Source organism: Sphaeramia orbicularis, chromosome 17 (genome assembly GCF_902148855.1).
Source record: "Sphaeramia orbicularis chromosome 17, fSphaOr1.1, whole genome shotgun sequence".
Taxonomy (NCBI): Eukaryota; Metazoa; Chordata; class Actinopteri; order Kurtiformes; family Apogonidae; genus Sphaeramia; species Sphaeramia orbicularis.
In genome coordinates, this window is record NC_043973.1 from 19,828,575 (window position 1) to 19,941,778 (window position 113,204).

At 38.5% G+C, this 113,204-nt stretch overlaps 3 protein-coding genes across 15 annotated transcripts; all 3 read left to right on the top strand.

Annotated features, from left to right (window-relative positions):
• The first annotated feature begins 15,257 nt into the window (after positions 1-15,257).
• On the top strand, positions 15,258-18,911 carry LOC115436937 (C2 calcium-dependent domain-containing protein 4C-like). Of its 2 annotated transcripts, XM_030159957.1 has the most exons (3): positions 15,258-15,812; positions 16,877-17,657; positions 17,783-18,911. In XM_030159957.1, the coding sequence occupies exons 2-3, from the start codon at positions 16,908-16,910 to the stop codon at positions 18,332-18,334; spliced, it is 1,302 nt and encodes a 433-aa protein (XP_030015817.1). In that variant the 5' UTR covers positions 15,258-15,812; positions 16,877-16,907; the 3' UTR covers positions 18,335-18,911. The 2 variants fall into 2 exon arrangements, with proteins under 2 accessions (XP_030015817.1, XP_030015818.1); XM_030159958.1 differs by lacking the exon at positions 15,258-15,812 and having other exon boundaries at positions 16,633-17,657.
• A 2,145-nt stretch (positions 18,912-21,056) lies between these two features.
• Positions 21,057-47,044, top strand: fem1a (fem-1 homolog a). The gene is made up of 3 exons (XM_030159954.1): positions 21,057-24,130; positions 45,239-45,246; positions 47,034-47,044. Exon 1 carries the CDS (start codon positions 21,222-21,224, stop codon positions 23,073-23,075), a length of 1,854 nt encoding a protein of 617 aa, XP_030015814.1. The 5' UTR covers positions 21,057-21,221; the 3' UTR covers positions 23,076-24,130; positions 45,239-45,246; positions 47,034-47,044.
• On the top strand, positions 28,120-109,584 carry ptprsb (protein tyrosine phosphatase receptor type Sb). Of its 12 annotated transcripts, none has more exons than XM_030159910.1 (37): positions 28,120-28,449; positions 42,888-43,095; positions 48,031-48,179; positions 50,873-51,014; positions 60,697-60,885; positions 72,749-72,859; positions 76,182-76,196; positions 77,541-77,810; positions 79,729-80,108; positions 82,230-82,431; positions 86,622-86,758; positions 87,000-87,144; positions 89,174-89,491; positions 89,625-89,815; positions 89,959-89,985; positions 90,259-90,376; positions 90,582-91,235; positions 91,354-91,536; positions 91,982-92,076; positions 93,387-93,640; positions 93,886-93,973; positions 94,204-94,422; positions 95,138-95,295; positions 95,944-95,958; positions 96,181-96,293; positions 98,038-98,135; positions 98,399-98,522; positions 98,985-99,160; positions 99,330-99,449; positions 100,058-100,212; positions 101,441-101,726; positions 102,775-102,953; positions 103,337-103,463; positions 104,338-104,463; positions 105,617-105,771; positions 105,943-106,078; positions 106,864-109,584. In XM_030159910.1, exons 2-37 carry the CDS (start codon positions 42,957-42,959, stop codon positions 106,930-106,932), a joined length of 6,063 nt encoding a protein of 2,020 aa, XP_030015770.1. In that variant the 5' UTR covers positions 28,120-28,449; positions 42,888-42,956; the 3' UTR covers positions 106,933-109,584. The 12 variants fall into 12 exon arrangements, with proteins under 12 accessions (XP_030015770.1, XP_030015772.1, XP_030015773.1 ...); XM_030159912.1 differs by having other exon boundaries at positions 95,947-95,958; XM_030159913.1 differs by having other exon boundaries at positions 48,031-48,176.
• The last annotated feature ends 3,620 nt before the right edge of the window (positions 109,585-113,204 follow it).

The window sequence follows — 113,204 nt, forward strand, 5'->3', positions numbered from 1 at the left end:
TATAGTATATTCTACATTATCAGCCATGATTACTACAGCTCATCCATGAAACTTTCTTAGCCCCTGTTCTGTCGAGGAAAAACTCTGTGGTGGGTTTGTTTTAGAGAGACATCTACACTGCCGATTCATTGATCATAATTCATTGTAACGACACAGGAATAGCATTTTTATGGATTAGTCACACAGCTGTACAATGTTAAGAATTTACTCTGTAATATAAAAGTGCTGTGACTGTAAAGACATGGGTAGAATACTCACTTACAGTAGAGAAAAAGTTTGAGAAAGATTTTCTGGGATTAGAAAAGTCAAGGATGTGTGCAAAGTCTGCATTTAAGAAGGAAAATATTTTTATTAGACCACATATAAGCACACAATCAAATGAAACCTAAAGAGAATCATATAAAAAGATCTGACCCATGGAACCCACTGAATCTTTATATTTCAATTTTACTTTAACAAAAGATTTTCTCGGCCAAATAATTTAGATTGTAAATGTTCTTCAATACTTGACTGGTGCAAAATAATATAATGGTAGTAATCCCTATGCTGTGGCATTTCATTTGACATTTAGTGTTCAGTTCTGTTCATGAGAAAGAGTTTCAACTACCAACACTGGCAAATAATAAGCACTGAAATCAATAGATTCTGGCTCCCATTACACTTCTACAGGGTAAAAAAGCTAAAATGAACAGATGGAGCTGCAATTTTCCCTGGGATGTGAGATCAATTTTGCCTGCGAGGTCCTTAATAGTCACAGCCAAAGAACATCCAGTGGTGAACACGCTCTAATGAATGCGATGCTGCTGTAACACGCAGGCGGATGTTAACATTCATCTGTTGTGCCTTGAGAACTGTTTATAGCTTTTACTCTAACATAAGATAACCAACAAGAAGCTGGACTTGATAGATCACAATGAGTTCCTGGAATTTCCTTTTTTTTTTTTCAGTGGTACAGGTGTGTGTGTGGGAGGAGACCTGGAAACCGGTGGCAAATTAAAGAAATAGACTGATTAAAGAGGAGAAAGAGGTGAGTGAGTGGGAATGAAGGGTGGAATGCAAGAGTCGGTGAGGGACAGGCAGACGAAGGAAAAAGAACTGGTTAAAAATATTAAAAGGCAATGTCACTTTAAGATAATACGGCCACAGCACTATTTATTGTAGCAATGAGTATTTTTAGATGTGAATCAGATTGCAACGCTGTTCAACCACTCACAGTGTCTGTACATTTGTCAGTAAAATGTAATATCACAAAAAAGTATGAGAGAGACAGGAATACTTTTTTTTTTTTTTTTTTTTATCTTTGATATGATTTATTACTTGCCTGTACTCATCTGTTATGCAAGGAAAAGAAAAATAGAAACATACATACACCAGAAAAAGAAACATATGTAACATCAGATAAAGTATGGGAAATGCAAATTTAAAAAAAGACAGTACAAGCACAATATACATCATGTTCAGTCTGGTCAATTTCATAGTATTCATACCATTTAGACTGCGACATATGGAAAGAAAAGGTTTAACCCATAAAGACCGAATGCTAATTTTGTTCCCAAATGAATTTTTCTCTCTATTTAACTTTTCTTAAGTGATTTATCACCAATTATTATAATATTATCCTGTGTATTTTTCACTTTTCACTGTAAATCATGTATTTTCCTGGATTTAATTTCTTATACTTAATTAAAATGCTCATGAAAACTCAGAGTAAATTCAAAGGTTATTATATCAAAACACAAAACTGAAGAAAAAGTGATTTTTTAGACAAAATATATCATAAACTGAACATAAACTCACTGTGTCCATCCACTGTCATTGATCCAACTCTAAGGGCTTTACTGGTGAATCAATGTTGTAGAAGATGACAGTGTTTCCATGTTCACTATGGAGCCTCTGAACGTCCAAATGGATCATATCTGATGACCATGAAAAGATGACAAACTGCATTTTACACCAATTATTTGGATGGATTGATAGGATTAGTGGATCAACGGGTTTTAAATATTTACATCAGTGGATAATTCTAGTTGACAGTGGAGGTTTGGATCTTTATGGGTAAAAAAGGCAACTTAGGATTAGTAACATGTCCAAAAAAAAATTAGATTTTTATCACGACTTAGTACAAAAGTATACAAGAAAATTCTAGTCCTTCTGGAGCAGCGACAGGCTGAGTTTTCTCGGTTTCTAAACAAACGCATGAGAAAATAAAGAAGAAAAACAAGACAAGACGGACCCCATACTGCTGCACACATTAAGACTTGTTTTCAGGAATAATGGGACAAAAAGACACCTCGAAAGCTTTATCACTCTGCGTCTTCATTCTCTAAAATGTTGTGAAAAGAAATGGCATCGTTACAAAGTAGTAAAAACTTTTTTTTTCTTTACTTCTCCAACTTTTTGGAATACATTACAGGAAACTACATTGAAATTAGTGTCTGTTCTAAAAAACAATGCATTGCAAGAGGTGAATGATCAAATAACATTTTACTGTATAATTTCAGTGTAAGGCATCAAATGACAAATCATTGATTTCAGTTTTGATTTTAACATATTTTCCCTTGCGTTCCCCTTTATGTTTACATGTGAAAATTTGTTGAGCATAGCAATATTAATTGTAGAATAGAATAGAATAGAATAGAATAGAATAGAATAGAATAGAATAGAATAGAATCAAAGGCGATTTCTCAAAGACTGCAAGGGAAGCTCGGCTTCTCCTAAAATTATGAAAATTAAATGGTCAGATATGTACGGTTGTGTTGACATTTCATAAACTACAAATGTGTTAGAACACGTTCATCTCAAAGACGAGTTCGTTCAGAATCAGCTTTATCACAAATCAACGGACTCGATGTTGTTCACTTCTCATACATTCCCGTTGCGCTGTTTTCTCATACGATCTCTGCTCAGTGCATTTGCCCGTAGACGCTCAGCGTCCATGCACTTCTATGGGACTGAGTGGAACAGTTTTTTTCGTTGCCTCAAAATTGGATGGTAATTGGATAAATGCCACGATGTTATCCCACCCCCGGATGCTCGGCATCTCTGGGGGTGAATGGAGCTGTGGGCGGAGCTCGGCCGGGCTGGGCACCGGGATTTCACGTGCTGATTGGAGGATCAGCCGAAAGGCTGAATCCCATTTGATTGACAGCTATTTTGAGATATACTCAGTTCAGTTTAATACTGTCACACATTCTGCTTGTGAAATCAAGAAAGAAACCACTACGAAATTCATTTCTTGCTCTGTAAATACAACACACTCATTGTACTTCCTTGTTTCAATTTAACATAATTTCAATGTTTTCTTGTTTCAGTTACATAATTTAATCATTGCTTGTTCGAGTTTAATATGTAGGATGGACTAAGGGGATCATAGATATCAATATGCAGATGTGTATTTCTTTGAGGAATTACAGACTGATTTAAACAGAAGAAACAAGTGCTCAGAGAACGCAAACCACCGCCAAGCACCCCTAACGGTGTGCATGTGTGGATCGACTATTTCTTCTAAAATTAAAAAGTTTCAAGGTTGTTCCATACAGCAGAAAAAGTTGAAGCTTGGTACCAGTCATGTGTATGTCAAATTATATTAAATTCCAATCATTATTTGTTGAGTTCCACAGTGAATGTGGACAATTTTGCGCCAGATACAAGATATTGTTATAAGCTACAGGTGTATCAAATTGGAGGTTAATCGGAGTCGTTTTGAATTTTTTATGAAATTTCGAAAATTGCTCAATCATGAGAGACAGGAAAATTTGAGATTTTGTGACTTTGCTGTGACCTTAAACTTTGGCCTACTTGGCCCAAACTTTAATGGGTTTGTCCCAGGGCCTAGGCCTATCTGTGGGTAGAATTTGGTAAAGATGGTTGTAATAGTTTTCCTGTAAAGTTGCTAACAAACAAACAAACAAACAAACAAACAAACACACAAAGCAAAGTGATCACAATACCTCCTGGCGGAGGTAATAAAAGAAAATGAAAGAATGAATGGAAAACTAGCTTGAATCATGGGTTTCCATTTGACATTTTGGATTATTTGAAACCATTAGAACCTTACACTGAAATTTTGAGAGAATGAAAAAACAACAGCCGCACTACAACAAGCAACAGAGAATACGACAAGGACGTAGCTTAATAAGCATACCATATAAGCAAAGAAAAAAAAAAGAGGAGTAAATATATACTGAACTGTGGTCATGTTATGCAAAGCTGGAAAATTAGGCTCAGCATTTTCAAGTGGTTTGTCTTGAAAGTATGACCAGAAACTTGAAATGCAACATTTATTTTCCAGTAGCCATTTTCAGAATGGACTATAATTTATGAAGTGTTTCAACACTAACATTAGGACATGAAAGAGTAGGAAATACTGATGTAAAACAAGGGCAAATAGCTGCACATTTAGGTGCAAAATATCATGTGCATGGTAGGTGTAAAAAAAAAAAAAAAACTAGCAGATTATTGATCCAAAAGCTGTGCAGTTTCCTGCAAAATTAGCAATACAGTCCATTTTTTGTGGACCCTTAGATTAACCCATAAAAACCCAAACAGCCAATAACCACTAAACCTATCAATACATATAAATAATTGGTGTAAAATGCAGTTTGTCGTCTTTTCATGGTCATCAGATATGACCCATGTGGATGTTCAGAGGCTCCATAGTGAATGTGGAAACACCGTCATTGATTCACCAGTAAAAACCACGGAGTTGGATCAATAACAGTGGATGGAGACACTGGTTTTTAGTTCAGTTATTGATATCTTTACTGAAAGAGTGACTTTTTCTTCCGTAGTTTCAGTTTTTGATGTAATAAACCTCAACTTCAATCTAAGCTTTAGGAACATCTACATGATTAGTAAATTAAATACAAGAAAATACAAGATTTTCACTGAAAAATACACAAAATACAGAGGATAATATTATAACAAATGGTGATGAATTGCTTAACCCATGAAGACCCAAACAGACACTGGCGACCAAAACCTTCTAATGACATAAAATGTTTAATACCTGTTGATCCACTAATCCTATCAATACATATAAATAATTGGTGTAAAATACAGTTTGTCATCTTTTCATGGTCATCAGATATGACCCATTTGGACGTTCAGAGGCTCTGTAGTTACTATGGAAACACCGTCATCTTCTACAATGATGACACACCAGTAAAAACCCATGGAGTTGGATCAATGACAGTGAATGAACTAATTTTTTGATTATTTTGTTATTGACATATTTTGCTGAAAAAGTCACTTTTTCTTAAATGTTCTCTGTTTTTGATATAATAACCTTCAACTTTAATCTAAGCTTTATGAATATCTACATGATTAGTAAATTAAATACGAGAAAATACATGATTTTCACAGAAAAATACACAAAATACAGAGGATAATATTAAAGCAAATGGTGATGAAGGATCAATCCAGAGAAAAGCATTGGGCCTTTATGGGTTAAGGTTGTTAAAATGATCTAACTTCTCTTAATTGCGTTATATTGTTACGGGTCCCAGGTATGGTACCACAATAACAAAATACAAATCTGTGAAATAGAGATATAGTTGAGCAGCAATCAAGACACGGAGCATTCAGTTCTTCATCCAGATTGAGTCTGTATTCAAACATCAAAATAAAATATGCAATACAAAATATGACTTTTAGTATCTCTGTCTCAGTTCTTAATAACTGTGAAATAAGTGCGATAAATGTCCATAAGTCCTTTCAGTCCATTTTCTTTTCACAGAACACATTCACATTAATAACATCACATTTTCACTATACTATGCATGGTCTTACATTTTATATAAATGAATCAGAGCTACTATGATGATATAGTGCAAATCACAGCAGTACTCGACTGTATTTAGAGCAGCAACATCTTATCTGCGATGATTCTGGACATACACACTTAACATAAATTGTTCACTGACAGAGAAATACAAACCCCTTTTAATACAGAACCATTTACTATACCTAAATCTTAAAGAAAACACATTTACTCCTTTTGACTTCATATTTCACACTAACACTCCTCAAAAATGAGCTGAACTTACCATTTTATTATCTATAACACACTTAACCCATTACAAGTTCTGCTGTAAGATGTATTACATGTGTGAGAGCCGAAATAATAATCAGTACGGAGTACATAAACATTAGTGACATGCCTGCGAGACCTGACGGAGGGAAAAACAACCCACACACCCGCGATGCGGCGTGTTCCCGCCACTAAGAGAGCGGCGCTACTTTGAAGTTTTTTTTTTAAAGTTCACAAAAGTACTTAAATCAACACTGAAACACTTTCATAACTTCTGTCCACATGCAGTAAGGCTCTAAACAACCGCGACTGGCTATTTTTACCGACTACTAACCTGTGAAATAGAGATATAGTTGAGCAGCAATCAAGACACGGAGCATTTAGTTCTTCATCCAGATTGAGTCTGGTACGTGGGCGGAAGTTCCCACCTGAAACTACCTGGAGTGCAACCGCTCCCGTGACAAAGGTTCCACCTGGATGCTGCTTACATTTATCATGTTTTTTTTTCATAATATACATGAAATATAAAATGACATAGCTGTCAACTAATTTTTCAGAGCATTATTAACCCCTGTAAACAAAGGAACTATTTTCCAGCTGCCTAAATTAAATACTATACAAAAATGGTCGCACCATTTTTGGCATGTCACAATATCATAACACATGGTATGGTTCAGTTTTTCCAGTTTACTGTATTTTTAATAGCCTCATCTAGTCAAGTGCCATTTTTGTGCAAATGTAAAAGAATCAAAATAATCAAGCCAAGAAGAAGTGGTTGAATGGAACTAAAAGGCAAAACCAAGGCAGGGTGAGGAGTCTCTAACACAATTAGATGACATTTCTCCATCTGTCAACCATAACCGCTGATTATTCAGGTCAACAGATGGTCAGCTGAAGTGTTATGTATACTGTAGACCCTGTAGATAGCCTACAGAGATATGTAATTGGAGCCAGAAAAGCTGCAATTGATTCTGAAGGTTGGGTTGGAGAAGGTGTGGGTAGAATCAGATAAGTGTTGAAATCTAGTGAGTGACCTCATTAAAAAAAGAAGCACCAGCCTGGTCCAATTAAAACTGACTCACAGTCACATCGTCACACTTACTGTGTGTCTGCATTCACACATGTTCATACTGTACATATTCAGGGCTTATTCATAGCTATAGATGTGATTACATTTTGGGAAAAGTAGGTCAAAGTTAAAAATTTTTTACAAATTTTTTAAATCTTTTTTTTCCCTATTTACTTATAATGGCCGAATTTTGTCTATGCTGACACCGGCACACGCGTACACATGATGACATCACCTGGATCGATGCCAAATTAAGCAACAATACGTGCCAGGAGCAGGGTTTGTTGTGCCTGGCACCACTTGTTTAAATCAATTTTATTTACTTGTTCTGTGTGTATAATACCTGTTTATTTTTATTAAATGTAAAATCTTCTGTGAAACCTATCACTGAAATGCATCATTATTACATAGACATTGTTCTTTGTGCTCAGTAAATTGAGAACATGACATTCACTCTTCACTCTGAAATAAATGAGATTCAAACTGTGCAGTGGCATATGTGGATTAATTTTGAGTTATTATAATGTTCCACAGTGACAAGCAGGCATGTCCTCTCAAATGACTTAGTACTGTGGTATTTATATTCATAATTATTACTACAACTCTCCCTACATTCCACCATCAATTTTGGGGCACATATTATTAGAATACAGTACAAATATAAAATACTTCATGGCGAGTGATCCATTAACTTTTACAATAATTAACAATTCAGTGTATATCTTTAGCACTTGTAGGGCTAAGCAATAAAGCAATAATAATAACTAATATGATGGAATTTTATTTGGAAATTTTATATTCTAACTTTTCATTTTCCTTTGAAATGAAAGAAGAATACGATGATCACAACATAATTTTATATCACAGTGATAGCAGGTTTATTTTATTTATATTATCTAATAAAAACACAAAATGTTTAGATTTTTTGTTATGCATGATTTAACCCTTAAATTCCTAGTAATATTGTTATGGTGACTTCCAAAATAATTCTTCCCTAAATCTAGCCTTTCCTCAGCAATTTATCACAATTTATTATTTAATCTTCTGTATTTTTCAATTAAAATCAGGTATTTTCCTATATTTAATTTACTGGCCATGTACTGTATGTTCATGAAAGCTCAAAGTAAATTCAAAGGTTATCATAACCGAACTGAGATTTTTTTCAACAAAATATATCATTAATTGAACATAAAAACCAGCATGTACGTCCACTGCCATTGGTCAAACTACTTGAAATGTATTAGTGAATCAATGTTGGAGATAAAGTGGGTGTTTCCACAATCACTACAGACCCTCTGGACGTCCAAATGGGTCATATCTGATGCTGCTGAAAAGCTAAGAAACTGCATTTTACCGGAATAATTTACATTTACCGATAGGATTAGCGGTTCAAAAGTTATTAAACATTTTAGATCAATAAATGATTTTAGTTAGCAGTGACTGTTCAGATATTTATAGTTAATTTTGAATAAACATTTTCGTATTTTAATCATTTGAAGGTTTTACCTCTTTATATGTGACATGTTTTGACTATAAATCAGGAATAACCATCTTGCTTCTTCAAGTTTCAGTGCAGTAACATGTATTATGATAATTATTGGTTCTGACTGATATGTAACTTTTTCTCATGATAACATTTTTGTCTTACTAAATTTACCAAAAACTTAAACAAATATTTTATTATTTATTAATTTTTTGGCAGTATCAGTTTGTCTATTGCCACAGACCAATCAAATGTTAGCATTTGCACTTGAGCTAATCAGGGATACTGTTACATGAACTCATTCACCTCTTGTTTTTTTTTTTTTTACTCATTAACCTCTTGTTGCCACAGTACTGTTTTGATGTATGGCGTATACTTCAGTGCATTCTTTTGTGCATTTTGCTCTCACAGTACTGTGGCAATTAAAGGAAGAAATGACAAATTAGTGATAATATATAGTATAGAATAGGAATTATTGTTCTAAATACTCTATATGTTGTTTTATGTTTGTGTTCTTTGCTCTGGAGGCTGGAGAAGGGGGGCGGAGCTACATGTTAAATAGATGCAGTAGTGTGCAGTGTGACTTCTCAGTTCTGTGTCAGTTGAGTGCTGTGATCCTGTGGAATTCTGCCCTCTGAACGTTGTCCCAGTGGTTGACTTATATCAATGTCAGATTTATCTAACAGTGCTGTGCCATCCCCCTTTGAAATTCTTTTAGAACAAAAAAAAAAAAAAAAGAAAAAAAAAATTTTTTTTTTTGAAAACCTACTATGACCAGGAATTGAATTCAAATGAGCTAAACATCAGTTGTGTTTTACATCAACCTATATGCCATATGATTGCCTTTGTACTTTTCTGGATGTACATGACGGTCTAGACAGATACGAAGGGTGTTGATTGGCTCTGTGGTAATAGACAAACTGATATTTTGTGCCACAGTACTGTGTCAATAGCCACTTTGTTATTTTTTTTTTATCATTGAGATAAAGCATCATCAAAACATCCTTCTTCTAACTAAATTAACTTTTTCATTTTCCACTTTAATGACTTTAACATATCTTCTCTGATGTCGTTGTGTGACATATCTGAACTATAGCCGGTAAAATATTCTGAAATACTGAAGGATCAAGCATCAGGTCTTTTTCTGTTAATATGTGAATATAAATCTGGTTTGGTGCAAATGTCATCTGGTCTGCAGTTTAAAACATATTGGTATAAGAATGGTGTTACACATGTTAAATAAGATGTTCATGTTAATAGCTTTTGAATTAAAAGTTAAAAAAAAAAAGTTGAAGTTAAAAGCTTTTAAATCATTAAGATCGAAATGTTTTTTTCCTGTCGCAAAATCTCCATACGCCTCTAGAAATATAGTGTTTTTATGTGAAAAAAATCAAACAATATTTCTCTATGGAAGCAGGAAACATGTGACTGGTCGAGTGGCTGCATGAGTGTCCCTGCTGTACTAATGGTGCGTCACTAATCACTTATTGACTACACTCTATTTTCAGAAAGTGACATTAAAGGATCTCATTTACATATGAATGCATTGGTAGTGACGCCTTTAGATGGCAGCTACACACTCCTTAGATATTCTCTACACCTCGTTTCTCTCTTCCAGAGCCACTTGAGCTTAATTACAATTGCATTAATGAGTGAGAAAATTTCTTCCTTCTTTTTAGTTTTTTTTAAAGGAAAATTAAAATTCTCATTGATCAGATCATACAGAAGTTGTTTTGCTTTGGACAGGTCTTATTTGTGAATATGTGATACAAATAAAGGTGTTATTTGTTAAAAGGTTTGGAAAAACTGTGGAAGATGAGGATGTTTTTGTTTTAAAGTGCTTTCCAATATTTTCAGTATGTTCTGACTTGTGTGACTATATAAAGTGTGGAACATAATAAAACAAATGAACCCTATATTTCAGCGTGTTGGGGACTGTAATTTTTTTTTTTTTGTAATTCAGGTTTTTATTGGACTTTTCATTTGGTACATGACAATCATACAATGTTGCTTAATCTTAACAAACAGGGATTCTATCCATACATGAAAAGTATCAAAAATGCAACAAAGTGTGGAAGTTCTTAAGAAGAAAACATAAAATAAAATAGATAGATAGATAGATAGATAGATAGATAGATAGATAGATAGATAGATAGATAGATAGATAGATAGATAGATAGATAGATAGATAGATAGATAGATAGATAGATAGATAGATAGATAGATAGATAGATAGATAGATAGATAGATAGATAGATACATACATACATACATACATACATACATACATACATACATACATACATACATACATACATACTAGAGGGAAGTAGTTCAGCTGTCATCCTGCTGACTGGCTGTAATAGTTATGTAAGACCAGAATGGCTCCCAAACTGGTGCTATTGTCCCATCCTTAATGTTAAACTTATGAAGCATACATTCATGTGAAGCAGTCTTTATCATCCTGTTGACCCATTCTTTAAATTGTGGGGCTTTCCCAGTGTTTAGGAATAATCCTAACTGCCACTGAGACCCAAACCATGATAACAGAGAATTTCCCGTTTGATATGTTAGCAATATGTCCTTTTTCACCCAGTAAACACAGCCTTGGACAGTGGTACGATTCTGTCCAACCAGTTACGTAGAGTATGTACAACAACCATCCAGAAATGTTTGATAATTGGACATTCCTACAAACAGTGTATCAAAGTAACATTATCATTTTGACATTTCCAACACAATGAGTAGTGAAATTTGTCCAGTAAATTGGTTTCATATTTGTGGGTCCATTTAAGATTTTGCAGAACACTGACTGCTCCAAATGACTCCTACGAGATGGCTGCTCATGCTACGACAGATCCACCTCCATCTTTAACACCTGGCAAATGACACAGTGGGTTGAATGCATTCTTTGGCTCTCTAACAAAAAAAAAAAACAAAAAAACAAAAGCAAACTACCCAGCTTTATTACCTAAGATTTACTTCGATTTCATGTATGTTCTTGCACTGCATTATACCAGATTATGTTGTAGTATTCAAATAAATATTGAGAGCCAAGACTTGTTTCACACCTATTTCAGACAAGATAGATGACAGTACAGTGAGTGCTTTTAGCACACCTCATTTAATGCTACTGCCTTCACATCATAAAGAACACTGTTCTAGAGTTTGGGTCCAAAACAACAGGCGGCTTCGCCACAGGTCTGTGTTTTTGGTGCAGCAAGCAGCAGAAAGTCAGTATACAGAGTCAATGGCATGTCTGAGAGAAGATTTAGTGACAAGACTTTTTGAGTCAAGTGTAATGTGGGCTACTTTGTAAAAATTGCATTTGATGTTTGTGTTTAACTTTAAGGGACATTCCACTAATGGAAGACCTTTTCTTTCCCACCCATAAAATTTGAAATAATCCATGCACAAAACACTAACACATGCACTTGTGTAAATTCTACTCATCCGGAAATAAAATGTAAATATAGTTTTAAGAAAATGTGTTCAAAATATTCAAAAGATGTCAATTACCCCCCAAAATGGCATTTTTCTCTTGTTCCACCATCTTGATGATAAACTTGCATGTCAAATATAACCATTAAAATAAGTTTTAAATACTTGTTTTTATTTATTTATTTTATGATTTTGTTGATATGTTTAATATTAGTAACTAGAAAAGCACTCTGAGAGCACAGACCTCCGCCAAGACAGATCACCCCTCCCCATCTCCACCAAAATGTAATCACTTGTTCCTTGTGCCAGTATCAACGGTTCCTGAAAATTTAATGAAAATCTGTCCATAACTTTTTGAGTTATCTTGCTAACAGACAGACAGGCAGACAGACAGACAGACAAACCCCGATGAAAACCTAACCTCCTTGGCGGAGGTAATGATGCACTGAATTTGTGTCAGGCAACATACCAACAACCCCGTTACTGAAAACTTTAGCATACATAGGAAGAGGAAAAACAATTAGTTACATGACACAGTGGAAAACATGTCATTAATTAAGCCATGTACTAACACCATGGGTAGACCAAAGATAAGTCCTCTCTTCTATTTGTCATATTTTTCCAGTATATTCAGCCTTGACTGAATTAACACAACCCTGTTTGTCATATTATCAGGATAAGACAAATAATTCAAATTTCCTTTATTTATTAATATAACTAAGTCTGTCCATGACGTTAACAGATAACATTACATTCCACAGCTAGCATCTATTAAAGATAAAAATAACATTAGCACTGATTTTCAACCCTGTTATTATAATTGTGATCAGATTATGACATGTTTATGTATGATTCCTGTGGACCTGATTATTTATTTGTCACATTTATGTTATGATCTGCAATCAAAAGTAATGTATACGTCAACTCTGTTACTTTGTGCAACCCTGTTACTCTAATTTCAACTCTGTTATCAACCCCACAACCTTGTTATGAATACTCAGGAAGAGTCTGTCCATGGCGTTAACAGATAACATTACATTCCACAGCTAGCATCTATTAAAGATAAAAATAACATTAGCATTGATTTTCAACCCTGTTACTATAATTAGAGTAACAGGGTGATCAAATCATGACATGTTTATGTATGAGTCCTGTGGACCTGATTATTTATTTGTCACATTCATGTTATGATGTGCAATCAAAAATAATGAATCATTCAACTCTGTTACTTTGTGCAACCCTGTTACTCTAATTTCAACAATGTTCTCATATCATTTTCACTAAAATAATCTGAAAAGTTTTACAAACTCATGAGGTTTTTTCCTATCGTGCTTTTAATAGTTTGAATGATTTAATGCATTGCATAAAGATTTGAGTAAATATTTTAAAACTGAAATTGAAAAAATTGAAAAAAAAAAAAAAGTTTTATGTGAAACTGAACTGTAATCCTCTGTTTCTTTTGCTTGGGTTAACTGACCCTGTTATTGTCAACAAATATCACAAAAAACTATATCGAATGCTTACTTTTTGTGCCAGAAAACGTTTGCTTGTAAACTGGATCTTAGATCAGATTCCCACCTGGACACAATGGCATAAGTCAGTTTTTAGTTATGTTTACCTTGACTAACTCACTTTTGATTACACCATAAGGATTATGTCTTTCTAAAGACTTGGGAACTTTTTCTTACCTATATGGGACTGGAAGCTTCGACAATTGTTAAAAGGGCATTTGTATTTTGAAATGAAAACATAACTTTTGTGGGCCAATTTTTGTTTTTGTTTGGTTGTTCTGTTGGTATGTTCTTTGTTTTGTTTATTGTCATTTTGTGTGTGTATGTGTGTGTATAAAGCAAAAATGACAATAAATATAATTTTGAAAAAAAAAAAAAAAGAAAAAAAGAAAAGAAACTGAAACAGATACTGAAATTAGTGTGGAAAAAAGTTTGGCTAGATTTCAAAAGTTGTTTAAAATCATATGTTTAGTCTTAACTGAAATTAAATGATTATTCTTGTGAATGTGACTTTCTTTACTTAATACTAATGGATATATTAAGCCTTTTTAAATTGTTTTTTTTTTTATTATTTTATTATTGATAACAGGGTCGCACAATAACTAATAAAACATCTCATAAAAAGCTTTGATGTCTAAATTGACCTATTCTGGAATGACCCTTATACCTGCACTGTAAAAAAAAAAAAAAAAAAAATCCTGTTGTTTTTACAGAAAAAACTGGCAGCTGCGGTTTCCAGAACAATACTGTAAAAAACACATCCAACTGTAAACATATTTACGGAGTAACATGTAGATTTAACATTTTAAACATGTAGATTTAACACTGGTTTTAAATGGTAAATGGACTGCACTTATTTATCACATTTTCTACACCTTCATGGTGTCCAAAGCACTTCCCAAAACCACCAGGTCCAACTGGGAGCAATTTAGGCTTCAGTGTCTTCCATGGACACTTTAACATATGGACAGTTGGAGCCAGGATTTGAACCACTGACCCTTTGGTTATTGGACGAGCCACTCTACCAACTCTACCAACCCATTAATTTACAAATTTAAAATGTTAAATTGTCAAATGTTTACCTTTTATATAACTTTATTTAAAAAAAAAAAAAAAAAAGCAAACAGGCCATTATTTCAACATTATGGTCTTGCAATTTAAACGGCACCACACTGTTTTTCAATTTACAGTTTTATTTTCCAAAAACAATAGAAATACATAATTTCTACATACAAATCTGCTTTTGTTCACATACTCTTCCTGTAAAAACTACAGCTATATTTGATTCAATCGTTAACACAAAAATCTTTTCAAATAAACAACTTTGCATTGTATTGTCACTTACAGTTTTTTTTATGTTGCAATTTTACAACTTTTTGGTGTTAATTCTACAGTCATTTTTTACAGTGTGAAAGTAGTGCGGGGGGAAAAAAAGTTTGGCTAGATTTCAAAAGTTGTTTAAAATAATATGTCAAGTCTTAACTGAAATTAAATGATTATTCTTGTGAATGTGACTTTCTTTACTTAATACTAATGGATATATTAAACCTTTATTTATTTATTTATTAAATTTTATTGATAACAGGGTCACACAATAACTAATAAATCATCTCATGAAAACCTTTGATGCCTAAATTGTCCTCCTATTCTGGAATGACCCTTATAGTACTGCCTGCTGCGTTTTTACTGATTTTGATAACATTTCTTTTGCATAGTATTCCTTCCTGTGCAAAATCCTTTGATTATTAAGACAAATGCTTCTTTTTCATCAGTGGTTAATGAGTGTGAGTAGACAACCCTGTCACCACAGCTGATCATCAGTTGATCAACAGGAAGTCCAATTAAGGAGTCTTATCGCTGCGCGTATGGAACGATGCACTTTCTTACAACATATAAGACAATAGATCTCACAAGTGAAGCCAAGTGAAAACAGTGACGTTCTCTTTAAAATCAGTAAGGCGTGTGATAGGAAACTCCTCTAATCTCAGTACTATGTGGATGATAATACAACAGGTTTGAAACTGGAGTTGTCTGGTGCCTGCGCAGAGAAGAGTTTGATGGTAAATACCATGGGAAGGTTTCACAACCTTCTCATTGGCTCAGAAGTCAGAGGCAACATCATATAAAGCGAGTGTGCCTGATCCAGCAGCCTTTTACCGCTGGTGAGCGTTTGGGATCATACTTGGACTTCAACTGACAGGAAAATACCTTCTGTGCGCAGAGAATCTGGAGACGAGCGATTCATTCTACAGAGGAGAAGAGTTCTTCATTCAACAGGTAAAATATGTGAGCTGAAAAATACCACCAAGTCTGTGGGGCTTTGAATGAGGGTAAAACTTTAGGTCCGTCTGTTCCCCATTTATTTCTAATATTTAACCCTTTCATACATGAATTATAAAAACCTTAGTCAAAAAAATTTCTTGTGTGTTTTTATTCCTCCTTGGGCAGGAAAAAAAACAATGTAATTGATTTTTTTTTTTTTTTTATTGAGTTACAAAAATGTTACGTTTACGTTTTTGAAGTAAAGAAACATGCGTTTAAATCCCAGTATCAGAAAGTGATAAGAAAACAATGAAATAAAAACATTTTTAATGCTGCTAATCTGATGTTTTCTCACATTTTAACATATTCTAATGTTAGTTATTACTCACTTCATGGAGATAATATGCAAAAAAAAAAAAAGTCTAACAATTAATAACACTTAAACATGTTACTGCAGATCAGATTTATCTAGAACAGCAAAGTTACAGTAATGGTATGAATTGCAGTGTATGAGATGATGCATAAGTGTCCACTGTGTTGGCTGATATGGAACTAAAACAACAAAACCCATGAATATACAACAGTTTTGAATAACTGTCCACTGTAGTGACCACTATGCATGAAAGGGTTAAAGTAACCTTAGTAGACCAAATGGAAACATAGCTGATGATTCAAACAAAAATAATAATAAAATAAAATAGAATAAAATAAAATAAAATAAAATAAAATAAAATAAAATAAAATAAAATGGATTTGACTAATAGATGGAAAGTATATGAGAATATGAGAGATGTGATTTCAGGACTTTTAATTAATTGTTTTGGAGACAGTTTATCACTCTTTTGGTCTTTTAGTGTTTTAATTCTTAATGAATTAAATGATTCTCTGCTCCAACTTCTTCAGTGTTAATGATGTTCATGTCTTGTATTTCTCAGAATTGGTAAACTTGTTCATTATGTTTTTCCTTCATATTTATCATAAAATATGTGTTGTCCTGACTGTGTTGACTAATTTCTATGAGCTGTTTGCTCTCATCAGATGTGATATCTTGTCTTCATGCATCACTTTTCAGTAAACAGACAAACTGTGAGCTGAGGCGTCTGAGTGGGCATGTGGCTACTGGAGAAGCTCCGTAGCTCCATGGAGAGCAGTGGGACACAATCCCAACCCCCACAGACCACAGAGGCCATTCCAGTCTCTGTTTATGCCAATGTTCTTACTCCAGACAAAATCCCTGATTTCTTCATTCCCCCAAAACTTATTTGCTGCCCACCAGATGATTCACTTGCCCCTGAACCCCAGCCCTGCTCCACCTTGCGACCCTCCTCTTCTGACCATGCAATTTGTAGCCAGAGCCCCAGAGCTCGCAACAGCAAGAACCCCTGCAGCCCTCGGCTCTTTTCCCGCCTAGGAGGAGACTCCCGCAACCTCCAGAAGTCAGCCAACCGCCACATTATCCAGATAGAGAGCGCTGATGAGCCAGGCACTGCATCATCAGACAAGGTTAATGTGGATGTAAACACCAATGCAGACCCCCAGTCACAAACCGCCATGTCTCTGCCATATGTCCCCAAGGCCCAGACCTCCTATGGCTTCTCCACTCTGATGGAGTCTCCGCATACCCGCCGAAAAGAGAGCCTGTTCCACAGTGACCCCAACAGCCCTCTTACCTCCCCTAACTCCCAGAGGCGCTCCCAAGGGGGGACTCTCCTGGCCCCTGCAGACCCGAACCCCTACCGTTATTTCAGTGGTGGAGAGAGTGACACCTGTTCCTCTGCAGAGTCATCTCCTTTTAACTCTCCACTCCTGTCCCGCTCTGCCTCCCTGCTACGCTCCATTACCCAGGAGACACAAGCCAAGGTAAGAGCTGCTGTTTTTAGGCGCCTGCTTTTATGCATTACCAGTTCCGAAGTTACTAATACACCAAAGTGTTTTCATGTCTTAAGTTGTCTTTCTTCACTACTTTTCTCTCTCTCTCTCTCAAGATGTCTCGTGCAAAGCGTTCTCTAGCGCGTCACAGTTCTCTCTCCACTGATGAATGCAGCTCCGCCGACAACAGCCCCAACATGCAACGTCGTCGCATGCGCTGCCCTCGCTCTCCTGCCTTCCGTGGATGTAAAAGCAGTGGCTTAAGGGGCGCAGCGTCAGACCTCCAGCAGCGTGAACACACTATCATCCTCCACAAGGGGGGGACTCTGAGGCTGAGCACTCACTACGATGCAGAGGCAGCTCGGCTGAGAGTGCGTGTGCTTGCAGCTGAGGCCCTTTATGACAGACAGACAGACCTTAAAAGCATCAACTGCTGTGTAGCACTTTACCTAAACCCTGGCAAGCAGCAGAAACAGAGAAGCACCATCATCAAGAACAGCAGGAATCCAGTATTCAATGAGGACTTTTTCTTCGATGCATTACCACAGGCACAAGTTAAGAATCTGGCAATGAAGATAAAGGTAGTGAACAAAGGAACCAGTCTGAAGAGGGATGTACTTCTTGGAGAGAAAGAGATCCTGCTCAGTGAGCTTCTTGCAAGCCACTAGGGAATATCTGTCAAAACTTGGGTGAAAACACACAGCTCCACATCTTGAAGGTTTCTTTGCTGGCTGCCTTTTTATTCCACCTCACAGATCTAATACTGTGCAGCTGATGGCACAAGGAGCCGGGTCATCATACCGTCTAATGTTAATTGATGGACAGTACAATATAAAGTCTGATTTCACAAAGTCTCCATTTAATAGTTTGGTTTACAGAGGTCTGTACAGTCATATATTCTTATGAGTAAACGGTGGAATGGTCATTTTTGTTTGAGTATTTTTCTATGTATTGACTCTCAAAAGTGTTGCCTTCTCTAATGAGCTTTGTTATGTGGCTCAATATATCAACTGTGATACAATGGGTGATGATCTCGTTTAAGTGGAAGCTGTATCTATGTAATAAAGCGATATTCCATGTGCATTTTTGCATGTTTATTTAATAGCCAAAATTCCTGAGGCCTCCGTGTACTTGAAGAAATTTATATTTGGGAAATTAGTTTTTAATAGCCTGTAGATTTAGTGTCAGTGTGAATGTTGTTATGTGACATGGCTCTAAACTTCTAAATAAAAAACACTAAACACCTCCTGATGTTTTTTTTCCCCTTTTTTTTCACCCTGCAGCTTTGTTGGAGACATTTTGTCTTTTAATAATTCCATGGGATCAAAACTAAGCCCTAGAAAATGATTATAAACCACACTTTGCTCCCCCAAGTGTTCTAGTTTTGCAAACAAGCCTGAGGCTGCGTCCTGTGAGACAAGCACTCTCTGGGTGTCTGGGGCTCTCTTTGTAAGCAATATTGTCTATGCGTGCCTTCGAACTCCCTGTTTAATTTAAAAACATGTTTGCAAATCAAGCAGCTCCTCTAATGAAATCATAATCGTTATTACAGATGGCAGGAAATAGAATGATGGTTCAATCAGTACACACTATGTATAGAGTGATAAATCGTTTGGATATATCACTGTAATACACAAACAGATATTCAGAGAGAGGGAAAATAACCTATAGGTTCTTGGTAGTAAATACAAAGCATATGGATATCATTCCCCCTCTAGTGGTTAAATAGAAGGTGACATTATGTAGGTCTAGAAATACTAAATCTAATGCATCAAAAATGGTGTTAACCTGCGTAGCCCTTGCCTTTTCCCAGACACCCAGAGTGCACCCATAACCCTACAAAAGGACAGAAAACACATTTCATTAAATCACTGTAAACACTCAGACCCAGAGGGGGATGTGTTTGCTTATGGAGCACTGAAGTCAAGATATGGGACACATTCATCTGTAAACTGAAAGATTAATTTTTTACAGACTTGAAAGAGAATAAAATTTGATCAGATTTTTTTCCCTCCCACTGATTTAGTAAATATCCTATTCTTTAAAACAAATTTTATATATATATTTATATAATATACGTCTGTTATTTTCTAATTATCAAAATTACCTAAAGAACAGACAAATACTAGTATTATAAGAAACTTTGGCAAAGTTGACTTGTGGGAAACTAGGTAATTTTTCACTACAAATAACATCTTGGCATCATCACACTCACTAATTATTAACTCAGAGTTAAGCTGTCTGGTACAACAGTCTAAGCAGTGAAAAACACCATGTTATCTCACAAATAAGATGATCAATTACAGCAATTGTGTGATGCGCAATTAATTGTTTTTATATGTATACAGTTCTTATCGGTTTAAAAAAATGAAAGGAATAATGTATGTCTTAACATTGCACAAAATCAACATTCAATGCATTTGATGAAAAAAGTAGAAAAATTCATCTGTGTTCAAACTTTATTCAACATAGTTATTAGAAGTTCAGATAATTGTTCTACATCCATCCACATTCCTTATCCATACAAGCTCCACCTCACAACTTACAGAACTAACAACTTACAGAACTAACAGGATCTGCTGCCAACTTCTTGGTATGGCAGGTAGCACAGCACACCTCCAGAAGTCTTGTGGAATTCAGGGTGAAGAGCTGTTTTGACGGTAAAACATTATTACATAATAATTAGAACTGACCATACATACACATATCTCCTAATATTCATTCATCTCCTAATATTCATGCTTATTCATAAAACACTCCTTAATCCCCGCATCCTGAAATGACACTGTCATTTTGGGGAGAATAACTCTATTATTTTATTTCAGTTGTTGGAATAGATTTTCCTGTGTTTTCCTACTGTCAATTTTATCCTCCTTAGCCTATTTTATTTATACCACAACTCTACACATTTAATCAAAGTATAATTACATCTGATGAGTAAGTCAGTATAAATAAAAGTGTGGTCAGTGGTCATAGCTAAGTCATTCAGAGACATGCCACGAATTTTCCGTTTAAAACTGCAACTACATTTCTATTTTTATCGTACTCGCTCATTTATCTTTATGTAACCAGCAGTAACGGGAATCAACTCACCTTTCAAAATAAGTTTCCCTTCAACGAGTGCATTGGGTGTAATGACCCGCACCTCCCTGAACCCTCGTTTTCCGCTGCGGGCTATAGAGTTGTGCTTAGTCTGTTTAGGCGGTGTCACTAGTGACACAAAACCAACGCATCTATCAGCTGGTAGGCCTTTCAAGCCACGTGCATTGTGGGAAATGTCGTTCATTTTTACAGAAAATGCCTTATCCGTATAGACTGGGAATTTCTTCTAAACTACATTATCCATAATGCCTCGCTGAAATCGTAAACGGAGACCTGTCAAACAACACAAACGCCATCTTGACAGCACCCTCAAAATGGCAGAAAGATGAGCGGTAGTAACCAAGTCCAAACTAACATCTCTGTTCCCTGCTCTTTAAAACCAGACCCGTCTGTTTTTTCATAAGCGGGTGGTTATGGGGCTGGAGTCCAGCACGGCAGCACACAGTGTGTAAAATGGATATAACGACGGCGGTTTTCAACGCGGCCAGAGATGGTAAGCTAAAACTTATCCAGAAGTTGCTGAGCAACAAAACTCCAGAGGAACTGGAAGCTTTAGCCGAAGAGAAGACACAAGGAGGGACCCCTCTGCTGATAGCTTCTCGGTACGGACACTTAGAGGTTGTGGATTACCTCCTTGAATATTGTAAAGCGAATATTGAACTCGGGGGATCGGTGAACTTTGACGGTGAGACTATCGAAGGGGCTCCGCCGCTGTGGGCGGCTTCAGCAGCCGGTCACCTCCCTGTGGTCAAAACGCTCCTAAAACACGGTGCCTATGTGAATAATGCAACATTCACTAACTCTACACCGCTCCGAGCTGCCTGTTTTGATGGTCATCTGGAGATCGTCCGGTACCTGGTGGAACACAGAGCCGACATGGAGGTAGCTAATCGCCACGGCCATACCTGCCTCATGATATCCTGCTACAAGGGCCACAAGGAGATAGCCAAGTTCCTCCTGGACCGTGGAGCTGATGTCAATCGAAAGAGTGTGAAAGGAAACACCGCCCTTCATGACTGTGCTGAGTCAGGTAGTTTAGATATCATGAAGATGCTCCTCAAGTGCAGTGCGCGCATGGAGAGGGATGGATACGGGATGACCCCACTCCTGGCTGCAAGTGTGACAGGTCACACCAACATTGTGGAGTACCTCGCTCATCAGCCTCGCACGTCTAGAGAGGAACGCATTGATGCACTTGAGCTCCTTGGAGCTACTTTTGTGGACAAAAAACGGGATCTCTTGGGTGCAATGAGATACTGGAGAAGAGCGATGGAGCTGAGGCTGCCAGGGGACAAAGCAGCTTCTCTGGCCAAGCCTCCACCTGGACCTCCCATCCCTGCCTATGGCTGTGCACAGGAGGTGAACACTGCAGACGAACTGGAAGCTTTGATCACGGACCCAGATGAAATGAGGATGCAGGCCTTATTGGTCCGTGAACGCATCCTTGGACCGTCCCATCCAGACACCTCCTATTATATCCGCTATAGAGGAGCTGTATATGCTGACTCTGGCAACTTTGAACGCTGCATTAGCCTGTGGAAATACGCTTTGGACATGCAACAGAGCAACCTGGACCCTCTCAGCCCCATGACAGCTTCAAGTTTCTTGTCCTTTGCAGAGCTCTTCTCTTTTGTCCTTCAAGATCGAGCTAAAGGCACCCTATCAACGCGCATCACCTTTCATGATCTGATGACTGTGTTGGGGAAAAGTGTAAGGGAGGTAGAACGAGCAGTAGCACAGAGGGACAACCCCCCAGAAGCTCCACAGTTCACAAAGGCTCTCTCCATCATCCTTCACCTGATCTTTCTGCTGGAGAAGCTGGAGTGCACCCCAGAGCAGGAGCATCAGAAAAAGCACACAGTATACCGTCTGCTGAAGCTAAACCCCAGAGGTCGTAATGGCTTCACTCCCCTCCACATGGCTGTAGACAAGGAAACCACATCTGTGGGTCGATACCCTGTGGGTCGCTTCCCATCCCAGGCGGTGGCGTCACTGCTCCTTGAGTGTGGCGCGGATGTTGATTCACGAGACTGTGAGAACAACACGCCACTGCACATCGCTGCTAGCAACAGTTGTCCTGAGATTATGGCACAACTTATGAAAGCTGGGGCTCACTTTGACGCCACAAATGCACAGAAGAAGACAGCCTACGAGCTGTTGGATGAGCAGAGCAGTGGGCACCCAGCCCTTTACCCACTAAACTATGTCACCCTTCAGTGCCTGGCGGCACGTGCAATTGAGAAGCACAGACTGCCCTACAGGGGACTCATCTCTGAGGAGATGGAGGCTTTCATTGAGCTACACTGACTTTCACTACATCACCCCAAAAAGGCATCACCGCACTACTCTTCTGATTATTCTTAGTCCTTATTATGACCTGCTACCAACATCCTCTTCATTATTTGTGGTCTCTGTCTTCTTTTATGTTGAGCTTCACTTCCTGCCCTAGTTGTACCAGCTGACCCTGTGTCAGACCATACCGTAGCAATAAACCCCAATCTGTGGGCTTAAATGTTTAGCTGAGATCTGGCCAGTTGCTTTATTCTAATGTTAAGTCATGTAGATTTTTAAAGAGATTGTGGGTTTCAACTGCTATTTAAAGCTGGGTGAAACTTCAGTTTAAAAGGCTTTAATGCAATTTTCTTTTGCAGTATGATGGTGCTTGTGTGTGTTTGGAGAAAGCTAGACTTTGAGAAAGTGGGCTTTGAAGGCATTTGATCAGATGAACCAGATAACAAGCATGAAAATGAGGAGTGAAACTGGAACCTGAAACTGTTTTGCCGAAAATTAAACAACAAACTCAGCCACGCAAGACTGCTCACTGGCGGTTTCTGCCTGGATCTTCTTGTTCAAACATACCATCTGCTGTGTTGTTTTTTAAATTTGGGAAGGTGTTCAACTTATTGTGCCAAATGTCAGACAAGAGGTTTTGTCCTGTTACAGACTAGAAATTGGTGGGAAAAAAAGCAACAAAAAGGTTATGTTCCTCATTAGAAGCAGACGTAATAACTGAAGGTGGGGATATGAAGCTTCAAGTTATGGGGGGGCAATGACAATTGCTGAATATTTCAGACTGTGACAAGGTTGGACAGCCTGCAGAGCCATCATTTACAAGGCTTTGATTAGATTGAGAATGAGTGGTACCCCTGACTATAACAAAGACACCAGGCACCATTGTTTGGCTAACACTCCCTAGTCTGTGCACAGACTTTTCTAAGCTATGCAGTTTGTAATATTCCAATCACAGGCAAATTTTTCTCATGCAAAACTGCGCAAACAGCTTTTACCTGGGTTTATTCAGTTTCAAATACTTTTATTAACATGATAATGCATCAGAAATGTGGCTGTTCCTTTGACAATGAGTGTTTTTCCTCTTTTGTTTTGTCCAAATTAACATTTTCAAATGAAAGTCTAAACTGTGCCTACATCCCTCTCCACTCTGACATGAACAAATGTATTCAACACACTGTTAAAGAAACACTCATATTTGTAGAGAACAACAGAGCTTTGGCTCTTTTGTTGATGTCTTTGAGAGAAGTTACAGATTAGATCTGAGAGCATTTATTAATTCAGTTTTGGAGTGAATTTTCCCTTTAACCCCTGATGCAGATCACACAAATGAAACAGATGGCTCTGTGGCTGTTCCTGTATCTTAGTCTTATTTTTAATAGTCTCTCTTTTGTTTATCTTGTGTTATCATAAATGTTTTACTTGTCTATCTGTGCTAAGCACCACTAAATTGAATGCACACTGAGAGGCTCTAAAGTTGAATACAGACTTACATTCAGGCTCTGAACTGATGCTGCCTTTTTCTCTCTCAACCGATTCATTTAACAGATGATAACTCAAGAACAAAAGTGTGTTTGAGATACTTGAATAAAATTCAGTATCAGAACAGAATGTGTATGCTTGTATGTGTGTGGTCTTTGTTCTGGTGTTTTCCACATGAATAAAGTCCCTCTCTGGTTGGATTAACATGTAAGAAAATGCAAAAAAAAACTTATACCTATTTGGGTTTTATCACTGGTGCTTCAGTTTGGACTGCTCTTGCTTACAACTGTGGCATTTGCCGTCATACATATTTAAAATGAAATGGTGATAGTACCAGTGCAACCTTTCCGGCCCATCAACACAGTCAACTCCATAAATTAGACAGTGAAATTTCTGAGTGCATCAAAGGTGTTACAGCAGCTAAATAATATGAAAGATTTAGTATGCAGTTCTTGTTTTTGTCAACCTAATTCAGCACTTTTTTACCAAACATGGGTTTTGTACTGCTCTGCTCACATAAACTTGAGGACACTGAAATAAAGCATAACAGAAACTTGATCTTTCTGAGTCCTGCACTCTTAAAGTATAAATAGAGTGCAATTAACGTCACTGCTGCAGGGCAGTGGTAGAGACAGGGCACTTACCCTGCTAATTTTAGGGATCTTTTGCCCTAGCTTCAATTCTGAAAATGGGAATACTGTAATGCTATACAGTCAGGCAGGTCAAAGGGTGAACGGCAGAGACAGTGCCCTGACAACAGAGAAAGCATTATTCTAACAAGGAGCACAGCTTAAGCTAATTAATTACAAAGATGACAATTGCTGGAAAGGCGTCTTAAAGCATAAATATTAATTATCAGCTATTGTTACTGTTCAGGTAAATGTGACAGGTGTCTAGTTGGCATGACCATTACATACTCTCCAGCTGTTAAATGGGATTTTAAATGCCTGTATTCATCCCGCTAAACGCCTATTGTCATAAATCCTCCATAGATTCAAGAGCTGCCCTATTAAGGACCTGACCTTTGACCTCTCTGTAGAAGGTGCTGAGTAATTGTGCTAATTGTGACATTCAAGTCTACATTTATATATTGACACAGAAACACAATAAGGTTAAAAGGTCAAGGAAACTGGAGAGTGTGGAGGACAGACTACATGTCTCTCAGGGTTATTATAGTTTAAACACTACAACTGTATGTTTGTTGGCAAAATAGAAACATGAAAATGACAGATTAAAGCAGGAAAACAAAAAAAAAGGCAGTAGAATTGCTGGAAAAAGTATTTTTATGTTTCTGCCTAATGTTACAAGACTAAAATTGACTCTAAGCAATGTTTTATTTATTTTTGCTTTTTTGGGTAATCATATTTAATGACATCTCCCATCCTTTTTAGCTTTTATGAATCATAGCTTCCCTAACTATACCCAGAAGAAAAGTAAAAAATAAAGTAAAACTACTTCATTCCTCAATAAAATTAGCAATAAAAAAAGCTACTTATGCAGTTGAGTACAAGAATCCTTCCCCTGCCCTTAGAAACAGAGGGGGAGATTTACCCAAAACCCAGAAGAAAACAGACTTTGTGGACTGTGTGATTTTGGGGAAGTGGAAAATGAATCCCCTTTTTTTTTGTATTGTCCTCTATATGATGAAGTGAGAGCCTCGTTGTTTAATGAGACGTATATCCGAAACCCTGATATGTTCTGGAGCACTGATGATGACGAGATGAAATGGTTGTTTAGTTCAAATTTATATAAATGAGCATTATTTGTTTGAAAAGCCTGGAAAAAGCGGTAGATGTGTTTGTTTAAATAGGTCAGTACATTGTCTTGTTTATATCTATTGTGCCTATTGTCTGGTATTTGGTCTGGTTTATATTTTTGATGTCTTATAAGCCCATGTAAGGGCTGGGCATATTCTTATGCAGGACACTAATACAAATTCATTCATTCATTCATTCATTCATTCATTCATATACAGCCTTAAAACTAACTAAAACCAACCAGAAATACATGAAACTAAAGAAAAGCTCCCTTCTGTCCTATGCAGTATCAAATGAAAAAGGGGACCACCAGTAAGATGTTCGTCCACTAGATGTCACTAGTAACAAAGAAAGTCAATGAGTGGAAGCCTTTGTCCCTGAGATAATGGGGAAAAGTGTAGTTTCCAATTACCATCAGAAGCATGTCAGGTTAATTTTACTGTTTCTGCCGAATACATTGTCGAGCAGTCTTTGTGTCAGGGTGCACTGAGAGGCAGACTCACTTGCATAATATGAGCTTCTAGTGTATAAGGCAGAATATGCATTTTTATTAATGTATGTGGGTGAACAGAAATCTAGATTGGCAGAGTTGCTGACACTGCTGTACTGAGTCTGTCTGGGGTCACCAGAGAGGTTCAAATAAAGACTTCTTCATCCCGTCCCGATGTGTTACACCATCCTCCAACACCTCGCAGTGTTCCCTTTTGGCAGTTGTTTGTGTCATATTTTGTGACCTAAATAAGCCCTAACCTAAGAAATACCACAATGTGTCGGTCTCTGTCACATCTTTTATTGCAAAAACATAAGCCTTTATTATCTTTTTCAAATCATTTTTCTAAAGCTAAATACATTGATTTCAATGCCACTCAGTAATAGGTTAAATTCTTAAACATGCATGGTGTTTCTTTATTCTATTTATATAGGCCTATATATATTTTTGAAGTCACCATCTAAAGGCTAGGCATTTTATGCCATTTATTTGACTGAAGAATAGTCCATTTGACCTTGCTTGGAGCATTTGTCAACAGACATGTCTCAGTGCTGGCCTTCATGCAAACAGCCATATTAGTATGAAATGGATGAATTAAAAGCACTGAAATGACATTATGAATAATTTATACAGATGAAACCCTGCTTTATCATTATCAATGGACAAAATAATAGAAGTACATCCATTAACGCAGGCCTGTTGTGCTGCATTAGCTGGTCACCATTAGATGAAAGTAAGGTTAAAACTCCTATATAGAGCATCTGTTGTCCTGGGCCACACGCAGTTCCCTTCCCTTACATTATTGTATTATTTGCCTCCTACAGTATTATTAATATGTTTCTGTATCCTCCTGCTGTGACTTGACATTCCCCTGCAAAATTTGAACGTCCAGGTATAATTCAGTGAGGGAGTTCTGCACTGTAGAAGCTGATATGGGGCTCTGACTCTGTACTCCTGCCAACAGCTATAATTAGACACTATATTATGGGAATCTACATGGTTTCAAGGTGCTTATCTTCATTTTAGCCCCTGGGGACCACAGAGAGAGAGAGAAAAAAAAAAGTCAGTCACCAATACACATGGCTGGCCTACCTCAGCAGCCACCTCTTTTGCACCATTGAGCGTTCAAGTCAGAGCTGAAGAAGGTGGGGGATGTGGGGTTGTAATGGGGGTAATAGGGGTGATGGAGGATACGGTTGCTATTGGAGATCTTGCCTGCATCACGTCATGTGTAGGGGGAGGGGGAGAGCCACGGTGAGTGAGTGAGAGAGAGAGAAAGAGAGAGAGAGAAAAAGAACAGGGAGGGGGAGGAGAGGAGGTGAGAGAGGGAAGAAGGAGGGCATTAAGAGAGAAGGCAGGGAGTATCAATGACATCAACCAGCAGTCTCTGAGGCCGCCCGACCGGCTATGTTCTCCCGACAAAAGGGCTGAAGGAGCAGCCGTGACCCGCTGCGCTCCCCAGAGGTCGACCCGACAGGACGGTGGAGGAAACACCGGCGATGTGTGCATGCATCCTGCACAAAGGCAGACCTTTCTCTGAGTGGAGCTCGGCTGCTGCCACTGGATTACATTTATCCTTGCTGTTTCCGAGGAAGCTTTCAGCTGCAAATCCACCCACATGAATCTACCAGACAGTAAAGAAGACGGAGCACTTCCTACCGAGGTAACCATGCATCCTCCACCCGTGTAAGAGTTGCTGTTTGCAGCCGTGCACCCCACCCAGATGGGTCATTCTCACTTGTCGAATTGCCTTTGGAAAACTAATGAGGTAAAAGAATATCCCAACCCCGGAGTGAAATTTCAACGTTTAGCAGGTCTCAGTGGCTGGGGGATGCTCTTTGCGTTATTTGTCTTTAATCCCAGCATCACTTGAGACTTTGTTGAAACATTTGGGTTTGGAAAACAGTCCTCGGTGTTGTGTTTTTTGTGTTTTGTGTTTTGTGTTTGGTGTTGTGTTGTGCAGAGGTGATCGGGCTGGTTGGCAACAGCGCTGCGAGTGTGCGTCCCCCCTTCACCCCCTCCTTATTGTTGGCTGGGCAGCATGAGGGACCCGGGCAGGCTGGCAAAGCCTTTGTTCATCATCCACTCATGGAAAGTGGCTTTTTCTGATGGCCATTTAAAACACTTGCAGATGCATTTGCCTGGTGTTGGATCCTGATTTTTATGTTGGTTTTCTACAATAATAGAAAAATATACTGCAACATGAAGGAACCAAATTACATTCTTATTGGAAAAAAATACATTAATCCCATAGCTTTGCCATTGATGACTCCTTTTTAAAAATATATAAATAAATAAATGCACTATTTCAACAGTGAAGTAATGGCACTCTGAGATAATGACATTCACAGGACTTTTGAGGAGGCTATCACACACACATTCTAAATTCATAACAGCTATTATTCTAATATCACAGAGGGTTTCTGGTATGTAAGGCACCAGGTGGCAAGGCGGATGGACTTATTTAGCAAGACTGTTTTCTAGACAATAGAGTGGCTGCTGCATCTGCTACTATTAAGCATTACTTAAAACGAGCCCATCTGCACATATAGGCAGTGTTTTTCTGAGTCCATAGCCCTCTCATATGCCTATAATTATACGCAGTAGGATTTGATGTTAATGCAGCCACTCACGCGTACAGGCAGAGTGTAATTTAATGATACGTCCATTCATCCTGACACATTTTCCGAGGGCTATTGCTTGTTTGGGGTTTAATCATGTCCACTAAAATGCTTGTTAAGGTTTTTGGTGTTTCCACTGTGTGGCCTGTGTAAACTGGAAAATCACCCTGTCTTGGTGAAACCAAGGGAGGTCTTCCTCCTCACAAACACAGATGGGAAATTTTCCCTGGGGCACTGTGCGTTTGCTGGTTATTGTTCCACACCATTTCCACATCCCTAATTATTTTAATCAGTCATTTTTACACATGGATTCCTCTCTTTAGTAGATGCATTTTTTTTTTTTTCACCCAACTGAAAAATGTACAAGTCAGTCCTCTGTGATGAAATACAGGTACATGGATATAAATATTTCAGTTATTACGACAGGAAGACGTCATTATACAGAAGCCTGACAAATGTTATCAAATATGCTCCTCCAAAAGCCAAAAGATGTTCAGCCTCACATGAATTCTGCTCTATAAGAGGCAGGAGCTTATGAAATTCGTGATGGCATATACTACCTTAAACATCATTTCAAAGCATTCAGCCTTGATTGGTTTCCTGTTCTTTCTAAGCACATACCACTGTAGGATCCATCCGCACATGAAAATGCCAGATGACGTGCTCTCCCAGAGGACCAACTTTGGTTTCACGTCAAAGGCCTCATTGAAGTCTGGTTCTCAGATTCTTGCAGCAGCGTTAGCCCAACTCATCCACTCTCTACTCTGCTCTCTTGTGTTATGTGTTTTGCCCATGCATGGATTTTGTCAGAATCTCTGTGTATACTCTGTGTTAGCTTTGTTGCACAAGTCAGCTGTAAGAAGAGAAAACATCAAGGCATTCAACTTTGATGCTGGGAGCGTAGCCACCTGTATTACAAGCAGACAGAAACTTTGTTGTTGTCGAGGCATTGATATTAATTGACCTTTTCAAAGCCTTCCAAACAGTGAGCTTTTGTCTGCTTTGCTTCTCTGCCTGTTTATTCAGAGGATGCTGAAAACAGTACAGGAATGCAAAATGAACCCTAAGGGTCCGGCCTATATGAGACATAAATCTAACAATATAAAAAAGAATGATTTTGGACACGGTGTTGTAACTTTAAATATCATACATAAAATAACATATAATGATGACTTTAATCATGAAGGTATCTAGTGTTTTTAGTGAGGTTCAGAAATAATTAAATAATGCTTGTGACTTCCTTTAGAATCATATTGTGATTATATAATCACATTTCCCAGTCATATTTTACTTTAAATGTTGAAAAAGCTGTTCAATAGTACAGTGTACACATCTTGAAAATACTCCAGAAGTATTCCGATAGTGGTTTAATTATATTGTTCACCCTCTAGATGTTAATAATTAATGTAAACACATTCACCCAAACTGTGCTCCACCATTATAGTTAAAATGCATACTATAAAGTCTTGAACTTTTGACATCTAGTACAAGTTATGAACGTGAACATAATCATATATTTTGCACTTGTGCCAAAAAATGTCAATAAATCATTTTCTGCCTTTAAATTACACTTTGCTCAAACATGACATAGAGAAAATGCTTTTATTAAACAATAACCCACTGTGATTGCAATATAATGGCACTGGTATTCAGTAAATGATTAGATTAAATGATCACCTAGCTGTGTTTCTGCAGAGTCATACTGTTGTGCACAGCTTTGAATGTTGATTAGTCTTGCATTTTATTTTTGGCTTCTGCTCAGTTTAATTGGAGGTTAAATATGTCATTTAGCAGAGCTTTTACATTAAAAACACCTACAGCTGAATTCACAAAATGAAGTTTAGGACAGTAGAGACAATTATAGATGTTTTTTTTTTTTTTCAACCACGAGGTCATTCTCTATCTATGTATCCATGTACGTACACAGACACTGTGTTTGCATGTGCATATGAGTGAAGGCTAAGAGATAGGTTGTGACTTGACTGATGCCCTTCTCCAGATGAATCAGAGATTCTGATGTGTCAGCAGGGATGAATAATGCACACTCCTTCACTCCTTCTTCTCATCCTCCCTTCTCCACCTCTTGTCTTCAGTCATTTGCCTCGCTTTTCATCACAACTGCCACTTCTGAAGGCATCCTCACATCCCTACTCATCCCTCCCCCTTCTTCTCTCCCCCTTTGTGTGAAAGCCATTGCCATTGCTACTGCCTCGGTGTCCTCTGGTCAACCCTACACTGCACCGCTCCAACAGCTCAGTTTTATATGAGCTATTTTGCTGTTGTGTTACAGATCTACTTTGACAGAAATTATTTTGCAGAAGTTTCATGGAAACTCCATGAAAAGAAACTTTTGTTTAGCTGCTTTGTTCTGCTGACATTTACTCTGAAAAATGGCTAAATGTTGATGTACACAGTTCATTAACAAATCATAGACGGAGGATGTGCAGTCATTGACTCACGTTGACAGTTACATCCCTGACTGACAGGAGTCATTAGGAGGGAAGGGCTGACTGACAAGATGGCTGACAAAGCAAAAGACAAACTGCCTAATCAGAACTTGGAGGAAGACTAGACACCATCGTCTTTGAAGTGTACTGCTAGCCGCTAATAAATGTTCAAACACCCGAATATTCTGTGCATCCCGCTTCAAGCGCTTGACAAGTCCTCATGAGTATTTTCAACTCCTAAGAAAGTCTTCCTCGATGCATGCATTGCGGGTGGGATGAATTCATTTGACTGGATCTAAGCCATTTTTGCAAAACATGAACTAAAAATACTCACCAGTATTTGACTCATGTGAATGTTGATACAGACACTGCTTGTATTTTATCACATTGACATTCTATATTTTAAGTTATGTATCAAAATTAGGATGCAATTATATAAGTGTTGAAGCTCTCACTTTTACTAAATGACAGGGAAAAAACTTGCATTGGAATATTTGGTTTTGGGATGTATATTGCAAAAACGCAGGAAATTTCACCAGATGACTTGAATGAATGAATTTGGAGAGAGTAAATCATTAACTAACAAATTATTGGAAAGGGGGGTTTTTAGACACTGATTACCACTAAAACTGTGTATTCCTTACCTTAAATCAAGGTAAATCATGAGTTTGCATTATAAAAAAATTCAACTAAATTTATTTCCCATGTGGAACAAAAATAAAAAAAGACACCTGGTGCCGGTGCCACCTGTCCTGTTGTCTGCTGTAGTCAGTCTTTACAGAGACAAAACAAAGAAAAGGCTTTGGCATGCCTTCCTGTGCCAGTTAGTGAAAGAACATCTTTATTGCTTCACAGAAAGTTTGCTTTACTGAAAGACCTGTACCATGCAGAATGAAAAGAGACGACGTCCAGGAACTTTACACCTCCATTCCATCACCACAAGTCACAGGCAGAAAACTTAAAAGTGAGAAGATTAGACTCCCTCCAGGGTCAGTGGCAGCATTTTGCAGTTTGTCGTGTGTGTGTGTGTGTGTGTGTGTGTGTGTGTGTGTGTGTGTGTAGGTGCCAGAGGTGGTAGGGACTGTTTGACACGACTCTTGAATATAGGCTCACATTTGTTTGTGGCATTTCATGATTACTCTGTCTGCACAGTGCTGAAGGATGCCAGGTTGGATGAAGTGTTTGTTTGACTGAGGTGAGAGTAATGGCTAGTCATTGGTGGAAAGCATCCGTGCGCAAGTCTGTTACCCTTGACAAGCATTTCATCTCTCGCTTACTGAGACACTCTCTCTGTCTGATTTCAGCAATGAGTCTGAGGACAAATGCAGTTTTTCTACCCCATTACTCCGGTTTTCAATTCTATTCACAACTTTATCGTCCCTCAAGGAGAAATTCATTTGGCGTCACAAATCTCATCTCCATCAGGAAGTCATGCAATGGCTGGTTAGTGACAGAACAGCTCAGGCTGGTGGGCTGTGTATCACGTCAATAGAATATTGTTTAGCAGCAAAAGCAGCCCTTAAAAATCACATCTTACTTCTATTCAACATTGAATTAACGTTGATGTAGCTGTATATTTTTATGACTTAATCTCACTTAATATCCCATACCAAATAATAAGGATTGAGAAATGTTAAGATTTATGTTCCATAGATGATCTCAGTGTTGTTGAAGTGCTATGTTGCGGCTGTGAGATAATGAGCTCTCAGTGGACAACATACCTGTGTCATGTGACCATGCCTGACAGGTGATACCATGGTAGCGCAAATACACAGGAGAGTGTCGGATCCTAAGCAAACACAACATTGTTTCTCATGAAAATTAATTAGCACCTCCCAAAGGGACTGGGGATATTTTACATAAACCAAGAATGAATAAAGGGATGCTTTTAGATAGCAGCACGTAAGTGGGTAACTGTAAATAGACAGTGAAGATCTCTGCTTGTTAAACTGTTTTATCTTGTGCCAGGTGTGCGTTGTGTGTGAAATGGCAGTTGTGTGTGTGCAGAGGATAATTTCAATTGTATAGATCTATAAAAGGATTATTTCATCTGTGGCTACAACAGAGTTTACATTAATTACATCCCCACTGGACGACTCTATATGATTGCTCAATCAATATGAGGTTATTAAAACATAGTGCTGTGTTTCTCAAGGCTGCTTTATCACTCTAAAGACATGTCTATCAGTGCGCCCTCAGATTTGCTTTACACCGTGTTATATTTTGTCTTTTTGAATGATATGTTGGTTTGGCCTAAAAGCACAAGCAGGACGGGGAAAATGGCTGGCATGTCTCATTAATGAAGCGCAAATGGAAATATGGTGATGGCCAGAATGATGACAATGACGGCCAGGAAGATGAAGGTGTTCTCTGTTGTCAGGGAGCCTTATTCCTGCTCCAGGAGAAGCTCACTAATTGGCTGCAGCGTGGCTTGGCTGACAGTGTCTTGAGTATGTGTGTGTGTGTGTGTGTGTGTGTGTGTGTGTGTGTGTGTGTGCGTGCGTGTGCATACGTGTGCGTGCATGACTGTGTGTTCTGCTCAATGGACTTTTAATCATTCATTTTATTCAGAAATGATGGTGAAGCTTTGGGGAATTACAGCCACACCCAAAGGTAGATAGATAGATAGATAGATAGATAGATAGATAGATAGATAGATAGATAGATAGATAGATAGATAGATAGATAGATAGATAGATAGATAGATAGATAGATAGATAGATAGATAGATAGATAGATAGATAGATAGATAGATAGATAGATAGATAGATAGATGGGTCTTCCATTTGAATTATGGATTGTTCCTTTAATCTGATGATTTACACAGAGCTTCTTCTCTCATATATCAGACCTGTTTAACAATTAGGGATGTACATGCAAGTGCATAACTATGTGGACATCAGTATGTATATACAGATCTCTCCCCCGCTAGGATAAGAGTCTGTGCCAGCCTCAGATATGCTAATTGGACAGTGAGTTGACAAGGACTCAAACATCAGCTTGTGTAATGAGCCAGTGCATAGACGATCGGCTGCCTCTGAAGAGCAAGAAACAGAGAGAGGTCGCTGAAGGAAATGATAAAATATGTTTTTGTTTTTTTTTTTTAGCTCTGTGTTTTTGTTTCCCTTAAGCAAATGCTGTGTCTTCGTCTTCATGTGGACACGCAAGGCATCCTGTTTTTCTTTTGTTGTCAGGTGAAAACCATCACCTGTTAGGTGACACTGTATGTGTACAATCTTTGTTTTTTTAAGCTGTTTTAGCTTGATGACAATGCATTTTGGCATTACCCAAAGGGTTTTTAAAGAGGTTTATGTGCCTGAGGGATTGGAAAATTGACTCTGTCTATAAAGGAGCAAGCAATCCTTCAAGCTAATTGAAAGCATGAAAACGGTTAAATTAAATCTTCAAGGTTTTTACCAACAGTATGATGCATTTTCCCTACAACAAACTGAAATAAGGACACTAAAACATAAACATCATGGGTGTTACCTTTATATACACACCATAATAAACAAAAACTGATTTTAAAAGCAATGTTTAAGTTAAGTATTTATAGTGGTATTGTGCTTTTCTTCCCATAACATACTGTACCTTTTTAAATCACTTCCTGCCTTTCAAACCTGATCCATCAGTCTTGAAATAAATGTACTGCAGTTTTTAACAAATATATGCAAGAGAGTGAAAGTAGCAGGTGGCAAAACTTTAGAAATTTAATTAAGGTTGAAGAATAAAATAATGTTGTAGTATGTAAAAACTAATAGGGTGTTATGCTGCATTGATAGTAACATGGTTTTATTTTGACAGACTAAGAGCCTTCATAGTTGTAGCATTTTAATGACCTGTTATATCAAGAATGTTAACAATGTTCACTTTAGTGAAGCTGCACTAATTCTTTGCTTCCTGTGAGGAGACCGGTTTCACTTAGCTTTGCTCCCTTCTGATAATCTGCTTTATATATACTTTATAGCATTTGCTAATACATTTTCTCCTTAGCAAAAAGTAGTCCATCTGTTGCAGTGTTCATCCCAGGAAGAAGCAGCCATTTCTAGTTGCAGTGCTGGTCTGTCTGACCTTGGAGCCCCTTATGTGTGGGTGTACATTCCTGCTTCATTGTTGTGCTGCAGCATTTTTGCTATATACTAGACAGCATGCAGAGATGGAGGTTGAAAGAAGAACTTTGTCCAGTTTTTGCATCATGTTTGGATTGGGAAGGAAAAGGTTTCAGTCACGCTTCTCTCTCTGCCCCCCTTTGTTCCTCAATCACGAGTCTGAATCTTGGCTAGGATTTGGAGATGTACTAAAAATGAAGCACATCCCGATTTTTTTTTTTTTTTTTTTTTTTAAAGGGGAACCATGATTTAAAAGCTGGAATGATCAGAAAAATGATCATGCTGGGGTGTAATGCAATTGATGTTCAGTGTTTGCCTCCTGCTAGGACAAAGCATCACAGAGAGGTGATGCTGTCATGCAGCTTAAATGAAAGAAACAAAAGTGAAAACTGAGCAAAAGTTTGGCATTCTGCTTGGTTTAAAATCAGTTACTGGAGAGGTAGCTGCAGGTGATGAGCTAATTAAATTGTGACCTTAAGCTAAACCTTCCTACGAGGAGAAGTCAGAGAGAAGATGAGGACACATGCAAAGTTGGCAGGATTATTATTGAGAAGGGGGGAAAAATGCATACATGTATTGCATCAAAAATTATGAAATTAAAACAGTTTAAGAAATGAAGGTCCTAAATGTGCAGCTATAAACACAAATAGAGATATATGTACTGTATATACTCCATGAGTCATCTTCCGTGTAGCCTACTGTTTACAGAGAAGCAGGATTGAATTAAATATTTTTAATGAAAATAATAAAAATCAGAGGTAATTACAGAAATGGAACTTTATAAATGTAATATTCCATTTTTTCCCTTGCATCTTGCATCTTACAGTTTGTTTTGTTGTCTAAGGAGCTTTTATTTGATGGTGTAATTAGTATTTTAATTAATGATTGATTGCTGTATTCATAGTTTAGTTCTGTAATTAATATTTTAATATAAAAACTGTAATCACAACAGCTTTTACTTTTAGGAGTGAATAAATGTTAAATGAAAACAACCCGATGAAAATGATTTTAGCAATTAAAGCATTAAATATTCAGTGAGTGAGTGAATGAATAGATGATTCAAGTTGGATTTGATTTGATTTACTAAATTCACAGCTTTTCATAAAATAAAGACACTTTCCTTCCATACCTACAGGGTGGGGAAGCAAAATTTGCAATGAACATTTAGTTGTTTTTTCTCAGCAGGCACTACGTCAATTGTTTTGAAACCAAACATATATTGATGTCATAATCATACCTAACACTATTATCCATACCTTTTCAGAAACTTTTGCCCATATCAGTAATCAGTAAAGCAAACGTCAAAGAGTGTGTGATTTGCTGAATGCACTCGTCACACCAAAGGAGATTTCAAAAATAGTTGGAGTGTCCATAAAGACTGTTTATAATGTAAAGAAGAGAATGACTATGAGCAAAACTATTACGAGAAAGTCTGGAAGATACTATTAAAGAAGAATGGGAGAAGTTGTCACCCGAACGTTTGAGGAACACTTGCGCAAGTTTCAGGAAGCGTGTGAAGGCAGTTATTGAGAAAGAAGGAGGACACATAGAATAAAAACATTTTCTATTATGTAAATTTTCTTGTGGCAAATAAATTCTCATGACTTTCAATAAACTAATTGGTCATACACTGTCTTTCAATCCCTGCCTCAAAATATTGTAAATTTTGCTTCCCCACCCTGTACAGTTTTTGTGTGAGATTACTGCTCCATGAGTCATTTTTACTCTCAGCGGTGTTGTTTCTGCAGAGGCATCTTTGTTCATAGCTTCACACCAGCGTCAAAAATAGTTGATTGTGGTTGTGAATGTAGCTGTGTCTTAATGTTTCCCATGATTACATTGGTTGGATGAGTGTACGGGGCATCCACAGTCCTGGTTTCAGCATCTTGCATTAAACAGGACTGATAGGGATTTTGCTGAAGCGCCCAAGTCTCTAGACTCATTTATATTCAGGGTGAAGAATCGCACTATTTGAGTGACAGGTGTGTTTTCTTGTTAGAGAGAATTCTCAGATATTTTATTTCCACAGCTAAAAATGTAACCAGGGCGGTGCAGCTCATGCCTGCAGTAAGCCGTTCTTCATCCTGTGCTTCTGATCCTCGACATTTGTGTGTGTGTGTGTGTTCATGTGTGTATCTGTAAATTTGTGTGTCTGTGAGCTGTGTGTTTAAGAGAGAAGGAAGGGAAGTGTGAAGGAGTACGTGCCAATCTCCCCCATGATGTTTTGCCATCTGCCATGTTTATGTGTTTTTGCGTGTTTGTGTGTCTGTCCCTTTGTGTGTACATGCCCCTGTGGGTGTGCGTGAGTTTGTGTCATGTGCCTCCAGGCTTCGGGGTCATAGGAAACGTGAGGTAATATCGGTCCCAGCCTTTCCTTCAATGTGACTAATACACAGCTCCGACTCAAAACTTTAACTCTGCAAAGTGGCACACAAAGCCATGCATAATTGAAGACGTGGTTATTTTTGTACTGATAAAAATATGCATTCACAATATAAGATCCATGTCATGTGAGAGAAAACAAATGACAGAGGATGTAATATTGTTATGTATATCATATCTAAAAAAAATTCCAGATTCAGGTTCAGGTTTGGAAATTCCGTTATTTGAAAATCCTCACCTCTCCAAATCAAACATCTGAATGTAAAGCTAGATGACCTGATGCTGTTTCATGCTGTTGTAGAAAAGTGTTTTCAGTAATTACAGCCATCCGTCATGTATTTAATCCCTACCTCTCTGAAAATACTTGTGATTAGGCAGAATTTGCAACAGGGGGTGGATTTTCTACACCCTGAAAACACAGGTAATAAGTAGATGGCAAAGTCTCACATCTTCTCCGACCACTTGAATTTCAATATGCTGAAAGGTAATTATGGACTTTTTGCCAAATGATACTAAAAAAACTGTCAGGCACAGCAGCTTTAATTTAAAAAATCCAATCCAATTTGTCTTATCATCCCAAATCCTCGAACACATTGTTCTCTGACAACATTTAGATTTAAAAACCAGACAAAGCTTCAGGTGTACTTCACAGTTAACATGGTGCCACAGGAAACAGATATTTCTATAAGTGCTCGCAGCTTGTTGTCATGGAGACATGCCTTGTGAGACCTTCTCAACCCACTAGTGGTGAAAAACATCATAGGTAAAGAAGGGGGGTGGGTGGGTGCAGGGTGGGGACAAGGTGAGAAAAACAAAACATGTCATCCCAGGGAGGTTGAATGCCACCTAAACAATCTTATTTCATCAGCCTGATGGAGCACAATAACCGGTGTATATTTCACCACCTGAGCTATGGTGTCATTATCTGCTTGCCGCAATAAATAGCGCGTGTACCCCCATCAATCTATCTGTCTGGCTGACCATCTGTGTTGTCACAGTGAAAAGGTAATAAGACCGACCCCTGCTGTCTTCTGTCTTCTCTTTGCTGCAGATGATCAGTGCAGGCAGGCTGTGATGGGGCGTGGAGCTCTAGAGGCTGTCGATAGGCCTTAGTCATAGAAACACTGATTCCACAGTACGTTTGATCTAGAGCTGCACAATATATCGTTTGAGCATCGTCATCACAATTTACGTGTGCGCAATAGTCACGTCACAGATTCTGCGATGTAGGAGGCAAATGAATTCAACGTATTCTCATCTGATTTCAACCTGGTTACCTGACACACACTGCACGCAGCGATCCACCAATCAGAATCGTTCTTAATCACTTTGCCGAAGCAGACCACTCCCCTGCACGTGGAGTGAGTCGCTGGCAAGGTTATTATCGTTAACGAAAACTAGCGAAATGACAAAAACTAGAATCGTAAAAACATTTTCGTTAACTGAAATAAATAAAAACTATAATTAAAAGAAAAAAATGATAACAAACTGAAACTGTATTGTGTGTTTATAAAACTAACTAAAACGTATAAAAATTGTGGATAAAATTCCCTTCATTTTCATCTTTGTCAGTGTCGGATTGATATAAAATCGATTTATTTCCCTCAAGCAATTTTAGCTGCTGGCACCATATGATATTTAACAGTCTGTCACTTCTTGTTACATGTCGTTTTGAGTCGTCTTCTCGCCCCCACTCTACCTGGAAACATGGAGGCTAAAGTTGGGAGAAAACAGCACGGTCCTGTATGGGATTTACTTGAATACGACGGTGAAGAAGATAAAAGATATAAAGAAACTAAAACTAAACTAAAACTAAGCATTTAGAAAATAACGAAAACCAATAAAAACTAGCAAACCTGCTTTAAAAACTAATTACAACTACTTAATTAGAAAAAAAAGTCAAAACTAAATAAAACTAAACTATAATGAACAATCCAAAACTATTATAACCTTGGTCGCTGGTAACAGCATTGAAAAATGAGCAACGAACAAGAAAAAAATCCCTGAAAACTAAGACTTGGTGCCAAAAAGAAAATCATCAGTTATCTGGAATTATTTTAGCTACAAGAAGGATGGTATTCAAACATGTGTTCTGTGTCAATAGTGCCTTCCACCTGTTGCCACAACTTGAGGAAACACAAATTTGTTTGACCATTTATGTCGGCACCACTCAGCTATTATATCCTCCTGAGTATTTTTTTTTAATATCACAATATATATCGCAGGGTTAAAAAAAATCGCAATGTCAGTTTTTTCCAATATCGTGCAGCCCTAGTTTGATTCAGATTCTTTGACATGCAAAATAGACGGGAGCTATTGAAGAAGGTCTGCATGTCCGCACAGGAAAAGAGCCTGCTTGTAAGCGTTAAATACTATTAGCACAAGCGCAACACATGCACAGACTGGCCTGGTCGACTGCTGCGTCTGTGTATCTATTTTGGCTCCCTCTCTCAAAATTCACAGCTGTAGGATGCTCTAAGCCCTTTTGTTTGAACTGTGTCAATGGACCAACAACAGCTGGAGCAGCCGGTGCTGGGCAGCTGGGGAGAGGAAGAGGATTTGGATACATGCAGGGGTTAGAGTGTGTATAGAAGAGAAGGAAATGAATGATAGGATGCCACGCAGGAAATTGCATCAAAAGACAAGAGGTTAACTAGGGAGGAAAAGGAAGAAAGTAGGGAGAGGGGAGGTGCATTGAGGAGTGAAAAGAGATGGAAGAAGAGGAGATTTCAGGAATATGGTGACTAATACAGGAGTGAGACGAGGGTAAGATTAAGGATTAGATAGAGGGTGAGAGACTGTAGTGGAGGTAGACCAGAGAGGGCTTTGTCAGCAGGTGAAAGACAACGGGAGGGGTGGATAAAGTGAGAATGATAGATAGGGTGAGAGTGAGGTCACAGAGAGATATAAAGGCCACAGCAAATCCACAACACAAGACAGAGGAAGCAGACACTGCAACATACACGGAGTACCTAATGTTTTAGTGGCCTGCGTGGCTCCATGCACAGCACTAGCCATAGTTAGATTAACAGTCGCAAATTGAGTTTCCGTAAGAGGAGAATTTACTTAACATGCTGCCAATGGTGCCTGAATGAGCTCTGATCTGATTTTTCTTATCACATTGTTCAATTGAAAAGGGGATGCTGAAAGCTTTTCTATTCACGTCTATTACGCTGTGTTAGATAAGACGAGGGCAGAGCGGCGAGAAAAAGACCCTGTATCAGGTCATGTTTTCAGATGAGCTATTTTTAGGGGGGATCGGGACTGGCAGACAGTAATGTGTTTGAGCAGGTCATTAGCTCAATAAGTGGTTGCAGGAGTCTTTGAATATGTAACTCACCAGAAATGCCTCTTTCATTTAGTAAAGGCGAGAAAGGGCTGGCTTAATCTTCACGACTCTATTTCTGCCCGTGTATCTTGGATGTCAGGGTGAAAAGGTGCTTATGTGTGGTTGTGCATATTTATGTCCTGATCTCAATGCGGCCTGTCACCTGTGAATACACATTATGTCTCCCATAGAGCGTATATGTTATCCTGTACCGCTATCTGAAGGGAGACGTGATTGTGTGTGATATATGACAGGTTAACAAAGGCTTCTTTCTCATTTGGCCTCCCCACCTGCGTTCTGACACATCGGGCAGGGAAGAGGGGGTGGGAAGAGCTCGATAGGACTGAGGAGTTATTGACTCTCAGACAGGGAGCTTCTGCACTGCTTGTCTGAATCTCCGTAAGCAGACAGAGCTGAATTATGTTCAGACTTCCAGATGTGTCCAATTGCGTGTATTTGAGCGTTTATGTGAGGAAAGAGCTAAATACTAAAATACTAAAAGACAGAGACCCTCCCCCCCCCAAGGCTAGGGATTAACAAGAGGGGGGACATGTATTAAACCCGCATTTTCTGATACATTTGCTGTTATTGAATTTGTTGCATTCATACTGACCCTTCAATCCTCTTTGTTTAAGTGTTTTCCATTACTATGGCACAGTCTAGCTGTATTATTGCATTAACACTTTTATGTGCCACCAGAAGAGTAAAATACTGAACACTAAGAAGGAATTAGGCCAGAGCTAAAGTGAAATGAAATTATTAGGACGGCTGGCGAAAAAAAGAAACTCTTAAAAATGTATTATTGCAGCTCATTTCACGGCTCACTAGCAAAGCAGACTTATTAATACGGAAGCAGCATGCTGAAAATGATTTTGCTGTGTTTCTTGTCTTAGTTTTTGAGCAGTGGCTCTATTGTTATGGTATTAGTTCAGTCAGAGAAGGCCTGCTTGAGCTGTTAATCCCAAGTCAGAAGTACTCTGGGTAAATCAAAAGACCTAATCCTGCATTATCATGAATTTTTCTTTAATTTCCTTCATGACTATGTTTTTTTTTTCCCCCGCATTTGTATGAATTACTGTATATTTTTCCTCCTTTCTCATTGTGCGCTGACATTTTAGGCTACTGCTCTAAAGCCTGAATGATGAATGAGAGGCGGAGGAAATATGCCTGTTATTTCTTCGGACTGACCTTCATGTTTCTGTGTTTTTCTGCAGAGTGCCTACCTCTTTTGAGTGAAGCCCTACCTGAATCTCTGTCATCGCCAACAAACCCTCGGCGGTATCATGCCTCTGACCAGGATGGGTGGAGCCCAGTCCAGGAGGTCTATTCTGGGGATCTGCCTCGGCCCAACTCCCCTGAGTCTACTGCTGCCTTTGGTTGTCCTGCTAACACGCCCTTTGAGCACTGATTGTGCAGCACTATGTATGTCAATCACATATCTATCTATCTATCTATCTATCTATCTATCTATCTATCTATCTATCTATCTATCTATCTATCTATCTATCTATCTATCTATCTATCTATCTATCTATCTATCTATCTATCTATCTATCTATCTATCTATCTATCTATCTATCTATCTATATCTATCTATCTATCTATCCAACTATCTATCTATCTATCTGTCTATCTGTCTGTCTGTCTGTCTGTCTGTCTGTCTACTTACCCATCCATCCATCCATCCATCCATCCATCCATCCATCCATCCATCCATCTATCTATCTATCTATCTATCTATCTATCTATCTATCTATCTATCTATCTATCTATCTATCTATCTATCTATCTATCTATCTATCTATCTATCTATCTATCTATCTATCTATCTATCTATCTATCTATCTACCTACCCACCCACCCACCCATCTATCTCTCTATCTATCTATCTATAGAATGTTTACGTTTGTTTAAATCACATACGAGTTAAACTGTACTTGTCAGTGCATCAGCTTTGGACTGTGGCGTCATTAATATGTTTTGATAAGCTGGGAGGTCCCATCAGCATGCTCCTCATCATCTCCTTGATTACAACATTTCCAGAGATTTCCTGCCTCAGTGGTCCACATACACACACACACACACACACACACACACACATACCCACACACAGACACACACATTGTATGAAAGAGATACAGGCTAAAGATAGACCTAGCACGACTCACTGTTAGGAGAAATGGAAATTGTATAATGCATTTTTTATTTTCAATTTCCACAACCAATTGGAGGCCTTGATCCTCGAGAAGGTGGACGTCATATGTGAAATATTACAAGACTCAGTAATAAGGGAGAATTACACAACACTCACTTTTCAAGAAAACGCTGTGGGATTGAAGCTCTCTGCGTTTTGACCACCCACTGTGTGTCTCTGTTGAACAGTTAGTGCTGTTAATAATTATTCTTCTTCTATCCAGGGTTATAACCAAAGAAAGAAAAAGAAATCATTAATTCAACCCATATTTTTTCTCGTTTTTGTCTCCAGTTACAGTGAAATGTGGACTAAAACATAAACAAATTAAAACTTATATTTGTGTTAATTAGACGCATGCTGTAATATCAGTGAGCTGACAAATACAGTTTAAATAAACTTAGAAGTGAAGGTAAAAATATTATCAAGTCTTAACAAGCAACAACAACCAAGACTTAACTAAAATATATTTCACCTTTTGAAAATTAATCTTTTAGTTCTGAGATGAAAATAATGCAGAAAATATTTAGTATTTTTTCCCCCAAAAAATTGCTTTGTAACAGTAAGACCATGCAAATGAAGAAGTCATTTATTTCAGATCAATGTTGCACTTACAGTGATGATTCTTTGCTCTAGGTTTAACAGTACATTTAGACACACCAGAATCCAACTGCCTTTGAATAACAGAGTTTATTTATTGCGCATTTTTGGCTGTGTGTTCCAAACAACTTTGACAGCAAAGACAAACAGGAAAGGATGCATTATTAAAAGTCCCCTAAAGGCTTGTCAGACCACAGATGGTTGCACTGGGTGACTTTATCATAAGAATTGTTTGTTTTTTAAGGAAGTACATCATGCACAATTTGACCAGCAGTTGCACCATTTTCAGTAAAATAACTTTTCAAATATGACTAGGTAAATGTGTGTTTCTTTAACCCTATAACACCAAACGTATCATATTTGATACATGAGTTTTGAAGCCCTCTACATCAGGGGTCTCAAACTCACATTCTTTCAGGGGCCACATTCAGCCCGATTTGATCTGAAGTGGGCCGGACCAGTAAAATACTAGCATAATAACCTATAAATAATGACAACTCCAATTTTTTGTCTTTGTTATTAAATTATGAAAATACTTACTTTTATAAACTATCTAAACAAAAAAGTTGTGAATAACTTGAAAAAAACCCCTGAAATTTCTTAAGAAAAATAAGTGCAATTTTATCAATATTCTGCCTCAACTTATCATTTCTACATGTGCTTTATGGATCGAATCTACAAAGATACTGAACACTAAATAGATTGTGCTTCATTTTCTTTAGACATTTCAGGTTGTTCATATTTGTTCAGGTTATTCACATTTTATTGTTACAGAATAGTTTGTAAATGTAAATATTTTCATAATTTAATGTTATTTTTTGCACTAAAATAAAGACAAAAAGTTATCATTATTTATAGGCATAGTGTAATATTATTTTTTCACATCAAATTGAGAAGAAAATATGGAGTCAATATTTTTTGTAGGGGGAGAAATTCATTCACCAGAGGCCTTTCTAATGACACTGCAAGATTGTCATTAATGAGGAAGGAGGCAAAACTTTGACAATTTTGAAAAGGAATTACCAATTTGTTCAATTCAGTTTTATTTGTAGAGCCCGATATCACAACAAGGTTGCCTCACAGAGCTTTACAGAATTAGTTTGATATGAAAACAAACAACAGTCAAATAAACGGTAGATGAAGGAAATGGATTAATATCCCGGGCATCCCCCCTCCTTAGACCCTCCTTCTCAGTAAGAAAAACTCCAAAAACCCAGTGGGAAAAGAGACACCTTGGGGAGAACCACAGTGAAGGAGAGATTCACTCCCATGGACGGACAGGCTATAGATGCACCAGGACTGATGGACATTCATTTGCGGATGTAGTTCCAGTCTGTAATGATGTAGTTGGGTGGGGGCACATGAGGGAGTCGTGTAGTCAGATGAGACAGGTGAGGGTGAGGAGGAATTTGTAAGACATGTTTGTGTTATATTTTGTTTTTGCTTATTCAAAAATGGTAATATGTGAGCACTGAGGCCCAATGTAACACATCTGATAAAAAATTGAAACTCGTACATGGAAATTGATATTTGAAAAGAAAAAATTTTGGTTGTTCAGAAGGACCGATAAAGGTTCCAGTTTCAAAGAACTGGAATTTTCTGTCAATGATTTGATGGTTCAGGCTTTACATTAAGCCATCGACTAATGCTACTCTCCCAAGAACATTCTGTTCGCCCTTCAAACCGAATGTACTATTATAGTAGACGTGCTGCTGGTCCAAGTCGTTTCTCAGCACAGCAGTAGTCAGTAAGTTACTGCGATGACTACAGCTTACAATGGTGTTTCATTACTATAAAAAGTGACCAGTGGTGGATCAGCGGTAGACCTGCCTGCACAAGTGCAAGCTAGTAAAGCCTGCTATTAAGGGGACAGAATTCCTCATTAGTTCCTTATTTCACTTTCAGCTTTCTAGACCCTTCAGATCATAACAAGTTTCTGTTCAGTGCAAATCCATCCAGAGCCAGTGCCTTGCAGGGCTTTTCCTTGGCTTTCAGAAGAGGCTTAAGTGGTAACATTGCCAGTGGGGCTGGTTTTGCACGAGGATTGGTGTTGAAGCGCATTTAAGAGAACACAGAAAACATTCTGGACTGAGCATAAACCCATGTGGACGTCCTAAGAAGCACATGAAATTCATTTATAATCCTATAGCCAGGAGAAGACAGCATTCAGCCATGACATTTTTCAGACTTTTCATAGTGCGCATTTTCATATTGTTGGCAGGGAAGAAGAGCAATTTGTTCAATACTCTGTGTTCCTTTGTATGGGTTTAACAGGCAGGAAATAGCCCGCTCTTGAGTTCTAAAATTGTGGGAATAAATTTGTTCTGATTGAGTATACTGTACCAACTCAGCTTTATGCTTTTTCCTGGTGAGGATTACTGCAAGCATAAAGGGAAACCACTTTATTCCTGACATTCAGAGTGGGTAGTTTAGAGCTACACCCTTCAATAGGCACATAGATCGCTGCTTTTGACACAGTTGGTGTCAAGGCATTGTAGTGAAACGGCAAAGTAGTTTGTGTGGCCAGTAGCCAATGAAGGATGCAGGAGTGGGAAGACCTGCAAACAAGCTTTAGAATTTGCTAGTGAGTATTTGATAGGCTTTTTTTTTGTTGTTGCTCCTGTTCCTGTTTCAGAGCAGAAGTGAATCAACACAGCAGGACCTCACCCACCCAGACATAGTGGGAGTGGGAGGAGGGATCCAGGTTGCTATGGTAAGGGTCATTCTGACTTCACCCTGATGGATAGCAGTGATTCTGTAGCTGAGGAGGAGTTAAGCTGAGCACCATGGCAACAGGCCACAGACACGTAGCGAGGGGTGGATGCATTAAGTTGTTGACTGATCTGAGTCAGTCACTGTGAAAAATATAGGTTCAGTACTGTTGGCTCAGTGTCAGACTTGGAAATTGCTGTTTTCTTTCACAGGGCAAATGCTGCACTTATACAGCCTACATTAAAGGCAACATAATGGTTGAAATGTTTTCTTCAGATTACCTCCTTGGGCAAAATTGAAAATAAAGGCAGCTAATGTTGATATATTCTTTGCATTCTTAAGATCACCAAACTACAAGTGCAAATCCCCTATAGCTGTTAGACTGCAGGCACAAAATGACACCCCTGTTATTAATACATTTAAACCAATTATATGCTGTGAATTTGCAGCCAACACTTTTCCCACCTGTGAAACACTCATGTGTCATGACAGCCTTTGTTGCATGCATTACATGGGTAGCCTGCCCTGGAGGTAGCAGCGAGGGAAAGAGAGACAGACAGAGAGAAAGAGATGTTCCTCTGAAGCCCAACCCCATCTTTTATTTATGACCCACAGGAAGTCCTTCAGCATGTCCTCTAGATGATACCCAGGAAGTAAGCACAGCATACAGCCATCAGATCACAAGTCATTCTGACCAGTCACTGACAGTCAAATGGGGCGTGGTCAGCAAGGGGCCTTTTACTGGTGATGGGGGTCAGTTTGATGTCTACCGTGTAATAGTGTCAGCTTTCATGCTTGTGTTTTGATTTTCCTGTTTTTTTCCCCCCTTTTTCCCCCTCCTCTCTGTCCCTTAGCGCCTCCAAAGTTCACCAAGATTCCCACGAACCAGATCGGAGTGTCAGGGGGGGTAGCATCATTTGTGTGCCAGGCCAGTGGGAATCCCAAGCCTGTCGTCTACTGGAACAAGAAGGGCAAGAAGGTCAACTCCCAGCGTATCGAGGTGGTTGTCACAGTGCACAATGGTTAACTTCTAATGTAGCATTGTAAAATATACAAATGTTTACACCTAATAATGAAAATGCATTTATATAAATAGCTACAGTTATAAGTTCAGCATTGTTGTGTATATGCCTAGATACAGTTTACAATGCTTAATTTTGCTGGTGGTCAGATCTAATTATTGTTTTGTGTTTTGACTGTGATACAACTTTGTTTCTTGAAATATCTGACAGAAATATAGCAGTGTTGCATATTTAATTAATTTGTCTCTATATTTAATCTTAAAGTACATGAATTTATTGAAAGAAAACAAAGTGGCTGCCTCAGAATTTTAGCAGGATGTCACATATCCAATGCATTTTGTGTTGCTAGTTAGTTAGGCTATTCCTCCTAACTGTTCATTTGTACAGCTCAGCGATGTTACAGGCTGACTGTACAGTATATCAGTGCAGTAATCAGATATTGCATTCCAACTAGAGGACTCCCCCCCCCCTCCCCTCCATGTTGGTAAGCTTCTACTCTGTTGAAGTGTCTTGAATTCACAGAAACACAACCTGAGCTGACCTGTGACCTCTCTGTGAAGAGAGGCAAGTGAAATGTCCTGACGGTGATCAATAACATGCTTTACTGTAATTATTGTCACATTATTACCATAAAGGAAGCTAATGTATGCTAATGTACTTACAAAGGACTGGCCGATTTGTGTATAAGGATACTGAGAAATGATATTTGAAACTTATATACAGAGTGGGGAAGCAAAATTTACAATGAACATTTAGTTGTTTTTTCTCAGCAGGCACTACGTCAATTGTTTTGAAACCAAACATATATTGATGTCATAACCATACCTAACACTATTATCCATACCTTTTCAGAAACTTTTGCCCATATGAGTAATCAGGAAAGCAAACGTCAAAGAGTGTGTGATTTGCTGAATGCACTCGTCACACCAAAGGAGATTTCAAAAATAGTTGGAGTGTCCATAAAGACTGTTTATAATGTAAAGAAGAGAATGACTATGAGCAAAACTGTTACGAGAAAGTCTGGAAGTGGAGGAAGCAACAAAAAATGTAACACAGCTTTTATTAAAGCTCTCCAATCCAAAATCCTAAAGGATCCAACCAAATCCATGAGAAAAATGGCAACTGAACTTGAGGTAGACAACAAGACCGTTAGAAATGCAGTAAAATATGATTTGAAGTTAAAATCTTACACAAGAACACCAAAACACTTGTTGACAACAGCAACAAATCCAACTTTAGCAATTTTTGGGAATCATGTTTACGGCTGCCTTCTAGCCCAGATCTAAACCCTCTGGATTATGCTATTTGGGGTGTTTTAGAACATGCTACCAATAGAACATCATACAGCAATGTTGACTTTCTTAAAGATACTATTAACCCATAAGGACCCAGTGTGACATTTGTGGCAGTTCCCAAATGAATTTTTCTCCATATTTAACCATCCTTAAGTGGTTTATCACCAATTATTGTAATATTATTTATTGTATTTTGTGTTTTTTTCAGTGAAAATCAGGTATTTTCTGACATTTAATTTACTAATCATGTAGATGTTCATGAAAGCTCAGAGTAAAGTTGAGGATTACTATTTCAAAAATAGAGAAAACTGAAGAAAAAGTTACTTATTTCAGCAAAATATATCATTAATTGAACATAAACCCAGTGTGTTCATCCACTGTCATTGATCCAACTCCATGGATTTTACTGGTAAATCAATGTTGTAGAAGATGACAGTGTTTCCACGGTAACTACGGAGCTTCTGAACGTCCAAATGGGTCATATCTGGTGACCATGAAAAGATGAAGAACTGTATTTTACACCAATCATTGACATGGATTAGTTGATCATCAGGGATAAAACAGTTTATATCAGTAGATGATTTTGGTAGATGGTGGATGTTTGGGTCTTAATGGGTTAAAGAAGAATGGGAGAAGTTGTCACCCGAATATTTGAGGAACACTTGCGCAAGTTTCAGGAAGCGTGTGAAGGCAGTTGTTGAGAAAGAAGGAGGACACATAGAATAAAAACATTTTCTGTTATGAAAATTTTCTTGTGGCAAATAAATTCTCATGACTTTCAATAAACTAACTGGTCATACACTGTCTTTCAATCCCTGCCTCAAAATATTGTAAATTTTGCTTCCCCACCCTGTATATGGTAAATGGTAAATGGACTGCACTTATATAGTACATTTTCTACACCTTCATGGTGCCCAAAATGCTTTACAAAGCCTCACATTCACCCATTCATGCATACACCAGTACACACAATAAAAATTTAAATAAAGTTTAGAGTAAGTTAAATACAAAACTTCAGTATAATGCTTTTAAGTGTGAAATTAAATAAAGCAAAATTTGGTACAGTTTAAGTGCAATTATGTTCACTTTTCAGACTGAACAAGAGGGACTAAACATTGTAACTAGTAGTAAATAGATTAGTTCCTCATTTCAGTGTTGATAGGCAGAAAGTTGCAGCAACAACAGAGTCAGCAGTGCATTTTGAAATGTATTTATTTTAGATATTGGATGAAAAAAATACAGATGCAGATCATGCTAGAATATAAATAGTGAATCTAATAATCAGTCGCTCAGTCCTGAGTACTTACAGATATTCTAATCCATAGGTTTGATCCGATGTGATTAATTTGTGTGTTTTTGTGGTTCTGTGGCCTGTCCAGACTATCGAGTTTGATGAGGGTGCAGGTGCTGTGCTCAGGATCCAACCGCTCAGAGCACCCAGGGATGAGAACATTTACGAGTGTGTGGCACGCAACAGCCAAGGAGAGGTGTCCGTCACTGCAAAACTCGCCATTATCAGAGGTGAGACACGTTCGCAAACATTTCCAAACTCCGTCCTTTTCCACTTGAGTGGTGCTTTCGTTTCACATGCGCACACCTGGCTTCAACCGTTGTCTCTCTTTCCCTGGGCTGTCAGTTGCAGATGTGACAATACAGCCATACCACACCCTACCTCCAGCAGGCTGCAGTGAACCGTTCTTTTTATAGTCCCTTAGAGTGCAACTGAGCGTGATCGGGCCACAGAGAGCACTGCTTTAGCGTTCCAGCTTGGTGTAATCACTGCGGCTCCTGGCCAGGGTGAGGGTGTTAATCTAATGTACACTGTCTCCTTAGAGGGAAACTTATCTTTTGTGCAACAACATGCAACGAACTAAAGTTTCAGCATGTGGCTGCAGCTTGGGATCTGAGCACTGGCCATCTGCCCAGCACCACAGGAAAGGAAGGAGGAATAGAAGGATGGCTTCTTAGGCTGTTACTACACGAAGAAAAATCAGGGGATTAGGACTCATTTTGGCAGACGACCCATTTCTGCTAGAGGATATTGAGGAAGAGAAGGAAAAAAGGAGGAAGAGGTCGAGGGGAGGTGAGACAGAGTGTGATGGAGGGTGAGTGGGTGGTGGTGGTGGTGAGGGGGGGTTGATTCAGTAATACAACAGGATGGTGTGAAACAATAGAGATGAGATGGGATGTCAGAGGAGCAGTGGAGGGATGTAGGAGTGCAGGAGATGGATGACGACTGTGGAGTTGGCAGGGCTGTGTGGTAAGCAGAAGGCTGGTAGCCCAGGGAATAGACTCCTGCCAATCTGTTACCCGGCCCATCATCTCTGCACACACAACCCCAATCTGAAGCGCATTACCACATAAACTACACCTCGAGGGCGGGTCTCTGAGTGTGTGTGCGTTTGTGTTTGTGTTCGTCTGTTCCTGTTTGTGTATACTTTTCGCTTTCTGAGGTTTGTTTACTTGTGGCATCCCCTGTCCTGTCTGTGAAAACACAATCAGCTGTTTGTGAATCTCATCATCATCTGATCAGACCTGAGCTGTGAACAGAATTCAGGTCTGTGACCAATATCACAAACACTGCATTTGTCAAACATCAGAGATCTGCTGTATTTGTACAGAATTGGATCTTGTTCTTAAATATCTGGATGTGCACAAGGCGTTTGTTTTTTCTTTTTATTTTAATTTCTGAATCAATGTGAAATAATAATTATGAATTTTCAGGAAGAATCCACAGTATTTTTGGTTATTTTACAGCATAAACACATTGATACTGTGATATATAATTATATTATGCAGGTGAATAATATTTTATTTTAATGATGTTAGGATTAGGATTAGGACGTTAGGATTTGTCACTCTATTTAATAATATTTTAGGTTCATGTTCTCATCATTACCATGTTATTTCTCAGAATATTGTGTGTTTTATATAATGGGCAGTTCCAGATATTGTGTCACTATTGTATTACCCACAAGCATGTAGTAAATCTGCAGCATAAAGGAGATCAAAATATCACAAATTTGTACTTTAGTTCATTTAGATACCTGGATGTTTTACTACATTTTAAAGCACAACAGTTATTTGTGACTGGATATTCTTTTAAATTAGTACCAGTTATCTTTTTTCCTTATTTTTTTTATGTTTTATTATGTGTGCGTTGTTGACAGCATTATTGACAGATGGGATTTCTTCAAATTTGTCACAAACATTTACTTGGATTGAAGAATAAACTGATTAGAATTAGTAATGAAAGGTAAAAATAACATGTTTTTTTTGCAACAAAGCAAAAATTCTTTCACTAATTATGATGTTACATGGATTTTACACAGTTGCATAAAGGGATAAAGTGACGAGTCAATGACATTTAATATCCAAAATGCCAAAAACATGATATTCAACACTGTAACTCAAGTCGAGTCTAGTTGTCTTGTAGGAGTCCACCCTCTTCACTTCAGGGACCCTTATAGCTTTCTCATAATTCAACACTACGTCACCAGTTTTGCTGATACTGAGTTTCAGGTGATTGCTGTTGCACTGTGATGATGCTCCACTCCTCCATCTTTAGTAGTTTTTAAGTGATGCCAGCATGTTTCTCACTGCATATTATTCACTGAAATCACGAATATGAAGATAGTGATAACTTCTGTTTCAACAAAAATCCACCTTTTATTATATTCCTTCAAAATCTTCAATATAGTCATTATCTGAGTTTGGACTAATATGAAGGTAAACAACAACTTGACTGGTAGGCAGAGGCATACGACCACGAGGCGGCAATTCTAGTCATGTGTTATACCTTTAGATAAAAGATCCAAATATTTTCTCAGACACTTGCTCATCATTTGTAATAATGACTCAAGCAGGGGAGTTTTATTCCTTTCCCCAGCCTTGGGAGCTTTCCAAATGTTAGTCACATATCATTGTCTATGCAGAAAGTAATGGGATTTCTACTTCTAAATGTCTAAAACACTTTTCCACACACTCCCTCTTAACAGCTCTATTCTGAAGAAAAAGTAATTCTCAAACTCTGACTATGTGACAGTACTTTCCCAAAGCCATACAGTAAACCCTGCAGTCTGGTATTGGGTGAGTGATATATTAGAAGATAGATCGTGCCATCCAAGTGCACTGAAGTCTGTAAACTGTGCTTGGGTCAGGCTTTTAAAACATCCTGGCTTGTCTGAGAAAAGGACCAACAGCCACAGAAGTAGCAGGGAGACGTTCCATTACTGACTAAACCTCTACCACTGAAAAATCTTTTCATCCCCTTATATGTTTCATCTCATCACTTTGTATGAGGGTTGACCAACACTAATAGCAATTGTGTGAAATGTGAGGGGCTTGTGGTTTCCCACAGGATATGGACTACTGCTCTACAGGCCACCTAATGGATGGAGATGTGGTTGGGTAGCATCACACATCACCTTCCCATTTCCTACTTTTCCTCCTTTCTCTTTTCCTCACTTTATCTTTGTCTGTGTGACTCTACCAGCTTCTTCTCTGGCCCACAGCAATGTCTGTTTCTAATTTCTTCTCTCTTGTTTTATTCATTCTTTCATTTTCTCAGCCATCTATTTTGCCTGACCCTCACTGTCTATTCGGACTCTCTCTTTCTACCCCTCCCTTTGCATTTTTACAGGCTCTCTGCTGTTCCACCCTCCACCCCCTCCTAACCCTCCTCATCCCCTTCCACCCAAACTGTTCTTTTCTATGGACACTGCAGTTGTGTTGTTCCGCCTTCAGGAGATGTGAATATCTGCAGTTCTGCATGTTTGAAAACCTCTGGTGGGCGAGAGATTCTCATCACTGCAGCAGTATGTTTGTGTGTGCTTGTGTGTCTGTGTGCATGCATGCACAACCTTCATAACTGTGTATGTGTGAGCATACTTGTCCATGTATCTCTTCATTTGGCGTGTGTGTGTGTGCATATCTCTATGTGTGCTTGCTTCATTTGTGCAGAGTAATCCTGATTATACTCACCTCCCAATGTCCCATTTTAGGAGAAAGGGAAGCAAGAGATGGGGGAGGAAGAGGGTGAGAGTGAGAAGGGGAGGAGAGATGTTTTGCCACAACGGCAAACACCCTTTATATGAACAACAGAGAGTCAGATCAGTGAGTCCCCCCAGGCGTCTGCTGCATTGGCAGACCAGTGGCTCAGGCAGCATTTTGGTCGGGAAACAACTGAGAGTATCAACTCAGCCTGCAAGAGGATTACACTCCTTGAGTGGAGAACAGGCTCTTTCATCACATATACCCCCTCATCTTCACTGTTTTTATTACATCCTGGCTTTTCTTCTCTTTCTTACCTTCTATTTTTCATCTGTATAAGACAGTGGGCACACATCATACTCGGTGTGTGTGTGTAGCTGTTGTTTTAGTGATAAGAAGGACAGAGAGGTTCAGGATGAGGGGATGTGGGGTTTTGAGAGGACTGATCTACAATGCTAAGTCTGATTCTGCATTGTATTGTGATCAATTATCATAAAGAGCCATTAGCATTTAAAGTGCTCCCCTTCAGCCCTCCTGCAGTCTATAGGAGTCAAGGCATTACAGCCTCTGAAGACTGCTGAGCGCTAGCAGATTAATCCTGAATCAGGCTCCCTGAGATCAGCTTTTATTCAGGCTTCTTTCATGCGCATGGCCATTCCCCGCTGAAATGAACTGAAAGATGAATAGGCAACCTGTTTCTAAACCAGGACAAATGATTTTTTCCATGAGAGAGAAAGAGTGTGGTGCTGTGTGTGTATGTGTGTGTATACCTACGTTTAGGTAACTTCTGTCTGTGAAAGGGAAATCCAAAGTGAGACAAGGAAAGAAAATCTGGATTTGTGTTTGTTTGTTTGCATCGTATGCATTATGTGTTTGACTCTGTGTGTGTTTCTGTCCCTGTCCTAGCAGTTAGTGTGTGTGTGTGTGTTCTCACGCATGCGTGTGCATAAATTGCATATTTGCCCAGATCTGGTTGGCTTCACTGCCTGGTTTTGGGCATCAGGCCTGATTACCCTTCTGCAAACATAACCAGGCCAAAATGTGCGCTCTCAACCTCTTGATACACACAAAACACACAAACACAAAGCTCCAGGGAACAATGGTGGTTGGTCCTTGCCAGTGAACGCTGTTGACACACACTGTGTTTATATACACATGACGCATTTTTCCATAGGCTGTCTTATCAATTTAACCAGGAGATGGAAAATCAGCAGTACTTTTGCGCAGTGTTTGTGTTTGATAAATGATTCATTTGGTGAAAAAGTGTGATGAAGGCCATGCCCGCAGTATCTATTTCAAGCAGTGGCTGACTCATCCAGGAGCCTGGCTGAAAACCTGTGGCTCTCTATTGTCCACTTCAGTGAACTGTGTTTTAGCATCCATTACAACTACTGTCTGTTTTCTACGATCTCTCTCTCTCTCTCTCTCTCTCTCTCTCTCTCTCTCTCTCTATCTATCTATCTATCTATCTATCTATCTATCTATCTATCTATCTATCTATCTATCTATCTATCTATCTATCTATCTATCTATCTATCTATCTATCTGTCTTTCTGTCTGTCTGTCTGTCTGTCATTCATTCATTGGAGTTGGCTTACAAGCCCAACAAACACCTTTTTCCCAGTTTCTCTCAAATTATTCAGTCCAAGGTCTGCTCTATTTTCAACATTGATAACATGCACATATTGAGTTTCCTAACACCACACACATGTGCACACACACTCATACACACACAAACACACGTCCTGAGACTGCTGCAGTAATTAACAGCCAGGGACTCCATGTAGTAGTAGCCGGCAGGGTGATAAAAAGACCATCTGAACCCTCTCAAGAGAGGGGGGTGGGGTTGGGGGAGGGCAGAGGGGAGCAGATGTAGGTCTAGCATATTCCCCGCCTCAGGGGAGCTCGCCTCCTGACCTGACTATCGATCACCCCTTCTTCTTCCTTTCTCTTTCTCCATTTTTCGTCAATGGCCAAACCACTGGGCTCTATTCAGGTGGATCATTAGCATTGATCAGCCAGGGATTGTTGGTGGAAGGCAGGTGTGGTTGGGGGCGGGTCAGGGAGATTCTCTTCCAGCTGATATCAGTCAGAGAGAATGCCACCTGAGCTACAATAGTCGCTTTCAGACTAAACACCGTCATGAAAACTTACCTCGGAGCTTTCATTCTGAACTCCTCTCTCTCCTTTCGTGGCATTTCGTCCTCTCTTTCCACCTCTTAGCAATACCATCAACAGCACTTGACATTCCTATCTGAAGGGGTCTCTCCAAAGCTGATGACTGTGGAAAGAGAAAAAGAGAGCCATAGATCCTATCTCCACTCAGCCTCTCTTCCCCATCGCAGAGCATGTGGAAACAGATGGCACACGTCTGTCATGTGGTTAGGTAGCAGGGGGCCCGGAGGAGGAGAGGAGCCGAGGAAAAAACACACAGACAGTTGATGTGGCCACGGTCTGCATCTTGGACCGTGTTTGCTTTAGTATGTGCCACATCTATCAGGGATACCAGGATGAAGCTGTGAAACTTTTAGGGGGGTTTTGTTGTGCTTGACAATCAAGAGGGTCCTGCAGATTTGATTTATTAGCCAAGCAAATTGCCATCGTGGTAATTGCTTGAATGCTGCAGGAAAGTAGAATATGTAATTATAGTTGCAGGTATGGGGGAGGTGTCCGTGTGTATGTGTGAGAGAGATAGAGTGGTTAAAAGGGTAAGGCGAGGAGGAAACAGGAGGGCTGATGGATGCTTGATTACGTGTCTGGCCATCTGGACTGTTGTCACTGAGATGCTTAATCCCATTCGCTGTAGAGAAAGTGCTCATATGTGTATGTGTGTGTGTGTGGAAAATAGAAGGCAAGTGCTTTTCTGCATGACACCTTTGTTTCCTGCACAAGGACGCGTGTACACGTTAATGCACAAATCTCTGAAGATGCAAATGGGTTGTAGATAAAGACAAATATGTACACACCTATACACACAGCAACACATTTATCCACTGCCCCCGACATAATCAGACACATCCAGACATATGCAGACACATCCCAGATCTGCCTCTCTAATCGTTGGTACATTTAAACAATTACTGCTAACAAGTCCTTATTACCCCCAGTGCCCTGCCCCTCCTCTTGATCCCAGCTTCTAATTGCTGCTGCTGTTTCTGAGCAGCTCTCTGCATAGTTATTAGACAGGAATCATTACAACCACATAACACCGAGCCACAACATGGAAACCCCACAGTTTACTGCCACCGTCTCTAAACACCTGTGTTTTGAGATTAGAACTATACGATAAAGGTGTGTTTGTGCATGTGTCGGCACTTAAGTAACTCCTGCTGACTGGGCGGTATGTTTATACTCCTGTAGAAACAGCCTGTCAGACCCACACTAAACCTGCCTCCTAGATCAGCTAATGAGTAGCTGTATGAACAGTTGAGCAGCTTTGATGAGGAATTGTATAAGGGCTCTGCTGTCTTCGATAGTGTTTCCATTTTCAAGGGTCTACAGATGTTAAAGGGGTGAGGATGGTGGTAACAGTAGCTCTCACATCTGTGTGTGTGAGCAGGTCTTATGTTTCCACACAGAAGAAGGGAATGAAGGAGTCAGTAGAGGCTAGGGATGAATCTGGATCTGTACAGGCATATAAAACACTCATTTGAGTTTCGCAAAACAGCAGACTGACTGTTGGAGAAAATGAAAAATGGACATATTTGTTTTGTGGGTCGGCAAGTAAATGAATATTCATTCAGTTTACACTTTAATAGTTTCAGAAGATTAAGACACAGATGACATTCTTAAAGGGAATACTTTTTACATTCTTCATTATTTACTGCATTATTTATTGCAATGTAAAACAAAGAATCAGTTTCCCGTAAGTGAAATATGCATTCACTCATAAAGACCCAGTGCTACTTCTGTCAGTTCCCAAATGAATTTTTCTCTCTATTTAACCTTTCTTAAACCATTTATTATCATACAGGGTGGGGAAGCAAAATTTACAATGAACATTTAGTTCTTTTTTCTCAGCAGGCACTACGCCAATTGTTTTGAAACCAAACATATATTGATGTCATAATCATACCTAACACTATTACCCATACCTTTTCAGATACTTTTGCCCATATGAGTAATCAGGAAAGCAAACGTCAAAGAGTGTGTGATTTGCTGAATGCACTCGTCACACCAAAGGAGATTTCAAAAATAGTTGGAGTGTCCATAAAGACTGTTTATAATGTAAAGAAGAGAATGACTATGAGCAAAACTATTACGAGAAAGTCTGGAAGATACTATTAAAGAAGAATGGGAGAAGTTGTCACCTGAATATTTGAGGAACACTTGCGCAAGTTTCAGGAAGCGTGTGAAGGCAGTTACTGAGAAAGAAGGAGGATGCATAGAATAAAAACATTTTCTATTATGTAAATTTTCTTGTGGCAAATAAATTCTCATGACTTTCAATAAACTAATTGGTCATACACTGTCTTTCAATCCCTGCCTCAAAATATTGTAAATTTTGCTTCCCCACCCTGTATTATCCACTGTTTTTTGTATTTTTCACTGTAAATCATATATTTTCATATATTTAATTTCCCATATTTAATTTAGATGTTCATGATAACTCAGAGTAAATTTAAAGGTTATCCTATCAAGACAGAGAAAACGGAAGAAAAAGTGATGTTTTCCGCAAAATATATCATTAACTGAACATAAACTAAGTGTGTCCATCCACTGTCATTGATCCAACTTCATGGGTTTTACTAGTGAATCGATGTTCTAGAAGATGACAGCGTTTCCATGTTCACTACGGAGCCTCTGAACATCCAAATGGGTCATATCTGATGACCATGAAAAGATGACAAACTGTATTTTGCACCAATTATTTACATGTATTAATAGGATTAGTGGATCAACACGTGTTTTATATTTTAGATCAATAGATGCTTTTGGTTGCTGGTGGATGTCTGGGTCTTTATGGGTTAAAAATAACCTTCTGAACATTGTCCATATTTGTCCAAATGCATCTCTCTGTGACTGTCTATTAACCTTTATTTCTTCATTACTACCTTGTTCTTTATGTGTAAAAAAATAATACTTATGTGATTATTTGTCTGTTTATATCCACAAACACACACAAAACAGACTTATTAATGGACTGTCCCCCATCCCCACATACACACCCACACTCATCCTTGACAGTTAGGCTACATTCAGACTGCAGGCAAATGTGGCCCAAATCTGATTTTTTTTGCCTATATGTGACCTATATCCGATCTGTTAAAGACAGTTTGAACAGCACAAATTCGATTTTTTTAAATACGACCCAGGCCACTTTCATATGTGGTCCTAAATATGATATATATCTGATATTTTGCAATGCGACTTCAGTCTAAACCACCAAGTCGCATTTATTCGAACTTTACATCTTTGAAATGCAGCAATCACAATTCTGCGTCCCAGGAGGAGGAGCGGCAGGAACAACCTATTTACTTCTGTAAACACAATGAATGCCTGCGTGGTCGCGTATTACGTAGGGACCTCTTTTGCACATGCGGGTCACTTCAGGGTCGCATTCAGTTCATACTCAAAAATGATAGAAGTCACATTTAATGTGTAATATGAATGAGCACACAAAAAAAATCAGATTTCACCAAAAAATCTGAATCGTGCATTAAGCCCTGCTGTCTGAACATAGTCACCTGTCAAGTTAAGAGACTGAACGCACCATGGAAGAATGGACTGCTTGTATCTGTTTTTATTTTTATTATGATGCTTTTATTCCATTTTATTTTATTATGATGTTTATTTATTTATTGATGTTGCTATTGCATTGTAGTTACAGACTGAGGAACGAAATCTCATTCTCTTGTGTATGTAAGTGCACAGTGAAAATGACAACAAAAATCCTTGAATCCTTGAAAAAAATCTATAATATAATATGTAAAATAAATACCCTTAGGACTGACGTTGTGATGGAGAAATGGTTCAGACAGTTTTCACTTACAGTTATGTTTATGCACCAACACTTCTAAAAGATCACAGTTAGAGTTAAAATGCACACCTTCAACAATGTTCACATAATTAAACCTTAAAGCAAGCAACAGCACAACACCCAGGTGTAAACAGTGGTGAATAACACCCACCTATGTGCTAATATTATTTTAATTTTAATATCTCCAGCGTCTGCCAGGTCTGTAAACTGTCTTTCTCTGTCTCCCTGCAGAGGACCTGTTGCCCTTTGGCTTCCCCAGTATAGACATGGGTCCCCAGCTGAAGGTGGTGGAGCGGACAAGGACAGCCACCATGCTGTGCGCTGCCAGTGGGATCCCCGACCCAGAGATCTCCTGGTTCAAGGACTTCCTACCTGTCGACCCGAGCACCAGCCAGGGCCGCATCAAACAGCTCCGATCAGGTGAGAGACGTGGGAGGAGTTTTAGTCAGATAATGTAATTTGAAAAATAAGATAACAAACAGGCCTAACATTACTATCAGGTGAAATCCCCGCTGCTCTAAATTTGGTGATTATCATATTTTAATTATGATTGAGGGATTACATGCTTCCCTCTGAGTTTATCTACATCCTTTGGGGTTGTAAAACCCTTCACAGCCAATTTCATAAGAGCATAAATGCTTAAGCCAATGAAGAGAATGCTGTTTTTGTTAGCAGTTAGAAGATATTATTTCTTCATGACACTAAATTTGTTTTCATTAAGACACATATATGGTTATAATCATTGCAGAATACAATTAAAACATATGCTGTCATCACAGAGACTGTCTTTATTATAAAAATGAGCTGAAAAAGATTGGGAAACTTTTAGAATTATAAAGCCAGTCCAAATTCATTGTCTGTCTTACCATCATTTCTTACAATTACACAAATCCCATTCCAGAAAAGGCTGTAATAGTGACTGATATGTTAATTCACTTCAACCTTCATTTAACTGACAAAAGTGCAAATAAAAGGCTTTCACTGACCAGCTTAATTTAAATTCTGTTCCTTTTGTGATGAATTTATTATCAATTATTAATGATATATTGTTAATTAAGTTATTAAAATATTCAGTTTAACCCCTTAAACACAGCTGGGACAGAGAGGACAAGGCTGAAATATTTATAGGAAAACACAAGTAAAGCTGATCTGTAAGATTCCACAATTAGCAGATTAATTAGTAACCCAAATTTTCATGAGAAAAAGAGTATTACTTAAAACAAAACAGCAAAGAAATAAGATATCTCACCGTCTACAGTACATAATAACTCTCCACTCTCTACCGTTGAGCTCCTAGGCGTCAGTGAAACCATTTTGCTTCTATGATTAATATAGTTACATAAGCTCAGGGGGACTTAGGGAAACTATTGTCACTTAACAAAATCTGCTACTGCATCCAGAAACACTACCTAAAACTGTATTACGTTAGAAGAAAGCCCTATATCTGTTCAGCTTGTTTTCATGCAGCTGTTTCTGCGTGCAAAAAATGATCAAGCACCTCCAGATGGTTACCAGTTAAAGGTTTACCAGCATCTGTGATGGTGTGGGGGTGCACCAGCAAGGCCGACCTGCATGTATGTGGAGGGTCTATCAATGCAGGTCTCATTCTGCACAAGTGGATTCAGAGTCATAGAATGCATGTGTTTAATTTGTCTTCCTGCCGTTCACATCTGTCTCTTATCACCCCCAAAGGAGAGGCAAGGGGTATTGTTTTGGTTCAGTTTGTCTGTTTGTTTGTTTGTTTGTTTGTTTGTTTGTTTGTTTGTTTGTTTGTTAACACTGTAGCAGCAAAACCATTGGTTGAATTCATACCAAATGTGGTTTATAGATTGCCAGTGACACAGAATAGATCTCATAACATTTTGGGAAAAACAGGTCAAAGTTTCAATTTTTTATGAATTTTTAAAATATTTTTTTCTCCCATTTACTTATAATGGGCAAACTTTTACATGTCTGTAGCAGCAAAACTATTGGTTGAATTCATACCAAATTGACTTTATTGATTGCCAGTGACCCAGAATGGATCTCATTACATTTTGGGAACAAGTAGGTCAAAGTTCAGATTTTTACTAAATTTTTTAAAATCTTTCCATTTACTTATAATGGGTGAAATATGTGCAAGGGGTGGGGTTTGTTATGCCTGACACCACTTGTTGAAAATATAAATATATCATAAAGAGGAAAATCACACAATAGTGACTGCTGATCAGATGAAGTCTTGCAAACTGACGGTAAAGTTGTAAATTCATCAAGCCCTATGTAGCAAAGTTGATTTACAGCAGGGGTGGCCAATCCTGGTCCTGGAGGGCCACTATCTGCATGTTTTAGATGTATCCCTCTTCCAACACACCTGATTTAACTGATAAGCCTATCATCAAGCTCTGCAGAAGCCTGATAATGACCATCAGGTGTGCTGGAAGAGGGAAACATCTAAAACATGCAGGATAGTGGCTCTCCAGGACCAGGGTTGGCCACCCCTGATTTACAGTGAACGATGATCCACCACTATAGTTAAGATGTATTTCACTCAAAAATCTTATCAAATGAACCGAAGCTGTGAAAGCCTGACTCGGCAGGTGAGTGGGCTGTCAAACAGACATGTCAAAACCAAGGTTATATTAGTTTTGGATTTTTCATTCTAATTTAGTTTATTTAGTTTTGACTTTTTTTTCTCTAATTCAGTTAGTTTTAATTTGTTTTTAGAGCAGGTTTGCTAGTTTTTATTAGTTTTTGTTATTTTCTAAATGCTTAGTTTTAGTTTAGTTTTAGTTTTTTTTAATATCTTTTATCTTCTTCACCGTCGTATTCAAATAAATCCCAGACAGGACTCTGCTGCTTTCTCCCAGCTTTAGTCTCCATGTTTCCAGGTAGAGTGGGGACCAGAAGACGCCTAAACGACAAGTGACAAGAAGTGACAGACCGTTAAATATCATATGGTGCCAGCAGCTAAAATTGCTTGAGGGAAATAAATCGATTTTATATCAATCCGACATTGACAAAGACGAAAACAAAGGGAATTTTATCCAGAATTTTTATATGTTTTAGTTAGTTTTGTAAGCACGCAATACAGTTTCAGTTAGTTATCGTTTTTTTCCTTTTAATTATAGTTTTTATTTATTTCAGTTAACGGAAATGTTTTTACAATTCTAGTTTTCGTCATTTCGTTAGTTTTCGTTAACGACAATAACCTTGGTCAAAACCTGACATGGCAGACACTGAAGCCTTCTATTCATTAAAGGAGGAAAAAAAGAACCACCAGATCACTTATTAGAGGGTCAACATTAACCCACAAAGACCCAGTACTACTTTGGTGGCAGTTCCCAAATTAATTTTTCTCTCTATTTGACCTTTCCTAAGTGATTTATCATTGTTTATTATAATATCATCATCTGTATTTTGCATTTTTCAGTGAAAATCAGGTATTTTCCTATATTTAATTCACTGATCATGTAGATGTTCAATAAAGCTCAGATGAAAATTGAGGGTGATTATAACAGAAGCAGAGAAAGCTTAAGAAAAAGTGACTTTTTCACTAACTGAGCATAAACCAAGTGTATCCAGTCCACCCACTGACATTTATCAAACTCCATGGGTTTTACTGGTGAATCAATATTGTAGAACAGGGGTGTCAAACTCATTTTAGTTCAGGGGACACATTCAGCTAAATTTGGTCTGAAGTAGGCCGAACCAGTAAAGTAATACCATAATAATATAGAAATAATAATATAGAAATAATGTCAACTCCCAAATTTTTTCTATGTTTTAGAGGGAAAAAAGTAAAATTAAACAATGAATATGTTTACATCTACAAACTCTATTTTCAAACAATGTGAATAACATGAAAAACTGAAACAAAAAGTGTTATTTTAACAATATTATGCCTCAGTTTATCATTTCCACATGTTTATTATAACTTACAGATCACAGCAGGTATACAAATACACAAAAACATTTAATATCAGGCAGAATATTGTTAACATTGTACTTCTCTTAAAACATTTCAGGTTATTCATATTTGTTCAGGTTATTCACATTTTTTTGGGAAATTCTACTTCGTTTTAGTGTAAATACATGAAAATATTTACATTTACAAAGAGAAAAAATTTGGTGTTGTCATTATTTATATGTTATTATGATAGTATTTTACTGAATCCTGCCCACTTCAGATTGAATTGGTCTGAATGTGGAACCTGAACTAAAAGGATTGTTAATATCTTAGTGTAATTTTTGCATTTCACAAATTCATCCCAAGGGGCCAGAGTGGACCCTTTGGTGGGCCGGATTTGGCCCCCGGGCCGCATGTTTGACACCCGTGTTGTAAAAGATGACAGTGTTTCCACGGTAACTATAGAGCCTCTGAATGTTCAAATGGGTCATTTCTGATGACCATGAAAATATAACAAACTGTATTTTACACCAGTTATTTACATGGATTGATAGGATTGGTGGATCACCAGTTTTTAAACATTTTAGATCAGTAGATGCTTTTGGTCGCTGGTGGTTGTGTGGGTCTTTATGGGTTAAAAAAAAAATTTAACTGGAATGACTTCTGGAAAAAAAAATAGCCAACAGAATTTCATGGCTACACATCAAGACGCTTCTGAACTGACTTCATTTTGGAGTCAAAGTCAAAGTCCTTGCCCTTACATGAATAAAATATAATGAAGTTGGTGAGTGAAAACATTGAAGATCCGAGTACATTAACAAATCACTCATTTTAGTTTTTATTAGTTTTTGGAATATGTCCCAGCTTTTTTATGAGGTGAAGTTTGTAAATCCAGCTCATTACAACCATTATTCAGTTTTGACAGAGTTCAAAATCAATAGCTTTGGAAATAGGAGTTTGCCCGCTTTAGGTATTAACTGATGTTCCTCTTATCTTTTTCCCCGCCCAGCCTGAAATTGGGTGAAATGAACACAGTGAATAAAAAATGTGAATGTAAGATCAGTTTGACAGAGACGGTTAGAGATGAAGAGGGAGCTTGCGGCTTGAGAGAAGGGGAAGCGTTTGTGGAGACAGATCAGGGAATGAATACAGAGGAATCACACCTCACGTTTTCGACAGTTTGTTCAGCTTTGTTTATGCTGCTCTGTATAGATGATACAGTGTCTCCTGGAGTAGGCAGACACGCATTTTCTCAGCCATTCTCACTCAGCCGTCCTCAGGGAGAATGAAAGTGATGGTGAGGCGAAACCATTTTGTTGTTACTTCATCCATATTCTCTGTGCTCCTCAATGCTGCCAGCTCTGATATCTCCCCGCTGTCAGCCAATATCCTTCACTGATCACCGGTGCCCTTTGTCAACCTTGTGACTGTAGTTACACTTACAGAGTTTGCCATTACGCTGTTTATCAAATTTTATACTCCCACACTTATCACAACTTTTTATAGCGCACTAGTGTTTGCTGGTAGCTGTTGCCTTTCCTACACAGTGATGTTTATGGCTACTACACCCATTTCAAGTATAATTTCCTGCAAACTACTGATGCGTAAAAGTGGATGCTTACCACTGTGTTGTATAGAGTACTTTTTGTGTAATTGCCTCTGTGTAAAGCGATTGTGGATTGAAGGAGGGAGTCTGATCTGGGCATACAAGGAAAAAGCCGTGAACAGACTCAAATGTACCATATGTTTTATAGTATGTATAGCTGCAGCAGTGGTTGTTTCATATCTGTCATCATGGTTGGGTGATGTGACGGTATTTACATTGCAATAGTACAAATATTTCTGTCAGTATTTATTCGTCAGCACAGTTTTCGTGTTTCTTGATCTTGCAAATCTGCAATTCCTGCAGGATAAAGGACTGCTTAGCACGTTCAAATCAGCAAAACTTGAAAACATTGTTCTTATTTGTATTAAAGCTGGATAATGAGACATTTATACACTGCAGCCAAGAGTAGAGAAGTAAACAGATGAAACTGGTGCTTTTTTGACAACCAATTTAAGTTCAACATAGTGGAGATTTAGCTCTACTGCTGCTCGCTGATGTTGCTATGGAATATAAAAATTAGCTATCACTTCTTATCAGTATATCTTTGACAGTAGTAAAGTGAATATATTAACAGATTAGAGGAAAGAGAAGAACTGCGGTGTTTTCAGGCAACCACTTTCAGTCAAATACGACAGAGGTGTAACCTTTTTTCTGCATGCTGATGTTGTAGTGGGACAAACAATTAACTTTCACTCCTGCCTACTCTATTTCAGCGGCGTTATCGTTTTCGTCTGGAGCCTTGAAGCTTACGTTTTGAATGACTGCTAATTGACTTTATTGCTTTTAACTTAAGTGTTCTGTCATGTGAGGGAGTTGTTTATGCTAATGTGAATCTACCGAATAAAAGAATAAAATGATGAATTACAGCAAGATTATTTTACACCAATTCATAGTTGAATTTTTTTCATAATTACTGCAGTGTGTTATGTAGTGTTAACCACCCCACTTATAAATGAAATTGGTAACACTTTATAATAAGTGCACACTATGAAGCATTAGTTAAGCATTAACAAATACTGAATTCATTATTTATAAAGCATATTTCTGACATGAATACTCATTAATATATGGTTTATCAGCACAGTTATAAATGTTTTACTAATCATTCATAATCATTCATCATTCAATCGTGCAGTTTGTTTGATAATCAGATATGCTGTGTCTTTGCTTTGTTAGAGTAACTGAGACTTTTGTGAGTCTTTAGGCATTGACAACCTTTAAATCTCATCTATAAAATGCTTTATATGCCCACTAACATATTCACTAACCATTAGTATATGTCCGAATAGTGTATGTGCGAGCATAAATGCACATCATAACTGGTTTGTAAGTGATGCAATACAAAATTTTTAAATGCTGAATCCATAATTTATAAAGTATGAAAATACAATCATTAAGCACATTGTAGATGAGCTTATTGATGATGAGTAAAACCTTTATAAATGTGCTTATAAACCATATACTAATGATTATTCATGACAAAAATATGCTTTATAAATGATTAATTCAGTATTTGTTAATCCATAACTAATGTTTTTATTAATGATGAGTAAAACATTTTTAAGTGTCCTTATAAACCATATATTAATGATTATTTATGACAGAAATATGCTTTATAAATGATGAATTCAGTATTTGTTAATCCATAACCAATGTTCTTATTAATGATGAGTAAAACATTTTTAAGTGTCCTTATAAACCATATATTAATGAGTATTCATGTCAGAAATATGCTTTATAAATAATGAAATCAATCTTTCTTAATGCTTAACTAATGTTCTTATTACTGATGAGTAAAACCATTATAACTGTGCTTATAAACCATATACTAATGAGTATTCATGTCAGAAATATGCTTTGTAAATGATGGATTCAGTATTTGTTAATGCTTAACTAATGCTTCATAGTGTCTACTTATTATAAAGAGTTACCATTAAATGTTTTTTTTCTGTCCTCTAGTCAGATTTTTACTCATTTATTATCTAATTTTCTCTCAAAAAAGTTTGGTGTGTCTCTCCTGTCATTATGTGGTTCACTTGATCGTCACTGAGACCTATTTTGTCCTTTGCAGACACGAGGCTGACTCACAAGCACAATATGTAAGGCCACATATCACATCAGTGAAACAGTAGCAAGACAAATGGCTCAGTGAGATTCACTGCGGGGTTTAATAGGATTTCAAATCACCAAAAGCATCACAAAGCTGAAGAACAAAATGCACTGTATAATGAACCAAACACTGCAGTGAAATGACTTGGAGGAAATCAATTACACCTGAGCTAGGCAGAAAATTGCACTAAGATGTGTTATGGATGAAACACTCTTTTAAGATCTGTTTAATGGGGGCACCTTCCAAGCAATGCCTCTGATATTGTGGAGGGCTGCCAGCTCCTGTTGGACCTCATCCAGGGTTCTGTTTTGGGCCACAAACATTGTTTTCTCTGTGTCTCTTCTTTTCTCTCTGTTGAGTATTAGAAACATTTTTATGGTCCGTATGGATTAGGATGAAAAATGATATTGAGAATGACTTCGCTCAAATCCCACAAAAGATGGCTCATAGCCGTTTCATGGCCCATAAGTATCTATCATCTTGGTGGTGCCTTCCTATTCCGAGGAACTTTTCAAAAGGTGGCCGTCAACTGTCGTGAAAGCCATTTGTACACACCTACATAAAACCTCCAGACATACACACACACACACACATCATCATCACTAACTGGAGGATAGAAACATATGGCACAGTATGGAGTTGAACTTTTCCTGACATCTTTATATCTCAACCAAAGCATCCATCTACTTTTCCATGCCATCTGCTGCACTGGTTTAGATGTGTGTGAGGAGAACCGTGACAAGCTATCTGTCTAATTCTGACATTTGGGATTGAGATGTGGAGAGTTTACCTAAGCACTTACAGATCCTAGACCTACACTGTAACAGATGGCATGCAATATGGACCCTAAGGTTGGCTGCTGGGTAATGGATGGACCTGTCTTGGCTGAGATTACAAACATTGTAGTTAAGGGGACAGTCAGAGTTCACACCACTTTTGTTTTAAGCAAAATAGAAAAATTCCAAGTCAGCTGTATAGTGGACTAGTGGTATTTTAATCCAAGAACAGTCCTGCAAAATCTGTCTTTTTTTTGTCCACTATGGATCCATCTTTTCAAAACTGGATCTGACAGTTATTTCATCAGGACTGACTGAAAAACATCAACGAAAATTGCTTCTGTCATAGAGGTTACATTTTGATTTGGTTTTGTTTATCTGTTTTTTACTCTGCAGAATGTCGCAAGGATAGATTTTAATCAAAGTCAGTTAGAAATCAGGACAGAGGGCAAGAAACAATAGTTTTTGTTGATTTTTTTCTGTAATAGACAAATACAAGTGTTGTTTTTAGAAAAGATATGTGTCAGGTCTTCCGGAATAAATATAGATAGCCTAAATATAAACTATTCTTTATAATTATACTTATTTTGAATTTATCTTGAGATTATTTTACTGAATAATGATTTTTCTAAGAAATTTGACATCACATTGTTGCATTGCTTGTGATTTTTTTTCCCAGTTAGCTTGTCCAAATATACATTATTTAAGCATTAACTAATGTACATTTACAAGACGGCCTTTTTACCTAAAAGATTAATCAGATAAATATAAAGTAAATTTGCTTCAAAACATCATATAACATTTTTGCGCCTCCATTTCAGGAAAATGTAGATGTCAGTACTAAAGGCTGTCATATAAGAAGTGCTCATATGCAAATACTTCAGCCTCAGAGCTTGTTTGAGAAGTTAACTTTTTTAACTTAATGTGCTAAAAATAGCATCCATCCATCTTGAATGCTAAAGTCCAGCCCCAGTTAAAAGTTAATGTCCCACCTCACCATGGGAGGCTGGACTCCAGGTAATCTGTTTGACCTAAATGTTCTGCCAGAGCTATCAGGTTAGCAGTATCTGTTGTCATCTGATCAGCTGGGTCTCAGCCCAGCAGACATAATACACCGTCCGCGATTTCACAGCAGCTCAATTTACTGAAGTCACATCTCATTCTGGGTCTGTCAGCAGCTTCCAGACTCACTAACAAACTGCTTTCCTTCTTCCTCTACTTCTCTGCTATCTTTCACTTTCCCTTTTTACAGCATTTTGTCCTGTTTTTCCACACTAACTGGTTATTTCTGCACTACACTGTGTGTTTATGTATGTGTTGCTGACCTTTTTGTCTGCTTATATACTGAACACCTGTCTTTCGCTTATGTATGGCACTGCATGTTTTGCATAAAAAAAGATTTCAATCGCGGATTTTAAATTCGTGCTGATAGTTAGCCATATGAGCTGCTTCCAGCTGTCAGATGAGTTCTTGTTTGCACAGCTCCACCTGTCCAGCTCCATCTCTCCTCCACTCCGTCTTTCTCTCACTTTTCCTTCTGCTTCTACCTCTTTATGGAGAAAAGCTCAGCTTGTAGAGCTGATAATTTATTCCTGTTTATCTCCCAACTCTGCCCTGTACCGCAGGGAAAAGAGAGAAAGACGAGGGCAGGGGCTGTTTTCCTTTCATGTAGCTGCAGAAGACAGAAGCGAATGGATGACAGCTTCAGCTTGCAGGGCCTCAGCTCCCAAAACACACTCAGACGATACATACATGTACCTTAGCTCACTGTAACCTCCATGAGCCTCTCCTCTTCAGTCTATTGTGTAATTAGGAGATTTACCCATATATTCAAACAAACACAGACATGCAAATGGTCTACTTATCTGTATAAAACCACTTAGCACTTACCAGGCTTGGTTTTTAAGATTTAATAAGTAAAAGCTGTTTTTGCCATCAGGCATTAACCCAGTGTTAATGTATTCACAGTGGGAAGTCACTGGTCAGTACATTAACTCAAATACTGGGCTTAATGGTGACATTTCTGTACTTTCACTGTGTGTGTCTACCACTCTAATGGACACCACACCACATTAAGGAGGCAAATATTAATCTTTTCACCATGTTTTTGGCAACTGTGGCTACTCAAATATTCCCATGCAAATCGTAAGGTCTTGCAAAATAGAGATGAATTGCTGAGGTTCAGTAAATGCAGTGGCACCATATTGTTTCATCATCACATCATTTATCTAATATTGTCAGGCTTTTACTCCATATTGTCAAATGTTCTGCCTGCTTGGTACAAACCTATTGAGTAGCCATCATTGAAGATGGATACTTCCTCTGTTTTTACATCATGGATTTCTTCCTTTTTCCCTATTAAAGATAAAAAAAATATAGGCAAATAGTATGGAAAATGTCTGGCCATATTTATAATGTATTATATATATATTCATATTGCTATATTTAAAGCATGTTGTTTTTTGGTTTTATTTGCTGAGGTTTCATGACAGCAAGGTCCAAATACAATACAATTAAAGGCCAATTAAAATACACTTGTAGTGAGCACAATGTTGCTCAAATGTGTAAGAAAATATGTTTGTAATGTGGGTGAAATTACACTTTACATTTAACACTTCAGTTACCTTGACAAAGCATTATACCAAAATGACCCTAGCTGGTTAAAGAATCACTGATTATAGTGCAATTTTAGAATATTGAGGTGTGTGAGGATCTTTGATAATCTTGTTAACATGCTCAGGCTCAACCTAGCTGCATGTGTAGATGCATAATAATTTTTTTTTTAGTAAATTATGGAGATGTTTTCAGAGTCTCATGTGGAGACTCGACTCCCCTATGGGTACAAAATGGATGCCCTCATAATGTAAATCAAAATATTAAGCATGAAGACTTGTTTGTTTAGGGTGCAGTTCAGGGGTAAGTCTCCAGGGGATAAATATTAGTGTAAAGCTAACATGTGTACGTGTGTGCACTCATGTGTGCGCCTTGTGTGTGTTGCATGTGCCTTGAGTCGTTATGTGCCTTTTTCCTCTTTGTGCAATGCAGCAGAGTGTAATCCATGGTTTTGTGCCTTCTCCTCAGGCTCCATGTCAAAGTCAGTTTCAGATGAGATGAATGTGACAGAGCAGACTCAAAGAGCAAAAAAAAAAAAAAAAAAAAAAAAATCACTGCTGGTATATTCAAAAGGCCGCCATCAAAAAAAAAAAAAAAAGAATAGAACCCTGTGAAACAAAAGCAGCAAAAGAACACCTGACAAATGCTGTGTATAATTATAGCACATTTAGGGAGACTCTGTTTATCACAGTGGGGATCAGGGTAGGAGGATAAAAATTGAGGAAGTAAGAGAAACAAGTGACGAGTTAAAGAGCATTGGCGGGTCGTTGCCGTGGGGGAGAGCTGTTACTGTAGCTGCTGAGAGAGAAACTGGCGTTCTTCATGGCAGCAGTGAGCCTGCTGTTGGAGAGGAATCACTAGCTTGTAAAAGTAGACAACAAAGCCCCTTTTAGTGTCATCTAAGTTTAGAAAAGTTATGTTTTTGACTTGGTTTTGACTTCCAAAACTTTTGGAAGAAATTTCTGAATTTTAACTGTGTTGCCTCTGCTCACTGTTTAGAATAAGAAGGGTGAGAAACAGGGGAACAGGAATAAAATGCATTTTCTTACAACTAAAACTATATGGAACGCAGCCCATTCACAGGGTTGGTCTCAAAATAACAACAGAGCTGGGTCTACCGGATGTTGAGGAAATAGAAGAGAGGATACCCCAGGGTCAGAATATACTGGATAAAAGACAGACCAACAGACAGACATCTGAGGATGACAGAGAAGAGGAAGAGACATTTTCTGCAAACTCCACTTAAAGTCTTTATTCCCTTCTGTCTCTGCTTCTTTTCTTCTTTCATACAGGAGCATTGCAGATTGAGAACAGCGAGGAAACAGACCAAGGAAAGTACGAGTGCGTGGCCACCAACTCTCAAGGCGTACGCTACTCCTCCCCTGCCAACCTATACGTACGAGGTAGGACCTCGACACAAAACACACGTTCACGTACACACACATGCGCAAACACAGAAATCCCTTCTGTTAGGGTGCTCTTTAATGAAGCTATATTCTCTCCATTACTGTGCTCTTACTGTAAATAAGTATTACTAACCCATTCATTGTCTCAAATACATGTTGACTCTGTTGTTTGGTATTTTTCACAACCACCTTTAATAAGTCCACCTTAAACCTTGGTGTGAGCTCAGAGGATAAATTCAACCAAATAGATGAGACCACACCTTGGTTTAACTGCATGGAAACATCTCTGATCTGCTTACTAAAATGGTTTCTGTACTAGAGGCAGACTTAGAAACTTTTGCCAAAGATTTGCCTAAAGACTTGAAAGAAATTGGAATTTAATAAATCAGGATGCAATTTCTTCTTCTAATGCTTAGATTTATAGCCACCCGTGGGTGCTGGTGTATCACCGGCTGACGGCTAAAAGATTACAACCAATGTTCAGATTTATAAGTTCTAGTTTCTGTGTAAAGTGGGATATCGGAGGAGTGTGTGTGCAATGTGTGGGTGCTGGTGTGAGTGTGTGGGTTGTAAGTATGTGTGCGTGTGTACGTGCGTGTGTGTGTGTGGTGCAGTGGAGTGAGTGGCTTTGCGCTGGCCGTTTTTATTCTCTCTGTGTTTCCCCGTTCTCTCTCTCCCCCTCACGTCATTGTGTTCTGCATCAACCCCCTTCCATCCCTCAGAGCTTCGAGAAGGTTGGTGTGCTCTTTCTTTTCTTTTGTTACTCCTTTGTTTCAGAAAGCTTCACTTATTGAAACAGAGAGAAACAAAAAAAAAAAAAAAACATATACAGGACCCCGGACTAGATTTGAAGTCAAACGACTCCAAAATGAAGAGTTGATTTCTGTAAAGCTGCTACAATGAAGTGGTCTGCCTACGCAGCAGCAGAGTGCATTGACTGCATTGTGAGGCCTTGTGTGCAGAACCCTTGGTATTGCCTTCACTCCCCGATCAATGTTTTCTGCATGGTATGATCTTGTTGTCATGGAGACCCAAGAATTGGAAGATTAAAAAGAGGCGATGTTTGCATGGAAGGAGTGAGAGAGAAAGAGAAAGGAGCACCACTTGCATGTCTGTTGACTGACTGACTGACACCAGAGCATGGCACACTCTGTGTTTACGCCTATTGATATGCTCCGATTGTGATATTATTGAACTTGTTGTCTCGTCATTTCTCGCAACTGTCTCCTTTTTTTTTTTTGTTTCGTGTCATCATGTACGGCATTGTGTCCCAGTCCTCATGTCATTGCATCTGCTCCAATTCTGCACTTGTTGAGTGGAAATCTCCCAGTCATGCTTGTACACGCCTGCTGCTCTGATGCTGTATGTGCTGTGCAGGTTTGCAGGAAAAGCATTATTGATTTTCGCAGGTTCATGGCATAAACTTAAAAGGGCAAGAAATCATCACATTATTTGATCCATACGAACAATAAACAATAAGTAGATGCACAGGTATAGCAGAATATTTCCATAACGTAGTTGGTACTGTGACTCATTTTTCGTAGCTTTTGTTATCTGTACCAATATGCCTCTATTGACTGACATTTAAAATTAATCATATCCATTCACATTTCGATACCGAGGGAGATATTAATGATTCCCTCTTATTACAGTGCTTAATGAAAGCTGTGTCCTTGAGACAGACAGGGCGGTGCTGCATAAATGTCAGCTCAGGGACGATCCTGAACATGTATAGCAGCTCTGAGATACATCGGTAATCCTTATGACTGAGCCAAGGTCCAACCAGGCGGTCGCCTCCAGACTCCCTGTGGAGAACGGGAGTAATGATAGCTCTACTAATAAAGATTGAAGCTCTGGTTCTTGCAAACTGTATAGAAAATGGAGGGGAATCATACGACCCAGGATGATTAACTTAAAGCTAAAGGCTCTGTGAGCATGTGAAGGATTATCACTTGCTATGAGCTCACTTTATTTTAAAGTACTCTTACTTTCTTAACAATGGATTCTTCAGTCTTTTGTCTGGAGATATTTTTTTTCCCTTTCAGACACCACATTCATAAACTGCATTTATACTTCTGAGGTCATATTTCCAATTCCTTACCGATCATTGAGTCTTCACCTCCATCCTGTTGTGGCTTGTATTACCAAACTAATCCATGCATTTAATTGACTCTTTTCCTTTGTTTTTGGCTGTATCGATACATGTAAAATAACTGACTAAATGAAACTGATAGTGTTGTGTCATGCTGCATTGCACCTGCTGTGTCTGTCATGTGCATGGAACTTTCATGGATGCATCTGTCTGTCTGTCTGTCTGTCTGTCTGTCTCCAGCATGTTTAGAGAAGGAGATGCCTGCCTAATCATGTCTGTTTCTAACAGATCTACTTGTTTTTGTCTCTTTGTCTCTTTCTTGTCTTCGACTTCTGTATCCAATTCTGGGTATCTTTGGGCTTTTTTTTTTTCCAAATGCTTTGAATGTTTTTCGTGAAATCATATCGACAAGGCAACTTTTTTTTATTTGTTGAAATCTTGCAAAAACTGTTAACTTCTATTCAATTGTCTCTAGATTCTTTGAGTAGGGGGATGTGGCCCATGAAGATTCCAAGTAATGATGTTACACATTAAGGAGTGGAGGTTATGCAGCCAATTTACAAATATTTCTTTATTTTTATTTCATTTTATTTTATTTCTTTGATCTGTCAGGATTACTGATGGATTGCCAAATCTTCTGTAGAAACTTATATTTTCACAAAATATTCAGTATATTAGTTTTGTCGTATTTTCGGTACCTTTTTATTTAATTAAATTTCATTGTTTCTGATTTGATTTTCACCTTGTATTGGTATGTTGGTTTACCCACTCATGTTTTTATTAAATACTGACCCATATGAGCTTCCTAGTGTTGCGTTTAGTTGAGTTTTAGACAATGTTTCTGCTCTCTGTCTGTCTTCCCTTTCATTCTCTCCTTTTCATCCAGAGATGTTTGTCCGTTTCTCTTCTTGTCTATTTCTGTTTCCTGTGACCCTGGGGTATCCTCTTCTCTGTTCCTTCAACATCTGATCTTCTTTAGCCTCTTTTTTTCTCTCTTACTTCTGAAGCACCTACTTTCTGAATGGGCCTGACTCTGGTATAGCCGTGTTTTTAAATAGATCCATGTGTTTTCTTCTTCCTCGCTCCTCTTCTCTTCCCCCTTTTCCTTCCTTCCCCAAACCCTCTTCAAATCCTCTCTTTTATCTCCACTTCCCTGTCTTTTCCCCTCCTTTCCCTCCCCCTTTTTTCTCTTCTTCTTCTGCATTCTGTCTGCACCCTGATGTGTAGGAGCGACAGACACATGTACATAAGTTTATTAACTTATAAACATGCACATACTACCTCACATACTTCTCTTTTGCTCGCACTCGTTCTTTCTCGTTCTGCCTCTTTCATGCTGTCTTGGTGTTTTTTTACTTAATGTGTCCAATGATCACTCTGTAACTGCCACTATAAGAACCCTCGATCCACTCCTGTCCACATTTCCAATTCATTTGATTACACACTGTATTAGTTATGAATCCTATGTATTGTACAGTATCTTGTTGTACAATGTGGCTGTCCTTTGCTACATTGCCTGTCATTGTCTTGAAGAGAAGCAGAGCTGCCTTTCTTTTTCTGTCTGTCTCTCTTTACTTCTTCTGTCCCTCTATCTGTCTCTCCAGTGTCTCTGCTCTCGTCTCGCTTCTCTCTGTCTCCCTCTCAGTCTTCAGTTCTTCGTTCTCTTCTTTGTGTTTCTCCACCATTTTATCCCTCTTGAGTCGCCCAGGCATGCAAGTGACCTATGAGTTCAGTCTCTCGATGCATCACTCCCTAATATATAGTCAACCAACCTCCGACAGATGCAGTATTGGATATAACTTGCCACTTTGCCTTGCTTTCTTTTCACGGGGACACAAATAGCAGGCAGGGCCTATTGATCGGCCCCCATGATGCATACTCTACGCTAAAAAGAGCCCATCTTCTGCAGAAGCACCTCAAGCCACAGAAATTTCAATAAAGTAAAGTTTCTTGTAAAAGTTTAATGTGTGTCCTTTAAGTTAAGAGCAGCAGTTGCTAAGAGAAAGTGGTAAATATAATTATAATACATATAAAAAAATATATGTATTTGGCTGAAATGAAAAAAAGAAAAGAAATAATTGGATGTAATGATAAAAGATGGTTGTAAGAAGAGAAACTGACTATAGGTGTCATGTCCTGGTTGAAATGATACTCAAGAGTTTGTCACTATATTATTTTGAGGAGGCAGCTCACTGATTGGTTGAGCTCAACACAAGATTTGTGTCTTTTTGTTGGAATCATCAGTACCATAAAGTAATTGGGACTAAACTTGAAATATCCCTTTGTAATTTTCTGTAAAAACCCTGAAGTTCATTCTCCCCCTTCCTGTTACCTCTCCTCTCCTCCTCTTTTTCTTTCTTGCTCTCACTTTCCTCCTTGACCTTTCTCTTGCTTTCTGCCTCTCTCTCTCTCTCTCTCTCTCTCTCTTTTTCTCTCTGATTCTCTCCCCCTTACTGCCTCCTCCCCTCCTTCTTTCTCCCCCTTTCTTCTCCTTACTCCCCTCCCCACTTTTCTCTCCCCCTCACCCCTTCCTTCCCCTCACCCCTACTCCCCCTCCTCTCTCCCCTGACTCTCCTCCTTTCCCAGTGCGTCGTGTGCCCCCTCGTTTCTCCATCCTCCCCTCCAACCATGAAATAATGCCAAGAGGGAGCGTCAACATCACCTGCGTGGCCGTGGGTTCGCCCATGCCCTATGTCAAGTGGATGCTGGGCAGCGAGGACCTGACCCCCGAAGATGAAATGCCCATCGGACGAAATGTGCTGGAGCTCAACGGTGTCCGAGAGTCTGCTAACTACACCTGTGTGGCCATGAGCAGCCTGGGTATCATTGAAGCCACCGCTCAGGTCTTAGTCAAGTGTAAGAGAAGCATGGAATCTGAAATCTTTTCTTTTAAAGCTCATACAGTCACAGTAAAAATTATTTGACCGCCTTTATTTTCTTCAATTTCTTGTTCAGTTTAATGCCTGGTACAACTAAAGATACATTTGTTTGGGACAAATATAATGATAACAACAAAAATAGCTCATAAGAGTTTAATTGCAGAGCTGATATCTAGCCATTTTCCATGTTTTCTTGATAATAACCAAAATCACTTCAGTTCTTACATCAATAGCTGTGGCATTGTACTGACAATAACAGTGCTTTTAGGCATTCCATGTTTTCTTTTCTCTCTGTTTTAATCACATGATACACACAGGAGTTAGTACTTGATTGCATAACCATTGTTTTTGGTGACTTTTGGTGGTCTAATAATTTTTTCCTCAACTGTATAGAGCAGGGGTGTCAAACTCATTTTAGTTCAGGGGCCGCATTCACCCCAATTTGATCTCAAATGGGCCGGACGAGTAAAATAATAACAGTGAAAAAACTAAAATTATATTATGGTCAGGTTTACATCTACAAACTTCCTTAAAAATCTGAATAACATGAACAACTTGAATTGTCTTAAGAAAAACAAGTGCAATTTTAACAATATTTTGCCTCGGTTTATCAGTTTATCATTTACACATGTGCATTACAATTGCACAAAACGTTTAGTAATGGGCAGAATATTGATAAAATTGCATTTACTTTTCTTAAGACATTTCTGTTTGTTCATTTTTGTTCAGGTTATTCACGTTTTTTGTAAAAGTATAGTTTGGCAATGTAAACATTTTCATGTAATTTTACTTTTTTACACCTAAAAACAAAGAGAATTTGGGGTTGTCATAATTTGTAGGTTATAATGATAATATTTTACTGGTCTGGCCCACTTGAAATCTAATTGGACTGTAAGTGTCTGTATGTTGAACCTGAATTAAGATGATTTTGACACCATTGATTGTTAATATCTTCAGTGTAATTTTTGCATTTCACAAATTCATCCCGCGGGCCGGATTGGACCCTTTGGCGGGCCGGATTTGGCCCCCGGGCCGCATGTTTGACACCTGTGGTATAGAGAGAAAATCTCCTACAGAGAGAAATGTCCTTTCGATATGGCAGTTTTTTTTTCTACATGTCAGCAGTGGTGGAAGTTAATTTTTACTTTACTAATACAACCAAATACTCAATCAAAATTAAAATCATGCATTCAGAGCCTTAATGATGAAAAGTATGGATGTATTCTCAGTAAAATGCACTAAAAATATGAAGTAAAGATAATCATTGAACATAGAAATGATCATTATAAATGTTTTACAGATATATATGATGTTTTACTGCATTTTACTCCTGTTCATGTGTAATTCTTTGCTCATTTTAACTACTTTTTATACTGTTGAGTGGATTAATCTGTAGTAATGAACCATATTCTGTAAGATCATCATATGTTTGTGGCAAAAACCATATATTTAAAAAAAATCCACTTCTCATGAGCTAAGTCTTATTTTCATCTTTCATTTTCTAGCTGATTGAAGAGGGTGAAGAAGAGATTCTTTAGCTTAAAAAGCAGTTAGTGTAACCTGAAAAGTAACTAAAGCTTTCAGAAAAGTAGAAAGTTGCATAAAATGGAAACGCAGTGACCTCAAATTTGTTTATTAAATTCCATCACCGCATGTTAATTAATTTTGCAACACTTGAGTTTTTATATGCTATTTGTTTTAGACCTTTCCAAAAAAAAAGTATGACTGAAGCAGTCATTCATTCATTCATTCATGAATTCAGCATTAATGCACGTCACTGTAATGTTTAATATATTAGTTACTGCAAAAAGCTTTTCTAAATAATGTATCCTCCATATCTAAATTCTGCGTTTCTCCTCTCTCTCTCTCTCTCTCTCTCTCTCTCTCCTCTTAAGCTTTACCCAATGCACCTGGTACTCCGGTTGTCACGGAAACCACAGCCACTAGCGTGACCATCACCTGGGACTCTGGCAACCCTGACCCTGTCTCCTACTACATCATCCAGTATCGAGCCAAAGGGCCAGACAACAAGTACGAGACAGTGGACAGCATCACCACAACCCGCTACAGCATCGGCGGGCTCTACCCCAACACCGAGTACGAAATCCGAGTGTCGGCCTTCAACAGCATCGGTCAGGGCCCTCCTTCTGCACAAGTGAACGCTCGCACTGGAGAACAGGCCCCAGCCAGCCCTCCGCGAAACGTCCAGGCTCATATCATATCTCAGAACACTGTGATGGTCCGCTGGGAGGAACCTGAGGAACCCAATGGGCAGGTGGGAAAAAACTGGTGGTAATAAAGTAACACTCATCTTTTTTGTGCATAATTAAACTATGAAATCATTTCATAATCATACAGTATTAGGAGCAGTGTTGGGAGGTTCCTTTTGGAATGTAAAAAAGGTCCATTTACTCACTCAAGATAATGGAACTAATCACTTTTTAATCACTTGGATTACTGAAATAATAAAGCTGAAATGCACTAAAACCTACATTTAAACCAAACTTTATGTGATTTTAGTGATTTCATAGGGAACATGTTGTTGAATTTGTAGGAAATCAAGACTATTGTCGACTGCTGAGATGATAAAACAAGAGATTATCTTAATTGTATGTATTTAATCCCTAAGGGTTTAATTTTTCCCTTCAGCTCAAATTAAATAAATAGCAATTAAGTTAAAACAACCGATTAGCAAATTGTTTATAAATTAGTCACACTTGTAAGTAGAAATATACAGCGTTGTCTATAAAGTTGGAATTATTTTGTTTTCAGACACATTCCTCTTTTTATTGCTATTTATCCACATCAGTAATCATGTTTGACCAGGTACAATGATTACATACTGAGTCCCAGTTACACTTTAACTGTCAAGAATAAATCATATTGTCACAACCATTTCATGAGAACAGGTAAAAATATTTTATTCCAACTTTAGAGGCAACAGTGTATATAGTAAGTCAAGTGAAAGCAGTTGTCTGATTTATTCCAGTGCAAGTGTTCAATATATATGACTAAGGTGTTATACCCTCAGTTATAGTCGATATATTGTTTTTCCCAAAATAATGCATTAGAGTATTGGGACACATTGTATTTATGTGTTTCATTGTTAACAGGGAGCTGTAAATTTTCTAAATTTTTGCTCAACTCAACTAGGTTTCTGAAATATTTATCACATTCTGACCATAAATAATCATGGTTTGGTTTCTTCAGCTCTTATACAGGAAGAAAAATCAGCCTTTAACCTTAAAAACAATATTGATCCGACATGTATCACGATAAGTATTGTCAACAACTTACATATGTCATATCAGCAGGAATGGGAACAATCACAAGCTGCAAGTATGATGTGTCTCAATATTTCTGTTCATATGATTTGTGTATAGTTGTAACTTAGTCCTACTAGTGCAACTGATTACAATGTCATGTTTTTGTTTTTTTTTTAATTTAACTGCATAATGCTGTTACATGTACAGTGACTAGTTTCTCTCAACACTGCCGTACAGAGTGTATTCATCTCATCTGAAATTCCCTTTTCCCTCACTGGTTTAAGACTGATGATATGCTAGAATTGCATTGGGCGATTTATCCTGATCAAGAACCACTAGAGGTTAGAACTTTAAAGCCTTTATAAAAGTCACCAGTGGGAACATTATTCCAGTGTGCAATTTCATGTCCTTTGCAGCATTTGTGTCTTGTCAAAGAATTCCCTCCTGTAACTCCCTCGCTACTTTCTCACTCTTGACAGAAAGAAAAGGTAATTGGACTGTCCACTCTAAGTTAGGAGCGCTCCCTGTTGAGACCTGTTTCCTTTTCTAGCCAACCTGACTGTTGGGTATGTTCATAAAAGTGCAAGGCCGAATTAAGAGCATATGGGGATTATAGATATAAAAGATTAATAACAGGAGAGGCGGCAGAGATGGTGGGATTACATATTTTCTGACCTACCCACATAGAAATCCCAGCGGAAGTGGTATTGTGATTATATCTTAAGTACTACAGTCTGAGGACATCCACAGCTTATATGAAACTAGTTTTACTGCCCATAACATGAGGGTGGGGTTTGTTTATCGGGGTCAAATGCACAACAGCACGTCATGTGAGGACATCACCTTGTGCGAGTAATGTCCAAAAAACAACAATTCAACAAATCCATAGGACCAGTACTTAAGTACAGCAAGAGATGATGACTTTGGCTGTGATAAACTGTCACTAGTTATGCTTTGAAAAAAGGTATTATGGATTACCGTGCATGTGGGGCACTGGGATTAGGTGAACAACCACTTAATACACCCCACTCACTGATGACCCTGAAATCCACGTCCAATCCAGCGCTCTCTTTCTCTCTCTCTCTCTCTTTCTGTAATGACATTCTGTTGTCTCTGCGTCCCTGTCGCAGGTCAAAGGTTATCGTGTGTACTACACCATGGACCCGTCACGGCCTATGAATGAGTGGCAGATCCACAACGTCCAGGACAGCGTGATCACCACCATCCAAAACCTGGTGGCGTCAGAAACCTACACTATCCAGGTCTTAGCGTTCACGTCTGTAGGAGATGGACCCGCCTCAGACCCTGTACATGTTAAAGTCATGCCAGGAGGTCAGTGTTGTGCATGTCACTAAAGGCCTGTTTGCATGGGACTAGTATTATCTGTGCACCTCCTGGAATTTGTAGTAATTGTGTAGGTTGTCTGTGATTGTAAACAAGTGTTTTTTCAACCTTGGAGTCGGCACCCTAATTTTAGGCGACCCCATTTGAATTCCAGGTGACCCCGCATGGTTGCCTGGAGTTCAAATGGGGTCGCCTGAAATTTCTAGTAATTGATAAAAGTAAAAAACAAACCTTACTAATAAAAAATATATGGTGACTTAATAGAGACAATCACAGTACATAAAAGACATGACAAACTCTGAAACTGAAACACTGAGGTTCTGTTTATCTTACAAATGTTCATTGTGGGCGGTTTAAGATTTCATTTCATTTCATTTATTTGGATCTCCATTAGCTTTGGGTTAGGCCATTACTATTCTTCCTGGAGTCCACACCCAACACAATTGTCTTTCCACTGCAATACACAAATTACCAAAAACACTCACACACAAAACAAAACACAAACACCAACTAAAAACCATTCATCACAATTACAAAACAAAAACAACATATATGTTATACAGGACCTAGTTTAATTAATAGTACCTCCCAAAAAGTAGTTTTTAACAGACTTTGTAAATGGTCAGATATATTTCACAGTTATAAACATGTAATGTCAATCAACTAAACATTAGCAGACACTGAGCATTGCATCAGTAATTCTTTAAATCTGTTTTTGTTATTTTCTTGAATGATTTGTCCCAGCTGCAGCTCTTTCATAATTCATAGTTTGAGTTATTGTTTGTTCAGTATTAATTAATTATTATTATTAATTAATTAATTACAATTAATTATTAAAAATTACTTATTAATTTGCAGCCTTGTAAATACAAGCTGGATTGACTGTGCATATCCTGACCAAGGAAAATAAAATTCTCACTTTGTGCAGTAATCTCCACCTGGCTTTTCTGCCTCTGTCCATAATAATATACATTATATAGACTAAATGTCATCTAAAATTAACATTTATTTGCAACGTAGTTTAGCAAACTATTACATGATCAAAAAGAAATTAATTTTAGCAAAAAATTGTCTCCGTTTTGAATGTCTGGGGTCACCAGAAATGTGTGATATTGAAACGGGGTCACAAGCCAAAAAAGGTTGGGAACTACTATATTAAACCCATGCAAATCGACCATGTTTGTAATTTGTAAAGTAAAAATTCCACTGCAAATGACATACCTTAGTCCGGCAAACATAGGGGTCCATAGACTTCTTTATAATTTGCTGGGATACGTTTCCTTGTTTTAATTATACTGGTTATTTCCTGGTCAAGGATGATGGATGCTGCACTGGTGATGATAAATCAAGGTTTTAAATGCATTTTAGGTGGAAATCCAGGAGGCTCATGTTGCGATATGGCATGGATATTCACTGAGAAAGAGTAAACTTAAATCCGTGAGACGAGCCACGTCTGAAAAGAGGATGAAATGATGACAGTGTGACAGCTGAGGAATATTTTTCTGTCTCTCAGCAGTTATCTGTGAGTGTTTAACCTGCCCTTGACGTCAGAACCGAGGAATAATGTCAGTAAATTTGAGAAAAACAGACTTCGCTTATCCCATGTGAATGCATCATAGGAAATACAGATGAGGGGGGTTAATTTCCAAATCAGCTGAGGTCCACAGGTTATACTAGTCTTGTGCAAATATGACTGATGTGTATGTTTTAGTGTGTTTAAGCTGTTATGAATGAAGTGTGTGCATTTATCCTGCACGCTGCGGAGGGTTTTAAAATGCATTTCACTACAGGTCACAGAATACATGGACTTTAATGTAATTTAGAACCTATTCTACTGTTTACCACAACATTGTCTTCATTATTGCACGTAAGAGCAGTAATGAAGGAGGTATACCCACTGTGCTCTACATAAAGTGAATTGAACCCATGAGTCATTCTGAATGTACGTCAAAACTCACTGTGGAGAAGTATAAGGAAATACAGAAGTCTGGAGAAAAGGATAAAGACCTTTTTCTTGACCTTTTATTTTTTATAACATCAAGTCAGAATGAAAACCACCCACAAAAGATGAGAGTAAAACTGTGAATTTACAGTTCCATCAGAAAACATTTTGTTTTCATGTAGAGAACCAGTAGTTTTTACATAGCATGAAATAGGTGAAAAAGTTACACATTTAAATAACACTAATGTAAATTTACTGTTTAACCCATAAAGACCCAGTGTGACTTTTGAGGTAGTTCCCAAATTATTTTTTTCTCTCTATTTAACCTTTCTTATGTAATTTATCACCATTTTTTATAATAAATTGTATTTTGTGAATTTTTAGTGAAAATCAAGTATTTTCTTATATTTAGTTTACTGATCATGTAGATGTTTATAAAAGCTCAGATTAAAGGTGAGGGTTATCATATCAAAATAGAAAAAACTGAAGAAAAACTGACCTTTTCAATGATATATATCATTAACTGAACATAAACCAAGTGTGTCCATCCACCGTCATTGATCCAACTCCATGGGTTTTACCAGTGAATCAATGTTGTAGAAGATGACAGTGTTTCCATGGTAACTACGGAGCCTCAAACGTCCAAATGGGTCATATCTGATGACCATGAAAAGATGACAAACTGTATTTTACACCAATTATTTACATGGATTGATAGGATTAGTGGAACAACAGGTATGAAACAGTTTAGATCAGTAGCTTTTGGCTTTTGGGTCTTTACGGGTTAACTATGGGTATTATGTGAAAAAGGTGCAGATTATGTATTTTATTAGTGACTTCTTTAACATTTCAGAACAAATTATGACTTTAAAAAGTAAACCATCTAAGTAATATATTGATTTTAAGACTATTTTTAGTTTGTCTTAAATACACTTACTTACAGTTTCTATTCTAAATGTATATTCTGTTCTTCCCCAACACTGTAGATCTATGCTAAATAGTGGTGTTTGTTTATTCATATGTAAGTGGGTGGATTCGTATCTAAGTGAGTGGTGGTTTGTTTTATGCAGATGTGCATGTGCAGCAGAGCACAAATGAGCAATTGCTTATGTGTGCTTGTACACAAACAGCTAAGTATCTCATTTGAGTGACTTATGGGAAGTTTGTGAAGCAATCCACTGTGAAATGCTTATAAGCTGGACCTGTCAGTAACAATATGAATCTCATAAAATGAATAAATTCTACCTGTTTGGACTGAATTGTGCAGACATATGAGGAGGCAACAGGGTTTAACAGCTAAAAGTGTCTGTCGTTCCTCTCTGCTACTTGTCACTGTGACAGCAGCTGAAGGTTTTATATGAAAGAAAGTAGCAATAGATGATTAGTCACAAGTCAGTGGAAGGATTTGTGCTTTAATTCACATTTAGCACAAGCCTGACATCTTTCAGCATAAGGGGCAATTTTATAAAGAATAGAAAATATTGAAACATAAAAATATACGAAATGTACAGTACTTCATATGTAAAATGTGGTGGTTGTTTGATCAAATTTAATTGACAGTGACAAACTGTGTCTCCTGGCAGCATAAGGACATCATACAGGAGCCATCCTCGCATTTGAGATCCTCTGGGTCTAAGGAATTACCTGACAGGCCTTTTTTCCTCACAGAAATGTACATATTTTAGAGCAGTAAGAGCAGGGATTAAAAAAAACCTACAGTCCCACATCTAAAAATGACAAGACATATATTGTTTTGTTTACATGTGCATTTCTGCCATACCAAATATTTTGAGACATGTCAAAATCTGAAGAAACCTTTCATGTTATTCAATGTTACAGTCCATTTCATTTGGTCGCCTGTCAATAGCATCATATGCTCTTTGCTAATGTTAACGTTTAACATCATTTGTGGCTGCTTCAGTAGAATGAAATAAATGTGTGTCACTGAATGTAATGTGAACCAAACATTAACACTTAAGAAACTGCATACCATGTGTTTAATAATTAACCATTATAATCACAGCTTTAATGACAATTTAATAGCTTTTTATATATATGTAGGTTGCTAAAAAGTTGTCCCTACAGACAAAGGGAGGTTTTTTACAATGGAATAGAAAATGCAATAAAACAACAAAATGCAAATGGCCTGTTAAATAAAACATTATAAAATAAAGGCCTTGGCATTCATATGTATTTTTCTCATTTGGAGAAAATTGTTTGTGTCTTTTCCTTTCAGTTCCAGGCCAACCAGGGAAGTTTAGGGTCGGTAAGGTGACAGACACCAGCATCGAACTGATCTGGGAACCCGCGTACACCAAGGAGAGCATCGTCAACTATGAGCTCCTCTACAAACCTGTCAAATTTGGTAGCGTGGTAAGACTTGTAACTTCACTTTTTATTATCTCTGTCTGGAGACATTTCTTAACAAGGCAAAGGAATAAGAGGACAGATAAAAGAAGAAGTTTAAAAGATTAATGCCAGCGTCCAGCACCGCTGTCTCGCGTGGTGACTGTCTTATCTCTTTGTGCTCTTCAACTCTCCTTTAAGCCTTCTGTTTCTCTGTCCTCACCCCACCTCTCGTTCTGTCCTCTGCTCTTCTCTACTGCTCTCACAGGAGAAGCTGACCTTCGGGCCAAGGAATTCTTACACAGTGGTGGGTCTACAGGCGGATACTGACTACTCCTTCTCCCTGGCTGCCACCTCAAACAAAGGCCTCGGTGCTTTCACTAACGAACTTGTGCAGAGAACGTCGCAAGCCAGTACGTCTCAGTTTGACTGGGTTTACTTTTTCCCCCTCCAGACACACACACACACACACTCATTTTCAGCAGATTTCCACTGTGGTACGTGTCAGTCTCTATGCAGATCTTATGCAAACATTTTGTCCTCCAAACACACACAGCTCTTTGTACATTATCCTCAGCTCCTGACCTGGTAAAACCTGGGAATCATCTTCACATCTCTCCATCTATCTTGTTTATCAACCCATCTGTCCAAACCCCCTCCCATCCATCCATCTATGTTTGACTGTGCCTTTCTTGCTCTATTCAGCCTTTCACGTGTTTTTTACACAGCCAAAACATCATGACAGATGGAGATGGAGTACCGATTAATGTTTCACTTTTCCTTTTCTTCGCTCTCCTTTCACTTTTTCCACTTTATCAGTGTCTAATATCTTTGAAAGGGGCGAAACTGTTTGCCATTTATTGGCTAGCAGCCAGGGGTGAGGAGTTTTAAAGGATTGTGGTTGGTCCGCTGTGTTGACAGGTGAGTACTGGCCAGTCTGTACTTTATCTGTGATGAAGTCGAATTCTAAACCTTGTATCATTTTCTCTCATTTCCTGCACAATCATTGAGAGCCAAAAGTGTCAAATAATTTCTACTTTGTAATGACACATCATGGTATTTTGTGCCTGCTTATAGATGCAGTGATAACAGAGAAAAAGGTGCAAGGAAAAGGATTCACAAAATAGTCAAGTAAAAATAAAAAGCCCCCATTTTTCCAGTCTATGGTGGTGAATCGCTTCAGAGGTAAGTATTTCCAATCACACTTTAGATACATGATTTCATCCTGTGAATTTACAGTCAGATTATTTGTAGAACTGAGTACAGAATGTGCTCTTCGGAGGTCTTCTTTACCTCCAAAATGAAATTGAGACCAAGGTGGTACACCAGAGTAGTTTACAGAAGGGACGGGAAGGGAAGGTGCTAGATAAGCAGACTATTTCATGCAGCAGAATTCATTTCCCAGGGAGGTTATGTGCGCTTTGTTATCGCCAAGCTTTGGTGCACATCTAGATTGTCCCCCGAGGCCAACAGAACAGTGGCGGTACGGCTGAGTGGATAGATACTTGAACCTGTCAGCTATGACTATTACACTCCTACACATACACACATGCTATACACTCCTGAGTTCACACACACAGCTTAGATGCCGAATCCATGCTTACCATGATGGGTGTGTTACTCAAGGTAAATTATACGGCGTGAGTGATAACATGGAGTCAGAAATCTGTGCCGATGAAGTTGTGTGATTTTCAGTCTGTTTTCTGTATCTATGTTTGCTCCAGTAAATATGGCAGCCTGACTAGAACTACTCCTGATTCAATTCTTGTCTACAATTCATCATTGTAGCCTGACTTTCAATATCCATCTGAGTGCCTTTCTCTCCTGGGGCTTTTTTAACTGCATCTAAAATCCTATCGGCGTTGTGTGAGATCTGTTTTAGTTTGTTTTCTTTCCTCCTTGAAGCCCAAGACCTTCCCCTAGTCAGGAGTGGAGTGTCTCCGACCACTCTATTATCCTGAAAACTCAAGGATTATGCTGCTGTACAGGGTAGCGTTGTGAAATGTATATATTTGGTGGTATTCCTGTGCAGTGAGCTGTGCATCCCTACTCTACTCAGAACAACTCTATCTGTTCTCATTCATAAATCTGAATCCTTATGGTGTAATCATTAGATAAAATATGATCTTTTTTATCAAATGCATAAGTGTCCAGGACATAATTGAGTTTTCTACTTTCTAGGTCAATACTCCTGTCTGGTTTATTTCATTAGACTCTATGCCTACATTACGCATTACCATTATGTGGTCGGTCCCGTTTTTTCTTTTTGTCCTGGTGTTATTTCTTTCAGTTCAGTTCACCTTAGTTTCTTATTGTTTCCTTTTTTATCCTCACTCCTATCCTTCTGCTTGTATTTCCCCCTCTCTTGCTTTTTCTGCCCCGTTCTCTTGGGTCACTCCTAAACTCTTTGCCAATTGCCTCCCTTGCCCCTTGTCCAATCAGAGCCCTCAGCTGCACCCGAGGGTGTCTCCTGTGAGAGTGCCAGCTCCACCTCGCTGAGAGTAAGTTGGAAGCCGCCTCCAATGGAGGGCCAGAATGGAAAATTGGCAGGTTATGAACTGAGCTACCAGAGAGTATCTGGGGCACAAGGCGGAGGTCAGGGCCAGGAGGTGAAGGGGCTTACTATCCCGCCCCAGCAGGGGGAGACAGTGGTAGAGGGGCTGGAGAAATGGAGTTGGTACAACATCACCATGGCAGCCTCCACTGCAGAGGGAACTGGACCCAGCAGCCCAGCTGTGCTGTGCAGAACTGATGAGGATGGTAAGAGCGAGAGTGAGAGCCATAGATCAGACCTAAACAGTATTGATTGTTTAGTTGATTATTTACTGGCTACACAGTTGGTCACTTAATTACTCCTGCATTAGTGCATGTGTGTTTGTGTGCGTGTGCTTAGTTCCTGGTGCAGCCCCTCGTCAGGTTGATGTCCAGCCTCTTAACTCCTCAGCGCTCCACATCACCTGGCGGTCTGTGTTGCCACGGTTGCAACAGGGCCAGATCCGTGGCTACCAAGTTCATTTCAGTCGTGCCGATGGTGAATCACGAAACCTTCCCCGAATTAAAGACCTTTTATTGGATGAGTCTCAGGTGACATCCCAACTGAATACTTAAATAATGTTTAATGTTTATTTAATCATCAGCCATCGTTCTTTCCTGCTTTGGTGCTTTGACTCACTCTTTCTCTCATCTGTCTCTGCTGCCTGCGGGGTGTGTCCTGTCTGTGGAATAAGATGGAGGAGGATGACTCCGCTCACTATGTGAGTGCAGACTACCCATTCTCTGCTTTTATAAATGAACTCACTATTATTATGTTAGAGCTATTAATACAATTGGAACACACAAAGAGGCTTATGAAACCTGTGTTAAGTTTTACCACAGATTTAATAAGCCGATTTTTGACAGTATTTTAAAGCGAGTTTGTGTTATTAGTGGTATACAATGGTAAGCAGAAACACTCAAGCAGTTTAAATTGGAGAGAAATTAGGTATGTGGCATTTGATCATATTTTTATGCATTTTATTCCCCCACAGGAGATGATTTTGGGGGGCCTTAAAGCAGAGACCTTATACTCTGTCTCAGTGGCAGCATACACCACTAAAGGGGATGGAGCACACAGCAAAGCCAAGCTGGTGCAGACCTCTGGGATCGGTGAGCATATGCCAACTATCTAGTACAGTGCACTGGATTTAGTAACAAACATATTCAGGAATTGATCACACAGTAAGATGCACCAGGAGCCAGCAGTAAATATGGAATCAAATCGATTCTAATTCTTCCACAAGATTTACATGATATGTGTTGTTATATATTTATATTAAGATTGATTTTCTGCTGCCTGTGCTGTCGTTTACAGTGCCTGGTCCCCCCTCCCTTTGGGTGCGCACAGGATCCGGTCCATCAGTGGTTGTGCGGTGGGCTCCTCCACTGGAGTGCTCTGAGTCAGGCTCTGATAGCCAGGGGCTCCCAGTGGAAATCCTGGGCTACCGCCTGCAGTTCAGCCTGAAGAATACCTCTTTAAACACCACAGTAGATTTCACACATCGGGAGAAAAACTTCACTGTCAGAAACCTTTCCCCAGGCTCATCTTATGTCTTTGTCCTCTCTGCAAAGAGCCGAGCAGGCTACGGAGCAGTTGTGCAGCAGGAAATAACAGTTCCAATGCTTCCACCCTCAGGACATCCTAAAATATCTGACTTTGTTAATGCCACTTGCTGTTCCCTCCATCTCTCCTGGCTGCCCCCTGCCCCAGAGGACAGCAATGGTGTCATCACAGAATACACTATTGCTTATAGGGAGGCTGTGGGCCCCAAACCCTCTGCTGTCCCTGGTCCCTCATCCATGCCAGCTTCCCCACGTCTGATCACACTCCCATCAAGTGAGTCCAGCTACACCATCTTGGGTCTGAATTACAGCACAGCCTACGAAGTGCAGCTCAGAGCCCACAACAAGGCAGGGCCAGGTCCCTTCAGCCCACCTCTGGTGTGCAGAACCCTGGCCTTTGAAACAGGTAGGGCTGGCTTTACGTCTCTGGAACACCCTATACCTTCTAAGCACTGGTTCAAGTTCACATCTCCGTTACCCTTCTATGGATTTCACTGCAAACCACTAACTGCAGTCTGGGCCAGTTCTTTCAGGTCAGCCTGTGCACCTCATTGAGGCTGAGAACTGCAAAGTCCAAGGGAACGCAACTACTCCCCTCAATCTCCTCCACTCACTTACCTTCATCACCTTCCCTTCACCACCAATGGAAGCAGGCAGAATGTTAATGGATGTTTGCTTCAAGAGCACAGCTTATCACAAACCCTCAGGTAAAAGTCAATACAGGGCTGGGACATACAGTATCTAATGCAGAAGGTAAGTATTGAGTCTGACTTAGAGTAAAAATCGCATCTGGTGCTGTATCTGCAGGTAAGCATTTTTTATCTGATAGACCTCCACGGCCACCTTTTCCAAAGCCTTTGCTGACATGCTGAATTCTGAGTCTAACAAACACTACCTTACACTCTGAGAATGTGGCATGTCACATTCATGCAGCTGGTCTGTCTGTTATTTGTACTGATGACTCTTGCCATCCACTTTCCTCATCACCTGCCCATCGTCCTAACCATCATGTTTTTGTCTCCCAGTTGCTGATCTGACTGACATGTCCTCTGTTTCTCCAGGGTTGCAGTTGAAAATCAGACGGACCTGCCCATTCAAATCAAATGCTTCATCTGAAGTGATTTTGCTTCTTTCTGTGTTTGCCCCTTTCAGATGTGCCAAGGAATTTTTCAGTCAATTTGGCCACAAAGACAAGCGTTCTTCTGACCTGGGAGTTTCCGGAGAGCAGCAACTCCTATCGCTTTACTGTATGTCTGTGTATCGTCTAGCGCATGTACCCGTTAGCTGAAATTTGATATTATAAAAAAGGTGGTGTTGTAACAGTTTACAGATGATATTTATCTAATATGACCAGAAGTTGTTTTAATTAAACACATCTCTTAACTTGAATTATACGTGTACTTCCCTACGGTAGTTTTATCAGATGCTCTTTACTTATAATTTCTTGGATGTGTACTTTATTTCTACATAGAGATATGTGCAAATGTACCAAATATGAAGGTGAATATTTTCAATTAACCACAGAACCCTAAAATTTAAATATGAAAACACTTTTCAACCATAGATTAAAACAAAGTAAATATAGGCTTGAAATGTGAACATGGTTAAAAAAACAGTACAAATATAATATGTATATTAATTATAATAGAATATAATATAGTACTGTTTAACCATACAACGCTTGAATTGTAACATAAACAAACCTAAAAATGAATATGGAATCATAGAAGGCAAAATATAGCTCATCATAAGAAAATCTAAAATATATCAGTGTAACATGAATGTGTCAGAGGAACACAAAGCATAGTTCATATCATGAAAATACAGCATTACTGTCTAGACTGAGATTTGCAACACAATAAAGTAAGTGATAATAATCAACTATTTTTTTCATTCATCACGTAATGATATATTGTCAGATTGCACAGCTCTGTTTCCAGAGTGTGTTATTAATATTATCCAGTTCTACAACTCAAACTTATGTGTGGCAAATCACTGATGATGAATGACGATTGTGTTAATTTACTCGATAGATCATATCCGAGAGAGGTGTTACAGGGGTTAGGTACTGAACTGTCTCTAAATGAGCACATTGGCCTTTTACTAAATCATGACCATGCTAATACTAATGCTAATACAATACTAATGCTAATACTTATACTAATACTAATGTTAATACTAATGCTAATACTAATGCTAATGCTAATACTTATACAATACTAATACTATTACTTATACTAATACTAATGCTAATACTAATACTAATGTGAATACTTATACCAATAATAATGCTAATACTTATACAGATATTGATGTTAATACTAATACTAATGTGAATACTTATACTAATACTAATACTAATACTAATGCGAATACTTAAACTCATGCTAATACTAATGTGGATACTTATACTAATACTAATGCTAATACTAATACTAATGCGAATACTTATACTCATGCTAATACTAATGTGGATACTTATACTAATACTAATGTTAATACTAATACTAATGTGAATACTTATACTAATACTGGACTAACCATTGTTTTCCTCCAGGTGGAATATAACCAGCAAAAGTTGGAGGTGGATGCTCGTCTGAGAAAGGCGGTCATACCAAACCTTCAACCCGACACCAACTATGACTTCATGATCACTGCTCCTGAGGGCAACATGGGAGGCCTTCGCCACCGAATCACCGCAAAGACCTCACCGCCAATCACCATCCGCCGCCCTGAGATTGACCACACCCGTGACACGGAGACAACAATCACCATAATCCTGCCGTCACTGGAGACTCGCACCCCTATCAAGTAAGAAAGGAGGAAGACAGTCTGTGTGTATGGGTTGTCGTGGTTTTATGCACGTTGCCTTGGAAGAACTTGCCATTTTTATTTTAGATGATTGGAATTTCAAAGGCCTGATGATGATAACAGCACTTGACTGACAAGATTTCTGAGATAGTTTTTGGTGAAGAAAGTTGACAGAGACCGTTTAGAAATAGGTCAAGACATGTTCTCTACAGCCTAATCTTGTTTGTCCTCTTGTGCCCTCACAGGAATGTTTATGTTGTTGTGGTTCCGCTGAGGAGAGCCCGAGGTGTCATCAGACACCTCAAGAGCCCAGATGAAATGGACCTAGAGGAGGTGAGAAAAACAACAAAGGCACCAGCACCCACTGATGTCTGTGCCTGGAAGGAGGGAAGGACCTATAAACACAAACATAATCTCACTGCTAAAAACTCCTGGCGATGCTTACCCTTTTTAATTCAATATCAGTGTTTAAACATTAGTCACAGAAATTGGAATGTCGTATTTTTTGTGTCTGTGTCTTTCCTGTCACTTTCTTTATTTTTTTCTCACTCTCTATCCCTCAGCTGTTAAAAGATATCAGTCAAAGGCAGAAGGATTCTCGGCAGCAGAAGCAGGTGGACCTACGTCGGGCTTACATCACAGCCCGTTTCACACCTGCCACCTTACCAGCCTTTTTCACCCTGGGGGACCAGCTAGACTACGGAGGCTTTGAGAACCGAGCGCTTGAGCCAGGACAAGAGTACGTCTTCTTCATCCTGGCTGAGCTCAACTCCACGACCGGGGTACGAAAACCACAGTGTCACGTCTCTTCTCTTCTGCGTTTATAACCCCTCCCTCATTCCCTCCTGCCAGTGTTTCTCTCCTGCAGGCTGTCACTGTACATTGTAATCAATATGGCCCACTGCTAAAACAATAAAAGTCACGTCAGTCAAAATGTTGTAAGCAAAAGGCAATAACCTTCACATACTTCCACCACCGATGCTAATAAAATGTCTACCTACTGTGGCAGTAGAGGAGATATGGCCTCATATGCTATTTGTTTATATATGCAGTGGAATTGGAATGGACTATACAACTGAAATTAGGATAGATTTTATCTATTTTATTACATTTTTTTCATCAGGGCATGTTAGCCCTTCAGACCAACACTCACACAGGCATAAGCTCATTTTCTACAGTCTACACATGTACAGCATAGTCATGATCACGGTCAGTCTAATGCAACCGAATGCAATAGTCCTCAGTGATTATTACCTTTGTGTGTAGAAGGTATATTTCTCTTGGGACTATATTAGACAAGTGTGAATTTCGTAGCTTTATTCTGAGGAATTTTGATAAAATGCTGAATATATATAATGTATTTATGTGTAGTCTATGTATGTGTCTGGTATTCATTCTCTCTGATAGCTATTATACTGCTAACAGCATTTCGTAGCATACATAAAGAAACAAACGCTCTACTTTTTCCTGATTCTGTGCCCGTATGTCTGATTGCAGAAGATGTATGTGGCCAGCCCCTACACTGACCCAGTGATTGCCCCAGATTCAGACCCCCAGCCCCTTGATGCAGGAGACGGTCTAATCTGGGTGGTGGGTCCTGTTCTAGCAGTGGTCTTCATCATTTGTATCGTCATTGCCATCCTTCTCTACAAAAAGTGAGTGGGATCGTTTCACCATAAAATTACCATAATGTAAGCAATACTGTGAGGTAGAAGTTTAACTACAGTGTTTAGCATCACTGGGCAGAAATAGCATAATTACATAATTACAAAGAGGAAACAGAAAATCTATCCACTTTTATGGATTGTCACAGGTGCTTTCAGAAATATACAGAGATTAAATATGTGATTTACAGCTGTAATTACCAACTGCTGTTAAGAATCAAGAAGATTCAGTCTATTGTTAATGTACGTTCTGTGATTTTTCTCCAATTTCCTCCCCTGCAGTTTTAAAGGATTGGTCTGGCCTATATTTTTGTCAGTAAATTTCAGTTCATTGTCACTTTCCTGCAGTGTGTTTGGGCTCTGCAGCAGCTCCAACTAATATGTAAATGGTAAAACTACTGTCACACCAATTCATGCTGCTATTCCTTACATTTGTTCCACTTTAGAAGTTTGTTCTCCCTTCAGACAGCTATCCAACAGTCTGACCCCGCTTTAGGCAGGGGATATATGCTGCAAGCCATCAAGCTTTTGAATACTAATGCAATATATTGATTTTCCTTTCTAACAATCTATGTGTTTCCTTCCTTTTCTTCCTCCAATTATGCATTCCTCGCTTCCTTGCTTTTGTTTCACTGGAAGCAGCAAACCTGACAGGTAAGATTAAACCAGTGTCAAGCTCTTTGTTCATTTTAACCTGCAGCAATTACATGATACCAGATGCTCTACAGAGAACTTGTAAAACACCGTAGCTTTTAATGCCCTGTTTATTGCAATCAAGTAGCCATGCTAATGATGTGACAGCACAGAGTGTGTTTTTGTCTCACTTTGCTGTTTGCATGTGTTAATTGCTCTTTTGACTCACTGATGTCTAAGCAGCAAGCGCAAGGACTCTGAGCCCGGAACCAAGAGCCTGTTGAGTAATGCAGAAATGATGGCCCATCACCCAACAGACCCTGTAGAGATGAGACGGATCAACTTCCAGACTCCTGGTATGGAGCATTCACTCAAAACAAGCACCCAAACACAGACTTTTTATTTGCATATTAAAGTGTACTTCCGATTGCTCATCATTCAATAATGAAATATTCATGGGACTAATTTTATCCTTGCTAAGATTATACCGACAAGATTGTGGAAGTACGCCTCCGCATCACAGCCTCCAACCAACATGTACCTGGCAGCTTCCTGTCATTTTTGAGATCAAAATGGTCACTGCCCAGGTAGTACAGTCAGTGCTTAGTCACGGTTGAGTCATAATGGTGTGACAAAATCTGATCATCTCCGCTCGCCCACATTCCACATGCCAAGCTCCAGATAGCTCATCAGAACAGACAGCACACACACACACACACACAAATTACAGAAATTTGTCTCATCAGACTTCAATGTGTCGGACTCGGGTTTAATGGTCAAAATCATACATCAAAAGGTGATTCTTGGGTTAACTGCAATCGTGTGTGAAGGATTTTACCCTGTTCCTGCCAGCATAACCATCTAATACCCCACTGTGAAGTAACTACATGGATTTTGCCGTGCCGTACCTCCTGCTGTGTGAGATCTAACAACACAGCTGCTTTGGTCACGGCACCAAGCCGATGGTGCTTCCCTTTAATTTTTTCCATTCAATTAGCAGCATCCAAAATAATACAACTTTGACTAATTAATGAGTGTTCTCACTATATTTTTGTGGTTGCAATTTATAGACTCATCAAAAGGTTCGTGTTGAAAAGATGACAGGATGTGTCATCTTTACCTGCCGCGAAGCATGGTATAAAGCCAAGTGATGCCTTTTTTTAGTCCATAGATTAAAGTTTAAAGTCTTTTTTTACATGTTCCTGGGAAGCGAATAAAAACCCACACGAAAAAAAAAAGCGCCTCGGCTCTTCTCTTCTATCATACATATTTTTTTTTCCTCTCATGTGGCAGGAACCTTGAAGCTCCCGCTTCCACCGCTTTTTCTCTCTTGAGATTTGTGCTTTTGAGATGCTTGGGAAAGATGAAATTTGTTTCCAACAAAAGCGGGTGATGCTATCTGAGGTCATTTCGGTCGTGACAGGAGCATTTTGTCGTGATTACCTGTGGGTGCTGTGGTGCGAGGCTGTAGAAGAAAATAACCGTCCATATAAGCCTGTATTTGATAGCTGCACGTAGACATTTTATTGCAGTTTCATGCTTTAAATCCTATTCATGGTGCCTCGACATGCATAACAATTTCAGGAACATTGAGAATGCATTCTGACTTTACCATTTAGTGGATTGTGTTTATTGTATACAGAGGGTTATGTCTGAGTGTTACTGTGATTTATTGACATACATATTTGGCTTTTCAAAGCTCCTCTCCTTCCAGCTGTGAAAAGAAATTACTGTAAGAGGCATAGGTTGCCTCCTTTGTGTATGTGCCTCTATGTGTATGCACAAGCCTCCTAATTAGTGTTCTGTCTGTGTTTGTTTTCTCTGAGTCGTTGCTCCTCTGATCACAGAGAAACCAATTTATCAAAGAAAAACAATTTACAAACAAACAAGGCTTGCCTCACTTTGTCCAAGCACATGGATCAAAATTGATTTTCTGCCTCAATGTGTTCCTTAATGATATGTGATGTTGCTTGATTGTATAATTATCTTCACATCTTTGCATATGAATGATGTCAACCTGCAGTAATTTAGGATATTTCGCTGAAGTCTGCTTCACCTTTGGCCCTTACCCCCCACTCTCTGTTTCTCGTTATCATGCAGGAATGATCAGCCATCCACCGATCCCCATCAGCGAGTTAGCAGAGCACATAGAGCTGCTGAAAGCTAATGACAACTTGAGACTCTCCCAAGAGTACGAGGTGGGAAAACATTATCATTCCATATGAGTAAAGAGATTGTATCCTATTTTTTATAGATGCTAGGCCTGTGCTTCATAACGCAAATGTGATTTAACATTTGTTTGTCAGTGTGGCGACTATATGTTCATGATTAATTCAGCACTGCAGTTTATTGCTGTATAACTACATTACACAGTAAGAGCAGACTATCCATTAACCAGAAATGCACCACTAAATATGCTACTGCACACTTTTAATGCATATGTATTTGCTGCTCTTTCTAGTCCATTGACCCTAGTCAGCAGTTCACCTGGGAGCATTCCAACCTGGAAGTTAACAAACCCAAAAATCGCTACGCCAACGTCATAGCATATGATCACACCAGAGTCGTCCTGGCCCCCATAGAAGGTGAGCAATACTTGGAAAAGAAGACATGTAAAGCAACTTAAAAGAAGATGTTTAGACATTCTAATGGAAGTCTGAGCAAATTTGTGTTCAGAGGGTAAACACAATGGGGGAAGAGAGGGAGAGCTGCGTGATGGATGAAATCTGAAATTGCAAACAGTGCTCAAGACCGGCTGTGTGCAGTGGCATGAGACTGACAAACAGCGTGAGTGCATTCAAGTGCAGCCAGCACTCCTACAGAACAAGAGGGGAGAATGGATTTGATCTGGAGCTCATGAATTTACACCGACAGTCTTGTTTGTTTGTTGTCGTCCACGAGTCACCCAACAGCCGTCTGCTGAAAGCTGCGGCTGCCAGAAACAAACAGTTCGTTAGGCTGTTTGATGTCATACATGGAGGTTAATTTATTATGTCGCTTATGCAGATTGGAGTTTAGCAAGATCCTTACAAGTGTCTCATTTGCAGGTATCCTGGGGAGCGATTACATCAATGCCAACTACATTGATGGCTACAGAAAGCAGAATGCCTACATCGCTACCCAGGGTCCACTGGCGGAGACGTTTGGGGATTTCTGGAGGATGGTGTGGGAACAGAGGGCCGCCTCTGTTGTTATGATGACACGTCTGGAGGAAAAGTCACGGGTAAAAAAAAAACAGGTTTTCACCCACTGCCCCATATATCTGGTACTAGAATGGTGTTGCATATGCATAAACTTAGAGAAATGTGCTTTTCATACAAAGTCCAGTCCCACAGGTCTGGTCTGAAAACAGGAGCAGAAATAATAATGATGTCTTTTGTTCATCCATGCAGATAAAGTGCGACCAGTACTGGCCAAGTCGAGGCACAGAGACTTACGGGATGATCCAAGTCACACTGTTGGATACAATGGAGCTGGCCACTTTCTGCATTCGCACCTTTTCCTTGCATAAGGTAAATTCTGTCACTCTCTGTCCCCTACCGTTTATGCCATTTACTCACAGACATTTCTTAAATTATTCTTAGTTACCCATCCTGTGCAAAATACTTTGATCTCTTGCATTTACAGTCAGGAACCAAGAGCAAGTGGAGTAATCATGAATCACTCCTGCCAGTGAATGACTGTGCGAGTGGACACATGGTGCAGAATAGATTAGTCTGGGCTTCGTGGAGTGTTCAAACCAGGCCAGCCTCCCTGTGTCAGGCACTGAGATTTGATCACTGTTGGAAGCAGAGCACTTTCTCATAGCACAGGGCTAATCTAGGGCCGTCAGACTCGAATGTTTCTGTGGCCTACTTACAAACACAGAAACTAGGCCAAGTGTAGCTTCCAACTGAAGCACCACGACTCTAAATATTTGTTGATATGTTTTGAAAAGTCAAGTAGAAAATAATGCACATGAAATATTCTGCTCTGCTTCCCTTAGTACCCTGATTGGTTGATAGATTTCTCTTTTTTATGTTGGAATGTTGCAGTGAGGCAGTCATAAGCAGGGTTGTCCATCTACAGACAACTGTGACGCCAGTGGTTATAATATTTTCATGCTTGTGTCTTATATCAGAGTGGCAGCAGCGAACGGCGAGAGGTGCGTCAGTTCCAGTTCACAGCCTGGCCAGACCACGGTGTGCCAGAATACCCCACCCCCTTCCTCAACTTCCTCCGCAGAGTCAAAGCCTGTAACCCCCCTGATGCCGGCCCCATCATCGCTCACTGCAGGTACACACGTATGTTTCAGGGGTGGAGCCAAAGGGTGTCAATCACACTTACAACACATGACCAACTTCATAACTTAGTGCAGCCCATCAGATGACTATAGACATAGTCATAGAACTGAAGTTACACTAATTACTGTTTCTCAAACAAAACAAACTGTACTAAAACTAATCTTTTGTGTTGCAAAGTGCCAACAAAAGGCTTACTTGAAGAAAAGCCCAAAATTTAATTTGTGTTTACTTTTCTTAAAAATACAAAGTCAGTAGCATAATCATTTTTACTTCTTGCATTGTTTCCAGTTTTTCCTGCCTGCCTGTTTTTTATATTCTTTGAGAAATGTGTATTGTTTAGAAGCTCTATACACTTTTAAGAAACAGCCAACTTAATGTTTTTGGCAATTTAATTGCTGTTGAAAACTCTGAAATGTTCCTGTTGTTCATTTAAACAATGATTCAGAAACCATTTGTCAAGCAGTTATTTGCCACATAGAAACAAAGTTAAAAAGTAACACAGCCTGGCCAAACCTATAAATCAGGAGTGTCAAACTTATTTTAGTTCAGGGGCCACATTCAGCCCAATATGATCTCAAGTGGGCCAGACCAGTAAAGAACAGTGAAAACAGTAAAATTACTTTAAGAAAATCTATAGTGTCCTTAAAAATGTGACTAACATGAACAACCTGAAAAAAAAGTGCAATTTTAATAATATTCTGCCTCAGTTTATCATTACAACTTACAGATCACAGTGGATCTACAAATACAAAAAACATTTAGTAACAGGAATAATGTTATTGAAATTGCACTTATTTCTCTTAAGATATTTCATGGTTGTTCATATTTGTTCAGGTTATTCAGGTTTTTTTGTGAAAGGATAGTTTTCATGTAATTTCATTTTTTTTTTACTCTAAGACAAAGAGAAACATTTGTAGTTGTCATTATTTATAGATTAAATGTTATTATTTTACTGGTCTGACCCACTTGAGATCATATTAGTCTGTATGTGGCACCTGAATTCAAATGATTTTGACACAGTTGATTGTTAATATCGTCAGTGGAATTTTTGCATTTCATCCCAGGGCCAGATTGGACCCTCTGGAGGGCCGGTTTTGGCCCGTGTGCCATATGTTCCACATCTGCACTATAAACTTTTTCTGGCTCTACCAATGATTCATTTATCCATGAAGTTCTCCTCATTCAGTTCTTACATCTTGTTCATTCCTGTCATTGTCCAGTGCTGGTGTCGGTCGAACTGGCTGCTTTATCGTTATCGATGGCATGCTGGAGCGCATTCGACACGAGCGCACCGTGGACATCTATGGTCACGTGACCCTGATGCGGTCACAGAGGAACTACATGGTGCAAACAGAGGACCAATACAGCTTCATCCATGAGTCTTTGCTGGAGGCTGTGGCCTGCGGGAACACGGAGGTGGCCGCCAGGAGTCTGTACTCATACATGCAGAAACTGTCCAAGGTGGAGAGTGGAGAGCATGTCACTGGAATGGAGCTGGAGTTCAAGGTAAAGATGAGGCCAGGGGTTTGAGAGGGACACAAGGATAGACCAAGATATAAACGCGCAACGCAGAGACGAAACCGTTCAGTAAATATAGCACAAAAAAGAACAAAGGCTTATAGGATGGTGTGGTATAAGCGAGGGTCAGAACTACAAAATCACTTCAGACAGGGATATAAATCCAAGGCTGTACAATCATATAAAAAATCCAAAAACAGGCAACGTTTAGGAGAAAAACAAAGCAAAAGAGTCAGGGTTAAAACCAGGAAAAGCTTCAATGTTAAACACACGGGATACCAAAACAAATCTGTACTGAAAGAGGGGAACACACAGACTTAATGCACTAGGGAGGGAAAGATGGACCTACTGCCAGGGGTAGGAAGGAAAGTTACAGAAGCAAAAGAAGAGGATAAAAATTAAGGACAAACAAATAATGACATCAATCTAAAGAAAACTGAGTGATGTCATTTAAAGCCACATATGGTTGTGGAAAAAATTATTAGACCATCAAAAGTCATCACAAGCAATGGTTATGCAATCAAGTACTAACTCCTGTGTGTATCATGTGACTAAAACAGACAGAAAAGAAAACATAGAATGCCTAAAAGCACTGTTTTTGGCAGTACAATGCCATATGAACTTAAGTGATTTTGGTTATTAGCAAGAAAACCATGGAAAATGGCTAGATATAAGCTCTTAAATTAAACTCTTTTGAGCTATTTTTGTTGTTATCATTCTAATTTGTCTAAACAAATGTACTTTTAGTTGTACCAGGCATTAAAATGAACAAGAAATTGAAGAAAACAAGGGGTGGTCTAATAATTTTTCCCGCGACTGTATTGTGACAGTCATAGAATTGTATTAATCCGATGACCTTACAATTGTTGCATCCAAAGTTTGTTGTTACATTCATCTGACCCCTTTGGATGCATATTTGCGTTACACACGAGCCAACCATGCAAATAACTCTAATGTACCCTGTGCCTTGATATGCAAATTGTTTCTTTTGTAAACCCGTTGTGATCACACATGTACATTTTCTCTCCCCATGCAGCGACTGGCTAACACCAAAGCCCACACATCCCGGTTTGTCACAGCCAACCTGCCTTGCAACAAATTCAAGAACCGACTCGTCAACATAATGCCCTACGAAACCACCCGTGTATGTCTCCAGCCAATCAGAGGCCTGGAGGGTTCCGATTACATCAACGCTAGTTACATAGATGGATACAGGTATATTATGGAAACACTAATGTGACCTGACTTCCTTGTCCACTTATGATCGCTTGATGAGTAAATGGATTGGATAGGTGTTCACCACAGAACTCTCACCTGTCACGTCCAGTCATATCTGTCGTTACTGTATACATCTTCCCATTATTTGTCTCACTGCATAGCACTCGCTTCAGTCATGATGAAGGGACACGCTGTGCATCGCTTCTGATGATTCAGGCATTCAGCGTGGTTGTACACACATGTTTTGACTGATCCTCTTCTTTCCTGAAGTCTGACCTCTTTTCTCTCTGATGTTTGACAAAGAATGGAACACACAAAGAAGTAAGGAGGTGTCTTCATTATGTGTGTGTGTGTGTGTGTGTGTGCGTGTGTGTGTTTAGGCAGCAGAGAGGTTACATTGCCACCCAGGGTCCACTGGCTGAGACTACTGAGGACTTCTGGAGGATGCTGTGGGAACACAACTCCACTATAGTGGTTATGCTCACTAAACTGAGAGAGATGGGACGGGTATGGATAAACACACATCGGTTTCTATAGTTTTGACATTTTGTTTATTTGTTTGTTTGTTTGTTTGTTTGTTTTGGGGGGGCATCTTAGCCATTTATTAATTTAGATTTTTTTTTGTTTTGTTTTATGGACTTCACCAAGAATATATGGGATGATTTTCACAATAATCTTAAATAGATAATCCAACAATTTATCAGCATTTGAGATTTTGCAGAATGACAATTTTTACTTTATTAGTTGTTATCAAATAACAAAACAAAGTGTATCAGATGATACAATGTATTTGGAGTTCAGAAGTCCTTTTTCCTCTTCAGCTCATAAGCATTTTTTACCTTTTGCAATTTTATTTAAAAAAAAAAAAAAGAAGAAGAAAAACCCCCAATGTTTAATTATTTTTTGTACCATTTACCTAATTGGACAATAAGTGAAAAATCGAATTAACGAAAACCTAATTGTTTCTAGATTTACAAGATCAATACACCATTTTAATTACCTTAGGAAGGTAGGGAATACTTTTTTTTAGTATCCTGTTACTATTTTATTATTTTATCTCATGACGTTCCACATATAACGAGATGTGAAATATAAGAACTGATGCTGTGCAAGTGCAGTGTTAAGAAAAATTAATTTTCCTACACACCTGCATCAGGGAGAGGTGGATATGCCAATACAGCATCTTAAGTCATTTTTGTTATTTCAGTTACTGAACTCATTTTCCTTTTTTAGTGCTAGTTTTACATTTAGTTTTACTTTTTGATATTCTTGACACATTTACAGTATGAACTGTTGTATTTCTTCTTTCTACTGTACCATTCCATCTCAACACATGGTGACACAGATGTCACTGATACTTTTTTGTGTTCTACTCCCTCAGGAGAAGTGCCATCAGTACTGGCCCGCTGAGCGCTCTGCACGGTACCAGTACTTTGTGGTGGATCCCATGGCAGAGTACAACATGCCCCAGTACATCCTCCGGGAGTTCAAAGTTACAGATGCCAGGGTGGGTTCATGGAGTCTATGTGTTTAAAGACTTGTTCTCTTGTTGTAAGTTGTAACATAACACTCCTTGACTTTCCTGTTCTATTCCCATTCTGTCAGCACCGTTAGGAAGCAGCCATGCAAAGCATGTCCTATCGACCTGCAGTGTGTGTCTGTTAGTGTGTGTTTTGTATGTGAATATGTGTAGCACAACAGGTTACCTTAGCACTATCGACAAGCTGCCCCAGATTACTCATTCAACAATGCTGTCTCCAGAATACCATGGCAGCATTTGTGTGTGTTTATGTGTGTGTGTGTGTGTGTGTGTGTGTGTGTGTGTGTGCGCACATATATGCCAGTCATAGATAACTCCAGTTAAGCCTGTCCAGCACTGACGCCACATCGACAGATGCTCTATTGATCTCCATTAAAGGGGAGTCAGAAGGGCTGAGCAGAGGAGAAAAGATGTAATTGCCTACTGAGTGGTTGACAGTAGCAGACGCACAGACATTACAGCTTGAAGTTAACCACAGCAACTGATTCAGGGTCAGATAACAGTAATCATTAGAAGGAAAAAAGGATATTGCCTGACAGAGTTGTCCTTCCCAGTCAATACAACCAGAAAATGCTCCTTAAATAGACTTTTTACAATGATGATGTCACATGAACATGAAATTAAGGATAAATTACTTAGTATGTGTTGAAAAGTAGTGCACAGTAGTGTTGGGTGAACCATTACTGGTTTACATTTCCTGCATAGTTAGATTTTTTTTTTTTTGCCTCAAAAGACACATTGTAGTCACAGTGATAAACAAACGACACTGTTTTGAGGAGGAAGTAGTGTTAAAGTAGTGGGCCTCACTGCTTATTTTTAAGTTCTGAGTTTTCTAGGTTGAGGTTTGCATAATAAAAAGTGTGTACTTTCTGTGATTGTCATGTATACTGTTTACTTCATACGTTCTATAATTCTGTAGCCACTAACCCATATTGTAATCAAAGGTTTAACTGTGTGGTAAATGATGAAATTCAGTGTTTAATATTCTCTGCACTCCATACAGTAGAATAATTGACCAAGGCCCAGTCAGATATAGATATTGTTATACACAACCTCATATAATTGCAAAATACTTAGCTTTTAAACATTTAATTCTGTTTTTCATCCTTAACTCATTCAGGATGGCCAGTCACGGACGGTGCGTCAGTTCCAGTTCACTGATTGGCCAGAGCAAGGCGTGCCCAAATCTGGGGAGGGCTTCATCGATTTTATTGGCCAGGTTCACAAAACCAAGGAGCAGTTTGGCCAGGATGGACCCATCAGCGTTCACTGCAGGTAGGCAGCTGGCTCCATGTTAGCAGCTTGTTAACACCTCATGCTTGTAAAAAATGAAACTAAATACATAGCATACATTTACATAATTACAGAAGTAGGCCAGCCAGAGTGTAGCATGTGTTGTGATCAGAGCGCTGACACATAGCTGAATGTTTTCTTGTATGGGTGCAGTGCTGGCGTGGGGAGGACAGGTGTCTTCATCACGCTGAGTATTGTCTTGGAGAGGATGCGTTACGAAGGAGCTGTGGACATCTTCCAGACTGTCAAAATGCTGCGGACACAGAGACCAGCCATGGTGCAGACTGAGGTAAACACTGAACAAAACCACTATGTGCCCATAAACTGGCTAATGCCTGTAAAGACTTAATCTATGTTAAACAGTATTTATTTTTATTTGTCATTATATCTCTAATAAGATGCAAGAGCTGCAGATGCAAATTATTGATTGAGACTTTGTGAATAGAATAGAATAGAATAGAATAGAATAGAATAGAATAGAATAGAATAGAATAGAATAGAATGTATTGTCATTGTGTAAGAAGTTTTGTGACACGTAACTAATGTCTTTGACTATATAAAAATGACCACAAACTGTTTTGTGTTAATCTATAATTGCCCATAGGTGTGAATGTGAGAGTGTTTGATTGTTCATCTCTAAATGTCAGTCCTGAGATGAACTGGCTACTCATCCAGGGTGTATCCCACCCTCGCCCATAGGTACCTGGGATAGGCTCCAGCACCCCCCATGACCCTAGTGAGGATAAAGCAGGTTCAGAAGATGAATGAATGAATGAATGAATGAATGAGTGAATGAATTTTTTGTTTTATGCTTTCTTTAATGTGAAGAACTGTTAAAATCAGTACAGTGGAATCTTTAAAAAGTCATGAAGACAAGCATTTCTGTGATATCACTTTAGTCTCAAGTGGTGTTTATGTGGATCATGTTCACCAGTACACGTCAAACAAAGTATCTGCAAAGTTTGGATTTTGATAAAGTTCTTGTTGGAGTCATTTTACATGCAATCAGCTATCAGTAATCCATACCTATACATAAAGATATTTCTCTTTTCTGTCTGTGCTTCTTTTATTCAGGATGAGTACCAGTTCTGCTATCAGGCTGCTCTTGAATACCTGGGTAGCTTTGACCACTATGCAACGTAAGTGAAGAGACGACCATCCATCAATCTTTCTGCTTCGAGGTCCACAAACAAGGAAGAGAGAGAGAGAGTGAGAGTGTGAGAGAGAGAGAGAGAGAGAGCTTGAAATAACATGAACATTGAACCTCTAACGGGAGCAAAATTCCAAGATGAATTCTACACCAACAAGGACAAAAAGCAACAACAAAAACACCAACAAGATTTCTGTGTCTAAGAGCACCCACACTCATTAGGAGTTCTTCTGAAGAGCTTGTGGGTGCCAAGACTATCCATGTGTAATCCATATACTTACCTCAGTGTTCCAGTGTGAAGGACGTATAATACATGTGTGTTGTGGTCAGCTATCTCCAATATGAACCAGTGAATTACAAGCGGCTTCAGAACAGGAATTATGATACTATATGTGTATAAAATACAAAAGAAAAAAAAAAAAAAAACACAAGAGCCTGGATATTTGCTGCACCCTAAATGGGCTTTTTATCCTTAAACTTTGTATCTATTGGTTTGGTGTACTAAGGGGTTACAAAGTGCAAAAGTGAACATTTCTATGTGTCTGTGAGTCTGTTTCAAAGGTGTCTACTGCTACCACAGGTAGTTCTGGTTATAAGCAGATGAAGAAGTATACGACTCACCACCCTACGGACTGTGGATGCTCATTTCCCCGACGCACAGTGCCAAGACAAACCATGTTTTTGTGTGGCAGCGTGAACATGAACTGTGGCCTAAAAGGAGAGATGGCTCCCTCTATCATCCAGCATAACATGAAAACCGCAGTCAGACTAGAGACTGCTCTTACAGGCTGGCCAAGGATCAGTTCACACTCCCTAAACATGTCCTCACACAGTAACAGCTGGCCTCAGAACAGTGATAAAAGCCCATTATATCCTCAACTGGGCTGAGATTTGTAGTCCAGCAATTCTTCATTCAACAAAGCTTGCTTGCTATTTGCTGTAGTCCTTGTTCATCCTCCAGCTTCGCTCCTCTTGATGTCAGTCCCATTGTGTCAGTTCGGCGGTGGCTTATTGAAAGAGACGCTAATGAAAGCATTGAGCTCCAATCCTTTCTTTCTCTCCTGAATTTAAAACAGATCTCAGCCTATTTCTGCAGATATCGACATAGTTTGTGTGTGTTTTTATGTCTATGCCTTACGCTGACTTATTTCTTGTGTTTAAACATGCTGCTTTATGCTCATGCCGTTCTCCCGCGTCGTGTGCAGAGTTTTTATTGTCACACAGTATCTTAATCTGAGGATGAAAATTGTCCTAGATCATCTTCCTCCTCTGAAGCTATCCTATTTTACCACTTTGCAGTTAAGTCACTCTGCTATTTTAGGAAGACCGTGACAAAACTCATTTTCACTAAAAAAAAATAATTAGTGCGATTGGTGAAATTTTACGTTTTTACAATCCTGTCCCCTTTCCAAACTGACCAACCACCTGATTAAGATTCCCAGACATCCCAGTTAACAATTTCCTTCCATCTGCTCCAGAACAACTGCACAAGTCTTTAACATTGATATATATATCTTTCTTGATTTTACATATAGTCATAATTGGTCCCACTTGGTGATTGAAGAGCACAGCAATGTTCCAGTGATCAGACATCTCGGCGGTTTCACTAATTTTGTACATACAGTCTTATCATTGAAGTCCTATACAGTACAGTTACATACGTCTGAGCACAAGATATTACGTGGGATTGGATGTGATGTAGTTCTAATTGTTGCAAAAAAAAGCCTTATTGTTATCGTTCACTTTGTCATATTTATTTGATATGATTTTTTAAGATATTTATTATTCTATTTTGTTACTTTTCATGTTTGTTTTTATTTATTTATTTGGAATATCTAGCAACTATAACCAATAAGATGTTGTTAACTTGTTTCTTTAGCGAGCCAATGTTAGAGTATATTGTCACTGTTTTTTTTTGTTTTGTTTTTTTTTTTCTTTTTTGTTTTTCTTTTTTAAATGGTTAGTTTTGGTGCTTTTTTATTTGCTTTATTATAAAGTATACCCTCTGTGTAGGGTGCTATTTGATACTGATTACTGATGTCTGACTAGTTAGCTAGAGATGTACATTAGAGGAAGACCTTCAGTAGTTTAAGTTTACAGCGACGCCCTTCTGATGCTCTCCTCCATCCGACCTCCATAGCAACCGCAGTGGTGTGATCATAGCAACAGACTATGATCCAACTCAGCGCGATAGGTTTAAGGGCGTCAGAGAAATTAGATATATAGAGAAGACTTGTTGGTGAAAATCTCTGACAAGGTGTTCATATTTTGTTTGCTGGAAAGCACATGGTAGCAAGTGTATTTTTGACAGAGAACGGGTAAGAATCGCCCAGCTACACACTTTACACAACCTGAAAGTTATTGTTTGAAACTGAAATTATTCTAATATGAAACTTGTGTCTGGTCCAGAAGTCTTGACAGTGTGTGACATATATAAAATATGTTATTCCTTCAATTTCTAATGATTAATGTGTCAAGAGAACTATTAAGGCACACACATGAAACATATGAAATGTGTTGAGGGCCAGCTCTGATGACGCCATCCCCCTCACTTATGTACCTGTTCTTTCCTTTAAACCATGGATGTAGATATTGTATCTGGACTTTGTATTAAAAGCAGGATGATTGGATATGCAGCACAATGAGCTGCTTGATTCCTGTGGGGTTTTTTTGTTGCCTTTTTGTGTTGTTCACTTATTGTCCACTAGGTGGGAACAAAGTAACCCAAGCTACACAGAATACACCGTACATTCCTGCACCTGTTTTTTACTCAACACAATACAGTGGAAAAGTCTCAGGTCACCTTTAGCTGTATTGTTTTTATGGGGTAGTGGTGAGTATAATATTTATTTCTCATATATAGCAAGAAAACAGGGTGAAATATTGCGCACAGTGTTAAAAACTGACCAAAAAAAATTAACTAAATAGTTTCTACAGGCACCAAGCAGTATTTAGAGTCACCTTTGATGACAAAAAAATAGCCCAAACAGTTAAAAAAAAAGGCTATTTGATGTAGTGAATCATCTGTTGTAGAAGAATTTGTTATATTTTAAAGACACTGTTTTTGGTTTTTTTTTTTTTGGGGGGGGGGGTCTTGTTTTACTGTTGTTGTCATATTTACTATGCATTTCAAGAGCATCATGTGAAAATCATATGTACATAATATTAATAATCTTGCTAAATGACAAACCTACTGGTGGCATGAGACTTTTGCATTGTACTATACATTTACACTACCAGGCAAAAGTTTGGACTCACCTGGTTTTTCTTTATTTTTATGACTATTTTCATTGTAGATTCTCACTGAAGGCATCAAAACTATGAATGAACACATGGAATTATGTAGTTTAAAAAGGTGTGACAAAACTCAAAGCATGTTTTATATTTTAGATTCTTCAAAATAGCCACATTTTACTTTTATTACTGCTTTGTGCATTCTTGGCATTCTCTTGATGAGCTTCATGAGGTAGTCACCTGAAATGTTTTCCAAAAGTCTGGAAGGAGTTCCAAATGATGCTGAGCTCTTGTTGGCCATCTGTGGTCCATCTCATGTCATTTAAATAAGAAGGTGAGTCCAAACTTTTGCCTGGTAGTGTACATCCATATAGATTAACTGTTGTATATGTTGCTGCAACCAAATCAGTATAATAGGAAAAAGTACAGGTTTGAACATATCATCCTCATATATTTTATGTCCAGTAAAGCACAGACACAGCACAGAAAGAAGCAACAGTGAAACTATTTAACATTATCTAATAGATTTGGATCAATGCTTTCATAGATTCAAATGTTATAGATTTTCAGTCAGTTTTAAAATCCCTAAAATCACATCAGTACATACACATGTTATATGCTTTTACTGTTCAGAGAGGGTGAACATGAACAGAAACAGATATGAGATATTCAAATCCACAGGTTTAGAAATGAATTGAAATGAATTAATGTGTCGCTGATATAAAAAGTTAACACATGCACATGTACAAGAAATGAAATCAAGGGCAATATGTGGGTGGGTAAAATAAGAAAGGTTGATACAGGAGAAGAAATATTTGAAAGCCTTACTGCATTATGTTTAAATTTCACCCACTGAATAACTGTCCTTGGCTTCACATAAATAGATTTCCAAAATTCATGCATAAAAACCATAAACTGGTCTATTAAAAATCTGCAGAACTAGAAGATAAATTACCTGTCTGAAAGTTTTTTCACAGTATTTCTCACGTTCTCCAAATTCTCCAACCTGCTACTACATCATGTGATGCTTTAAAAAAAAAACATTACGATACAGAGATTACGCGTGGTGGAATGTTCTTTCTTTTGTGTTTGTGTGTGTTTACCACAGTACACACCCGTACATGTGGGCTGGGTAATGGCAGTGTAATCTGTTGTAATTCCCTAAAAATGAACACACACTAATTACATCTCTGCATAACACACATTTTATGACATGAATTCCTTTGTCCTTGCATGTGTAAAGTTCACATTCAGTGACACCTGTTCAGTTGTTTCTGTGATGTGTCTGTAGATAGGAACAGTACTATGTGTTCCTTATCGCTCTGGTTTGATTGTCATTGAACACTTTTAACTCACTGCTTCCTCAAATCTCAGTTGGCCAGCTCATCTTGTCGTGGTAGGTTCAAGGACATGAGGGGGAAAAAAGAACATAATAAAAAGGAGAAGTTAGGAATGTATTGTTCTGTCAATCACAGGACAAGTGTCATGTACCTATTTGAATACCTCTGTACATCTAAGCTACTGTACTTCCTCCTTGGTATTTGTTGAGGCAGGCCCGATAACGCTGTTCCTCATTATTAAACCAGGCTCTTTTCATCACCTATTCATCCATTATTTCCCTTCTATTAGTTCAGTAACTCTATACCAGTAATGCCTCACATGGTGACAATTTATACTCCACCACAAACAAAGACAAGTCAAAAGGGTGAATGTGACCCTGAGCTGTTCTGGCTCCAAACAAACAGTGACTGAGCCTGTGTTTTTTTCATCTAAAAATGGTGATTTATGCTTGACAGTGTGTGTGCATTTAAATGCAAAGTTACATCAGTTTTAGAGCTGACAAGAATTCTGTTTAGCTGCTTAAATCCTTAAATATCTGTGCAAGTTTACAGTTTTCACTGTATGTAGATACTGCATTGAGAGAAACACAGGTGAAATATATAAAATAAGTGAGAGTGGATGATAACAGGCTTTTTAAACAGATTATTAAGAAATATTTAAACTTTTAATATGCATGCTTTGGGGGGCTATTAGCACATGACACACAATAGCACATTGCATATTACCTGTACAGCCTTGTATTGGTTATAATGCATATATATATAGAGAGAGAGAGACAGAGAGAGAGAGAAATAATTAAAAAAATTTTGTAAAAATATGGCACACACATCATATTACATAAAATTTACTAAAACTAATAGCTGTCCAAACTGACTTTTCATTGATTACTGAGCCCTTCAAATGAGAAAATGAAAAAAGGTTATCTCAGGTAATCCAAAGAGCGCCCATATTTAGACCACAGATGGAGGAAAGGTTAACATAATCACTCCATCAGCCATTTAACAGTGAAGACTGCTGGGAGAACAACACTACTGCACCTGACCCCCATACGTGAAAGAATGAAAATAACATTGATACTGTTGTGTTGTAACACTTACTATAATACATAATACATGCACATATCCATATAAACCATATAAACCATAGTATAGTACACATCAGGCACATGTTTTGGACATGTATTCATAAAATTAAAAATGCATTGTTATTCATTCATCATTTTACTCTGGGAAAATGACAACATCCATGTAGCAATGACCAGATCACACAGTGTGAGAAATTAGAGCTTGTGCCAAGCAGCTAACCTAGGTGTATCTACTAAAATATCTAAAACATCTTGTGATATTGCTTGTTCAGCATGTACAACAGCACAATGACCTACAGCAGCAGAATAGTTCAAGTTCTCAGTTAAAGCAATAACACCCATGAAAAAAAAAATGAATATGATATATATACATATGGAGTTTTCTAATGCACTGTGTGTATGTGTTTTCTAGAACATGTGTAAACCAAAACAAAGTCAAAGACATGATGAAACTATGCTTTAAGGCACCAGCGTGTGCCTGATGTCTATCTGTGCTGGCTGAGCCGGTTGCCTGGCAGGAGAGGTGGTGTGACCGTAACGATACACACACATGACAGCTGTCTCTGCATACCTGTGTGTGTTTGTGTGTGTGTGTGTGTGTGTGTG

Coding starts and splice junctions, on each gene's coding strand:
- ptprsb (XM_030159910.1), top strand. CDS start 42,957: ATGCCTCTGACCAGGATGGGTGGAGCCCAGTCCAGGAGGTCTATTCTG. Junction 99,450..100,057: donor GCACCTTTTCCTTGCATAAG/GTAAATTCTGTC, acceptor GTCTTATATCAG/AGTGGCAGCAGCGAACGGCG. Junction 101,727..102,774: donor GAATGGAGCTGGAGTTCAAG/GTAAAGATGAGG, acceptor CTCCCCATGCAG/CGACTGGCTAACACCAAAGC.
- fem1a (XM_030159954.1), top strand. CDS start 21,222: ATGGATATAACGACGGCGGTTTTCAACGCGGCCAGAGATGGTAAGCTA.
- LOC115436937 (XM_030159957.1), top strand. CDS start 16,908: ATGTGGCTACTGGAGAAGCTCCGTAGCTCCATGGAGAGCAGTGGGACA. Junction 17,658..17,782: donor CCCAGGAGACACAAGCCAAG/GTAAGAGCTGCT, acceptor CTCTCTCTCAAG/ATGTCTCGTGCAAAGCGTTC.